General features: G+C 38.8%; 1 protein-coding gene across 4 annotated transcripts; it reads left to right on the top strand.

Moving 5' to 3' along the window:
- Window positions 1-598: 598 nt before the first annotated feature.
- On the top strand, window positions 599-71,518 carry Cemip2 (cell migration inducing hyaluronidase 2). Of its 4 annotated transcripts, none has more exons than XM_004838138.4 (24): window positions 599-712; window positions 16,546-16,885; window positions 20,391-20,531; window positions 21,115-21,676; window positions 25,626-25,795; window positions 30,043-30,231; window positions 31,969-32,138; window positions 37,261-37,470; window positions 37,822-38,027; window positions 38,166-38,235; window positions 40,910-41,038; window positions 44,005-44,093; window positions 47,494-47,625; window positions 48,802-48,837; window positions 49,630-49,785; window positions 51,277-51,454; window positions 53,077-53,292; window positions 57,142-57,350; window positions 59,832-60,014; window positions 62,321-62,540; window positions 64,056-64,154; window positions 66,950-67,104; window positions 69,236-69,339; window positions 69,670-71,518. In XM_004838138.4, exons 2-24 carry the CDS (start codon window positions 16,558-16,560, stop codon window positions 69,864-69,866), a joined length of 4,149 nt encoding a protein of 1,382 aa, XP_004838195.2. In that variant the 5' UTR covers window positions 599-712; window positions 16,546-16,557; the 3' UTR covers window positions 69,867-71,518. The 4 variants fall into 4 exon arrangements, with proteins under 4 accessions (XP_004838195.2, XP_004838197.2, XP_004838194.2 ...); XM_004838140.4 differs by lacking the exon at window positions 599-712 and adding an exon at window positions 804-936; XM_004838137.4 differs by lacking the exon at window positions 599-712 and adding an exon at window positions 1,506-1,917.
- Window positions 71,519-121,896: the final 50,378 nt, after the last annotated feature.

The following is a 121,896-nucleotide window of genomic DNA, read 5'->3' as shown; positions in this document are numbered from 1 at the left end:
GCGACCACTTAGACAGTTCTGTCCCTTCCATCTTGTAATTAAAAACATTCTAAAATCTACTCTGTACTCACAGAAGGGATGGTGGCTCAGGAAGGGACTGGGTACCTGTTCTTAAAGGTCTCAAAAGTAGATCAAGTTACTGTTTTGGGGCCGTCTTTCCAAGGTTTTAGTCAATTATGGATGCATTCTAGCACCATGTCCCAAATTTACATTTTCCAGACATCTCTCATTCAGGAGATTGGTCGATGTCTGGGAATTCGAGATTTTCCATGCCCTAGGATTCTTATCCTCAGTCAAGTTTCAGATACACTGATTCCTTCTACAAAGCCCTAACCCCCCAACTCCCACAGGGTATTCCCCTTCTTGCCTGCTGGGTGTCATCATGAAATGACTGATTTTTTTTTTTACTGCAAGTGTGGAGCAAACAAAAAAAAGCAACCCTGAAAAGTGAGCAATCGTCCCTGTACAGTATTCAGCGAAAGAGTTCCCTAGTGGGAAAGCTTCCAGTTCCAAATCAAACAGAGGATGACGACGGCCCGGAGTTGGCAATCCTGCTGCTGTCATTAGCTAGGGACCTTGTGGGTCTGACCGACAAAGCCGGGCCGCGCCCTCCGCGGGAGCCAGGGTTTTTCCTCTGTGACAGCAGCTTCCGAGACGGGGCCCACGGTGGTGGCCAGGATACTCCAGACCCCGCGCTGGTGTTCGCTGAGAGGTACTCGGCGTCGGGGTGGGCCCGGGAGTGGGACTCAGACCCCTCCCATTCCCGCCCCCCCCCCCCCCCCGAGCGGCGCAGGCAGAAGGTGTGGGAGCCGTGGGTCTATTTATTCTGGCCTGGAAGCTGGATGCTGGGGCTGCTCCAAGCTACCGGCGGCCCTGCCCAGAGTCCCCAGGCAGGCTGCTTCTTCCGAGAGGGCCAAGGACCCAGCGCCTAGCCAGGTGGGGGCAGCCGTGGTGCGGTGACCCGACGCACAGGAGATTTTGTGGGGATGTGGAAGTTCCTTTGGGGATGAGGGGACGCCGAGTTGGTCCTAATTGGGGTGCTTAATGAGCAGTGAGTGCCACAGGGGCGATGGGCGAGGGAGGTCAGGCTCTACCCCGGAGTGATGGGGGCTCAGCTGGAGGTGGTGGTGGTGGGGTGTGCAGGCTCAAGTGAGCCAGGGGTGACGGGGTGTAGTAGCGGGCTCAGCCGGGGGTGCTGAGCGGGGCAGGGCAGGGCAGGGCCAGGTTCAGCCAGTCGGGTGCGCGCCGCCGGCACGGGGAGAACCCTGCACCGCCCGCCGGCCGCGGGGTGTGGGCCGGGCCCGCCGGCGTGCGCCAGGGCGCTGTTCCCGCTCGCGGCGGCGAGTGGCGCTGAGCCCCCGCGGCCTCGGCTCGCGGCCGGCGGAGGTGGCGGGCGGAGCCCTGCGCGGCCACCGCCTCCCGGGCCGCGTGCTCCTCCTCTGCCCCCGCCTCCTCGCGCCCTGCCGCCCGCCCCATCCGCAGCCCGGGGTGCGCGGTGGCAGAGCCGAGTGGCTCGTCTGGCTGGCGGAGGCTGAGCGCGACTGTCCGAGCCGCGGCGCCCGCCGACCGGGGACCAGCGCCACCCCGGGGACGCGCTCTGCCCCGCGCGGCCGTCCCCGACCCCATTGTATCGGGGCCGCTCGGGCCCGCTCCGCTCCGGTCGCGATTCTCCTCCTCTTCCTCCCGAAGGGGAAGGAGCGAGAAAGCCGAGCCGCCGCTCCGGCAGAGCGAGCGCCGAGGGCCCTCCGCCGGGCTCAGGGCTGGCGGAGGCGGGCGGACGCGGCCGGCGCCGGGGCTCGGGCGGCTCCCGGCCATGGCGAGGAGACCTGGCCCCGGGCGCGCAGGCAGCGCGGCTCGCTCCCCCGGGGCCGCTGCGTAGGCACCTGAGCTCGCCGACGTCGCGCGGGGGAGGGGAAGGTAAGGCCGGCTCGCGGCCCTCGGAGGCCTGGCTGGCCCGGGCGCCCGGCGGTCGTGCTCCAGTGGAAACGACCTGCGGTCTCCGCCTCGCCGCTGCCGTTCTCTGCCCTGCTTAGGAGTAACCGGCTCCCCCAAGTCAGGGTTCTCCGAGGAAAGGGTCCTTGGGAACCAGGTCTCGATTTCTTTTCTCTGCTTCGCTCTTCTCGGGAACAATAGAGCTTTGAAAGTGTGTGGACAGCCTTAAACTTTCTGGAGAGGGCTGGGGTGGGGGAATAAACCACATAGGAAGCCAACTACAGTGAAAGGTAGGTGATGTGTGCGGTTAGTTTTGTCTTCAGTGCGCGCGCTTATACTTTTTTTGCGGAGTTGTCTTTGTGTCTTACTATTCCCCTGGTTTAGTGGATCCTCTTCTCCCCTTGCTTTCTGTAAGTTGGGGTGAAGGCGAGAGTTTAAAATCGTGTGGAGCCCTCTGTAAAGTAAGGGCTTTGGCTCTCCGGACCCGCCCTCAGCTTTTCGTTGCAGAGATGAGAGGTCCTGGGAGAGCAGGGGGCCCTTGCTGTGGGGCCCCAAGGTGGTGCAGTTGATTCTATGAAGTTGCTACGTGCACTCTCAGTGATGCAGCCGAGGTCCTGACTTCCCTGGGTGCTCTGCTGAGGCGTGATGTGTGTGTCACCAGACCTCTCCGCGGAGCGGAAATGGCTCACTTAAATTCTCCCATAAGGTTAGGAAAACAGACTTTGATATATGCCTGCTTTCATCAGCAGCTGAGGTTAAGGGTGGAGTGCTTGATAATTTTAGGAAGTTTTATTCGGCTCGTGAGCCACTCACAGGTTTGGGTTCATACCCCTTGTGCGGGTGAGACAACCGACCTTCTGCGTGCTGCTCAGTTGGATGCTTTGAGGTTATGCAGAGGTCTTGTGAGCACTTCCAGTGTAATATCAAAACAGTTTAGGGAAAGAGGGAGGAAGAGAGGCTTCTTCTGAGGTGAGATGACTGAATTTCCAGGGCAGCCGGGCTTACTCTTTGGAAATGGCCACTCAGAGCAATCTCTGTAAAACAGTTTTGTCCTGTAGTTCTTTGGTTGGATAGCATAGAGTTATGAAAGTTTCTTTGATCCGTGAAAAAGGCTTACTCTTTTCAGATTCATCTGACCATCATAGGATGGTTGTGTTACTTATTCAAGGGTTCTGCTGAGTTTGGATTTCCAAGCGAGCAGAACAGTGCAGTAGACACGACCTCTACTTAGAAAACTTTGACTTCGCGGTGCTTTATCCATCGTATACAGTGAAATGACTCCCCTCAGCTGCCTGTGTCTGATCTGGAGGGTGAGGAACTAGGCTTTCAGTTCAGCCTAGCCCATGCTGTGTTCTCTGACGAGTGTGTATCTACAGGCTGAGAAAACTAGGTCAGAAGTACATTCTTACATCATCACCTGTTCAGTTTATCTGCCTGTGAATGGGAGAGTAAGTTGAGGACCAGCTCCTTGTGAGCAATGGTGTGTGTGGGTAGGGAATTAGGATCTATGAATTCCTACCTGATGCTTGTATGGAGTTCCAGAGTCATGGTTAATTGACTCCTGTAATGGGTGAAGTTTTTTTTTTTTTTGGTACCAGGGATCGAACTCGGGACTTTGCACTTGCAAGGCAGGCAGTGGAACCACTGAGCTAAATCCCTGGTCCTGTAACTAGTGAAGTTTTGAAAGTGGAAGATGCACAACAGGAAACCTGAGTGGAGCAGTATCTCTTTTATTTTCTGGTAGACACAATCAAGCCTGTCCCCAAAAAGCTACCTAGAAAATGAGAAGACAAAGAAAGGGAGGGGGTGAAGGGAGGGCAGGGGAATGGGGAAAAATAAGAACCAAGATACATTACGTACAGGTACAAGATCCCAATGATGAATGTAACTGTATTGTGTACCTAAAATGTACCTATAAACTGAATGGGGGAAAAAAAAGAAAGGGGCAAAGTACACTTGTGAGTCATAACTGAAGTTGAAAGATACTCCATACTAACTCTGGGCTTCTGGGCGAGTTTCTGAAGTTGAGAAAGATGAATGACATTTTAGAAAGAGAAAACTTTGTGTGTGTGTTGCGGGGGATTTAGCTCAGTGGTTCTGCTGCCTGCCTCCAAAGCGTGATCCTCGGTACCAAAAAAAAAAAGCACAACTCAGATATTTGAAGCTATCAAATTAAATATGACTTTTTTGGTGAGAGGAGGCAAGTTCTGTATAAATGTTTTCTGGATGGTGCTCTATATCCTGAATCTTAGCATGTAAGGTATCTTAAAAATAATATTAAAACAAGAAAGTTAAGACTCAGAGAGGCTACCTAATCAGTTAAGGTCATAAAATGAATTAATGACTGAGGTGGGACCAGAAATCCTTTGTCCCTTCTGGACAACACTTTCCCACCTCCTCCTTATGTATCCTCATTTATTCCACTTTGGCTTTGTTAGCAGTTGCTATTTTAATCGTCAGATAATTCATATTTGAGTATAGGAACCCATTGCACCTCAGTTTAAGGTGGATAGTGTGTTTTTTCATTTCCCAGTTCTTACTCATGAAATGGTGCTCATAGTGGGTGATGTTACTTGTAATGCATTTCTATCAAATAAGGAACTAAGAATAAAAATAATGTTAGCTTTATTGGCATTTTCTGTAAAACAAGAGACAAATTCAGAATATTATACAAGTACATACTTTTTCAAAGAGGCAAGTTCCTGGAAACATTCAGATTTGTCCTGTGAATCATCGGATAAAAGCATACTAGGAATAGTTTGTATGTTCTTTTGTTTTCCTTGGACTTGCTTGGGGAAGCCTTTAATGTTGGTTGTCAGGAAGTATGTTCAGCAAAAATTTTGTTCCGTTTCTAAAATATACAACGCAGTGCTGGCTGTTGTGAGCAGTATCAAGATAAATAAGGCCTATAGGGTCTTTCTTGAAGTATCTTTTTCAAAAAAGTGGAAGACTTGAAAGCTTTCCTCGTGAATCAGTCCTTCCAACTACAAGGCAAAGCTGTTTCAAAATTATTATTATTAGGCTAACCTTGTAGCCAGATTTGTAACAAGATACATATTTTCATTATATCCTGGGGGCATGATAAGCCTTTTACATTTGTTATATCAGCAAAGTTTGACAGTATTTCATGAGAATTTTATATTATGAAAAATTGCTGAGGAGAGATGGTAGCATTCTTAGCTTTAATATATTAAAGAATTTAGTCTTAGCTTTAATATATTAAGGGATATATTTAATACTGTATTCAACTGCTTTTCTATGTTAGTGCTGGAAAGCATTGCAGTTTAAGACAATCCATACTGAGTCCCTGAGAAAAGAATTGTCCACCTTGATTGTGTTTGATTGAAGTATGTATCTTAAAACATACAAATACCTACTATAAAATAAATGTCTCGGTCAGGTCTGGCTAGTGAGTCTCTTAAGATTGAGAACTATTATTGATTTAGAGGTGTTTACCTAGTTATGGGCTTGCATTTCGGACACTATAAGCATTCTGTTGTTATAATGGTGTCTGCCAGTGGTGATTCACTTCCCTGAAGAATGAATAGTTTTCACATATAATGGAATTGAGAAATTAATTATTAACATTTTAGGGATTAGCAAGTTTAATTTAGCACAAGAAAGAATGCCCGAATCCTGTTTTCAGAAGGAATGAGAAAAATTAGTCTTTGAGATTTTTAAAAACTTGTGGGTAAAACAAAAAAGCTCCCCCCAAACTCATAATAACGTTTTTTGATATCATCAGGGCCACCACTGTAAAATCAACTTTATATGGAGTATTTTAAAAAGCTATACTTTGTGAATGAAAAAGATGTGGCTTTAATTGCTCCATAGGTACATATGAATTCCTGTTCCCTATCTGGCTTGTGGCATATTCAAACACAGGAAGTGGTGCTGAAGTTGAAGAGCTAGCAGTTTGGTATGAAATAGGATGGATATGAAGATACAGCTCAGAAGGCCAAATGAAGGATGAATGAATAGTCCTTTCAGCTAGGTTAATGACATCTTTTTTTTTTTTTGACATCTTTTGATTAATGACAACTGCTGCTTTCCCAAGTGCTCATGCTGTTTAGATATTGCATGGCCTTACCATATGGCCACACTTCTCAATCTAGTGTCTGCTACTGGGTAACTTTTCCACGCCGTCTGGGTTGTGTGTCTTCCTGCTTCCTGTGTGTGCTTGTAGGGCTAGAGCACACCATGCAGCCCTTGTTTGCCTGCCTTGTTTTCAGCCATCCCTATTTAGCACCTCAAAGTCTAGCCACCAGGGAGGTCCTGCCTTTGGCCTCTCTGGCACCTGGGAGTCTTGGTGGACATCAAGGAAACTGGTGAGAAGGCACGATATGGTCCCTTAGCTAGGCCTAGGTTTCACTTATCCTAGGAGGAAACAAGACTATGGCTGTTATGTGCATTGGCATGGGACTCACATGCAGGTGACAGCCTGCCTGTCGGCCTTCAGGAAAATTTGGTAGGTTTTGTGGGTCTGTCATATCCCCTACCGTATTGGTTATTTCTAGGCAGTTTGTTGTTATTTTAGTGGCAGAATTCAGTGATAGATTTTAGAGCACATTCACAAAGTAAGGAAGTTACCAGGAGTGGTCTGATGGTACACATTTGGGTGAATGAATTTGCCAGAGCTTTTAGAAAATTTAAATTCAGTCCCATTCATAGAAATTGAACAAACTCACACGATCACGTCTTCAGATCCACCAGCCCAGTTTCTTTGCTGTGTACTGTAGTTTCTTGTTTCCTCGTCATCTCTTCCCTCCCTCTAGTGCTGCCTCCTGCACTCTTTGAAGGTAGGAACCGTACACGTGTATATTTTTTCATCACTGTGTCTTCATTTTCTAGCAGAATCCTTGTCTCAATAGGGACTCAAAACTGAATGACTTCCATGTTTGGGATGGTTTTGCTCCCAGTGGCTAAAATTGTATTAAAAATAGGCTACATATTATGGTTTCTTGCCATTAGTAGAAACTTTGTTTTAATGATAGGTTGAGTAGTCCTGGATCATCATTTGACATCTTATTATTCATCTGGCATAATTCTTGGTTTAAAAGGCATGTCAAAACATAGTATTTCCTGTTGCCATTGCATTTCAGTGTCAGTATATCTTAAGATCATGAACTTTTGGGGTGTCTAAGCACATCTCTATTGTTGTATCCCCCCCCCCCCTTATTCTACCAACACAAGTTTCTTGGCTCTTTCTTCTTAAGAAGCATTTTAAAGCGTTGCCCCTGACACTGCAGAGAATGTGTCCCACAGGCAGCTCTGCCCTTTGCTGTAATCTTAATTAAATCAGCCTCCCTCAAGTCAGGCTTCTGCTTTGGTTCTTTCTTTGAAGATCAGCTGCAGAATGATGCAGGCCTGCGCTGCCATTGTGTGCCTGTGGTCAGCCATCCTTCAGTGTCAGAGGATTGGAAGTCTCTTGTTGTTTCAACCCATTGGGAAGCAGGGCAGAGGGGGATGATCTAAAGAGTGTGGGGGTGGGGGAGAAAAACAGGAGAGCAGCTTTTCAATAAAATGGGGGGGGGGATCGGAGGAATAATAATAGGGAAAGAAGGAACAGAAAAGCAGAGAAAGACTGACCAGTAAGATGACCCTTTCCCTCTTTGACTTACTTTCCAGGTTGAGTTTACATTTTAGTTCCCCTAGAAGACAAAATTATAGCAAATTTAGTTAGGGATCTACAGGCTTTTATTGGAGATTTGTGCACTGTTCTGCAAAATGGAATGAGAGCTCCTGCCTACATGCACTGGCAGAACAGAGGGTTTTGTTAGATGGCAAAGAAATAGAACAGTCAGGAAAAAGCTGATTGGCTAATGGTGGGTTACTTCAGGTTACTTTTTGTAAGGGTTAAACCAGAGTGGAACTTTATCATTCCGTGGACTTATAGACTAGAGTCTCCTGTTTTCAAGAAAATAAATTAGTTTTGGAATCTCTCTTCTTCCTTAAAGATTCAGTTTGATTATATGGCACTTAGCATGAGTACCTTTACTTTGGATTGGTCTGGTCTGTTGGTTCCTTGGGCTGGAGATAGCCCAAAGCAGTGTCCTCACATAGTTTTTTTTAATAGTTTGTTACTTCCACCTAAAGGCCTATGCACTTGGCTCTTTTTAAATGTTCACTTCTGCTGAGAAAGAGTGTTAGGTGTTCTTTACTGCTACCCTTTCCACCCCCTTGGTCTATGGAGCTACATTTTTTTCTCTTTAGCTTCTTTTTTGATATAATAATGTTCTTTAGCCTTTTGGCTGTGTCAGCCATCTAGGCTTTAGAGTCAAGCATTGCTTCTTATGGACATGTTTAAGACAGTTGAAAAAAGATAGGATTAATTAGTATGTTTGGTGTCAAAAAAGTCTGATAACTACCTACTTACTGTACCTTGCATAAAAGATAGGCATTTAAGTATGAATTTAAAATGTTTCTTAAAGGTCACGTATTTAGCTTTACCACTGGAAAGTATTTCTTTGGTTTATTTTGGCATTAGGCATCATAAATAAAAACTCTTTGTCTTGCAGGATCCATATTTTAATAAGAGATTCTAACATAATTTGTTAAGGGTATATTTTCTTTGGTGAAATTGTAGCTAATTTGCTAATCTGAATTCCTTTAACTAGAGACCACAGTCATTTTAGTTTTGTTGTTCTCAGGATAAGCAGATTCTTAGTGTTTTAATTTTTATTACCGAGCTATTTACTATTTCCTGACTGTAGTTTTCTTTTATAGTAACCCTTAACTAAAAAATGAATTGCTGAGCAGGAAAAATAAATATCATTTTAACTTTAAATAATACTCCAAATGCTTAGTGACAGATTTTTTAAAAGAAAGCTAAGTCTTTTTAGGATATGTTTAAAATGGTTTTTAAATAATTTTCCTTTATTATGTTTTATTTAATTTAATTTAATTTTTTTGGTACCAGGAATCGAACTCAGGACCTTGTGCTTGTGAGGCAGGCGCTGGAACCACTGAGCTAAATCCCCGGCCCTGTATTATGTTTTAATAAAGTTAGTATCTTTGGAGGAGTTTTTTCTTTTGAGGAAGAAGATAATTTGAGTAATACATGGATAGTTTGGAGAATATCATTCACCATGTTTCTGGGTCAATCAAGTGGAGAAAGGACTTAGGGTAGGGGAATATTAAATAATTGAAATTTCTCAACCCTTTATCCTATAACTTCTTAGGGGGTGGTTTATAGTTAAGGGCTGATATAGTCCACTTCCATTAGTGAACATTGGCCTCAGTACAATCAGCTTAGTAAAAGTGAACTGGGATAAACATAACTAACGGAACAGCTTGTTATTTCTTGCTAAGGTGCCAGACATTTGCAGGTGACTGTGAATCATACACATGTGCAGGATCATAGTGGAGACTGACTGATTGCAACTGTGTAAAGGTATAAAGGGGTCTTGGGTGTTCAGTTCTTTGGGAGGAATGCTGACCCCAAATTACACAGATCTCTGAAACAAAGTGACTTAACTTTTTCAACAAGCTGCTTTCTCCCAGCTTAGCTATATGTACAGACCTAGTATTTTTGCTAAATTTCTTACAGTTGTTGTTTTAGAAAAATGCATTTTATTCTATATGCTCTGGAAATAGAATATATTATACAGTATATTACTCTAAATTATATATATAAAAGACCCCCCAAAACTCTTTGTTCCAGAAAATATATATAAGTTTAAGTACATGATTTTTATGATAATATTTATCCCACTTAAAGATATATTTGAAAATTTGAAAAATTAAAGAATCTGAAAAGTCAACTCTGCTGTTTCTTATTGAATAGTTTTTATTATAAATATACTGAGCTCATTGTTTATTAACACACAGTAATCTGAATCTAAAAACTAAGTGTAATTACCCCCAGCCCTCCCAAAAAACCAAACCCCAAAACCTGAAAATCACTTCGATTTTTTTTTTCTGTATTGTGACTCTTTCTCCTAGGAGAACGTTGGGAATATGGAATCATTAATTGAAGATTCAGTGAAGTTAGGAGCTGGTTAAATATTTTGTTGGATCAGAAGTACTGCTAATAATAGTGAAATTTATGGTATTTTTCATAATAATTCAAGTACCTTTTCTGGCATGTCTTTCCACTTGGGAGGCAGGCGCAATACCACTGAGCTAAATCCCCGGCCCTGGAATGTCTTATTTTTAACGCATATTTTTACTATTTGGTGCAATTTTACTTTTTGAGTATACCAGTCAATATGTTATAGAGATCTTCCACAATGTTAATAAAAAGTCAAATTTTGACTAGTTATGGAAACTCTGGGAAAACAAAGACTATTGTTAACTTGTAGAATTAACCCTTAGGTTGAATATTGTTTCAAAATTATGTCCATCCTAAAAGAGAAAAATTTGGTTAGGCCATTCTAGCTTCTTGTGTATTCCTGCCTGAGTTTTTCATTTAAAAATAATTCCTCATAAAAAGCTTAGGTGGCATTTGAAAGCGCTTAAATGAATCAAAGGAATTGCATTTTCATTAAGTGTTCAGGGACGGAAGTGCATGTCCTAGCACTGAGCTGGAGGACCCTTTCACTGGGTGGAAGGGCTGGATGATTCTGGGAACTGGTGATACGGCCTGGAGACAGGTGTCCTCATCCATGGAGGAAGTGATAAGCACGTGTAGTAGTGAATTTGTCTTGCACTTTAGCATCTCAGTGGTAGAGAGACCATTAAAATTCAGCTCTTTTAATGAACTCTTACTAGTTCTGAATTACTACTGCTTTCTCTGTTTTGAGGACAGTCCCTTTGAGTACAACATTTCTTGGCAGTCAGTATAAGTGTATAAAACAGAGTGGAATGTTTCCCTTTTACCTGTGTGCTAGTACATTTCATAGTGTGTGGTTTGAACCACTGTATTACAAAACATCATGAAAGGTTAAACTTGTCCAGGTAACTTGCACTCTCTATCTTTAGAAGTCCTGTCTGCAGTTGTTTATTATACCTTTTAGTCACTTGTTAGGTTTCATATTAGAATTGCATTTCAACAAGACAAGGATGTCCACTATCACCACTCTTGTTCAATATAGTTCTGGAAACATTAGCCACGGCAGTTAGACAAGAGAAAGAAATAAAAGGAATAAAGATAGGTAATGAAGAAGTCAAATTGTCATTATTTGCAGATGACATGATACTCTATATAGAAGACCCCAAGAACTCCACCAAAAGTCTTCTAGACTTAATAACCAAATTCAGTCAAGTAGCTGGTTACAAGGTCAACACACAAAAATCAATAGCTTTCCTCTACACCAATGACAGACTCACTGAGAGAGAAATAGGGCAAATAATTCCTTTCACAATAGCATCCAAAAAACTGAAATACCTAGGAATCATCCTAACGAAAGAAATCAAAGACCTCTTCTCTGAAAACTAGGGCACTCTGAAAAGAGAGATTGAAGATGATATCAGAAAATGGGCAGACATCCCCTGCTCCTGGGTAGGAAGGATTAATATAGCGAAAATGGCCATACTTCCAAAACTGCTATATAGATTTAATGCAATTCCAATTGAGATCCCAGCAGCATACTTCATGGACCTCGAGAAAACAATCCAAAAATTCATTTGGAGCAAGAAGAGACCCAGAATAGCAAAAGCAATTCTAAGTAACAGAGACATGGCAGAGGGTATCACAATCCCCAACCTGCAACTATACTACAAAGCTACTGTGATAAAAACAGCATGGTACTGGCAAAAACAGACTTGAGGACCAGTGGAACAGATTAGAAGATGCAGAAACAACTCCAGACACAACCATCTCATCTTCGATAAAGGAGCCAAACACCCTCACTGGAGGAAAGATAGCCTCTTTAATAAATGGTGCTGGAAAAATTGGGCTTCAACTTGCCAAGGATTAAAACTAGACCTATATCTCTCACCATGCACTAAACTAAAATCAAAATGGATTAAAGATCTAAATATTAAAATAGAAACTCTGAACCAGTTGAAACAGAGGTTAGGTAGAACCCTTGAAGACATCAGTGTAGGAAAAGATTTTATGGAGAATTGCATTTCATTATAGTTAATGCATTGACTTTTTTTGCTCAAACTAGTATATTCTTAATTTCACCCAAATCAGAGACACTGATAGAGATTAAATTTCCCAGAGCCTCAAGAATATTGAAGAAGGATTAAATGGTTAATTCTGATCTCTCTTTGTTTCTCTTTCTCTCTTTCGGGGTGTGTGTGTGTGTGTGTGTGTGTGTGTGTGTGTGAGAGAGAGAGAGAGAGAGAGAGAGAGACAGAGACAGACAGAGACAAATACAGAAGATTCTGTGGTGAACAGAATCTTTGGAGTATATTAATTACACAAAATCAAACAGCTTTCTGAATGAAAGTTGACTTAAATTTTTGGCCATCTGTTTTCTCCCATATATATGTACGTATACCTAGCATTTATGTTGATTGCCTGTGTGGGAATTTGTGATCTAAGTTCAGCCACCACTTACGGAGGACCTACTGTGAGAACACCAAGATGAGAAAAGACATCTCTCTGGTCTCAAGAAGCTTGTAGTCTGTTGCAGCAGATGGACAACTACCTAAGTTAACTGCAACACAAGGCCCAAAGCAGGATGATCCTGTAAGAGTTTTAAACAGAGAAAAGCAAACAAATTGCAAACATAGGGGAATCTCGTGAAGGACTTGTTAATGAGATAACACAGTGTTTGAACACTGTATGAGAATATCTCAGTATTCTCAAAATCATCCCTGCTTTTGCAAGTTAAAAAAAGTATGGTCTCCTTCAATGTTACTAAATTTTCAAAATTATTGCTTTTAGTGATTACATATTGTAATTTATTATCAAATAAGTTGAATGCTCTTACCAACTGTATACATCCCTCCCATATTCAGCTGTTTGAGGTAATATACTCATTTTTACCAAGCGTTTTATTTAAAAGTGAATTTTTTTTTTTTTTTTTGCTACTGGGGAGCAACCTCGGGTCCTTGCGCTTGCGCAGCAGGTGGTGAAACCACTGAGCTAAATCCCCGGTCCTTAAAAGTGAATTTTTAAAGTGTCTTTTGGGGAACAAGTGAGAATTCAAAGTAGTAGGTACTTCTTTGAATGTTTTATTTTCCTAGTCTTTTGTTTTTATCTTTTCAGTTAATGTGCTGTTTTCAGAGTCTTGGTAATTTAATTGTCTGCTTTTAATATTTGACTAAACTGCATGTGTAAAAACTTTTCTTTTGGTTTTGGGGATCGAACTCAGATCTTCATGAGTGCGATGCAAATGCTGTATTACTGAGTTATACCCTGAGCCTTGCCAGTATAGATTTTTAGTTGCTTGCTTGCTTTTTTGATTTATAATAAGCCTTTTGGGCTACCACTTTTTATCATCCAGTAAATAAGTACTCAGTAATTCTTTCAAGGGACCTCTAGATACCAAAAATTTTGCTTTAAAAAACTGGGGAATGCATTTCCAATTTCAATGTGAATAACTTGGATTATGTCCCATTCTTGGCTTGTCTGTCTCATTTTAGGGCCTGTCAGAGTGTACCAGCCCTTAAACTATCATAAAATATTGATGTGTCCTTTCTATGTACTAAGTGCTTTCTCCTTAGGAAAGGTTCATTACAAGCCTTTTAAAAAAGACATGTAATGCAAACACACACACACCCTGTATTAAACCAAAACAGTGGTCAGTAGACAAATTAAAATGGCACCTCATGCTTGCATTGAAGTCTTGAATGGCAGAGTAAACTCTTCATTATCTTTTTTTCTGTGAGGTCCCTCCTCTGTCCCTCAAAACAAATGCCTCAAGTAGTACTAATGGCTTTATGGATTAAGCAGCATTGTTGAGGTATCCTGGGAAGCTGAACACCATTTAAAGTGTTTCCTTGTCAATTTTCACTCTGCCTTCCATACAGCTGGTTTAAAATTGAATTTAGAAGTTGTCCTCCAACAACAAGAGCTCACAGCTGCTTACTCAGTGAATGAAATGTAGTTTTTTGACATGAATAATTTAGGTTTAAAACTAGCGATCAGTAGGTTTTAACATAATTGATTCATAGTACTATGCATGTGAAATGAAATCTTAAAAGTAATGTATTTGTATCATATTTTTAAAAATCTTAGTGAACTGAGTGGACTGTCTGCTTAAATATTGTTTTTTCTGTTTTAATTTTTTAATTTCTAGGATAGGAATGGTTATGCATTTATGTGTTTCGGTAAAATAGAGCTAATAGCCTCCCCCCGGCGCCCCCCCCCCCCCCATGGATGTATGCATGCATGCCTTTTTGGTTTGTGGTGCACATCACCTGAATCTTCTGATTGTCATTTTGTGACCTTGAAAGCACAAATTATTCTCAGTAGGCTGGTTACTCCATTGAGCTGCTCACTGCCTTTTATTTTTTTGTGGGTACATTATCTTCACAAACGGGCCCTTCAGACTGTTAAGTAATGATAGCCTTTCTCACCCTGAAACAATGAGGTATCAGATGATTGCACCCAGGACACAAAGGACTCCTCTTCCCTCTCAGAGCAGATTATGGTTGTGATTTCCTTCCCATCCAGATGAGTCTGGCACTCAAGAATATTTAGTTTAGTTTCTGCATTTTTAAATAGAGGGTATAGGGAGTCTTTGTTGTATTCTTTCATTTGTTCAAGCATGATTTATCCATTATTTTTGTCTGCTGCTTGGCACATGCAGCAATTTCTCCAACAGCACCTTGAGTGGTGGTGTTTTTCCTTTGTCATGAAGCATGTGCTTCATCCAAATAATTACTTTTGTTCACAAATAAAATCTCACAAACCATGTATTTTTCACAGACACACTGACTTTGAGAATGGGCTTTGCCCTGAATAAAATCAACATCAATTCTTGATCTGATTTCTTTTCTGTCCCCCAAAATTTTCAGGTCATTTGGGTCTTAAGAATGTTTATTTGTGGCATCTCTAATGACCGTTTGTATTTAATGGGTTTGCTGATTGTATAGAGCAGTTTGGGCCACCTTTACAACTAAAATCTCGTTCTTTATTTGGCATAAGATGAGGGGGATTCATTGTAAGGTTATTGGAAGAAGTCAGGTGGCTCTAGTTGTTAAGGAATGGACATACTGGAAGAGTCCAACATCATGTACTTATGTATTTATGGTCACTACAATATGATATTTATGGTTTAGCTACCCAGATCTTCTTTCCCTCTCCCTCCTTTTCTTTTTTCACAGTTAGCCAAGTTTCATTCAAAACTTACTCTTATAGATCCTCACTCCAAAGCAGGACTTCCCAACCCTTAGGAACTATGGTGAGGGAGCAAGTGATTGGGTGTAACTTCATCTGTATTTACAGCTGCTCCCTGTTGCTCACATTAGGCCTGAGTGCAGTGGTAGCCTTAGATTGTCTTAGAAGCCTGAACCCTACACTGTGAGGGATCTGGGTTGTGGCCCTTCTTATGAGAGTAATGCCCTGTGATTTGAGGTAGAGCTGAGGTGGTGATGCTGGCAGCAGGGAATAATGATTATGTATGAAAAAAGGATCATGTACTGTATAGTTCAGTGAACTTCTGCATGAAGAATGCCTGAGAAGATTAATACGTGCTCTCAAGCTCAGCACAATTCTGATTACACTATTGCAAAAGGTGTTCTTTGGAGTTACTGCCTCTCTGTTGTTTGGCCAGATACAGTAGAATAACTGTCAAGAGCCTGAACTTGAGAGTCAGAGTGTCTGGTTCTCTCTGCTGCCTGTGTGATATTTGGAGAAGTTATATTTCTCATGGGCAAGTGGGGATAATGGTACTTATAAATTTGTTGTATTTTTTTTTATCTGAACCATACTATTTGAATGTCTACTGTTTGTTAAATCCAATTTCAGGATTTAAAGAGATAGGATAGACTTTAGACCTTCTCTCTGTGTAGATTCAGAGTATATAGTTAAATGAGAACACAGGTAGAAATACTTAAATTTCTTAACCATGTGATGAATTTAGTGGGAGAATTCAACACCCAAACATGAATGCCTATCACTCAGAACTCAGAATGTGAATTTGCTTCAGTACCACCAATGTGTATATTTTTTTAAATTTAAAACCCATAGTCTCTACATCAAATAAGCCAGAATCACAGGGGCAAAAAGCCCAGGAATCTACATTTTTAACTAGCTTCCCTGGTGATTCTTTTGCATACTGAAAATTGAGAACAGTTAGTGAGAACAGTTGGCTCTAGATGCTCATTAGATTCACTTGGGGAGCATTTAAAAAATACAGATGCTTGGATCCCAGGCTTAAACATCCTGATTTAATTGTTGGGGTGTGTCCCTGGGTCTTAGCATTAACAGGTGGTTGTAATGTGCAGCTGGGGTGGAGAAGCAGCAGTGGTAGAAGACAGTTGGTGAAGGTGACTGTCCACAGAGTTATTGTACCAGGGATGTAAGCAGACTTGACACAGTACTTTCAAAAAGTCATCACAGTGGTCACTAGGGTCTGGGAGGGAATGGGAAGTTACTTAAAGGGCATAGATGGGCCGATGAAAAAATCCTGGAAGTGGAACTTTGTGTGTATTTAATGCCACTGAACCTAAAATTGGTTAAGATGGCAAGTGTTATGTATATTTTACCATAATAAAGTGCCATAACCTTTTACATATTCTGAATCTTACTTAAAATTTTTTTTTTTACAGTGATAAGGTATCATGTATGCCACTGGTTCCAGGGAACAGTCCCCTGCTTTTGTACAACCTCAGAATGGAAGCAGTCATCGCTCACCTGGTTATGTTCCAGGGAAGGTTGTCCCCCTGCGCCCCCCTCCTCCTCCAAAGAGCCAAGCGCCAGCCAAATCCACCTCCATCAGACAAGAAGCCCAGGCAACCTTTGCGTTCTCACCTGAAGAACAGCAAACACAGAGGGACAGGAAGCAGAAGAGACACAAGAATACTTTCATCTGCTTTGCTATAACTAGTTTTTCATTTTTTGTTGCACTTGCAGTCATTTTAGGAATATCCTCAAAATACGCTCCAGATGGTAAGTGTATGTGCATTTGTGTGTGTGTGTGTGTGTGTGTGTGTGCGCGCGCGTTTGTGCCTATGGATAGAACATTTTCCAGAAGGAGAAAAGGAAGGAAATACTATTTTATGAACTTTTACTACATTATTTTTGGTCTATTACTCAGGTAATATGAAGTGTAATTCCTTATAAATGAGAATAGTTTTTCAAGGAATACATTAGAAATTAGAAAAGTAAAAGATTGGTCTTCTTTTCTATTTTTCTACTTTTTCCTGGTACATTGTTCTTGGGACATCTCTTTTGGAAATGCTTTTAGGAGTCTTTACTGAATTCTTCTGGACTGCCAAAGGTTTTATTTTTGAAGTCATAACTGTAGTGGTAAACTAGATTTGATTTTTAAAAATTAAGTGACTGAAAGTAATACTTGTATTTTGTGGTTTGAAATGGATTTGGTAAATACAGTTCCAAAAGAGGACTGTAAATATTTTTGAGTTACAGTGTATATCCTTGAAGGAAAATTTCCATCACGATGTGTAACTTCTGATAGCTTTTTCTAAAAATCACCCGTTACTTCTTAGTTAAATATCATGTAGGGAGGTTTTACTTTCTTAAATGGTCTTTGTTTTTCAAGAAACCACATGACCAATTTAACAATAATATATTTACTTCAAATGATTCTGAAGAAATTTGTTGCCAGTCAGCTTCAATAATGATACAGATAAAGAGCTGCCTCACAAAAGAAAGTGTATCTGTTAAAAATCAGGGCTCAGGACTGTGATAGAATCACACTACTACAGCCTGGATTGGGTACTGTACTTGTCTGTGTTTTTTAAAAAAATAAAGTCTGCAATAGGTTTTCGTCAAATAAGATTCCTCTTTTTTCTTTTGTACCGGGGATCGAATTTGGGTCTTTGCACCTGCAAGGCAGGCGGCAGTAGATTCCTCTTTACGTAGATATAACAGTTGAGAGGTATTGCATTACTTACAACCTTAGAAATGCTGTTCAGTTTTCATAGGTGCTTTAGGGATTTTATAGGTTTTACGGTCCATGTGGACTGGGGGTAGGAGTCGGGGACATAGTGCCAATATTTCTAAGAGAATAGACTAAAAGTAAGAGAGATGTTCATATTAACATCTTTGTTGACCCAGCCAAGTAAACCACATTATGAATTCATAACATTGATTTCCATTGCTTGTAGTAGTACTGTGTTAACTTCCTGTTTCCTCCTCCCGGTGGAATAACCAAGTTCACTGCTGTTGATTCGTACTTCTCAAGGAATCTGCAGTAAAGGGATGCTAGACTGGTGGGAAATCAAAGCTTAAAGCTGTGGCTTTCCTAAAACACTGAATTGCTGCTGTGGTTCCTTGAATCAGCATTCTTTAGTTTCACATCTTGGCAGTATAAGTGCAGATTATCAGTGGAAAGCTCTGGTATGCTGAAATATTTCAGGGCCAGCCTCACTGTGGTTTTTGCTGTTACAAAGCACTCACTGCTCTGCAAGTGGGCAGCCAGGAAGGTGGAGCTGGCTGAGCTATTTTTCAGTGCTTTCTGCACACCACACATTTTCTCTTTAAGTGGATTTTACTAGAAGAAAACGGACTAGAACTTTTGGTGATTGTTCTGGTGAAGTGTGTTCTCCCGGGAAATAATTATAAACAATTAAGAGAAATTATGTAACTACAGTAACAGGCTCTAGATCTCAAAGGCCTGGATTTCCTTCTCTGCGGCTCAGTACAGTGCTTGTTACCCAGGACATGGGTTTGCCTCTAAATAACATCAAGGAGAACTCCAGCTAGATGTTACAAAGGCTGAAGAAAAGTTCAAGAAATCCTCAGTATTAAGTCAGAAAAATTTTGAGATTTCTTATTTCTTTGATGGGAAGAAAAGTTTAAGGATTGTTTTTACTTTTGTTTATTTTTTGCAGTGGTGAGGATGGAATGTAGGGCCTCATGCATGCTGAGCAAGGATTCTACCACTGAGCTATACCCCCTCTCAGGATTGTTAATAGTATAATAGTGATGATCATTGATTTATCCAAAGAATTAAATATCAGTTTTGTAATTCTGTGAGAAAAATGAAGTCCATGAAATAATTGCCAAGGATAGTGAGACTAATTTTAATTGTAGTCACTGTCACCTCTATGAGGAAGCAGAAGCCTAGGGCAATGTGTTTTGAAATATGATTGCAATGGGGTTATGCAAGTTCCAAATGAGGACCCAGAATTAATTATTATATAGTTTTCAGTTTGTACCTTCTGCCTTAACAAAAGTCTTTCTTCTAATGGTTCTCAAGTGTATCTTGCTTATTCCTCCCTTTGCTAGTTTAAATTCAGATGTCTTGCTATTCTAACTTGAGTAAGCCAGCTTCAATGGCAGGGGATATTTGAGATATTTCTCATATTCTTATTTGTCTTTGATGCTGTGCTTATTTAAATACTATCCATTCTTTAGGGTCTGGGTTAGGGTCACTCTGTGAAGCTGTCTCAGTTACTTTAGCTTCATCCCTGCTTGGTTTGGGGTCATTTACACCTAATATAACCACCACATTGTTCAACATTTAATTATTAAATACATGATAGCTTTTTCTCCCAGGCTGGCTTACAAAATCCCAGGGAATATGAGCTCAGTCTGTGCTTTGGAAATTTGAGTTATCTAATTCAAAGTGGACAAATTAATAATCAACAAATACTTGGTCATTAGTTGATAAAAATTAAAGGATTCCATGGGTAAATAGCTGTGGTTTCATTATCACCTATTGAACAGGCAAATTCTAATTCTAGTGAGGAATCTTACAAGACAACAAACTCATTCCTTAAAGGAGAAACTTGCATATCACTCAGCTTGCTAAGCAATCTTGGGGTTGGCTCTTCCGGTTGGTTATTCCCTCATATCTGAAATTGAGAAGTGATGCTTCTGCACTTTTCTTAGGAAAGTATACATGGCTGAACACTGACATTTTCAGTCCCTGCTTTGGAAGAGGTGTTGGTATTGCCAACTTCGTGATTTACTGTGCACAGGCAGTAGCTTGTAGATATGTACTATACATCTTATTTAGCAATTTTCATTTACCAGTGTGTTGTGTTTGTTTTTCTTTCTGGTGGTGCTGGGGATTGAACCCAGGGCCTCATGCATGTTAGGTAAGTGCTCTATCCCTGAGCTACATACCCAGACCCATATTTTCTTTTCTAAAATAGCTTTCTAGTGTGAATTCCAGGGCAGTTCATAATTTTTCTTCTTGCTGTTGATTTATCTCCACAGTAGATGGTTCAGGGGAACTCCATTTTTACCTTGTGCAGTTTGACCTGAACTGTATGCTAGCAACTTAGTTGTGTGGTAAAACTTTTTTTTAAAGCATCATTTTTCTAGTGGTTGAGAAGGGTAAATTTTCCATCCTAATAGCAGGAAATCAAAATATTTCAGCACCTTACTTGGAGATCTGTTTTCAGTGATGACAATACTTGGATTAGGCTACTTTGGCATTTGCTTGGGTTGGATGGAATATCAGTGTTGTGTTGTTTTATAGAGAACTGCCCAGATCAAAACCCCCATCTCAGGAACTGGGATCCAGGGCAAGATTCTGCAAAACAAGTTATCATCAAGGAGGGTGATTTGTTCCGTCTGACCTCAGATGCCACAGTGAATTCTATAGTCATTCAGGATGGAGGTGGGTAATAGTCCCTGACTATGGGAACCACAAGCTTGCTCTTGATTGTGAAGGTTATTTGATGTTCCTTATGTAGAAAGCTATTCTTAGACTCAGTATCCTTTAGTGTCACTAACTGTGGGGATGTGTTTAGTTCCTAAGTTCAAACCATAGAATTCAAGAGATATAAGGACCTTAGAAATAACTCAAGACCTTTCTTTATGGACAAAGAAACAAGACAAGTGATTTCTCATAGCTGAATCTTTGTTACAGCTGGTGGAAAGAGTTAACCCCGGTTACTCTATATAAACCTGAGATTCAAATTTGTAGATTTTTAGGTATTTTTTTCTAGAAATAATTTACCTCTAAAGTAAATAAATTGGAATTCATACTCATGGACATCTTTATTATGTTGAGATATTAACTCTTCATTTCAAAAAAAATTTGTTTTGAGACTAGTTTATTTTTCTAAACAGACTTTTAGTAAATTTTTGCCACCTTAATTGTGCAAGTGTAATTTTTTCCTCTTTAAAGTGAAATCGATTTTTCTGCATCCCAGGAAGATGTTTTAGAAGTTGGCTTACCATAGTGTTGTTTCCTGCAGGACTGCTTGTATTTGGGGATGATAAAGATGGATCCAGAAATATTACTCTGAGGACTCGTTACATCCTGATCCAGGATGGTGGGGCGCTTCATATTGGAGCAGAAAAATGCCGCTATAAATCCAAAGTGACAATTGCTTTGTATGGCAAGTCAGATGAAGGTGAAAGTATGCCAACATTTGGCAAAAAGTTTATTGGTGTAGAAGCTGGTGGGACACTGGAGTTACATGGGGCCCGGAAGACATCTTGGACGTTGTTGGCGAGGACTCTGAACTCCTCAGGCTTGCCCTTTGGGTCCTATACCTTTGAGAAGGACTTTTCCCGGGGTCTCAATGTGAGGGTCATTGACCAAGACACAGCCAAAATTTTAGAAAGTGTGAAGTTTGATACTCACGAGTACCAAAATGAGAGTCGGAAACTTCAGGAATTTCTGAGAGTCCAGGATCCAGGACGAATTGTTGCCATAGCTGTCGGAGATTCAGCAGTCAAGAACCTCTTACAAGGAACTATCCAGATGATCCAGGATCGATTGGGAAGTAAGCTGATCCAAGGACTGGGCTACAGGTAGGCATGCCTTGGTCTCCTCTCTCCAGCTTTGAGTTAGAGCCCTGTCTGTGTGAGAGGAGAGAGGATGGGGAAAGAACCCACAGCGCCCCACAGCCTGGCCACTCCCCTTGGGTTTGCTTTTGCCTTGAAACATGGGATTGGACAATTGTATATGGAATATAAAAGCTCTTGGCTTTGATTTATGAAGTTTTCTGTGAACTCTCCTGTCACATTTGAAAAGAATAGCAGTGTGCTGAAAAAAGGATCAAACAGTTTAAAGATAATGGACTTTGGAAGAAACTTCCTCCTTTCATTATATGCTGGCTAATTGAGGCAATGTAGGTGTTGACAGGTTAGGGCATAGTTCCTTGCTAAAATGTTAAACTTGTCATAAAAGCCCAAAGGGGTGGGGCATGCTCCGTTTTCTTTCAGAATCTTTTATATGCTAATTTGAATCCACTTGTTTGACTGGCTCAGACCTATGGAGTTCTGGCATATGTGAGGAAGGAAAACATGGGAGAACTGAAAAATCTAGACAGAATTCATGTGTACTCCATGGATTTTGTGCCATCTACTTTCTTGTTTTTTGTTGGTTTTTTTTTGGTACCAGGGATCGAACTTGGGACCTTGTGCTTGTGAGGCAGGCAGCAGAACCACTGAGCTAAATCCCCAGCCCTATGTGCCATCTACTAATTATGAGTTCCTAATGCAGTCTTGAGTCAAGGGGAAGTAGCTGGTGCAATGTTTAATGCAAAAAACAGAAGTTATAATTCTGCTGAATGTTCTTAGTAAAGTTGGGAAATATCTGCAGTGAGCAGTATGAGGACCTCAAAATCTACGTACTGAAGTGATCTGGTTATTTTTTCCTATGGTGGTAGGTTATTGAATTTAATATTATCTATAGAAATTCTAGAAGACAAAAATTAGTGAAGAAAAGGGGTTTGTAATATTTTTAGAAATGGCTTTTATTCACCTTTTTTTTTTCAGGAGATGCTAAGTGCTGGATGTCCATCAATGTTAGACAAGGACACTGTCTCAGTGCTCATTTAATCTAGTGAGTAAAAAGAGACATACATAGATGGTAATCATACAATATGACATTGGCTACAGTTACAGTCTGGAATGGGAACATAAGTAGAAAGAGTCCATATATTGGCCTATTGACCTATTGGTGCAGGTATCCCAAAGGCAAGAAACCTGGAGGATCTTCAGAAATATATAGTGTAAACAGCAAAGAAGAAAAGTATTCTGTGTAAGGGAGTACCATGAGCAAAATCTTGAAGGGTTTCTTTCTTTTTTGTAGTATGTATACAAAAAAGGAAGAAGAAAAAAACAAGAATGTAGGGCTTAATGATTTAGCTTAATGTGATACTTGTATAACCAAGAAATAGAACATTGCCATCAGAATCCCTCCTAAACGGCTGTGAACTGATTGCTTTCTTCCTCAACAAAGATAACCATTCTCTTGCATTTGTGAGATACATTAAAGTTCAGTTTGCCTGTTTTTGTTTTTTAATGTATTTTTTTGTTTTTGGTGCCAGGGATCGATCTCGGGACCTTGTGCTTATGCAGCAGGCGCCAAAACCACTGAGCTAAATCCCCAGCCCCAAGTTTGCCTGTTTTTGAAGATCATAAATTGAAGCAGACAATATATTTTGTGTCTGGCTTCTTTGTGTTCTGACATTCAGCATTGCATCATTTCAATGTCATGCATGTCATTTTGTGTAGTGCAGGCTCATTTTTGTTGTTTATTTTCTATTATATGAATATACCATAATTTATTTACTGGTGGACACCTGAATGGCTTCCCAGTTTGGATCTGATATAGGAAGTGCTTCTCTAAATATTCCTTTACTCATTTCTTAGTGAACATGTACATGTATTTCTATAACTTACAGACCTGGAATAGAAGCATGGTCTTTTCAGACTTAGGCACTTACTATGTTAGGTTTCTGTTGTTGTGACAGAATACCTAAGGTTATCAACTTATGAAGAAGGAAATATTTCTTTTGGCTCATAGTTGGAGAGGTTTCAGTCCATGGTCACTTGGCCCCATTACACTGGGCCTATGGCAGTGTAGAATATCACGGGAGGAGTATGTGGTGAAGCAAAGCTACCTACCTCATGGCAGCCAGTAAAGGGGGTCAGATATGAAGGGACTGGGTCCCAGTATGCCCTGCCAGAGCATGCCCTGAATGACTTACGGCCCTGCCTCCTAAAGGTTCTCCCAGTACACCATCATCTGGGGCTCAATCCTTCAACTCCTAAGCCTTTTGGGGACATTGATGATCTAAGCCATAACACCCACTGTAATTCATTATCTGGTAGTGTCAAGGATTTCAGCTTCTATTTTCTCACCTTGTCATTGTTTCTAGATTTGCATGATAGCCAGTTATGACAATTTTGAGTGTGACTATTTTTCCTCACCTTACTAGACTGCTTTCTAAATTTCCTTTGAAATGCTGTCACTGTTTTGATGGAGGAATTAGAATTATGAGCTTTCACTAATGCTCCATTCCACTGACATTATCGCTTGTGTACATAAACACACACCCCTTTAAAGGCAATGTTCTAGTGTGTTGAAATTTCCCTCAAGTGGAGGAGGGAAGTGGAAGTGTTTTGGAGATAATGTCAGTAGACTGAAATACTGTTTTACAGTTACTGAGACAGTTGTGGCAAATAAAGGATGTCTGTGATATTCTTCTTTTTCTCTTTGAAATATGAAATAATAAATTGAGACATTCTGTATTCGATCCTTTTGGCTGTGTGAAGGGTATAAACAGCTATAAAACACTGTCAGCCAAAGAGTAGCTAATCTGCACAGGGGTGCTGTGGAATTTTAAGGGTGTGGGCAAGCTTTGGTTCATTTTTAACTGTGAATACTTAGCCATCTGTCTGGCATAGATTACATTTGGCATTTTTTCCCCTCAAGGTAGGAAGTTAATATTTTTCTTATGTTGTGAACCCAGAACCTTAAGGCAAAAATTCTGGCTTTTTGTTGTCTTTTCTTCTTTGATGGATTCTTGCCACAAGCTTGAACAAGTCCCTCAGATATTTAGCATCGCAGAAGTCAAATGACATTTAAAACACATTTCTTTCACCAAATAGACAATAGTATGTAAAATGAAAGCCTGTTTGAAGAGTGATTCTGAAGGTTTAAGAATGCTAAGAAACCTCTTAACTCAGTGGTTCTCAACCTTTTCCACACATCTGGGGACTTTAAAAAATCCTGATGCCTGGTGCCAATCTTAGATCAGGATCTCAAAGGGTAAGAGGCCCTGGTGATTGAAGTGGGGGGTCTAGCAATCTGGTCCCTCTAAAAGGTGAACCTGTTATAGCTTTCAGTGCTACAAGCCTATTACAGCACTACCACTGCTAGGTGATTCTGAGGCTGACTGAAGTTTGAGAATCATTGCTCACACTCAGTGGTTCCAAGTCTAGATCCTTCAGATTTCCTGGAGAACTTTAAAAACATATTCTTACTGAGCCTGGCCTTTAGATGCAATGATTGCATTGAGTTGTGTTTGATCTGCACCTTGGTATGTATTATGTATTTCTGAAATGCCCTATGTGGTTCTATTAGCTGGGTTTCTGAGAACACTGCAGAGAATAATTTAAAAGAGAAGTTGATAATCATTTTGAGGGAAAGACCCTGAGTGGGACTAGTGTGTGCTGTATGAGATGAGTGTGTACCAAGGAAGGAAGCCCATGATTAACTGAAGTCCTTATGTTTCACCTATTGCAGAGCTGGATAAACAAGTACTTGAAAATCAGGTGTGTTTACTTCTGTGATGTTGATTTTTTTCAGTCAAACTTTAGGATTGCAACCTCATGGGAAAAGAGGCTTATGGATCAGCAAAAATGAAACACAACAGTTAAATAGCATCCCACCATCACATCTCTGTCAAAGATTTGGGTTAACACCATGACAAGTAATCAAATGTGGATACACTTTTTTTCCTTCTAGGCAACCTTGGGCTTTAGTTGGTGTCATTGATGGCGGAAGTGCTTCTTGCAATGAATCTGTGAGATACTATGAAAACCATAGTAGTGGTGGGAAGGCTCTTGCTCAAAGAGAATTTTATACTGTGGATGGTCAGAAGTTCTCCGTGACAGCTTACAGTGAATGGGACAAAGGTAGGCAAGTGTAATTTACACTCTTGTAAGGTGTTGGTGAGTATTGTGATAGATTTTTTTTTTTTTTTTTAAGTAATACTGTGTTCAGATCTCAGTCTGCCTGGTTGGATTTCTCTACCAGTGAAGTTGAAACTTGTTTCCCTGCTGTATTTAAGTCTTTCACACTCAAGAATTCTTTCTGGATTAGAGAATGATCTATTCTCATTTGGGTATCCCCAGTTGAACTTTGTTCTTGATATTTGAGTTATAAAATGTGATTAGCTGGTAGAAATAGATTTGCTTCCTGGATTTGGTGCCAGCTGAACCAATTTGAATGTGACAGGGTGAGCTGTCTTTGGTTATGTGCCTTGGTGGTGAACACAATTTTAATCTTTGAATCTTCTCTTCATGCTGATATACCAGCAAATACTACTTTTGAACACAGGCTGGGTAAACAAACTTTTCATTTCCTTAGCAAGCTTTTCCCTCTGATCCAACTAATACATTTCTCTTTGGACAGATGGACAAATGGAAAACAGGTGAGGCACAAAGTAAAAATTAATCCTCAATCCTGTTATTCAGGGATAATTATTTTATTGCACAATATTCTAGGGTTTAAAAAATCTTAATGTACATTCTTCCCTCATTTTGTTTTAACTTGTTTTCCTAAAATAGTTATCTTATGTCTTTAAATTTTCTTCAACATAATTTTTTATTAGAGTCCATCTTTTAGGACTAGCACTGGTTGTTTAGGGAGCTCCTGACTTTTTTCTTTGAAGGAATGTTCAACTGTAAAATTTTTAAATTATTTATCTTGCCATTAAGAGTTTTTAGCTCCAGCTGTAGATGGCAGCTTCCTGTTGGTGCTTGCCCCCACCTTTCTTTTCCAATTAATACGATACCATATTAACATGAAATGAATAAAATGAAGAGGTGCTAATTGTATCTGTAACTACCCAGAAAGCTTTATTTAAATTGGGGTCCTACCTGTGTATTGAGCAGCAGTGTGGCAAAGTGTTTACTAGTAGGAATTTCTGGTGACAGAATATTTGGGCTCCTGCCCCAGCTCTTTCACTTACTGATTTTACTTCCTAATCTGTTTCCTCATCTGAAAAATGGGGATACTAGAAACCGTCACATAGGGCTGCTAAGAGTATCAAATGTGAAGTTTTTAGCAGTGTGTATAATAAGAGGTCATGATGCAAACATGACTTGCATTATAATGGTTTATTTTGTATCATTGTGATTAAAGAAAGTCTTTTTGCTTTAAAACAAACCAAGTCCTTGAAATGTAACAGGAACTTTCTCATGTTGCCTCCAAGAAAACCTCTGGATTTGGGGTGAGAACATGGTATCGATTAGGGAGTGAAGCTCCAGTTTTCTCCTTCTCAAGATTATTGCTGCTTCTACCACACCATGGTTGTCTCTGGCAAAAGGGGTTTGTTCCTCAGAGTATTTATTGCTCACATCTCCAGGGAGGTTCCAGGAAGGGGATAGTTACTGGCAGATCTTGATTCAACATTTCCTTTGTAGGAAATGTCATCTTCATTTCCACATTACCAGTGACTGCTCATTCCTGGACGAGGGATCTCCTCACTGTGTGTCATAGGTTTTTGTGTGCATCCAGTGTTCAGTGACTCTTATCTCTGAAGGAGGTGGAAATTCTCTCCAGGAAGCAGAGAGACTGAACTTCCTTCCTTCTAAATTTCCAATCCGTAGTGCCAATAAAAGATAATCTTAGGCATAATTTTCTTCTAAGCAAGAAAAAAGTGAAGAATTATTGAATGGTACGATCTTTCTGACTTAACTTTATTTTTTTTTAACAGATAAATGATCTTTCAAATCAAAACTTATTTATCTAATAGACATCTTTTTGAAGAAGTACTGAAATTTTATGTGAAACTGTTTCCTAGTTCTTTTTTAGAGGAGGAGTTTTCTTCTTCCTTTTTTTTTGTAAAACCTGACATTTTGGAAATGATTGTTGTTACTTCCATGAATTTTTAAAATCTTCATTTTTAAGCTGCCTTTTTTTATTGAAAGACAAGATAGTATAATATAGAGGTTAAAACACTGGGTTCTGGCAGTAGGTTAAAATTCAATTCTGGATGCTATCTATTTAGCAGCTGTTTTAGTTGTTATTCAAACTCAGGCCTTGAGTTGCTTTATCTTTAAGGAATATAATAATTTTTTAAACCTCTTATAGTTGTTTTTTAAAGGTTATTATGCATGTGAATCCCAATAAATCTTACGTATTATTATGGGATTATTATTTATATTACTACTTGGATAAAAATCCCATTTTAGGCTTTAGTATTTAGATGCAAGAAACATAAAAAAACCCCATAATGTTTATTAGGTATTTTGTGTGTGTGTATACTTAGCAAAAATATAAAAGCAGAGCAGGTTAGAGTCTGAAAGAACAGAATCCAAGAGTTTGCCCATGTTAATTTTATCTGGATGGCTGGCTTAAGACTATAAGGCTCTCTATAGTATTCCTTGTTCCTTGTCTGAATTTTCTTCGTTTTGATGCCCCTAACTTCAGTAAATGTATTCTTTAGCTTACATTGTTGTGCCTTGTAGTCAGCATCTTAGTTCCAGGGTAGTTATGTAGTTGGGCAGAATGATAGCGAAGTACCTATATTTATTAAATAGTTATCTTTACAGTGGGACAATGGGGAGTTTTCCCTTCTCCACTGGTGTTATAAGTAGCTGCACATTACTATGAGATTAGCTTTTGGATCATGACAGCTTATATCATGGACATTTAGAAGCAGGAAATGCTTCTATACCGGTTGCATATAAAAGAAATGAAAGTTATGAATAAGCTGGGTTAGTTTTTCAGTTCCTAATTATGTAATTGGGAGCCAGTTTGTTGTTGTTGTTGTTGTTAGTACATATTTGCAGTATATGAAGTTTACAGTCATTTTGGGGAGTGAGTACTGTACATAATACAGTTTGTTTTGCAATAATCCCCTTCCCTTTCCTACCCACTTCCCTCCCTCCTCCTCTAAATCCCCATTCCCCATTTTTGTTCTTGTTGATATTATCAACCTTAGGTCATGTTTATGAGATATAATGTTTATATTTATTGAGGTTATTAGCTTCCTGTACATGGCATATCTCCCTCTCTTTGCTTGCCCTCTGTCGTAATGGAATGCTACTTGGACAAGTAGCGTTATTAAATTAAAGAAGGACAAGTTTGAGACATTGGTAGGAAAATGAATACACCTGGAAAATATACTGTTGAGTGAAATGAATCAGACACACGAGCTTAAATACCATATAGCAATGGTGGCAAACCTATGGCACATGTGCTGCAGTGGGCTGTTATCATTGAAAGCTCTAAAAGGTTCGCCATCACTCCCATATAGTATCTCATTTGAATACAGCAAAGTACAACAAAGAGCAGAATAGAGGATGGATAGAAGGAACCAAGAGGACAGATCTCTTGCAAATAGGAAGGGGTCCAGGAGACTGAGAACCAGTTGTGAATTTCAAAGATTTTGGGAGAGAGCTGTCATTTAGCAGTTACCAGATTGAATAATCATCATCATCCCAGAAAAATACTGAATTGGACAGGGCCACCATCATGTGACCTCAGGTCACATTGCAGATCAAATGGGTCTTATTCACCATTCAGCAGACTCCTGTGGATCTGTACCAAGGAGTAGTGAATATACAGTTGGCTGCACGTACTGCCTGCCCTGATGCACATTGCAGGGAGGTGCGCTGTCTTCCTCCCTTCTGTTGGGAAGGAGTAAATAATACCTGAGGCAGTGCATGAGAAGACCGGGGAGAGAAGTTACTTCCGGCAGGATGTTTGAGAAGTCTTTAGAGAGCTGCCTGGACTTTACAAAAAGGTGGACAGCATCTTGATGGGTAGATAAGAGCGGAAGGAAGCAAGGCTTCTTATGTTCTTATGTTCTTGTCACATATTAAGATTGGGGACAGTATTACAGTTTTATTACTCAGTTGAAATACAAGGGATTTGAAAACTGGAACTTGAGAGATTTAAAAGAATAGTTGCTAAGTGATGTCTTGTATCATGGCTAGTGATGCATGGAGCTCTCTTGAGGGCTGGGATTTATATTTTCATGTTTTTATCATTTATATCTGCAGATTGACTGGCTCATTGTTAGCATTAGTAAAAATTTACTGAATTATGTTTACCTTAACTTTTGATTTGTGAACCAGAGAGAGGATTGATTTTAGAAAAAAAAAACCACAAATTATTAATGCACTTTTTCTCCTTTCTTTTTTTGGTTTAGGGGTTTCTCTGTCAGGTTTCCGGGTGGAGATTGTGGATGGAGTGAAGTTGCATCTGCTGGATGATGTTTGTAGTTGGCAGCCTGGAGACCGGATTGTGGTTGCAAGCACAGACTATTCTATGTACCAAGCCGAGGAGTTCACTCTTCTCCCCTGTCCTGAGTGTAGCTGTTTTCAGGTCAAGGTGAAAGGTATCAGAAGCTTGGAATACTGCATAGGAAACACACTCTTCTCTTGGGACTTGACTGGTAGAGTCATTTTCTTCCCATTCGTCACCGCCACCAGGAGCAGCAGCTGATAGTATCATCATTAGTCATCACAGCCTTAGCTGGGATATGGCACACATCTGTAATCCTAGCACTCTGGAGGCTGAGGCAGGAGGATTGCTGAGTTCGAGGCCAGTCTGGGGTACATAGTGAGTCAAAGAACAGGCTGAACTACATTGTGAGACCTTGTCTCAAACAAAACAAAACAAAACAAAAAGTCTCAGCAGTGAAGTTTAACAACTCTGGATCCCAGAGCATTGTGCAACTTTTTTTGCTATAAATTATACATAGCAGGCAGATCAGTGTTTCTGTGCCTCAGTTTCTTTGTTTTTTAAAAAAAGAAAAACAGCTAGATTTCCAAGGCCCTTTCCAGTCTATTCTTTATTAATTCCCATTACCACATAATAGTAAGACCACCTGTCAACTAGATCCATTTTGAAGTAAAAGTCTTTCTGCATTAAAAATAATTCCAGGGTTTTTGAGGTTTTGTTTAGTAAAAATAGATCTCACTAATATTTAAAATGGAACCAGGGCCAGGGATTTAGCTCAGTGGTTTCGCCACCTGCTGCACAAGCACAAGGACCCGAGTTCGATCCATGGTACCAGGGAAAAAAAAAAAAAAAAAAAAAAAAAAATGGAACCAAATAGGGATTTTTCAGAAGACTTTTACTTTCTACTATAATCTTGAAAAATACCACGCCCCTGCAGTACTGAGGATTGAACCCAGGGACCACTGAGCTGTTTTTGTGAGACAGGGGCAGACTAAGTTGCCTAAGCTGGCCTCAAACTTGTAATCTTCCTGCTTCAGCCTCTTGTGTAGCTGGGATTACAGACATGCACCATCATACCCGGCTCCATCTTTTGATAATACAGTGCAGAAGTAGCACACAAAAATAAACCAAAACCCAAAAGCCAGAAACCACCCCAAAGTCATGATGCTATTACTGTTTTTCTTGAAATACCCATTCTTGTCAATAAGCCTACATGAGATTAAGCCTACATGAACCTAGCTAATGTGATTTATTTGTATTTTTCTTTCCTGAGTTTATATAATAAGGATATCAGAAAAAGTCATTTTTAAAGTGCTTATGAACTTCCAATAAAGGCAAAAATTTAAAAGAATTTATAATGCTATTAGATATTTAAGTAAATGGGAAAGAAAAGACAGTCATTTTTGTATGGCTGTTGTCCAAATGCAGATTACTTTAGCTTTGAAGTAACAGCATGAAAAATTGATACTCTGATAGCAACATGTGCAAAAACATATATCCTTGTGGACTCACCTGCAGTTGGTTCTTCATATGCTCTCAGGTTACAGGAACTAGAGAGAAAGACTGGATTATTAGGCAGATCCCAATCATTAGTGCTGTTCAAGGGAGGATTGAGCTACTTCAGAAAGGAGCAAGCACTCTGGCAGTGCCTGAATTTGAGAATTGGCAGGACAAGGAGGAATGAGGATTCAGGCTTTGGGTGGGTGGTTGGACTAGATCATCTTTAAAATCGCCCCTTCCTAGGAGTCTGTGATTTATAAGTATTAGAGAAAGAGTAGATGATAAGTTGCTGATAATGTTTTAAAGCTATAGAGTGAAAGAAGAATGTCTTTTGAAGTGTTTCTTTTTTGTTATTGTTCTGATATTGTTTTTCCTTTGCCACATCAACCAGAAACTCCTCAGTTCCTGCACATGGGAGAGATCATAGATGGGGTAGACATGAGAGCAGAGGTTGGAATTCTCACCCGGAATATTGTGATCCAAGGAGAAATGGAGGACTCCTGTTATGCTGAAAATCAGTGCCAGTTTTTTGATTATGATACCTTTGGTGGTCATATCATGGTAGGCAAAAGGACTTGATCATTTTTAAATCCTAGTTGCTATGTACATATATATGAAGAAACTTTCAAGTGAGATGTATTTCAGTAATAAAAATCATTTTTTATTTCTCTTTTAAGTATAATAATGATATTTTTTAAAGTTAAAAGAAAATATTTCCCTTTGTTTAGCTGGACCTATAGTTTGACCATTTAAGAATTGTTCCAGAGAGAAGCTGAGCCGGTCCCAGCACCTGGAAGGAAGCTCCCCCACTGCCTTCCCATGCTCCTAGGGCAGAGAAGGTGAGCCAGTCCCAGCACCCAGAAGGAAGCTCCCCCGCCGCCATCCCACACTCCTAGGGCAGAGGAGGTGAGCCAATCCCAGCACCTGGAAGGAAGCTCCCGCGCCAGCATCCCAGGCTCCTAAGGCAGAGAAGCTGAGCCAGTCCCAGCACCCAGAAGGAAGCTCCCCCGCTGCCATCCCACGCTCCTAGGGCAGAGAAGGTGAGCTGGTCCCAGCACCCAGAAGGAAGCTCCCCCGCTGCCATCCCATGCTCTTAGGGCAGAGAAGGTGAGCCGTGTGGGTGCCAGAAGCACCCCTCCCCCACCGTGGAAATGAGAAGACACATAAACAAACCTCAAAAAACAGACTTCCAGATCACCTACAGGAACTCTAGAGGGAAACGAGATGGATAAATCTGATACTCAACCACCTAGAGTCTGAACTGGCAACAAAAGAGGATCTGGGAAAAATGAAATCAGAAATAATTACTCAGATAACACCAAAGATTGTGCTCATGGTGCAAGACATGATTAATAAATCTAGAGAGGACACAGATAAAAAAATAGAGTATCTAAGGAACATGATGGAATCTCAACATAGGAAACAAATGGAATCCATAAAACAGATGCAAACAGATTTCCAGGAGATTAAAAACTCCATCGAAAGTCTGCCCAGCAGAATGAACCAATGTGAGGACAGAATTTCAGATATAGAAGAAAAGATTTCAATTAGTGACCAGGAAAAGAAAAATTGCTTTAAAATTGTAAGGGAACACGAGAAATCAATCCAGCAGCTGCTAGACAATGCAAAGAAGAATAACAAGACTGATTGGAGTCAATGAAGAAAGAGGAGAGAGTGCAGATGACATAAAAAAACTGTTCACAGAAGTGATGGCAGAAAACTTCCCAAGGAGGGGAAAAGAACTTGACATACAGGTAAGTGAGGCATATAGGACTCCAAATAGCCTTGATCAAAAAAAATCTACACATAGGCATGTAATAGTTAGGATTCCAGAAATCCAAAAGAAGAACAAAATTCTACAAGCAGTGAGAGAAAAGAAATAAATCACATACAAAGGAAAGCCCATCAGAATCACAGCAGACTTCTCAACACAAACCCTCAAGGCAAGAAGAGCTTGGAGTGATGCATTTCAAGCCCTAAAGGAAAACAGCCTCCAACCCAGATTGATGAACCCTGCAAAACTATCTTTCAAAATTGATGGAGAAATAAGATACTTTCATGATAAAGAGCACCTCAGGAACTTCATGAATACCAAACTGGCACTTCAAAACATTTTAGACAATACCCTAGGAAAAGACAATGAGGATCACAACCCCAGGAAACCCAGCAGAATGAATCCATTGGGTGTGACCAAACGCAAAGGGGGAGAATCCAACAAAAAAAGTCATGACAAGGCTTTTAAAACTTTTAACTTCATCTCCCTAATGAGTGTATAATTCAATCTTGTTATTGTACTGATTAGTATTTTTCCGATTCTAGAGTTGCACACCTTTCCTTGTGCTGTACTGGCTATTTATGATCTTATGTCTGCTTTTTAATTGAGTTGCCTATTAATGAGCTGTAAGAGTTCTTTATATATTCTCGTCATAGATTATATGCATTGTAAATATGGTCTGTTTAAGGACTACTTTTCATTTTAATGATGTCATTTAAAGTTCTAAATTTTGATGGAGTCCCATTTACCAATTTTTTTTCTTTTATACATCATGTTTTTTGTATCCTAGGAAGTTCTTGCCTACCCTAAATTCATAAACATTTTCCCTTGTAATTTTTTTCTAAAGTTTTATACTTTTAAGCTTTCTTATTTAGGTTCGTAGATCCCTTCAAGTTATTTTTATGTATGGAAATAAAGGGTTGAGGTTAATTTTTTATATACGGATACCAGGTGTTCTAGTGACATTTGCTGAAAACACTATCTCTTCCTCGGCTCTTGAATTGAGTTTATATTCTGTAAAATGTTAATGTTAACTAATCTTTCAAAACTCAGTGGACCATATATGTGTGGTTCTATTTCTAGATTCTCTGTTTTATTCCAACGATCTATATGTCTTTCTTTAACACCAAGACTGCCTTGATTACTGTAGCTTTAGAAGAAGTCTTAGAATTAGGTACTAAATGTCTTCCAACACTTGTTTTTTGTCTTTTTTTTTTTTTTAACTTTTCTAGGTCCTTTGTACTCCTACATAGCTTTTAAATTTCAATGTCCAATTCTTCATTTATAGCAAGTATACACAGACCTGAATTGTTATATATACCTTGTGTTTTCTAATCCTGCTAAATTCAAATACAAGTTCTAGGGGCTCCTAGAGATTTCTTAGTATTTTCTCTGTAGATGATCATTTCATCTACATATAAAGATTTTGCTTCTACCTTGCCAATTCTATCTTAATTGTGTCATTTTACTGCCAGACTATTTTGGTTTGGACCTATGTTTCAAAGTTTAATGGACAGATAAAGAGTAAGCACATCTGTTCTTGTTCCCCACCTTAAGGAGAAAGCGTTGTATCTTCTCCATTTATATAAGGCATTCTCGCTGGAAGTATGGAGTACATGTCTTTGGTCTGTTGAGAAGATTCTATTCTACTTCTAGTCTCCTGATAGCTTTTACCATGAACAGCTGTGGAATTTAGTCCAATACTTTTTCTCCAACTAGTGACAGGATCATATGACTTTTTCCTTTCCTCTGTTAAAGTGATGACTTTTGTGGGTGGATCTTCCAATGCTGAACCAACACTGCCATCCCTATAATAAAACCACTTTCTACATCCTGCCAGATCTGACTTCTAATAGTTTGTTTTGTTAAACAAATTTCTATCTGAGGTCATACTTTTTTCTTCTATTATCTTTTTCCAGTTTTAGGATTAGCACAATGTTTGATTTCCTAAAATGAGGGGAGAAGTGTTCCTTCTTTTTTGTGCTTTAATTGTTTGATATAATTTATCAGTTAAAATGTATATGAGCCTGCTGTTGTCATATAGGTAGGTTTTCAAGCTAGGAATATACTTTCTTTCATAGGTGCTGTTCAAATTTTATATTTCCTCCAGAGTTAGTTTCATTAATTTGTCTTCCAAGGTACTTCTTAGAAGTTGTCAAATTTATTTCAAAAAAGATTTTTGTAATATGCTTTCCATATCCTTTTAAATTCTGTAAAATGTGTGGTTAAAAAAAAGAAAAAGAAATAATTGTTCCAGGTGGCCAGGGATTTAGCTCAGTGGTGCTGGACCTTCCTGGCAAGCGCAAGGTCTTGAGTTCGATCCCTGGTACTGGAAAAAAAGAATTGTTCCAGGAAGAATTAAACCAATATGTTGGGAAGAATTCAGTTATATAGAGAAAAAACACAAATGATCTTGGTATCCATGCATGTAGTTTTGGAAAGAATTTATTCTTTTAAAAATATGATATTACTACAGGGTAAAAAGTACTAATATGCACATAAAAATATATTTCTGTAAAATATTTTTTGTGTACAAATTATTAGTTTAGAAAAATACTGAGCACTTACCATGTTAGGCAGTATTCTGTGCACTAAGCTACTGGACTTGGTCTGTGTTTTGGATGTGTATATTTCAGTCTATTGTTGTTAACATCATTTTTGTTTCACTGGTTTCAGAAATGATCAACATTATTCCTTTGTTTTTAGTTTTAAGAATAGAAGTCCCGTGTTTAAACACTGAGAGTACCCATACTTTGGATTATAGAGAAATTTTAAAAAGAACTTACACAAAGAATATTATAGCTAACTAAAACATTGGAGAGCATTTACATTTAGGAATAAATAATATCAAATGGGTGTTGGTTCTAGAAATGAGAGAATTAGGTAAGACTAGTAATGAGCATAATATACACAGTCCCTGACTCAACAGCTTTCAATTTTAAGATAGTGTACAAGTGATATGCATTTAATAGATACCTTACTTCTGATTTAGAATTTTGATGTTTCCACACTAGTGATATGCAGTTGGATACTCTCCACACTGGGTATCTCCCGGTCAGCCACATGACCACCAGGGATAACAACCTGTACTCTACAAGGCACTGTTTTGTTAAACTGTGATGTTCAGTAGGTTAAATGCATTAAATGTATTTTTGACTAACAGTATTTTCAGATTAACAGTGGTTTTATCAGAATATTGATACAGAAAAGTTTTAGATAACTTAATAGATTGAATACTAAGGTAGTTGTAGAAGCAAAATAAGTAAGGTGTTCTTTTAAGATTTGCTTTTCCTGTGACTCCTTGTTTAAGGTGAAGATTATCTGACTCTAACCAGTAACTTCATTAACCTAACAAAGTTACCAGGCCAGGGTGAATTTACAATGTATATGGCCTATCTTGTGTCTGTGACTTGTAAATAGAAACTGGAATTGTATTTACATATCAAAGACCACTAGGGATGAGATAATGGCTAAAAAGGATATAAAAAGGGAAAAGCTGAACAAAGGGGGTGCTGACCAGACTGGTTTCTGGTATTCCCGTCTGCTCGTGAGAAGAAATTTTATTATTTTATTTGAATTCTGTGTCTCTGTGTATTTCTTTCCGAGATTTCCACAACAATATAACCTCATTTAATTTGTTGAGGAACATCTGTATTTAAACAGATCATTTTTGTAGCTTTCCTGGTTATGCATACCTTAGTTTCAAATTAGAAACGCTTTCTATGGCTCTAAAAAGCATGTATCTTTGTAAAAAGGCATTTGTTAAATTATTGACTGGGGACTCAGGAAAATAGGATGCCAAAGAAAAGGAAAGTTTTAATACATGTCTACCTAGGATGTTTTCTATTAAAACACTTGTTTGTTTGTTTGCTATGCTCCTGTTCTGATTTTGATTTCCTTGTCTGATAGATAAGGAAAAATTTTACTTCAGTCCATCTTTCTTATGTGGAATTGAAACACATGGGTCAGCAGCACCTGGGGCGGTACCCTGTGCATTTTCACCTGTGTGGAGACGTGGATTCTAGAGGGGGGTACAGACACCCAACATTTGTGGATGGCCTGTCTATTCATCACAGCTTCTCGAGGTGCATCACAGTGCATGGGACTGATGGCTTGCTGGTAAGTAGCACCGTATTCTGACAGCATGTGTCATTGGTCATAGAAATGTTAGCTCCCCTTAAGTCTCATAACTTCGCAAGTTTGTGTAAGCTGTTTCATCACATGCCTTACTGTAACCCACTCTTACTGAGAATTCTGCTATTTTTCTGTCTGTAGGAAGCCTCCAGTTTTTTACCATGCAAAATATTCTCCTCAAGGGGAAATGAGCCCTGGCATTTGACTTTGCCCATTCTGGGAAGATTAAAAACTTCTTTTTGCACTTGTACCAAGTGTACTAAATTGAGAAGCACTTGTCACTGAAATCTCAATCAATCTTGTTACCAGTGACACTGTACACTTGTATTTCTGCAGATAAAAGATACCATTGGATTCGACACACTAGGTCACTGTTTCTTTTTGGAAGATGGTGTTGAACAAAGGAATACTTTGTTCCATAATCTTGGGCTGCTCACCAAGCCAGGCATTCTCCTCCCCACGGATAGGAACAACTCCATGTGCACCACCATACGAGACAAAGTATTTGGAAATTATGTCCCTGTGCCTGCCACTGACTGTATGTGAGTAATTGGCTGAGAGAGAATTCATGTGATTGTTGGTCAAGACCCTTGCCTTTTGGGGAAAATGTTTTTGGGGAAGTTTTTAGCGGGCAGGATTTTATGAAGAATGTTTAAATCACCTTTGAAAATGCCTTGCAGGGCAATTTCAACTTTCTGGATTGCTCATCCCAACAATAATCTGATTAATAATGCAGCTGCAGGCTCACAGGTAAATAATACTAAAGTGTTTTCTAATTTGTTTTTTGTATTATTAGTGTCCATAAATGTTCTGGTTTATATGGGTGTGACGTTATCTGTGCCAGTGCAACCCAAGCATGGCATTGTTTTTAGTGCTGCTTGTTTAGTTAAGAACAGGAGATGGCTGGGTGGTTCTTCTATTTCTTTTAAATCTTTCATACCATTTAGTATCTATGAGTCCATTACGACAGATGACACATGGAAGAAAAGAGTGCGCTACCTCTAGGATTATGTCATCTCCAGAGTTATTTTTTACTGTATTCTGGCTTTTCATATTTAATCCTGTTTGGCGAGGTATCTGATCATTTCAGTTTCTGGTACTGATGAACAAAGGAAGCCTTTGCTTTTCCTTAGGCAAGTGGATTAGTCTATAGGGTGCTGTGTTAACTGTCACTATGGTCAAGGGGCACATCTTTGTGCTAAATGTAGGGATTGTGTACGTTTAGGGATTTCATCTTGATAAAGCAGCTGAAAACACAGCTCTGTGCCATGAGTGAACTGTGCGCCTTGAGTTGTTTTACACACACGCACGCGCGCGCACAAATAATTTTTAAGAGAATGAATGGAATATTTTTAAATGGTAGAAATATCTTCTGGGTAAATCTGAAGAAACTTACATTTAATTGAGTATGATTGAGAACTCCTAATTTATACTACAAATGAATCCTTTGAGACATTATACTATTAAGATTGTAAATGTAGTGAAAACCGCAGTACAGAAATTGCTACAATACATAAATGTTCATGTGTTTACATCATAAGTATTTAAAATGTGTAAATGGAAAGAAGTATCTAGCATCATTTCTAAGAACTAAGTGAAAGATTAGTTGAAGGAAGTGTTTCTTTGAGATAACAAGGATAATGGCTAAAGTCACTGCTGTGATTTTCCTTAAAAATATAAAATGTAGTCTGAAGGTCCTTGTCATTTTAAGATTCTTATTTCACAGGGCAGAGATCTGGACACTGAATCAGTTCAGGTTTTCATTCTTCATTTTCATCAAGTGTCTGTTGCGTTTGGATGGAGTTAATACTGGGCGTTTCTGAGTGGAAGGTGATGACTGAGGTAGTTGTGCACCTCACTCCTGCCGTCTTCTCGTCTTCTGATCTTGTTGCATTGTGAGTCAGCAGCCAGAGAGCAAAGCTTCCCCTCAGCTCTTTTCTGGAGTCGGGGTTTGAAGGGTAAAGCACATAACAAATAGTCTATGAAAATGTAAGCTGAGATTGCCAGGTGCCCTTCCCGGGGGCTCAGGTGAGACGCATGAAAGCATCTCAAATATTTTTTGTGTTTTTATTCTGTGAATTTTTTCTTTCTTCTCTAAAGCTCCTGTTCCGGGAAAGCTAGTGTTTGACAGGGCTTTCCTCCCAACGTCAATCAGGTTGTTTCTTCATTGCCTTTTCCAGAGCTCCTTTACCTGTTTTGACATCATAGTGTTTGACAGGAAACAGCTGCTACCTGCTTGTGCCTCTGCCCCCCCAACTCCAGGGCATCCCAGGAGGATCCACTCCATCCTCAGCTTATAGGAATGTGGCGTGGAGCCTTCTCACTAGCCCTTTAAGTCTTCTGTTTGTGGAGGTGGCAAACATTTTTCAGAATAGTTCGTTTTATTAAGACCCATCTATAAACTTTTGTTGTGAAAAAATGTTAAATATTCCATTCTTTTGGCGTGTAGGTGTGTATATGCTTTCCACAGTGCATCCTTCCTCTATCCTCCCTAAAGGACTTGTTTGTTAACAACTAGTATGATACCTACTACATGCATCTTAGTTACCTGTGTATTCAATGCTAGACTCTAAATTGTTTAAAAATGGTAGTGTACACCCAGCACGTAATGGGCACTAAATAAATGTGTGATGAATTTGAATTAAGGGTATCCTTTTACAGTGTGTGTTTCGGTTTTGACAGCCTGTTTAATCAAAGTCCCATAATCCTTTACATTGAAGTTTTCCTTTACATTGGGCTGGTTTTTAATTCAGTTGAAAAAGAAATTAGCACAGAGATTGAGAACATTCATTTCTATTTTCATGTTTTATTTGGAGTGTTAAAAAATTTTTAAACTGTTCTGCTCCTGTCAGGGGCAGTAATACTGAAACTGAGCAGACAGGGTCCAGACTGAGACAGCATACTGATTCATGCATGTGGTGGTTGGTTTTTTTTTCCCCCTTTGGCAAAAATTTACCTCAGGACAGGAAACCCATTGGAGTAGTTTGAAAGAAGTCAGTGAGCTCTACTTGGTGGTGGACAGTTGTTTAATAGGCATGACTCATCTATTGATCAGATTTGGAGGTAAACAGACCAGAACCACATTGCCTAAAGGCTGTGCTGTCCCAGTCACATGGAAGGCTTATTTGGTTTTCATTCTGTATAACATGTTAAAGTAGATAATGATGGGAAAGTTGTTTTGAAAGTAAATTTTGCTATAAGTCAATCACTTTTTTTGTCCAGTCCAAACAACATTAAGTTTGCTTTTTAAAAATAATGCATGATATAAGTGCCTCAAGGATGCTAGATGTGTGTGCAACTTCTGAATCTTTGAAAATTTTGTTTTATGAAGATTAAACTTGCTTGCAAAGCAGTTATTTTTGAGGGTGTTTCACAGAGTGGCTTTATAATCTAGGCTTTTAATAATCTTGTCTTTTCATTATAGGATGCTGGAATATGGTATTTATTCCACAAAGAGCCTACAGGGGAATCCAGTGGATTACAGCTCTTAGCAAAACCAGAGCTCACTCCACTGGGTATATTTTATAACAACAGAGTCCATTCAAGTTTTAAGGTAGGTTTCTAAATTTTAAGAATCAGTACATATGATTTACAGGATTTAAAGGATGGACTGTTGTTACTATCTTTTAGTCACTTCTGTGCCGGTACAAAAAACATTCCAGACTAGGTAATCTGTAATGAAAAGAAACATATTTGGCTCTTGATTCGGAACCCTGAGAAGCCCAAAATTGAGGGTCCAACATTTGTTGAAGGCCTTGCTGCATCAATCCATAGTGCCAGAGGAAAAGTAAGGGCATGAGAACGAATAGGCATGAATGCCCATTCTCAGGATCTTTTAAGATAAGCATGAATCTGTTCCTGAGGGTGGGGCTCTCATGACCTAAAAACCTCCTTAGGCTTCACTTCCAACACTGTTGTTTTGGGGGCTAAGTTTCCAACACAGGCATTTTGGGGGGTATTTTCAAACCGTACCGGATTACAGCTGAGAAACAGCAGTTTTGATAGAACTTGTCACCAGAGCATACTTTGTGATTAGAAAAGAAAAAAAAGAAAGGACAGCAATCCTTCCATATTCAGGGGTGTACATACAGCATCCCCTTAATGCACACAGTTAATCACAACACACGTGTGCACCTGTGATCTGATTGAGTCATGGATTTTTGTCGATGTGATCTCCTCTGCTCTCTTGTCCCTCCCCACACTCACACTTTCTTTGTAATCTCTGATGTCATCTTGTGTTTCCAGAGATGTGTACACATTAGCTAATCTACTTTGAGGTTTTGGATACATACTTCTCTTTTCTCTATTCCCAGTGCTGGTCGGGTGTCCATTTGGGCATTTAATGCTAGTTACATAAATAGTAAAATACTGCTTAAGAATATTTGATGGAATGATATATGAACCCATTCAGAAGCTTCAGTTTTCCTAATATTGGGCACTCAACCCTGTCCTTCCTGCTGATGAGTACATTGGTTCATTTTGTGCCTGGGGGCACTTGCATATTTTCATTGCATATGTAATGCCCAGGTCCTTGACCTTGGTGTGACTCATATCAGAGTTTAGTTAACACTTTCCACATATGCCACCCAGAGAATCTTTTCAAAACTTAAGTGTGTTATAATTTAAAGAGCTTAGAATCATTCGATGAAGATTTGAGAGAGGAAAAAAACCTTTGCTGTGACTTTTATGAGCTGAATAGTAAGGCTAATAAATATTGAAAGTAGCATTTCAAAGTGAAACTCCTCAATTAAAAAATTATAAATGATGTAAAAAGCACCTCATTCTAATTAATTTTTAGTGTCAAATACCACAATGACATGTGGTAATCTCTTGTTAATTATGAGAATCTAAATTGTATGACTGGATAATTAGGTTTTAATTTGTTAAATTTGAGAATAACTCTACAGGATGAAATAATAGTGAAAGGAAATTGTGTTAGTTACTTTTCTCTCATTGCTGAGACAGAATACCTAACACCTAAAGTTAAAGGGGAAGGGGTTTATTTGGCTTACAGTTTGTAGAGGTTTCAGTCCATAGTTGGCTGGCTCCAAGATAGTTATGGCAAACAGGGTGCCTGGTAGAGGAGAAACAATATGGCACACACGAGGTAGCAAAGGCAACAAGAGAGTTTAACAGCATCTTCCTGCCTCCTTTATCCCATCCAGACTACCAGGGTGAGGGCAGTGCCAAACCACTCACTCTTGAGTAGTGGTTTAGTAATCACGCGCCCTTAATCCCAGCATCACACATTCCAGATTCACCTACCTCTGGCCAAATGAGACTTTGGGGCGATACCCAGACCCACAACATAACAGAAATTGAACCATTGGAGTCCTCAAAAAGAAACCTGCCATCTTGCTGTCACTTGTACACACACACACACACACACACACGCACACGCACACACACGCGTGCGCACCCCTCCTATGGCTTCAGTTGCTGATGCATCCTGAATCTGTGTCTAGTCCAGGTCGGTCACATTTATTTGACTGCCAATGAGTTCCATTTCAGTGTCTCAAGACAGACTTCAGTGTCTAATTATATTTTATATAACATATAATATATATAAATATATTCAAAATGAAAATCCTTCTTTTTAGGCCTGGCTCATTTTTATATGTCCGTTTCAGCAAATGAAACCACTCTAGTTACCCAAATTTAAAAAAAAAAAAAAGCTTCTCTTGCTCCCTTTCCCTCATCCCCAGTCACAAAGTAGTAACAATTCTGCCTAGTAAAAAGTTCTCACTCTGTCTAGTTTTTGCTGTTGCTACTGCCACAAATCTAAGTCATTTCATTGCTCTTTTGGATGGCCAAAATTATCTCCTATTTCACTTTTATCTTTTTTGCCCTCTTTCAGTTCATTATACACCTCTTAGCTATCTATGATTTTTTTCTCCTTAAAATGTAGCCGGTTGCAATGTCATTATTAAATTCCTGATCTTCTGACTCTTACACCATATCAGCCCTTTATGATCTGATGTCTTCTCTTCTTTAGCCTTCTTCACATTTCTTCCCTTTGTGCATTTTCATTAGTGCACCGAGGATTTTTTTTCTTGTATAGTCCATGCTGTCTCTCATTTCTGAACTTTTGTACAAACTGTTCCCTTAGTCCTTTCCTCTAAGATCTTCACCTGCTTCCCACCCACCCCAGCCCATTCTCTTGGTTGGTTAATTCCTTGCCAGCCTGTGGGTTTCAGCCTTGTGAGGGGTCACTGCTGTTAGGCAACAGTCTGTGAATCCCTGTCGCCCAGGAAAAAGGCCTCATCTGGGTGCCTCTCTTTATCATTTGCTTATCACATAGTACTGCAGTTATTTAACTGATGGCTTCCTGATAGTGTTTGTATCAGTAGCAGCATGAATGTGTTTTGTTTGTTAATCATTGTATAAAGCTTCAAGCAGGTACTAAGTTACTTGCGGAGTGGCTGAATGAGAGTAATTATAAAAATATCCAGGATACCTTTTTTTGAGTAGAAGTGATAATTTAAAACTTACTTTTTGACTCATTTTTATGTATTTCAGGCTGGCTTGTTTATTGACAAAGGTGTCAAAACCACCAACTCCAGTGCCGCCGACCCAAGAGAATACCTCTGCTTGGATAACAGTGCAAGGTGCAGCTGCTCTTTAACATTGCATTCAGCTCTTGTCTTGCCAGAATAGAACTTTCGAGTCAAGCACACTGTGTTCTTTTCTCTAGTAACATGTTTAGAATGAAGTTTTAAACATTTGTAGAAGGGTTTTGGAAAAACATTCTGCTGTCCCTGGTCCTGATGCAGGGCCTTTATCTTATTGAAATGCCAGAGAAGTTGGTACTTCTCTCCCTTCTCAAAGTGGGAGATTGTTGTTAGAAGGAGTTACAGAAAGAGAAAGAAAAAGGAAAGAGAGGTATTAAGAAGGATTTCAGATTTGGAGAAGAGTATGACTCATTGAAAAAACATGTTAAACTAGGTTGTGGTAGTCTGATCCTTGAAAACCAAAGCATATAGAATTTATGCTTAGTGGTCAAGATGGAACATTTTGTTGACTCTATTTCAAAGGAAAAGATCCTCAGTTTGATGATCAAGCTGGTTCTGGTTCAGTCATTTGTAGCCTCAGATTCAAATCCTAGCCAGGCTCTTGGTTGCCTGTTCTTTATAACCACAAAATGCAGTTGGGAAATGGGTCAGCATTTCAGTAGAGTTCTCTTACAAGCTGTATGTGAGCCAAAGTAAATACAGTGTCTCAGATGGAAATAAAATGATCTGGAAAAGATGGCAATTCAAAGTCATATTCAGTAGAAATATTCAGTACATATTATTTTTTTATACTTCGGTTGATCGACCAGTTTATGGACCAGTTATTGGAGTAAAGCAGGGGCCATACTGTAGGTTGATGAATCTGACTTAAGTATGAGCCAGCATTCTTGTAATATATTACTGAGATGTGCGGTCAGGAGAAAACTGGGGAAAGGGTGGTAAATTACTCATCAGGATTCCTCAAAGGTCAAGTTAAGCATAAAATACTGTATAGAAATGATCAGGTAGCTTTTGAGAAGTCCAGAAACTGTGGGCATTATTTAAATAAAACTCAAGGTAATGGATACCTCATAGCTAATCAATATATGGGATAGAAAAATAGAAGAGATAAATGTAAGACAAAGGCGAAAATAAATAGAAGCAGATTATGAACCAAGAAAAGAATATTAGCTGACAAAATAAATCTGTGGTACAAGGTTGCTCCTGTTCTTTTTAGTTTTAAAAAAGTTTTATAATTTGTAGCATTAAGAATGTATAGTGCAAAGTTAGCATTGCAAGAAAAATCCTAGGCAGAATAAATTTGGCTCCTTTCATGACTTAAAAAATTATTTATATAATTTTTATAATGTGTTTGTATATATTTATACGAATAGGTGAGTAAATTTTAAGAATCCAGTGATATTTTAACTAGATGACAATGAAACGCTTTTATTCATGATAGTGTAAGGAGTTCTTTCCCAGATGTGTATATGGGATGTTATGAAAATGGTAATCTTTCCTCTGCACTCCATTATTTCTCTTGCCATTTTATAAATGCAAACATATTTTTAAGGAGTTGTACTCCATTTGGAAGTTGTTATTGAAAAGAACTGATTATAGAAAACGGGCAGCGAGACATTTGGCAGCTGTGTGTACCAATGTACGTAATATCCCCCGATATATTCATGCAATCTAGACATGAGCAAAAGTGATGGAACATTGAGAAGTAATAAACCAGCCTATGAATTAAACACCAGGCTCATGGAATCCAGAAAATATTCCGTCTGTTCATCAAAGAGGAACCTGACTCAACAGTTAATCAGATGAGGTTTTCCTTGTTTTTAGGATGTGAAATTATAGGAATCTAAAGGGCCTTAAAATGGGAGATTTCACCTCAAGAAACCATTTTGTCTGAAACTGGTAAATTTCATCTGAAGAAGTGAAAGCATTAGAACCAACTAGTATTGTTTAGAGCAGAGGATCACTAAGGGAGGGCCAGGAAATATGTTGAAATCACATAGATGATGATGAAAAATCCAGGGAAGTAGATGAAAATAAACGAGAGCAAAGCAAGTAGTTAATGATTGAATTATATAGATAGGAAAGTGAGAAAGCGGAGGCAGCCGTAACAGACAATCAGATGTTGTCTTTTGATTCCCCCCTCCCCCTCCTCTTCCCCTTCCTTCCCTCCCCCTCCTTCTTGTTCCACTCCCTTCCTTCCCCTCTCCTCCTCCTCTTCTCTCTTCTCCTTTTCTTTTTCACCTTTCGGAACACATACACTTTCTTTTCCAGAACTCTTCTATCTGCTTAATATTGTAAGTAGGTATTGGCTTAGATTTTTCCCCCCTTAGGTCAGAGCTAGCTAGGGTAAGTGTCCTGGGTCATGTAATGTAAGGATGGATATATGACTCTGTCCCCACTGCTACAGCCATGTTTATACCACCAACATAAAGAGCCTCCAGAATGGTCCTGGAGTCCATTTTCCAAGTAGGAGCCTGTGATCTGCTGAAAAAAAATGATAAGAAATGTGATCACATTCTGAGTCCATGCTTCATTAACTTCCCATTGCATTTCAGATGAAGAACCACACACTTACCTGACCCTTGCTGGCCTCTCTCTCCTATCTATCTCCCTTGCCTCTCTCACTCTCTGGCCAGCTTGCTTGGAGTAGAGTGCTGAGCTCATTCATGCATCAGGGCATGAGTGCTTGCTGGTCCTCCTGCAGAGTTGCTTCTCCCATCATGCACATTTAGTGAGCACCTAGTGTTCCAGCAAGTATGGTAGTAGCATTGTGCAAAGGATAATCCCAACTATATAGTTGCAAGATCTCAACGTGCTGAATTTAGTTTTGAAAAGCTTTGTTAAGGTGGTGGCTTTTTGGGATTATTTATTTGAGTTGTTACAGCAGACAGTTTTTGACACCAAGTTTTTGACTTTTACATTAAGTACATTATAAATGTCTTAGAGCAAGGAGAAAGAAAAGGCAATTCAGCTTTTATAATAAATAAGTCAATTAAACATAAGGTATTTAATTTTAGCCATTTCAAGCTATTGAATTGAGTTTTATCACTATATCTGAAGCATTTAACTAGCATACAACTCAAATAATATTACAATTCACTTATATAAATATTAATGTGGTAACTTATACAGTAAGTTTGTATCAGTAGTATGTAATTTAAGAACTTAGGCAGACATGTAGATTTCCTTGCTTGAGAGAGAGTGTGTATATGTTCTAATGGAAATGATGTTTGTGTTTATGTTTGGCAGTGTCACTTTGTAAGTCTGTTTTAAAAACTGAAGCTATGAAAGCAGTTCTCTGGATAGTCATGTGTAAATAAATGTAATGTTTATTTGAAATATAATAAGTTGTATATTAAGATTTTTTTTTCAGTTTGTTTGTTTTGGCCAAATTTAAATCCTCCTTTTTACTCTATAGCTTATAACTATGAAGAGTTAATTTCTATTACTTTTTATTCCTTTTTAATAAAACCTCTTTTTTTTTTTTAAACCTTAGATTTCGGCCTCATCGGGATGCAGACCCTGAGAAACCCCGTGTTGCTGCTGTAATCGACAGGCTGATTGCTTTTAAAAATAATGACCATGGGGCCTGGATCAGAGGAGGAGATATTATTGTTCAGAACTCAGCGTGGGTATTCGCTACAGCGTTACTGCCTGATAACAATGATGTACTTGTTCTTAAGGATTTTTTTAAACATAGTAGAGGGCCAGGGATTTAGCTCAGTGGTTTCGCTGCCTGCTGCGCAAGTGCAAGGACCTGAGTTTGATCCCCGGTACCAAAAAAAAAATAATAAACCTAGTAGAATATGGTAAAGTAGAGTGGTGTTTCCTGGAGTCGTATATTATTAGTGGTGGTAACTGGCAGGACAAGCTCTGAGGAAGTACGCTAGAGTTAACAGACTGCAAATGTTTGGAATTGTCTCATTTTGGTGCTTTTATTGGAACTGAACTTGTCTAGTGACATGAGAGCTTTTGATGAGACTGAACAGAAACTTGGAATATAGCTTTTTATAATAAACATGGTTTGTGTCAGCACTAAATAATGATTCTGAAACTACCTGGTCAGTTTTTCTTCCTCTTGGCTATTCCTTAAAGTTTTTCTGATTTTCTTCCTTTGCCATTCAAAACAAAAGCTGTGTAACTCCACGTTAATAAATCTGTTGACTTTTATATCTTTCCATGACCTGAGGCAGGAAGCAGCTCACCTTTTTTCTCACTTGTGTGTCTTTAAGAGAGGCCTGATACATGTTGAGCTGAGATTGGTCTTGGTCTAGAAAAAAGATTTTTTGTTTTGGCACTAACCATTAGCTTCTTGACATTTCACCATCATCTTTGACTTTTTTCATCCAAAAAATAGATACTTTTTTTTTAATCTGTAGACGTAGCTACGGTGTCATCTAATTATTTTCTAAAAAATAATTATGAAATGTCTTAACTAACACTTATATACTACTTATTATGTTCTAGGCATTGTTCTAAATACTTGAAACTATTTAATGTGTTTAATCCTCTCAAGAATTATATAGAGAAGATTATATTATTATTTCAACTTACAAATGAGAAACTGGGCGAGAGAGGTTGAATAACTTTTACCCAGGGTCATACAGCTAATAATTGGCAAGACCAGGATTCGAATTAGATACCCTCACTGCATGGTTTGTGCTTTGTACCTTAGCTATTGGGAAGTTAAAGTTTTAGGTGGGTGGATTGGGACCTTCTAGATTTTATAATTAAATACTGAGAGAACTGCCTTTTATGTGATGTGGTAAATTAAAATGTTCTTTCATTCTCTTTTCTCTTACAGATTTGCAGATAATGGAATAGGACTGACCTTTGCCAGGTTTGTAATGGCTTAAAAATATGTATTTCATTATTTTAGAGATATCAAGTAAAATTATCTATGGTATTTTTAAGGGGGAATAACACACAGGAATATTTCATAATTTATTAGCATTTAAAAAATAGCACCCTCTTCTTGGTTCCACTAAAGGACCAGAAATACATTTTTATTGACTAATCAAATTCATACTGAGGGAGTAGCTGGAATTCCATAGAAAGGTAAGGCAATTATAATCTTTGCTTAGAAAAAAACCACTTGAGATTGAGACTAAAGGTCTTAAAAAGTAGAGGAAGAAAGAGAAGCACAAGGAGATTAAAAAACTAGTATTTTTCTTAGAAGGTACTTTATCAGTAATCTTTAAGAACTAAACTTATATTGTATATTTTTCTCTGGGTTCTTGTCCTTCCAATGGCCATGTTAAATGTTAAACATGCTTCTCATTTACTTGTATTCTGGGCTGTTTCATTCTCATTTGCAATATTCATGGTTGAGAATGATGTTATTGCTGTTAAATTTCATTTGTTTATATATAATTTGCAAGCCATAATTCATATGAGATATTTTTACAGTTTAAAAGCAGTTTCTGAGTGTGTGTCTAACATGCGCAAGGACTGTTTGATCCCCAGAACCTCCTTCCCACAAGCGGTTTATAAGGATTTGATAATGTGTGTTAGAAGAAGCTATTGGCTTTGTAGAAAAGTTTTAGCTTTTTAAGTTACAGCTTGCTTTCGTTTGGGGGTAAATTTAAATTTCCTAGGGAAGGGTGGCTAATGATTGTCCTGATTTTAACAGTGATGGAAGCTTCCCAAGTGATGAAGGTTCTAGCCAGGAAGTGTCTGAATCTCTCTTTGTTGGGGAGAGCAGGAATTACGGCTTCCATGGCGGTCAGAATAAGTATATGGGCATTGGAGGAATAGACCAGAAACCTCGCACATTACCTAGGAACAGGTAAGAGTTATTTAGGGTTGGACACCTAGCCCCCAATGCAGTTTCTGTAATAACCTTAGATTTGTTGGATTCTACTGTGACTCTTTCCTTATCACTACTACTAGTATTATTGTATTATCCCATCAGATTTTGTGCAATTATTAACCATTTCATAGATTCTGTTATCACTTTTGTAACAGAGGCCAATCTTGTTTCTTACATAAGAACTTATATAAGCTGGTGATTTTTTTTTTTTTTTCTTTTTTTTCCCTTTCTTGAGACATAAAAAGGTGCCAAACCATAAACTATGACATTAGGTCAGTTTTCCCTCAATTTCTGATGTTGGGTTTTAGAAATAGGCACTGGAAAAAGGAAATTGCCTACTGAAGAGAGTCCTAGAAAATGAGCATTGATAGATGCCAAAGCTGACTCAAAAACCTCACCATGGCTGTGTAATTAACAGTGTTTGAACTGTTGGAGGAGGTGGTGTAGGGTTTTGGCATGTTTTCTGTCATCATAATCACAGTCATTAAACTAGTACTTAGCAGTAGAAAGATTCTTCAAAGCTTTTAAGGAACTATTAACTAATTAATCCGTACCTCAGTTTTGAGAGTCAGCTGGAGTTGTCCTCATTTTACTTAGATGAAAACCAAGGAGAGAAAAACTAAATCTTGTTCTAAAGACCTCACATCTGAGCCAATGCCATGATCCATCAAGGTTCAGCTCCTTGTTGAGCATGATGGTACACACCTGTGATCCCAGCACTCTGGGAGGCTGAGGCAGGAGGATCACAAGTTAGAGTCTACCCTGGGCAATTTAGCAATTTAACGAGACCTTGTTATAAAATATAAAATAAAAAAGGGCTAGCTGGGGATGTAGCTCTGTGTGAAGGTCCTGGGTTCAGTGGCTTGTACTGAAAAAAAAAGCACCTCCTCAATGCCATCTTTGGACACTGAGCTGGAACAAGACAGAGTAATGGGCAAACCGACTGTTAACTTCACTAGTTTTTGGTAGAGTTTCTTGTGCTTACACTGATGCTGTGGTTTTTTTCTGTTGTTATGGTGCTGGGTATTGAACCCAGGAGGGCTTGTACATGCTAGGCAAGTACTTGCTACTGAGTTACATCTCCAGTCCCAAATAAAGCACCTCAAGTGGAATAACATTTTCCTGGTGAAGTTTGGCTCACATATAAGTGTGAGGAAGCCAGAGCTGCATCTTCGGAGAGGCCAGCATCTATCCTAGATACAGTGCCTTTCTTCCCAAACAATTTATCGTATAACTATTCTTATTGCCTCCGTAACACTATCTGAAATTATCCTTTGATTTTTTTTTTTTTTTGTTTGTCTTTCCCACTATAGTACATATCTTATTCCATCATGGATGTTGTCTTGGTTACCACAGGATCTTAAAATTTTGCCGAGTGCTTACAGGGCATGTAGCAGTATTTATAAAACAAATCAGTGCTGTTGAAAGAGCACACATGCATTGAACAAAATCTTGTATCTTTAACAGGACATTCCCAATTAGAGGCTTTCAGATATATGATGGGCCCATTCATCTCACCAGGAGCACTTTCAAAAAATACGTGCCAACTCCAGATAGATACAGCAGTGCGATTGGCTTCCTAATGAAGAATACCTGGCAGATAACCCCCAGGAATAACATTTCCCTGGTGAAGTTTGGACCACATGTAAGTATGTTCTTACGTTTCCTGTTGGTGACTAAGGTAAGAGAGGGAGGGACAGCACGTTTCCAAAGACCAAAATGCAATGGATTTGTACTGAGTCTTTATGATAGGGAAGAAAAATATATAACACAGGAACTTCTGATCTTGTGTACTCTGTCCTGTTGAGTTCAAGGTGTGAGCAGTGATCTCATGTATTTTTAGTATATGTGCTGCAGAAGCGAGCACAGTCTCATGTATTTTTGACACTTGAGTGATAACTTGAACAGGAAAATGCCTTGAAGTGATAATGCTAGGGGATTGTAGAGCTTCACAGGAACAAGAAGACACGTGATTTTTGTGAAACAGTGGACTAAACTGATAGGGTAGTGCTGTCTCCACTGAGAGATCTAGGTTCTTCTTGGTATTTTATTTATCTGAGACTGTTCTAGGGAATTAGAGGATAAAAGGTTGGGGATGAGGAAGAATACTAGGGCAGTGTGATAAAAACTGGGTACTGATACAAACTGTTGAATGGCTTCATGAAGATTGCAAAGAAGAATCAGAAATTACTGTTTACAGTGTAGCACTGCTACCAGCTGGGCTTGGTCAGGCCTGAGTCTGGGCCTTGTACTCTTTGGGTTTCTGGGTTCATTCACTCATCTGCAGCCAGGAACGTAAGAAAATAAGAAAAGCCCATAAAAATGGAAAAATTAGTTTATTTGTAATTTGGCCAAATTGGGAGGGCAGGTGGTGTATGTCTGTCCTGCATCCCAAACACACAGAAACATTCCAGTTTTTAGATGGGGTAGAACAAAAGCCAGGAAATATCCATATGTAGATTTAGTGAAGCTTTAGCCTAGAGGGCTGAAAGAGTTGAATCCCCCAGCATCCATTGACAGCATGAGGGAACTTGGACAAACAGTTTATCTCTAATAAAAATTCTAAATTTTTAAAGATCCATTTTAAAGATGCCAACAGTAGTAGTTTTCTTAGCAGTTTCACCATCCTCCTCTTTCCCCATAATACACAGAACAATCTGATTATGTCCCTGTAAGCTGTAACTATCTTGCCAGTTCCAGGATGGCAGGGGCATGAAAGAGATGGCACCTCGGACTCCCTAGCTCCCTGCTCCCACGGGAAGCCACAAGTGGAAAGTAGCTCATAGTTCTTTCATTCACATCTAAATACAAACTCACTGCCCCGTTGAAAATAGAGCGTGAAAAGATCTCTCCAAGTAGGTATCTGTGGTTTTCTAGAAGAGCTGAGGGCCACAAATGAGCATTTCACCTTGTTTGGCTGGTTCTCTTTTGGGCTGTATAGGGTAGAACTAGACTAGTAGATGGCTTCCCACATCAATAGGGCAGTTTTTTGGTGTTTTTCAGTGCTGTGAATTGAACCCAGAGCTCTACCACTCTACCGCTGAGCTACATCCCCAGCTCTTTAGGGAGGATCTTAGATCACCTTTTCAGTATGGAGGCTGGCTGTATATTTGCTGCCCGTATGGACCTCCACGTACAGGATTTAGTGACCACAGCCATGGTTACACTGGAAAGCATTTGTGGTGGACATGCAATTGGGTTGTAGCAGGGGATGCTAGATGGCGGTAGTCCTCACTTTGTGATATTGTTGGTTTTCATTGCTGTCAGGTTTCTTTGAATGTCTTTTTTGGAAAGCCTGGTCCTTGGTTTGAAGATTGTGAGCTGGATGGTGATAAGAATTCCATATTCCATGACGTTGATGGTTCTGTAACGGGATACCAGGATGCTTACGTGGGCAGAATGGACAACTACCTGATCCGCCATCCGAGCTGTATCAATGTCACCAAGTGGAACGCAGTGATCTGCAGTGGCACTTACGCCCAGGTAGGCCCAGAAAGCAGTCTGATGCCTGAGCCCTACTGCTGCTGCCAGCACTGCTTCTGTGAAGAGGATGCTTCAGCTTCTTTCTCTTTGGTGCTTTCTCAAGTATGATTTTCTTAAAAAAAAAAAAAAAAAAAAAAGAATTGTACTGAAAAGACTCCTTACCTCAAACCAGTTTTGAAACTGGAAAAGTGGGGCTGGGGATTTAGCTCAGTGGTTCCGGTGTCTGCCTCCCAAGCGCAAGGTCCTGAGTTCGATCCCTGGTACCAAAAAAGAAAGTGGAAAAGTGAGTTGCAGAAGGGTGAGGTGATTTGCTTTGAGTTAAGTATGGTTGGGGGGTAGCTGGCGCCAGAACCCATATTTCTTGACTCAGGTTTTTGTGCCACTCTTAGAGGGAATTTTATCTTTTGATTTCAGGGTGATTATGTCTACTCCATTAGGTAATCTGACTTTTGAGGCAGAAATTCAGTGGGTCACACAGAAAGCGAGATGTAGATGGTGCTGGGAATTGAAAATGAGTGGACAAGGGAGGAATGGAAGAAAATTCTTGTAATTATACTACAGAATGTCTATGATGATAATGAAGGAGGTGATAGAAACTAGGAAACGCCTCTTGGAAATTGTTAAGTAGCGTGTATTTACTAATGGATACCCAGTGTAAGCAGGTTGCAAAGTAGTGTACACAGTTGAGAACACAGACTGGGGAGCCAGGTTACCTAAATTACCTTGGTTACCTTGGTTACCTAGGTTACCTTGGGTTTATTATTTCCCAAAGGTGAGTTGGGCAAGTGAAAATTACACTGTGCATGTGCATAAGGACCATGCTAGTTTCTCTGCTGTGAGGCTGTGGTGATGCTAGGATGCACTAATAAGTGGAAAGCATTTAGTGTATGGTCTGACTCCTGCATGGTGCAGTGCTGGCTGCTGTGAGTGCTGTCTGAGAAGCAGGGCTGTATGTCGCAAAGGTGGCTTCAACAGTGAGATTTGGATGGTTAGAAGCAATTACACAATGGGTGCTTCAATTGCCCAGAATTTCAAAGGGAGCCGATTTCAGACAATAGGGTAAGGTTTCATATAGACTATCAAGGGAGACAAAAGGGTAAAGGAATGGGATGCTGGGAGCATGGAGAAGAGAATTAGAGGCAGGGCAGTGGATTCTCCAAGGGGCATTGGGCTCTGATAGCTCTGAAGGCGGGGAGGGAGCCTCTTTCATTGATTTGCTTCTAGGTGCTTTTTTGTAGTGTGAGCTCTTCCTGGGGAAGAACCAGTGCTGTGATCTTTCCCCTCCGCTGACCTCTGTTTAATTTCCTGTCAAGTGTGTGTTTGTGGGATTTTGCTTGTTGTTTCTCTGAGCCCCCAGAGTCTGACATAGTTGCTATGACCTTAGCTTTTTATTTTTTTGACAGTACTAGAGATTGAATCCAGGATCTTCACACTGAACCCTTTTTACTTTGAAATAGGGTTTCATTAAGTTTCCCAGGCTGGGCTCCAACTTGCAGTCCTCTTGCCTCAGCTTGCCCAAGTGCTGGGATGACAGGCGTGCACCACCACATTCGACTCCACCTTACCTTTCTATGACTGGAGCATTGCAGGGCAGATCTCATTACTGTCTGACTTTGAATCATGACTGTTGCACAATGTTATTCTTACATTTAAAAACTTTTTAAAAATGTTTAGATTCTTACCTATAAAAAAGACAAAGGACTCAGAAGGGATAAAGACTAGGCAGTGTTTCTTGTTTATTTTAATGAGGATAGCAGTTTCTTTGTTGAGTGATTTCTCATTCCCATGAGGAAAAAAAAAAGTATGATTGAGACCTGGAGAAACATGGAAGAAATAGCTACAGTAAAATAAGGAAGAAGAAAAGCGGTTTAAAATGTGATTTTTTTCTATTTATTTTATTCTTAATCAAATTATGTTTGCTCACCTATACTTAATAATCTGTGGACATTCTAGAATTAAGACTAAAGCAAAAACAAAAATAAAAAGCCTTTAGTGTTTATAGCTGCTGTTGTCATTGAATTTCTTGCCAACCATGTGTATTCATGGCATGTATCTGCCTATCTAAAAGTGCTAGATGCTCACTAGTGAAAACTTATTTTTAAATTATTAGTTATAAATTTGTCTATGAAATGCCTAGTGTAATAGCTCATAATTTTATAAATTATTGATTATATAATAATTATAACTTATAATTAACTATGAAGGCCTTTTTCATTTATTCAGCATTCATTAAATTCTTCAATCCTTTGGATTTCTAGTTATTTGAGATCTGAACCTATACTTTCTCCCTTACAAAGCAGAGTGGTAATTTTATTTTTATTTGTAGCTGGAGAAAGAAACAAGCTATCTGATACCTCTAGGAGACTGTGCATAGAAGAACCACCAGTCAGAAATGCTCTCCTGAGAATTTGTAACTTGGGCGGGAAGCCCAGACATGTAGCCATTTGCTGTTACTTAGAAATAACGTAGGCAAAAGTTGGAAGCAACTTGATCTCCAGATAGAGCAGCCATTATTCAGCTCCTTGTAAATGTCTTTAAATAGAGTATTTGCTCTTGGCCGACCTGAGGGATAAAGGTGCGCAGGAAGGAAGAGTGCAGCAGGGAGAATTAAGGTTACCCTGCTACCCTGCCTCATCCTCGGGCTGGAGGCTGGAGGTACATGTCTGTCTGCCTGCCTCGTTCTCGCACATTAAATATATGTTAAATATGAGTACATCAAGAAAATTATATATTGAAATATATACTATATATATCTAAGTGGAGATAATCAGTAGTATTAAAAGTATGTTTCCAGGGCCGGGGATTTAGCTCAGTGGTTCCGCCACCTGCCTCGCAAGCGCAGGCTCCCGAGTTTGATCCCCAGTACGAAAAAAAAAGTATGTTTCCTATATGTATTTGAATCTTTAAGTGGTGTCAGTAGAGAAGATTATTAATCAAATATGAATGAGAGTAAAGAAGCCTTTCTGGCTCAAAGGACAAATTGAGGAGCCAATACCGACAAAAATCACAGAAATGACAGAAAATACAGAATGTGGATTAATTGTAAATATTCTTCAAATGTCTTACTGCATCTGAAGAATGTAGTTACTGGATGCTGGTGTAAATAGATAAAATTTGTTTAGCTATTTCAACTCTTACGCTCTTCCCTTCACTTCTTAATGTTATACTTTTATTTTCTGAGGTGTGTGTTTGGGGAAATAGTTTCGAGCCTCGTCCTTTGGGGGCTGCATTTGTGGGAGGTTTTGTTTTGACATAGAAAGTGGCTCAGACGCCACTGGAATAAATTCAGGACCTCACAATTTGTCTTAGCTTATTATGTTTTTCCAGTTGCTGCTGAATTCTTTGTAACTTTTTTGAATGGGTGAAAAACGTCTTTTTGGACTAAAGTAGATCGTGGAAAATTGAAAGCCAGAGGACTAAGATAGATCAATTTTCCATCTCTCGGTTTAGAGGAAAATCTCGATTTGACTAGAGGGTATCAGTGTTCACATTAATTTACTGTTTTTTTTGTATGTACATCCTTCAGATAGAGGGATTCCACTGACAGGCCATATAAACCACACGAGTTTTATATTCGGTGAACAAGCTGGCCTGTGATGATGGAACTGGTGATGAAGATCCTGGCTAGCAGAGTGCAGAGTCTGTTTTTACCGTGCCGCGTTTAAGCAGGCTGCATTGTAAGTGTGGCTTAGGATGTAGTTAGTGAACTGCTGCTCATGTAGTCTAGCACAGAGCATGGGACTTCTGTTTTCAAAGGAAGACCCTTGACTTCCTGCTGGGAAAGTTTGTTCGGCGATTTGAGCTCTTACTGTCTTTCCCTCACTCCTTCATTTTTTTTTTTTTTTTAAGGTGTATGTACAGACATGGAGCACTCAGAATCTTACTATGACCATCGTGCGAGATGAGTATCCATCCCATTGGATGGTGCTCCGGGGTATTAACCAAAGGGCCGCCTTTCCGCAGTACCAGCCTGTGATCATGCTGGAGAAGGGCTATACCATCCACTGGAATGGGCCGGCGCCCCGGATTACTTTCCTGTACCTCGTAAACTTCAACAAGTAGGCTCCTGTTACTGTCATTTCAAACATTTGAACAAATAGTGACGTAGTGGATAAAAAGTAACATTTTTAACATGTCTTAATGAAATCCTTTGTTTTGTGCAGTTAATATTTGCCAATAATTATGATTTTAAGAGGGGGTAAATAACATATTTCATTCTTAGAAAGAATGTCAATTTCATGTCCTTTACTCCTCTTGTGGAGAGGTGGACAGGATGTATGTTTTGTGTTCATGAATTAAGAGATTGTACAGATTGAGTCCTGTCATTTTAAAAGCATTTTTCTGTAGGGTGAAAGTATTATGTACAGAAAACTATTGAAAAGTAGGTCAGCGTCTGCTGAATGTTTTAATTCCCTCTAGTTGGGACAGGAAGAAGTTTTATATGGTTTACTAGATGATTTCCTATAAAATTAAAGATTTTTGAGGCCAAGTTTAGATTTAACAGAAGAATGTGGACTTGATGGGTAAGAGGTACTCATGGCACCCTCTGCTATGGGCAAGAGGTGAAAATTGGGGCACAGATCCCAGGTATTTGGCACCTCTGCCTTGACACAGAAGCGTTCTTCTGTCCTTTTATTAACGTGTGCCACTGTGCCTGACCATTTATTGTATCTATGATAAAAACATTCAAACTGTTTGCCCCAGGGAAAGCCAGTCTGGATAGAGGTGCAGAGAAGTCAGTGAAAGAAGTAAACGATAGAGGAGACTGGAGAAGAAATGTCAGAGTGATCAGTATTCCAGAAAGTTGTATTGATGCCAGGGGCAGTGGTGCAAGCCTGTAACTCAGATGAGGAGATTGAGCCAGGAGGGTTGCAAGTTGGAGGCCAGCCTGGGCCGCTGCTTACTGAGACGCTGCCCTGGGTGGGTGGATGGATAGATAGAGATAGAGAGAGAGAGAGAGAGAGAGAGAGAGAGAGAGAGAGAGAGAGAGAGAGAGAGAGAGAGCGAGCGAGCTAGGATGTAGCTCAGTGGTAGAGCATTTGCCTAGGATTTGTGTGGCTCTTGGTTCAATCCCCAGGACCAAAAAAAAAAACAACCCACAAAATTGAGGACTTTGAGGTTGAGGTGAGAGATTACAATCAAATCATATGCAGGTTATGCAAAGTACTTTGGAAACTTGTCTTCAAGTGGCAAAGAAGTAAAGCATTCTAAAGTGGAAAAAGGCTAACCCTAGATGTTTCAGAGGGCCACATGGGCCTGAAATGTAGTCATCCTTTCCTTAGTTAATTAAAGTTTATAAAAATGACATGATGGGCAGAAGCAAGAGGGAAAAGAGATGCATAATTTTTCCTCTCAGAGTTTAATGTCAGTTACAGGGAGGGCATAGAGTTTGTCGTAATTCTACTTCCAAAAATGACACTTTAAAAGTTATAAAAAGCTGCACTTAAATATTAAGCATAATAAGGAAAATAAAGAAAAAAATTGAAATAATTGTAATCTTTTCAATCAAAAGAAGACATGTAAACATTTACAGTATATGGTTCTTTTCTTTCTCCACCCTCAGGATTTTCTGAACATATGGATGTACCAGAATTTTCTGTAACTACATCCTTTGCCAGCAGACCTTTAATGCTACCTCATCATTTTGCTATTATAAGCAGTACCTCATAGAACATCTTCTCTTATATCTTTTGTTCACATTTCTAATTGTTTAGAATAATTAAGTAAACTTGTGTGGGTAAAGCTTGTGTGAACAATTTTAAGGTCCTGTTACATATTGTTCAAAGTTTATTTAGAATGATGGGAAAAGTTCTGAAAATGGGTAGTGGTCATTTTGCACAACCTTGTGAATATACTCAGTGCCACTGAAGTATACAGTAAAAATGATCAAAATCTTACATTTTATGATGTTTATATTTTACCACAATAAAAATAGTCAAAAAAGGAAAGTAGCATAAATACTTTTAGTGCTTTTAAAAATTAGTTTTATGCTCAAGGACTCTAAGAAAAATACTATAATAATTTAGTACCATACATCAGAAGCTTTAAGAAGGCATATACTTTTATATTCAGCAATTTTGCCACTAGAAATTCATCTTAATAGTATTTAAAAAGTAGAAATACATTTATAAACAAAAACATTCTTCAAGATGGTTTTACTGGTGTATACTTCCATTGTCAGGCTGTGTTTTCATCTTGATACACACATAGCCAACCATCTCACTTCCCTTTATTAACCATTTGGGTATTTTGGTACATTTTATCCAGCCTCTATTCATATTCCTCTCAATCCTGTTGAAACCAATTTTTCTGTAGACTGTATTATTGTTTGACATTTATTGATGAGAGAAATTTGGGTAACAGAAAAGTGGCTGATTGATTAGTATAGTATATCAAGGTTTCAAGACTTCCATTGTTAGTAGCTCAACACAGCAGAAATTTAAGGAGGAGAGATTCCTGGGTGAAATTTATATGTGGTGTAATTCTCAGAATACTAGCTCAAGTGAGAATTGATTTTTTTAATTGTCTCTCCTTTAAAGGAATGACTGGATTCGAGTTGGCCTCTGCTATCCATCAAATACAACCTTTCAGGTTACCTTTGGCTTTCTGCAGCGACAGAATGGCTCCTTATCCAAAAGTGAAGACTACGAGCCCGTGCATTCGCTGGAAGAACTGCAGAGAAAGCAGGATGAGAGGAAATTCTATTTTGACTCCAGCACAGGGTAATTCAATGGAACCAGGGAATAAGAATTAATGCTATTTTTCTTCAATGGTGAAATTGCTAGTTCTTCAGAGTAGCTAAGAATAGGCTGTGATGAGATGGCTGTTAGAAAAAGCAGCTGATGTGGGTACTTTTCTGCACATCATTATTAGGGGTTTCAAGGAGAACTGGAACAACTTGTAATTATAGTTGGCAGAAGGAATTGAATGAAGATGTTTGCCGTTTGCCTATTAAGGCAATTTAGAGAGAGAGAGAGAGAGAGATATTATTCTTGTCCGTGAACCAGTAGGCTCAGTTGAAAATGAAAATAATTTTTCCTGTAACAGATGTGAAGATAGGTAAATATTACATGTGATATAGTTCATATTTCATAGAAAACTCAATTTTCTTGTCCTGCTCACTTAAGGTTATCTCTCAAGTTGACCTTGAGCTTTTCAAAATCACTGTATAATCATGGCATATTTGCTTTCAACTTTCTCTAGGGTGCATCTTTCCACTTTTTAATTCTAATCCTGTTTTCCTGGGGTCCTGCTGGCTTTGTCCCTTTTGTCCAGTGACAGTCTCTCAGCCTGTGGGCTATGGTAGGCTCTATCTCCTGTACTATTCCAGCAAGTAGCATGCTCTTCTTCAGCCCTCCATCCTTAAGCTGACATTCCTCCTACACTGCTGTCTAAGTACTTTCAAGATACTAATGTAAATGAGATGCATTTCTTCTGCAAATTCGTCCATTAAAGGGCATGCAAAGCAAGTAATTGGAAAGCAAAAGGTTTAAATGCTATAATTCCCGTAGTATAGGATACTTAATATGCCTTTTGGGGGAACTCTTTAAGTTCAGCCTAGAGTAAGCAGTGACATCCTGAGAGGGTGACACTGGAGCTGACTCTTGGAGGGCAATTAGGAGATGGAACAAGAGGTGGGTGAGGTGTCACACACCCATGAATGAACATTGTGTACAGATGCATGGAGGCATGAAGGACCGCATGGCATGTTTGGGAAAGGACAGCGTATTCAGAGTGGGGAGACAGGTGGTGGGATTGTTGAGGGAACGCAGTTGGGGTTCAGTCATTAAATGCCTGGTCAGCCTTTGAATGAGATGCAGTTCATTTGCTTTCCAGGGTCTGCAACAGCCAGTGTGATAAGCATCAAAGTTTTCTTATAATTACCACTAGTTTTCAGTTTCTAAGAGACTTAAACAACTTATCTGCACTTTTGTTTTGTAGATGACAAAATCCATTCCCTGTTGCTTTTCCACAGAAATAAATGGAACACCCAGATTTGTTAAGGATAATCTTGTAACCACAAATTAATGATTATCTGTATAAAAAGATGGGGAAATATTTTCTTGTCTGGGTGTTTCAAGAACCCTTCAGCCTCTGAAGATCTATTTCTTTTTAATTCTGTTTGTTTTGACTACTTTAATTATATATTGAAAAGGGCTATCCCCAGTTAGGTGCTTGTTACTCCTTAAACTGTATCTAGTAAAATTACTGGTTGTGGGAACAGTGGCTGATCTTTTACCTCATAATTGCAATTTTGCATTGTTTTATTGACCTCATTAATTAAAATATGAATTCTTGATTTCTGGTACTCCATCACATTTTATCAAGTCTTTTAGAATCTTGAGTTCCTTTGATTTAGAAAGACTAGGCTTGCAGATAGACGTTGGACTGCTGCCTGGAAGTTAGATTTTCCTATTCATCTTGGCAGTAAGAAGATAATTCAGAATGGATGGGACTGTTCTTTTAGCCTGATCAGGGCCTACTTGCAGACAGAAGGACCCTGGGCCTACGTGCTCTTGGAAAACACAGGAATTGATTTGAGACTGTCCTTGGCTTTAGCCAAACAAGGCAGAGTTGCTGTTTTATTATTCTAAGTTTTGTGCCTTAAACCAAAATAATTTATGAACAACAACAACAACCACAAAAAGAACAAACCACATTAATTCACTAATTCACTGAGTCCTAAACTCAACACAACTATATAGTTTCTAAGAACTTTTGAGCCATGCCAAATTTCATCCTCTCAAATTACCTAGTGAACTGATTTAAACCAGAAATTAACTTTGATATCTTCCAGAGTGAGTAAATCAAGGCATCAAAATATTTTCCATAGCAGAACTGCATTTGATTTAAGACCCTCAGAGGATAGGAAGGAAAGCAACAATTTTATGAAGTTTGTAATTTATTTCTCTTTTAAAGAAAGGTTATTTATTGGAGAGATCCTTTTGGTCATGAGTCAGTCTGAGGGATTTTATTAGTTTTTGAGAGGAAGTCTAACACCAAACATGTGGGTTTCTGTTTTGTGCAGGTTATTGTTTCTGTATCTCAAAGCCAAAAGCCACAGGGAAGGCCACAGTTACTGTTCATCTCAGGGATGTGAAAGAGTCAAGATCCAGGCAACAACAGACTCAAAAGACATCAGTAACTGCATGGCCAAGGCATATCCACAGTATTACAAGAAGCCATCTGCGGTCAAGCGCATGCCCGCCATGGTCAAAGGACTCTGCCGAGGCTGTGGTACCCATCAGGTAATCCAGGGAGAGTGAGGTGTAGCCGAGAGGAAAAGTAAGAGGGTTCCCTTGTGGTCACAGCATTTTACTTTGAAACATCCGCGTTTCCAGTTTATGATACTTTAACCTCATCACCTCAATTTTGGCCCAGTCTGGAATAGTATGCTCAGGAGAAGCAAAGTAGTCCAAATTTGTAACAAAAGTGCTTTTTCCCTGTGATACATCAATGTAGTCTGATTGGCTGTGTATTTTACACAATTTGAAGTGAGAGGTTGCTGTGTTGGTTATCATTTCTTAGTTTCCAGACTGGTGACTGTTTTAAAATTGTTATTAGGGTTACATGTCAAAAAGTGATACAAAAGTGGCTTGTTTTATTGGCATTGAATTTCCTCTCGAAAAAATGCAGTACATATGAAAATTGTTTATTTCTTTTACTTCCTCTTTTTTTTAATGGCCTTGAGAACTGATTCCAGAGCCTTGAGCATGCTAGGCAGGTGTTCTACCATTGCACTACATCCTCAGCCCTGAATAATTTCTTTTTTTTTTTTTTGGTACCAGGGATTGAACTCGGGTCCCCTGAATTATTTCTTTGAAAAAAAATTTTTTTAAAGCTACTCTTTGCTTTAAAGTATGTGCTATTAATATTCACTTGTAATTAGAAATACAGACTGACTGGTTAGAAGTGGCAGACTGGCTCAGTAGTAGAGCAATTGCCTAGCATGTGCAAGGCCCTAGGTGTCATCCCCAACACCACAAACAAAACAAAACAACCCCTCCCGCCTCACACAAAAACACCCCACATGGCAAAGGAAACCACATGGCCAATCTAGGAGTCAAAATTGCATATCCATACAGGGTTTCTGAGGACATCAGACCAATTGTAAGTGAAAAATTCTGTGCAAATACTGCACAGATTTATATTTAATCATGACAGAAAACAAGTGTGTCTCCCCCATCAGCAGCAGCACTAGTATCTCCTGGGAACTTGTGAGAAATGGAAATTCTTGGGCCCCATCCACTCATACTGAGCCAGCAGTGTGGAGGTCGGTCCATGCTTCTGCAGCCCTGAAGGTGGCTAATGTATGATCACATTTGAGTTCCACTAAGGATTTTTTTAAAGCAAGAATTACACAAAAATACATAGTGCCTCTCAATATGAAAAAACTTCTAAATCTCTTCATTTCTGATCATTCTCAATGATTAGAGAAAACAAAATTTCTTCTTCCACTAAGTTCTCACTCTTTCTCTTGTTTTTGTCAGTTGGTAGCATTAAACAGTAGGAAGAGAAAGATGGACTTAGGCTTCTCATTAGTATTTAAAAGGTTTTTTTGGCTTTTTTTTCTTTTTGTTATTCAGTGCTGGGGATCAAACCCAGGACCTGGCACATGCCAGGCAAGTTCTGTGCCACTGAACTCCATCCCCAGCCCCTGTGTCAAGTCATTTTTATTGGCATTGATAATAATTGATGTATTTTGAAGGACACCTTGGGAGGAGGATACAGTTGACTTATGTACAGACCTTATTCCTGTCCAGGTGGTGTTTACCAGTGATCCTCACAAGAGCTACCTCCCTGTGCAGTTCCAGTCACCTAGTAAAGCAGAAACTCAGCGTGGAGAACTGTCTGTCGTTTCTGTAAGTACTGTCTGATGTCGCCTTAGTCTGTTTGTGCTACTGTGACCAAATACCATACACTAGGTGGCTTATAAAAGCAGTACTGGGGCCAGGGATTTAGCTCAGTGGTTCCACTGCCTGCCTCACAAGCTCAAGGTCCCCAGTTCGATCCCCAGTACCCCCCAAAAAAGCAGTTCTGAAGGCTGGGAAGTTCAAGATCAAGGCCCTGGCAGATGTGTCTGGTGAGGGGTCACTTCCTGGTTCATTGATGGCACTCTTGCTTTGTCCTCATATAATGGAAGGATTGAGGAATCTTTTTTAGTCTTCTTTTGTAAGGGCTCTAATCCCATTCATAAAGATTGTATCCTCATGTCCTAATTAGTTCCTAAAGCCCCCCCTTCTCATACTGTCACTGTGGTGGTTGGGATTTCATCATACGAATGAGGGAGGGCACGAACATTCATACCATAGAGTATGTCTGCGCTGCTGCAGCTTCTGGCTTTTATTATTCATCTTGGTTACATAAGTGAACTCTAGCAGTAGTTTGTAATCACATGTTGATTATTGGTGGGAAGCACTACAATAGAGCTGTTGTAGATACCTTCTAAACATTCTTGCTTTGAAATAAATTACTTTTATTATATTTTTTCTGAGTAGATTGTATTTGCTGATTGCTTTTAAGCTAATGTTAAAATCTGTTCACATTACTTTTCACCAAGTAAGAGTGTTATAAATAACTCAGATTTCATTTCTGTAAGAGGAGAGGCATCTTTGGTTACAAAAATAATAGCAATGTTTAATCTTGGTTTTTTAAATTTAAGATTAAGATCTTAAGGCCTGGGGATTTAGCTTAGTGGTTTCGCCACCTGCTGCGCAAGCACAAGGACCTGAGTTCGATTCCCGGTAACAAAAAAAGAGTAATATCTTACGTGGATTAAGATATGGGAAATAAAGATTTAAAAAAAATCTCTTTAGCCTCTTAAATTGTCTATCTCTTATTTTTTTCAGGTAAGAAAAATAAAGATTTAAAGTGCTGTCTTTTCTAAGTAGATTAGTGAGAGTACAGACATGAGTTTGAGTGTCAAGATAAGAATTTGGGCTTGGAGGCAAGGTAGCCAGGGTCACTTGGCATATGACCTATCCCAGTTGTGTTGATCTGGGTGCTGCCATATAAAGCGTTCTTTGGGTAACAAGTGTCCAGAACACCCAACTTACAGCCCTCTAGGGCCTGTGCCCAGTCTCCATATCTTTAGGAAGTCACTTTTTTTTCCAGTGGTTGGCAACATAATCACAAATCCGTGTATATATGGACAAAATTCTTCAAGTGTGTATTTATATTTATTCCCCTCTGTTAGCAGTCCTTCATTTTGTAAGATGCTCAAGATCTAATTTTATATGTGTGAGATTTGCTTAGCTCAGCCTCTTGGTGCCTTCAGCTGTGTGTGCAACCTGACCTCAGCCTGCTAGCGTTGTGTCTGGTGGGGTGTGCTGTGCCTAAGGGAGGCAGGTGCATGATGAGGCACCCACCGTTCTGAAAGCTCACTAGATAATTAAAGATACTGTTTTGCCAAACCAAAAATCTCAGGCGCAATATGCCTCAGGGCCTGAAGTCGTTCTTTGATACCTTTGCTGCACATTGGGTGCCTTGGACCATAGAAGAGTGGCCGAACACGATGTATTGTCATATTTATGTCCAGTGCTTTTCACATGCATAACTTGTGCATCCTTCCCTAGGACTTGGGCTTTGCTTTAGTTTTTATGGAAAGATTCGTTTTCTTTAACCAGCAATTTTTGGGGGAGGTGCTTTTCATGGGGACGATTTGAGTATGTTTGAGGGTCATTGTATAGTTTTTCTCAAATGTACTTCAGTTTTAAGTATTCAGACTTTTTAAACATAAGGAAATCACTTGTAGTCTTCTCTCACATAAAATTTACCTCAAGACTTATAAAACTAATCCCTGGATTAAAGCCATTTGAACATGGCTAAAGAAGCCATTTTGAATTGAAGTTTGATCGGTGGTGATTAGAAATAAAATTTACATGCAATTTTTCCAAACAAGGAAAATGTAGTGAGAGCATTTCTTTTGTCAACCTTAGTTTATATTATATTATTGTTTATAATTATAGTTTATATTATAGTTTATAATTTTACAACTTACAAACAGAAATAGAGCCTATGAGTTACTAGTTAGTTGTTTTCCTTTCTGGCTGAGGAATTAATGATATTTGGAAGTATCTGGAGTTCCTCTTTCATGATAAAAATCACAAACCATTAAAGAGGATGATTATGGAAATTCAGCTCACAGTAGGTGTAAAGCAAAATGTTGGTCATATCTTATACTTTAAATCTCAGTGTACCACTTGGCTGTTTTGATATTAGAAGAGCTATATTTAGACCAAAGGAGGTAAAGCAGTTTGACTTCTATAATATTCCAAATCTAAACGTTAGTAAGATGAGGGGACTAGACCTTGGGTCAAATCATGTTTTGTATATGTGTGTAGGATCAGAGGCCAAACCCCTGATTTATAGAGACTGTATGTGTGTGTGTGTATAATTGAATAAAGGTGGGAGCATTGCGGAGTCACCCAGTTCCGCTGAGTGGAGGTGGCCATGCCATGCTCAGAGCATCTTCTCTCATTAGCAAAGATCAGTCAAGGCACAGCCAAGAGGAACCAGGCACAGCTTCACACATTGTGTAAAAGAGTAAATGAAACTCACAGTTTGAATCCTGGGTTCAGAAGGGCATGGAAGGACAGTCACTCTGAAGATGTACCTAAAATGGTGATGATGGAAGCAGCTGTGTTTGTATTCTCAGGTCAATGGCACCGACTTCACCTTCCAAAGTGCAGGCATCCTCCTCCTCATCGTAGATGCGTGCAGTGTTCCCTTCCAGTTGACAGAAAAAAAGTTTTTCCCTCCTGCTGATGTTGATGGTATGAAAGAATATTTGAAAACAAGCATCCCTCCAAGGTAGGTCAAGCTAACTTGGTGTCAGGGACTGGCCACCTTAAAAGCTGTGGAGTCTTCCCCACAATTTACACCTGCTTACCCATAAGCTCTGGTTTGTATTCATGGTCTTAATACTCCATGGATATTCAGGGCTCTGCAAAAGGCGTCCATTCCTTCCTGTCAGAGGGATGACTGTGTGATCCAAGGTGCTTGTCATTGACAAATGATTACTGTGAATCAATGGCAGAAATTCGATTTTAAGAGATTTGCAAATGGTAGGAAGGCTCTTAAGAAAAAAAGCTATTGTTTGGAACTTTACATGCTCTCTTTTTATTATTAAGTTGATTTACTTTATACCCATTTTCCTCAGACTTATTACTGTTTTGTAATAATTTTCCCAGAGGTTTTACCTTTGTTGCCATGTCCCACTGACAGATCTGCAGACAGCATTGTACTATGGCTATGATTAAGGAAATCATTGCCTGGATCACTTGGGAGTGACTGGAAGAGAGTAAATTGATTTTTAAGTGGTTAGGTGTCTAGTCTTTGTTTTAGGAGCACTGATTTTTATTTTGTTGATCTCTGAAAAAAATAAATGGGAGAGAAAAATTTATTTTCCTGGGTTGGACGGACTCTGGGGACGAAGAGATGAATTCAGGGTTCTTCCTGCACCTTAGCTTTGATGCAGATGTTAAGTGCATCCATTAAGGGAAGAACATAAGCTTCCCAGGGAGGAAGACCTGTTCAGCTTTTGACAGATCATTTATGTTTGGTATAGGTTATAGAACCAGATCTCAGTAAGTCCTGGGAAGTCACTGTATCATTTTGGTGCAGTTTTCCACATGTATGTATACAGTCAGCCTTCTGTGTCCATCCATGAGGTGATTGGTTCTAGGACCTCCTGCAGATACTCAAAATGCCTTATATAAAATAGTGTAATATTTGCATATAAGCTGAGCATATCCTCCTGTATACTTTAAATCATCTCTAGATTATAATATCTAATACCATGTAAATAATATATATACATATACATAGTCATTACAATGCATTACCTAGGGAATAGTCGCAGGGGAGAAAGTGTTCACATTCAATACAGACACAAAGTTTCTTTTTCCAAATATGTTTCACCTGTCATCGGCTGAACTTGTATATGTAGAGCCTGTGGATATGGAGGACCAGCTGTAGCTCTGTTTTGTGTTCAAGACAAGTACAGGGGAATCCTTTCAGAGCTTTCAGTACTTAAGGATTTAAAAGTTTTTCCTAATGTTGAAAATAACATACGCTCACTTTAAAGCAATCTAGGACACAAGTCTCACTAAAAATTTTTAGGACAACATAGTACTCCTGTAGATTACCCTATAGATTTAAGAGTAAAGGCTTTTGAGAGACTGGCAGTGCTGTTTCTTGATCTGGCTGCTGGTTATTCAAGTTGGCAAAACTTAAGTGTGTTACACAAGTGGTGCATGCCTACAGTCCCAGCTACTTAGGAGCCTGAGGCAGAAGGATTGCAAGTTTGAGCCCAGCCTAGGTAACTTAAGAGAAACCATCACAAAAATTAAAAAGTAAAATAAAAGGACTGGGAATGTACCTCCGCACTCCCTGGTACTGGGAGGAAAAAAAAGATGGAAATTAAACAACATTTTTCAGGCCATGGAGACCAGCTTTTATTTTTATTTATCCATTAATTTATTTTTTGTAGTTCTGGGGATCACACATGCTAGACAAGTGACTCTACCACTAACCTGTACCCTCAGACCTTATTTTTATTTTTTAGAAGTGTGTTTACCCATTCATTTAATAGTACGTAGGTGATAGAGCATCTGAACTAAAACAAAATGATCCTTCAATGAACAATTGTTTCTTCCCTAAAAGATCCACGTCCCAAACCATCCAGTACACCAGCGGATGTAAATAATTAGCTTTTGGTTTCCCTACATTGTTTTCTCTTGGAATGGCAACCTGAGAAGTCCAATCAAAGGCAGAGGAATTGCAGCTTGTACCAGAAGGGATGAAAAAGCATCTGGGTGGTTTCTTCTCAGTGTTCTGCTTTTATCAAGTATCTCTATGCTGTCCTCAGTTCACAAAACTAGTCAATAAACTCATGCTTAATGACTGAAACTGGCTCTGATTTTATAACTTTCACATACAGGTCAATAGTTCTGTTAAGTACAAGAGAAGAAATAAAGCAGTTGAATATTTCAGATTCATTAATACCTCTGGGATTAGCCAAACCAGCTCATCTTTATAACAAAGGTTTGTATTTGTATTATTCTATGAAGTTCTTCCAAGGCATGCAGCATATGCATTTTGATGGGGAAATTTAGCTGCTAGACTGTTTTTATGAGCTTGTTTGGCTGGAGTGTGCATCATTATGATAATTTCTAAATAAGGGGACAATACTAGAGGAAGTGTGTTGGGATATGGTTTGTTATTAGGGTGGTAAGAGTTAATTTGCTTATGTAAGGGAGAGGAATTGATAAATATATATTGATATCTTTGTTTTTCTCAACTCTGACTCACCTCCTGCAGTAACTTGCCAGAAGTAGCTGTACAAATTGAACTTTTTTTTTTTTGTCTTTTTAGGGAGCATCATTTTTTTGGGATTCAGAGGAAACTTTAAACCATCATGGACTAAACTGTTTACCAGTCCTGCTGGACAGGGCCTTGGAGTGTTTGAACAGTTCATACCTTTGCAGCTGGATGACTATGGATGTCCCCGAACCAGCCGTGTCCATAGAAGAGACCTGGAACTGTTAAAGCAAGCTTCTAAAGCGCTTTAGGGACTGATTGTAACTTAAGTGCTAGGAAAAGAAATGTGAACTAACTTATTTAATTTATGGCATTTTAAAATGACACTGTTAACCTAATAGAACCATTTTCCTGTCTGATACAAAAGGGAGAAAAGAAAGAGTTCAAAGAGATTGCTTGAGTACCAGCTCACGCACCTTCTAGTTATACAAACATTAGAGAATTTGTCTTTGTAAGGCTGGTGTCTTTAGAGAGAAACTCTCTTGTTCCTTACCCGGTGCCTCAGGATGTGGTAATGACCATCAATCAGCAGGGTTTGACTTTTGGTAAAATGGGATGTGCTACGGTGGGCTGGCAGCTTCTAAGAGTTCACTTGGGCTCTGTAGAGAACCAGCATCTTGGATACTTGAAGTCTGACCCTCAGTTGTGTCCTGTGGCAGGTGACGGGTGGCTGGGATGTTTGGCAATGCCTGGGGCCCTGTTTCTGGGCAACTGTGGTGGATTTTTCTATGATCCTCAATGACAGTTTTAAGTGGCATCTCAGGCCCAGCTCATGCCCATTTTTGCCTGGACATGTGCTATTTTTATTCATTTGTATATTGATTACTTCTAAGGGTTCCTCTTTCAAACAGGAAGTACATTGGGGCAAAAGGGCTTTTAGGGATTAGAAATCCCTTTCATTTGTGACTGTTGGGCAAAAATTTGACCTGCATCAAGGTCTGAGATTGTTGGGACCATTTTGGAGCTTTAATCCTTAGCCTGTCTTGACTGTATATTTGTGTTTAAAATGCAGAGCTGAGCTGAACATTTACTTTATTTTTATTTTTTAAAAGCAGGCCGTTTTCCTGAACTCTAAACTTGTATTGTTTTAACTTGCACAGAGGAAGTCTGTTCTTCATGTTGCTCTTGTACCTGGATTTTTTTGTTGTTTTCATGTGTGTGGGTTTTTAAAAAAGATTCTCCACTTACCATCCTGCCGGGAAAATCCTGGAAAGCTTAATGATAATCCAAAATGATTGTACCTAGGGTGGGAAGAAGTATCCTTTTAAGGACCAGAATCATGGAGGGAATATTGAGAAATTAATCCTTTCTAGCCTTAAAGGAGTGGAGTCACTCTTAATTAAATTGTTGAGGACAATTAAGAGCACAGTGATGCCTGATTTCCCTTTCCACTGGAATCCCTGGTCTCCTGCCAGTGAGGATTGCATTTATCAAAGGAGATGGGTACCACAGCCTGGGATGCTCCCCTCTCCCTAAGAGGAAAGATGCATCAGAATGCCTTTGCATTTTTATAAACCCACAAGGCACCAATCTGGTGAGGGGAAGGCCAAGTGTGTTTGGGCTGCTGACACTGGCAGTGAGTGAGTACAGACAAATTTACTTTCTTTACCATGTGCCAAGCTGATGGCTTGTACCTTTGTGTCCAGGAGAAACTACAGACCAGCTCTGCGACTTCTTACTTTACAAAATGTGCTACCTCAAACTGCTGCCAATAAAAACCATTCTGACTGTAAGTGCTCACCCGAAGGGCACGTGTCTTAAAAGTTTGGTTAGTTTTTTTGGGTGTGGGATTTTTTGTTTTTATTTTTTTGTACAGTAATGAATGAGATCTTACCTATTAAATACATAATTGTGTCATGGTTCCTAAAGGTGATTAAAGTTTGTGTGTGTGTTTTATGACAAATATCTTTGATGTGTGTCTTTTTAAGAGTTTGATTCTTTAAAGATTTGGGAAGGATATGTAAGTTCTGAGGCATTCACTTTCTCTGATTTATCTACTAATAATCAGAGCCTACGTTAATAAAAATATGTGTGCATGTACTTTGTATATGTGTGAATGTGAATCCCTATATCTCTCTATCATGTTTTAAATTCCAGGTTCCAGCTGTAAAGGTTATTGACAGGAGTAAGGAAATCCACCAAGTAAATTTTGTGAAACTAGTCACTAGAAATATGGAAGTATATTGTCTGGTGCAGATTCTCAACCTTGGCTGGACATTGGAATAACTTAGGAACCTTTAAAAAAACAAGTCTCCTGCTCACTCACTCCCAGATTTGCATTTACTTGGTGTGGGGTGCAGTCTGGGCATAGGGATTTTTTTTTTTAAAGTTCTCTGGGTGATTCTAACATGCAGCCAGCTTTTAGAACTACTATACTAATTTAGTGAGTGTTTAACTTTGTTGTGTAATTTTTTGTGATTAAGAAATTACATTTACCTGTTATTTTTATTTCAGATTCCTATATTACAGAACTTCCAATGCGAAACAAAGCATTTCACTACTGGTTCTTTTTAATAGCACTTTTAAATACAGCTTTCAGTCTTTAATCCTCCCTGATTGTTAAATTGGTCATACAAGCTGATACACACATTTCAGGCAGTTAGGAGCTAGCAGTCTGTTCTCTTTGTACTGATAAATTGTGTTCCAACATGATTTATAAGTTTGTAAGCATTTTTTCATCAGGTGAGGTGATCGGCTGAACTCCCGAAATGAGGGTGTCCACAAATCAGGCCGCTGATGAGAAACACAGGGGTTTCTCATATATCCTCGGACTGGTGTTCTGTGTCTTTGCTGTGAGGGTCCTACCTCTCTGCCCGAGGCAGCATGCCGTGTGTGATCTTCAGAGACTGTGGGAGAGTGCTTTGGAGCAGATGAAAGGCACACACACGGCCCCACGAAAGATGACTCCAAGCAGCCGCAAGCTGATGCTTGGACCAAGAGTTGGGGGGCGGGGGGTTATAGCTCCTTTGCTCTCTAACTTCATCACAGGTCCTCGTGCCATTAAGCAGATTTTGAGGATAGGTTTCTGATGAGGTGATGGACAGAGCCTTGAATGCTTCAGAGAACTGTTTTCATTCCTTAATGATTGAGGGAATGTTTGGACTAGTCCACTTGAAAGGTATTTGATAGGAAGGAATGCTCTGTATAAAGGTTTTTTCCTGGTATCCCTAGTAGATAAGTAAATTGATTCCACTAAGATAATACTTGTGGATTTTGTATTGCAGAATTGGAGTTTACCCTCCAACATTCCCATTTAGCTTTCAGGTACTTATTAAGCCGTGCTTAATAAGCTGAGAAATTTTCCTGGAGGTGATCACCTTTAATAGGGTAACAGATTTGTGTTGTTATTGTTACTCTGACTTGATAACGACCCAGTGTGCTAGCAATGCAAGCAGACATTCTGGGCTGGAGCTAATTTTCAGTAAAAGACCAGGGAAGAGGTAGTCAGGGAAAGTCATTCCAGTTCTGTGATCACAAATGACAAAACGTTTGCAGCTTGCTGGATCCCTGAGTCATTTGGAAGACAGAAGTTTTTTCACTTTCATTTAGTCAGTATGAGGAAGAAGCTGATAAAATGGATGCTTAATTAGGACTTGGTGTTGTGCACATACACATTTTTTTATTCTTAGGTGGTAAACTGAGACTGGACTGTGATATTTATTTATTTATTTTGGTACCGGGGATCGAATTTGGGACCTTGCGCTTGCGCAGCAGTCTCTGGAATCACTAAGCTAAATCCCTGGCCCTGAACTGTGATTTCTAAGTAAGGAACCATGCCCCACAGGACATGCAGAAATATCAGCCATACCAAGCTGTGAAACGTGTTGTCTGAAAATACATTTTAAAATTTTCTTTACATGAACAAAATTAGTCTGAATATGAAAAATGATAGTTTTCTCCTCAAGAAAGCTTAGACATGGTCACAATTGGTTAATCAGAGTTGGGAAACTATGACCTCGCCCCATAATTTTGAGCTGAGTGTTTTTCTTGTTTTAATTTCTTGCTTCATGTATATTTGTATATATTTATGAGGTAGATTGTAATATTTTAATTCCTTGTATACATTGGGTAGTGATCAATTCAGGGTGATCGATTAGTGTACCCATCAGCTTAAACTTTTAATATACATTCAGATTCTCCTACCTCAAGATATATAATGCAAAATTGTTAATTGATAGGAATGAGTTCCAGTGTTCTATGGCAAAGAATACATTGTTGTTCATAGTCCTGATCTTAAAACTTGCCAACATTTTGAGAATTTAAAAAATAGTACAATAAGTTAAGGAATTAACCTGCAACAGAATGACATGAGGCACTGGATAAAAATGCAAAATCCCAAACCCCATCTCAGACCTAGACTTGGCATCTCAGAGTTGGAGCTAGGAATAAAATTGCATAATAAGTTCCCCAGGTGTTTCTTACATAGGTTAAAATTTGAAGTTCTTACAGCATGGAGCGAGTTGGGTCTTCCTCCCCCTAAATAGAGAACACATCCAAACAAATTTGAAGCGCTGTTTTTGCTTTTTAAAAACTCTGTTGATTCCATCTACATTGCCTTTCCAGAACTTTTTTTTTGGTAACTAGTGGAGGGTAGATTTGATGTTCAGCAAAGTGTGTAACTGTTACTGAGACAGGTTTGTAAAGCACACTGTGGGGTCCTCCATGATGTCTGAAATGCTCCTTAAAATTACCCTTTTGGCTACACTTAGTTTCTGCTCAGAAAATCTCAGGCATCTTTTGTTTTCTGCAATTATTATTTTAAGAAATTTAAAGGAAAATGTACATTTAGCCAAAATTGGGCTGCACAGAATAACAAAAGCAGGTTTCTTTGTTTTTGGATGACACTAATCCTGATTATTTCAAACTTAGCAACACTGATAATTGTGGGTGTATTTTATTTAGGTAGAATGAATGATGTCATACAGCTTACTTTGTAAGCAAAAGCCTTACAATATATCATTTTCATGGAGAGCCCTAGGAAGTGTTGGGTGAACTTGAGGGGTCATGAAGTTGATCCTTGACAGGAAAGGGGTCAGACTGGGCAGGTGTGGCTGGTTGACCTCCCGTAGCCCATGTTGATTATCAGCATCCAGTTCCTGAGGAGAAAGGCCAAGCTCAGGAAGGTTTCTGATGCAGGAGAAAGTGGAACTTTCAAGTGTCAAGGTTAGAAGCATGATCAACTCCCAATATGGTAGTGGGGAGGAGAGAGTTAAGATGGGAAAGACAGACTGTGTTAGAACTTGCTTCCTTCAACAGTGCACATGTGGCCAGTCTTAAGGAAAACAGCTCTCAGTGAGCAGGTAATGGACTGGTGACAGAGTGAGCTGCCTGGTAGCTATTTGCTTTATGGATGGTGGATGTTTATTCCACGTAAGGTGCATTATTATTAGTGTTACTTGGAGCAGCATGCTAATTCTGATCTCGGCTTTCTCATCTATAAAATGGGACTATTAATGTTTTTGTGAAGTTAAAGGGGATATTAAATGAAAACAGCCATGGCTAACAAAACAGCTGGTAATCAGAAATATCTGCTGGTTTTTTAAAAGAATTCCTGCTACCTTTGAATTATAATAGTTTCTACACAGATTGAGAGTTAGGGAATTTATGTTCTTCAGACAAATTTCCAAGGTAATGCCAAGTTGGGAAACTGCTGAAAAGACCCTAATTTTAATACACTTCTGGTGCTCAGTTATTTGTGTGTAGAAAACAACCTCAGCCCAGGCAATATTTGTTTAGTGAATTGGCTCGAGCTTACGCAGGAGCTTTGCACTTATGCCCTTACTTGTGCTAGTGCTGTGATGTAGCGGGCTATGAGCATGTGGGTGGAAGGGGCGGGGGCCGGAAGGAAAACATGGCTACACCCTGTCGTGCAGCTGATATGTCTAGTTTCCTGCTCCTGTTCTTGCAAGGGGAAACTTCAGTTCAGCTAATAGTTTGTCAGTCCCCTTTTTGCCATAAGCAAGGAGTAAAAACAACTCCGTTCTAATTAACTGTTTTCAACCACCTACATTTTCACTCTCCCTATCCAGAAGGAAAAATGTTAATATGCAGTGAAATGGTTCAAAACTCAGGTTTACATAACAAATCTGAGTTAGAGAACTTGGAGAATGAGTGCCTTTGGCAGCAAACCTTCCCATGTTTCTGTGCCCATTTCTTCTTAGCCACACACCTCCATCCACGTCCTGCCTCCTTCCCAAGGTCCACTAGCTGGGGAGTAGGAGAGAGCCCCTTTTTAACATGCTCCCTATTCTTCGTGAGTTCCTTGTTTAGCACTCAGTATTTTCAACCCTTAAAGTTAGGTTTCATATCTAAAATATTTCTTTCAAGCAGTAACACCATTTTAATAATCTGCCCATAATACCTATGATGTGAAAAGTAATATGCACTTGGAATTTTTGATTATTATTCTGATTTGGTTGGTGTTTAAGGCAGTTTTGGACTCCAGGATATTGACTTACATAGGAGAATGCTATCTATGTGTGGGAAAACATACAAATCTGGAAAATGCAGATAGGATTCAGTTGCTGAGTAATGGAGCCAATACCATCTTTAGTTTAAGGACTTGTATTTGGATGGAGTGCTTCTGTTTATCTTTAGAAAGGCTGTGGATAATACTGTGATTTTACTCCTGCTTTAAGTAATGCTCTCAGAACATGGACTCAATGAGTAACGTTACCTGGTTCTGAAACATATCCAGTTGCATTCTGGCCCAGGGACTTGGCCACATGAAAGCACGTTTATCCCATCTTGTATTTGGAGGCTGTGCTCAGTGAACACTGGAAAATCCCCATTGTTAGTGGTGTTTTGCATGTCTGTAGATCACCTTATTTCAGTAGCTGAAAGGGAGAGATTTGGTAATTATAGCTTTCCTTTGTCACAACTCTATGTTGAAAACCTATGCCAGCAAAGTAAAGGATCTTAGTGGATCGATGAAAAATAAACAAGATTAGGAATCATAAGGCTTAGGGGTTTCCTGTGTACTTTTGTATCCCAGAAGAGGGTCAGTTATGTAAAATTTTTTGTGGAGAGTGATTTTATCATATTGATGATCTATCATTTCTGGCTCTTTTAAATTCCTTGAAATGAGTTCATTTGATTTCAATTATAATTTAAAAATATAATATCTACAATCATTGAATTCAAAAGTTATAGACAGGACTAATTATCGAATAGTCATCTGAATTAATCAGTTTAGTACATATATTATTGTGCCCTACTTATCTGATTGAAATAACATAAGAGGATCTTGTATTTGGTCCTTTATCTGCTTATGAAAGAAATTAATATGAAGCATGAAGCTAACCAATTAGAATCTAAAAAACCATTGGAAATAATGAAGAGAAAAAGAATGTTTTTGCTTTGGTTTTCTTGAGCTTTTCCTATTACTGTTTTTAACCTTAAATTAGCAACTCAAAGCTTAGCTAATTATTGAACTTTCTGAGTGTACTTAGTATTACATATCATAGAGTTTTAAAGCAAACTCTGTCCCTGTGTAACTCAGATTATCTCTTCTCATATGTCTGAGAGTTTGTTGTAGCATTATAATTAGCTTCTTGAGGACTGCAGCGATAACGTTACACTGATACGTGTGCTAGAGAGTCCTGCTTCAAGGGTAAAGTTAAGTCTGGTGTTAATCACCATGGAGAAGTTAGCTATTTAGATATACAGTGCAAGTAGGGAAGGAAGGAAGGCTTAGTCTCCATCTCTGATTAGATTTCTGTGGGTCACATTTCCTTGAAATGGGCTGTTGAATAGTGATTGTTAAAAATTTAAGGTAGCCCACAATGAATATAATCATTATGTAGTGCAAGCACGTAATAAATTTTTTTTTAAAGTTTAACATACCATATGGGAAGAGTTTTAAAGGGTTAGGTAATTTCTGTATTATGGAATATTATCCTCTGCATTCTAGAATTCTTTGTTGTTTACCAAAGCTCAGGACTATGTTTCTTAAAATAAGGTTTATGGGCCATTTCCATCTAAACCATGGATTTATTACTGAGGTTAGATTCATGAACTTCACTCTAGATGGTTGCATTAGAATCTTGGGTTGGAATTCAGAAATCTGCATTTAAACAAGGAACCTAATCAGTGGAATGAATCACAGAACCCAAAAATATAACAAAGATGGCATTAAAATTGGTGGGCAAAGGATAAGCCATTCAGTAAACAATGTGAGAATAATTGGCTTTCCAAGTAGAAAAAATACACATAGAGCCTTGCCTCAAATGATGAAGAATAAACTCCATTCAGATTAAAAATGTAATGTGAGAAGTAGAAGGAAAAAATAAAGGTGAATATCACCTTGACATTGAAATTAAAGTATCTTCAATACATTAAAAATTCATAAAGCAACAGAGTCTAGTAGATTACAATTTACTTAAGTTTATTCATACTGCTATAACAAAATACAATAGACTGGGAAATGAATAAACAACAGAACTTTATTTCTCACAGTTCTGGAGGCTGGATTGTCCAAGATCAAAGCATCAGCAGATTCAGTGTCTGGTGAAGGCCAACCTCGTGGCTTATAGGTGGCAATGTCTAACTGTGTCCTCACGTAATGGAAGGGGAAGGCAGCTTTTGGACCTCTTATAATAGCACTAATCTTATTCATGAGAGTGCCACCTTCAAGACTAAATCACCTCCCTAAAGCCCTGCCTCCTACCACCAGCATATTGAGGGTTAGATTTCAATATATGAATTTTAAGGTGACACAAGCATTCAGACCACAGCACAAATTAATACTTTTATAGGACAAAAGATACCACAAAGAAAGTCAAGAGACATACCACTCTTGAATATTTGTAATAAGTGTAAATCAATAAAGATTAGTATGAAGAATAAAGAAATTATAAAGTGACTAAAGAAAATAAAAGATGAGAAAATATTAATCATAACCAACTCAGCAGAAATCTTCAAGAAATACACATATAAAAAGATTCAACTTTATTAGCATTCAGAGGAAATTAAAAGTGAGATACCATTCAAATAGCAAACATGTAGAGAAAATTAAGCTGTGAGACAAATTGTTGGCTGGAAAGTAAGTTGGTACAGACTTTTCAAAGTTAAACTGGTAGTATGTGAAAACTTAAGCATTATGGTGTGTGTGTGTGGTTCTGGAAACAAATCCAGAGCCTTGTATGTGTTAAGCAAGTACTCTACCATTGAGCTACCGCTATCCCTTAAAAACTTTGTGTATGTGCTTCCCTGGTTATATTTATGCCTGAGAATTCTTTTTTTTTTTTTTTGGTACTGGGGATCGAACTCGGGTCCTTGTGCTTGCTCAGCAGGCGGTGAAACCACTGAGCTAAATCCCTGGCCCTGCCTGAGAGATTCTTGATCATGAGTACAAGCAAACATGTAAAGAGATACTCATTCCTGTGTTTATAATGGTGAAAACTGGAAAGAAAAAATTTATCAAGGTGGGGCTGCATAAATATATTAAAGTTACTCATACAGTAGACTACTAATTACAATGAATGAATTATGTCTTTGGCATCAATACAAATACATTTAGAAGCATTATATTAGGTAGATAAGTTACAAATGGATAATATGAAATGATAACATTTGTGGATGCACACTTGTTGAGGATACATGATGCAATTTCCTGTTTTTAACAAGAGATACTCTTTCTGTTCTGTCTATATTTGGAGATTCTCCCAATTTCTTTCCTTAAATGCTTAAAAAATGGACTTTAAATTTTAGGATAATTTTAGATGTATATAAAAATTATGTAGCTAACACAGAGGAATCCCATATACTCCACACCTAGTTTTCCTTATTATCATATATTGACAAGGCACATTTGTTATAATCAATGAACTAATATTGATATAAACATTACAGTTTGTTTTATGAATATTTCAATTCTAACAAATGTCCTCAGTCTAGGAGATCACATTTAACTTGTTGGTCATATCCTCTTAGGCTTCTGTAAGTGTAAGAGTTTCTCAGATTTCTTTTGTTGGTGGTGATGGTGGTAGTGGTGGCTTTTCATAACTTTGATACTTTTGAAGATATTGCTCAGGTATTTTGGGCTCTGGAGTGTGGCTGATCTTTTTCTCCTGTTTAGGCTAGGTTCTGGAGAAGAAAGCTATTAAGGTGAAGTACCGTTCTTATATTGTATCAAGTGTACATATTATATACACGACATCACTTTTCATGTTAACTTTTGTCACCCGATGGAGGAAACTTTGTCCGGTTTCTTAACTGTAAAGTAGCTGTTCTGCCTCAGCATGCTGTATTCTTTGGAAGGAAGTTACTATGTGCAGCCTATACCAATCTCCTTTAAAAAACAATGTAGTGCAAGCACGAGGACCTGAGTTCCATTCCTGGTACAAAAAACCCCACAAAAAACAATGTAGCTAAAAAAAAAAAAAGTGAATTGGCCCCATGTTACAGAATCACTCATATTGTAGTCCGAGATATGGTTTGGGCCACATAAGGATTGCTTAATACATAATTAAATAATTTAATAGAATCGTAATTTAAAACTTAACAAGATTTGATTAATTTTATTTAGGTTAAATTTTACATTTAATTTCTGTTAAATTAAGGCAGTGGATTTGGTTGGCATGTACAAAATCTACTTTTACTTTCCTGTAAGAACTCTTCTATTAGGTCTCGAATCTAGAATTAATAAATACCAGATTTTTATATTAACACATGCACCCACACATCTACAGAGCTGAGGTCAAAATGAATAAAGGGAAATTTGCACGTGTTGTAAGTAGGAAGGAACTACTATCAATGAGGAGGAGATAAAAGTTCCATGGTGACCAAAATGTACTGAAATCCCATCTGTAAGAGTCCCCTCTGGGAAAGAAATCCCCTGGGAATATGGTCTAAAAAATGATAAGAGGTGCACGCCCAGGTGGTGGTCCTCTTGGACTCCTGGATTCCTTGGCTCTTGGGGTTGCCCCCCACGAATGGACGCTTTAACATGCTATGGAGTATAGCTCAATGGTTGAGCACTTTCTAGCATATGCAAGGCCCTGGATTGGATCCCCACCACCATCAAAAAACAAACAAGCAACAAAACCATTACCATTGAAGTGCTGGGTCACAAGTCAGGGGTCCCAGATGCCCAGCTCTTAATAAGGTGCTATTCTAAAAAGGTATGGCACTGAACTTCAGGAGGAAGGATAAATGACTGCAGAGTGAAGTGCTGAAGTAAAAGAAGCAATGATAAACAAAGAAGTAGTATTAAAAAGTACTTTCCACAAATAATACAGACAGTACTGTTTGTGTTTCAAAAGAGGCTAGAAAGAAAATACAGTAAGTTGGAAGACATGAAGCAGTATAAGTTTAGAAGAATTTATAGTGTATTGAGATCCTTGTTTTTTAATAGAGCAAAAAGATAATTTTGATTTTGTCAGTTTATTATAATGCTAGAAATAAATTCTAAATTGAAATGAGAAGCTTAAAAATTGATTTAATTCAAGGTAACAAATTGTAGAAAAATATAAAGATGGTGGGTATCAAGGTAAATAGATCAATAATTATTAAAATGAATAAAGATTAAACTGACTTTTAATATTGCATACGAAAAGTTTCTTTTTTTTTTTTTTGGTACTGGGGATCTAACTAGGGACCTTCGCTTGTAAGGCAGGGGGCGGAACCACTAGGCTAAATCCCTGGTCCTGCATAGAAAAATTTGTTTGAATTTAAAAATAAAGTATAATAATGTGCTGTTTATGGATATCTTAGCATGATACAGAGTAATGAAAAATGAAAGGAGAGAATATGGGATATTAACAAGAAAAGTGTTAAATACTACTAAATCACTGAGCTACTAGCAGAATATTTTTTCCATTTAGTTTATTGGTACATTTTAGGGATACAATACAGTTATATTTGTAATTGGGATCTTGGACCTCTACATGAGTCTCTTGGTTCTTATTTTTTCCCCCTTCCCCTGTCCTCCCTTCACCCCCTCCACCCATCCCTATTTACAAAGACTTTGTTTCCATGATTTTCCTTTTCTCATATTTTTTCTGTTTCCTTCTTTCCTTTCCCTTTCCCCTCCCACTTCCCCTATTCCTTTAAACATTTCCTTCCTATTTCACATTATCTGTTATACTTTTTAGTCCTTATTTTCACTTTCAGTTTCTCACACCAGAGAAACTATTCGGTATTTACACATGTATGTCCCATTTATTTCACTTAAGAGTATTGCCTCAATGTGCATCCACTTAGCTATAAATGTCTCTAGTTTCACATTCTTTATGGCTGAGTAGTACTCCATTTTATAAAAAACCCACATCTTCCCCTGCCCCCCCAGTAACTTTATTGGTACATTTTAGGTATACAATAGAGATACATTCATCATTGGGATCTTGTACCATTACATGAGTCTCTTGGTTCTTATTTTTTTTTCCCTCCCCTTGCCCTCCCTTCACCCCCTCCACCCTTCCTTATTTGCAAAGACCTTGTTTCCATTTTTTTCCTCTTCTCATATTTTTTCCTTTCCCTTTTTTCCCTTTCCCTACCCCCCCCAATTCCCCTGCTCCTTTAGACCTTTTCTTCCTGTAAAACGATATCAGTTATACATTTTTTAAATTACAATATTAAGATCTAGGAGACATTACCACAGATTTTACAGAATTTAAAAGGATATAGAAAGCATATTACAAAAATCTTTTTTGAAATAAATTTGACAACTTCTAAGAAGTAACTTAGAAGACAAATTAATGAAACTAACTCTGGAGGAAATATAACATTTGAATAGCACCTATGAAAGAAAGTATATTCCTAGCTTGAAAACCTACCTATATGACAACAACAGGCTCATAAACATTTTAACTGATAAATTATATCAAACAAAGCAGAAGAAAGGAACACTTCTCCCCTCATTTTAGGAACTCAACATTGTCCTAATCCTAAAACTGGATAAAGATAATAGAAGAAAAAAGTATGAACATAGATAGAAATTTGTTTAACAAAATGAACTATTAGAAGTCAGATCTGGCAGGATGTAGAAAGTGGTTTTGTTATAGGGATGGCAGTGTTGGTTCAGCATTGGAAGATCCACCCCCAAAAGTCATCATTTTAACAGAGGAAAGGAAAAAGCCATATGATCCTGTCACTAGTTGGAGAAAAAGTATTGGACCAAATTCTACAGCTGTTCATGGTAAAAGCTATCAGGAGACTAGAAGTAGAACAGAAACTTCTCAACAAATTAAAGACATGTACTCCATACTTCCAGCGAGAATGCCTTATATGAATGGAGAAGATACAATGCTTTCTCCTTAAGGTGGGGAACAAGGGCAGATATGCTTACTCTTTATCTATCCATTAAACTTTGAAACCTAGGCCCCACCAAAATAGTCTGGCAATAAAATGACACAACTAGGATGGGATTGGCAGCAGAAGCAAAATCTTTATATGTAGATGAAATGATCATCTACAGAGAAAATACTAAGAAATCTCTAGGAGCCCCTAGAACTTGTACTTGAATTTAGCAGGATTAGAAAACACAAGGTATATATAACAATTCAGGTCTGTGTATACTTGCTATAAATGAAGAATGGGATATTGAAATTTAAAAGTTATGTAGGAGTACAAAGGACCCAGAAAAGCCAAAAACAAAAACCAAAACAGTGTTGGAAGACATTTAGCACCCAATTTTAAGACTTCTTCTAAAGCTACAGTAATCAAGGCAGTGTTGGCGTAAGGAAAGACATATAGATCATTTGAATAAAACAGAGAATCTAGAAATAGAACCACACATATATGGCCCACTGAGTTTCGAAAGATTATTTAACATTAGCCTTTTATAGAATATAAACTCAATTCAAGAGCCAAGGAAGAGATAGTGTGTTCAACAAATGGCACTAGAACACCTGGTATCCATATATAAAAAATTAACCTCAACCCTTTTTTTCCATACTTGAAAATAACTTGAAGGGATCTATGAACCTAAATAAGAAAGCCTAGAAGTATAAAATTTTAAGAAGAAATTATAAGGGAAAATATTTATGAATTCAGGGTAGGCAAGAACTACCTAGGACACAAAAAACATGATGTAGAAAAGAAAAAAATTGATAAATGAGATTCCATCAAAACTTAGAACTTTAAATGACATCATTAAAATGAAAAGTAGTCCTTAAACAGACCATATTTACAACGCATATAACCTATGACCAGAATACATAAAGAATTCTTAGACCTCATTAATAGACAACCCAATTAAAATGTAGACATAAGAAGATGATAAACAGCCAGTATAGCACAAGGAGTGGTGTGCAACTCTAGAATTAGAAAAATACTAATCAGTACAATAATAAGATTGAATTATACACTCATTAGGGAGATGAAGTTAAAAGTTTTAAAAGCCTTGTCATGACTTTTTTTTTTGTTGGATTCTCCCCCTTTGTTTAATTTGTCACACCCAATGGATTCATTCTGCTGGGCTTCCTGGGGTTGTGATCCTCATTGTCTTTTCCTAGGGTATTGTCTAAAATTTTTTGGAGTGCTGGTTTGGTATTCATGAAGTTCCTGAGGTGCTCTTTATCATGAAAGTATCTTATTTCTCCATCAATTTTGATAGTTTTGCAGGGTACATCAATCTGGGTTGGAGGCTGTTTTCCTTTAGGGCTTGAAATGCATCACTCCAAGCTCTTCTTGCCTTAAGGGTTTGTGTTGAGAAGTCTGCTGTGATTCTGATGGGCTTTCCTTTGTATGTGATTTGTTTCTTTTCTCTCACTGCTTGTAGAATTTTGTTCTTCTGTGGGATTTCTGGAATCCTAACTATTATATGCCTTTGTGTAGATTTTTTTTGATTAAGCCTAGTTGGAGTCCTACATGCCTCACTTATCTGTATGTCAAGTTCTTTTCCCCTCTTTGGGAAGTTTTCTGCCATCACTTCTGTGAAGAGTTTTTTTATGTCATCTGCACTCTCTCCTCTTTCTTCATTGACTCCAATCAGTCTTATGTTATTCTTCTTTGCATCGTCTAGCAGCTGCTGGGTTGATTTCTTGTGTTCCCTTACAATTTCAAAGCAATTTTTCTTTTCCTGGTCACTAATTGCAATCTTATCTTCTATATCTGAAATTCTATCCTCACATTGGTTCATTCTGCTGCGCAGACTTTCAGTGGAGTTTTTAATCTCTTGGAAATCTGTTTGTATCTGTTTTATGGATTCCATTTGTTTCCTATGTTGGGATTCCATCATATTCCTCAGATCCTCTATTTTTTTATCTGTGTCCTCTCCAGACTTATTAATCATGTCTTGCACCATGAGCACAATCTTTGGTGTTATCTGAGTAATTATTTCTGATTTCATTTTTCCCAGATCCTCTTTTGTTGCCAGTTGAGAGAGTCCAGGTGGTTGAGTATCAGATTGTTCCATCTCGTTTCCCTTTGGAGTTGCTGTAGGTGATCCAGAAATCTGCTTTTGAGGTTTGTTTATATGTCTTCTCATTTCCATGGTGGTGGTGGGGTGCTTCTGGCACCCACACGGCTCACCTTCTCTGCCCTAGGAGCTGGGGATGGCAGCGGGGGAGCTTCCTTCTGGGTGCTGGGACCGGCTCACCCTCTCTCCTCTAGGAGCCTGGGATGGAGGCAGGGAGCTTCCTTCCGGGTGCTGGGACCAGCTCGCCCTCTCTGCCAAAAAACCCACATCTTTATCCAGTCTCCAATTGATGGGCAAGTTTGTTTCCAAGTTTTAGCTATTACAAACTATGCTGCTGTAAGCATGGGTGTGCATATATCACTGTGATATGATTTTTTTTCATTCTTTTGGGGAGATACCCAGCAGAGGAATAGCTGGGTTAAATGGGACTTCCAATCCTAGTTGTTTGAGGTATCTCCATATTGATTTCCACAGAGGGTGCATCGGTCTGCACTCCCACCAGCAATGGAGAAGTGTTCCTTTCTCCACACAACCCCGCCAGCACTTGTTATTGGTTGATTTCATGATAGCAACCATTCTTTCTGGGGTGAGGTGGAATCTCAATGTTACTTTCATCTGCATCTCTTGAATGACCAGTGATGTTGAACATTTTTTCATATATTTATTTGCTGCTTTTACTGCTTTGTCTGAGAAATGTCTGTTCTTTTCAGATGCCAATTTTTAAACTGGGTCTTTATATTTGGGGGGGTCTGGTTTTTTCTGAGTTCTTTATATATTCTAGATAGTAGTCCTTTGTCTGTAGAACAGCTGGTAAAAATTTTTTCCCACATTGTAGGCTGTCTCTTAGTTCTGTTGGTGGTGCCTCACAGTGCAGAAGATTTTTAATAAGATGAGATACCAGTTGTTGATTCTTTGTGCTAGTTCCCATGCTACTGAGGATTTGTTCATAAAGTCCTTTCCTATGCCAATGTCTTCGAGAGTTGTACCGACCTTGTCTTCCAGTAAGTTTAGTATTTCTGTTTTAATATTTAGATCTTTAATCCACTTCAATTTTAGTTTAGTGCATGGTAAAAGATAGGGGTCTAGTTTTAATCTTTGGCAAGTTGAAATTCAGTTTTTCCAATGCCATTTATTGAACAGGCTATCTTTCGTCCAGTGAGGATGGTTGGCTCCTTTGTCAAAGATGAGGTAGAGGAGTATGTCTGGAGTTGCTTCTGCATTTTCTAATCTATTCCACTGATCCTCAGGTCTGTTTCTTTGCCAGTACCATGCTGTTTTTATCACAGTGGTTTTGTAGTACAGCTTCAAGTTGGGAATTATGATACCCCCTGCCATGACTCTGTTGCCTAGAATTGCTTTTGCTAATCTAGGCCTCTTCTGGTTCCAGATGAACTTTTGGATTGTTTTCTCTAGTTCTGTGAAATATGCTGCTGGGATTTTAATCAGGATTGCATTGAATCTGTATAGCAGCTTTGGAAGTATGGCCATTTTCACTACATTGGTTCTTCCTACCCAGAAACAGGGGATGTCTTTCCATTTTCTTATATTCTCTTCAATCTCTTTTTGCAGAGTGCTGTAGTTTTAAATGTCAAGGTCTTTTGCTTCATTCATTAGATTGATTTCTAAATATTTTGTTGTTTTGGATGCTATTGTGACAGAAATTGTTTCTCTAATTTCTCTTTCAGTGAGTCTGTTATATGTGTATGAGAAGGGTATTGATTTTTGAGTGTTGACTTTGTACCAGCTATTCTACTGAATCTGTCAATTAAGTCTAGAAGTCTTTTGGGAGAGTTTTTTGGATCTTCTATGTAGAGTATCATATTGTCAGGAAATAATGACAGTTTAACTTTTTCCTTTCCTATCTTTATTCCTTTTATTTCTTTCTCTTGTCTAATTGCTGTGGCTAATGTTTCCAAAACTATATTGAACAGGAGTGGTGATAGTGGACATCCTTGTCTTGTTCCTGATTTTAGTGAGGTTTTCAGTTTTTGACCATTTAATATGATGTTGGCTGTTGGTTTTTTTATAGCCTTTATCAAGTTGAGATAAAGACCATCTATTCCAATTTTCTGCAGGGTTTTTATCATGAATGGGTGTTGAATTTTATCGAATGCTTTTTCTGCATCTATTGAGATGATCTTATGGTTTTTGTCCTTGACTCTGTTAATATGGTGTATTACATTTATTGATTTATGTATGTTGAACATCCTTGCATCCCTGGGATAAATCCAACTTGGTCCGGGTGTATGATCTTCTTGATGACCCTCTCTATTCTGTTTGCCGGTATCTTATTGAGGATTTTTGCATCTATGTTCATTAGGGAGATTGGCCAGTAGTTCTCTTTTTTGGTTGGGTCTTTCCCTGGTTTTGAAATCAAAGTAATACTTGCTTCCAGGAATGAATTTGGAAGTATTGCTTCCTTTTCAATTCCATTGAAAAGTTTAAAGAATAGTGGCAATAGTTCTTCTCTGAATGTTTTGTAGAATTCAGCAGTGAAGCCATCAGGATCTGGGCTTTTCTTTGTTGATAGATTTTTAATTATGTTTTCAATTTCACTGATTGTAATTGGGGTATTTAGAATTTGTATATCTTCATTCAAATTTGGTAATTCATATGTATCTAGAGATCTGTCCATTTCTTCTGTGTTTTCCATTTTATTAAAGCACAGGTTCTCAAAGTAGGTATTGATGATCCTGTGGATTTCTGCTGGATCTGTTGTGACTTCACCTTTTTCATTCCTAATTGCATGGATTTGAGCCTTTTCTTTCCTTTTTTTCATAAGGTTGACTTAGCGTTTATCAATTTTATTTATTCTTTTGAAAAACCAACTCTTCAAATCATTGATTTTTTTGGTATCATTCTCTTAGTCTCCATTGCATTGATTTCTGTTCCGATCTTTATAATTTCCTCCTTTGTACGAGCTTTGGGTTTGTCTTGCTCTTCTTCTTCTAGGAGCTTAAGATTCAGCATTAGGTTGTTTATTTGAGCTTGCTCTGTTTTCCTAATATGGGCATTTACTGCTATGAATTTCCCTCAGAACTGCTTTCATTGTGTTCCATAAATTCCTGTATGTTGTATTGGCACTATCATTTATTTGTAAAAACTATGTAATTTCTTCTTTAATTTCCTCTGTGACCACATAGTATTATTCAATTTCTATGTGTTTGTGAAGTTATTGCAGTTTCTTATGCTATTGCTCTCTAGTTTAATTACACTATGGTCTGCTAATATACACAGAATAACTTCAATTCCTTTGCATGTACTTAAACATGTTCTATGAGCTAGTATGTGGTTTACTTTGGAGAATGACCCGTGTGCAGTTGAAAAGAATGTATATTCTGATTTTGTAGGGTGGAACACTCTGTAGACATCTAGTAAGTCCATTTGTTCAAAAGCTTGGTTCAGTTCTAGTATTTTGTTGATTTTTTAATCTCGATGATCTGTCTATTTGTGATAATTGTATTAGTGTTTATTTGGTTTTTCATGTCCTCTAATACTTGTTCTGTATAGTTGGGGGCATTAGTATTTGGTGCATATATATTTATGATTGTCATGTCTTCCTCTTGGATTGTTCCCTTTACAAGGATGTAGTGACCTTCTTTGTCTCTCTTAATTAGTGGGTTTGAAATTTACTTTGTATGCAAATAAGATAGCTACCCTTGCTTTTTTCCAGGTTCCTGTCACATGGAGAACTGTTTTCCATCCTTTTACTTTCAGCCTATAAGTTTCTTTTTGAACTAGGTGCGTTTCTTATATACAGCATATTGTTGCATTTTGCTTCTTAATGCATTCTGCCAGTCTATTTCTTTTGATTGGTGAATTGAGGCAATTAACATTGATGTTTATAACTGATATGTATTGACTTATCATTTTCATGTTATTTTCCTGTTGTTGGTTCTTTTTAATTTTTCTCCCTCTCCTTTTAATTTCTTGCCTTGTCTGATGAATTTGCTCTGTTGGACCTCATGGAGTTGTGACCTTCATTGTCTTTTTCTAGGATATTGTTTAGAAGTTTTTGGAGTGCTGGTTTGGCATTCACGAAGTTTCTCAGGTGTTCTTTGTCATGGAAGTATCTTATTTCCCCATCAATTCTGAAAGATAGTTTTGCAGGATACATCAGTCTAGGTTGGAGGTTGTTTTCTTTTAGGGCTTGAAATACCTCACTCCAGGCTCTCCTTTTCTTGAGGGTTTGTTTTGAAAAGTCTGCTGTGATTGTGATGGGCTTTCCTTTGCATGTGATTTTTTTCTTTTCTCTAACTGCTTGTAGTATTTTGTTCTTCTGTTGGGTTTCCAGGATCTTGATTATTATAAGTCTAGGTGTAGATTTTTTTCATCATGGCTAGTTGGAGTTCTATATGCCTCACTTATCTGTTTGTCAAATTCTTTTGCTCTTTTTGGGAAGTTTTCTGTCATTAATTCTGTGAACAATTTTTTAATGTCATTTATACTTTATCCTGCTTTTTCATGGACTCCTGTCAGTCTTGTATTATTCTCCTTTGCATCATCTAGGAGCTGCTGGATTGATTTCTCATGGTCTGTTACTATTTTTTAAGAGATCTCTGTTTTCATGATCACTGACTGCCATTCTGTCTTCTATATGTGATATTCTGTCTTCAGATTGCCTCAGTCTGCTGTGTATGCTTTCAATAGAGTTTTTAATCTCCTGAATATCTGTTTGAATCTGTTTCATGGATTCCATTTCTTTCTTATGTTGGGCATTCATGGTTTCCATCATGGTCCAAAACTTATCTTTTTTTTTTTATCTATATCTGTTCTAGAGTCTCTAATCATGTCTTTCATTCTGCTCACCATTTCTGTAGTTATCTGGGAGATTATTTCTGATTTGAATTTTTCTAGAGCCTCGTTCATCTGTCTCGTTACTTCCTGTGCTATCAGTTCAGGGTGTCCAGGTGGTTGATTATCAGACTTTTCCACCTCATTTCTCCCAGAATTTGCCTTTCGTGGGGTGGAAGTCTGGGTTTGTACTTTGCTTAAATGTCTTCTCATTTCTACTTTTTGTTGTTGATACTGTCCTTGGTTTAATTCCTGGGTTGATACCTTGATATTGCTTATTGTAAATATTTTTGTTGCTTGTATTTAGAACCCTTACAGAATGATTGCTTCTCAGAGGTGTCTTCCAGATATAGCTGGTCTTTAGGTTTTGAGTCTCTAATGACTCTAAGGCTATCTCATTTTCATTATACCAGGAAGGTCACCTGATTAGATCAGTCACAACACCTTTGCCCAAGTGATACAGTCAGCAACACAATAGCATCAAGCACAGTTTAGGAAATAACAATTTGTGGTAGTTACTAATCTATCACCTTTAACTGTGTGAATTAAATCGAAATCAAGGACCAGCACAAAATATATTTATAGTAAATAAACTCTTGAAAAGTGAATAAACTCTTCAATATAGCAACTTGATCCTTCAGAATGGGGACTTAGAAGGAGTTGGGGAAGGAGGGATAGATAGGTAGAAGGATAGGGAAAGGTTAGTAGTGAGGCCAGAGGACAGAGGAAGATCATGGAAACTCTAGGAAACTGTTGAAGACAAGAGGAAAAGACAGAATGAAGGAACAAAGATAAGAACAGAACAACCTAACAGCAATAGGAAAGCTAGAAACTGTATTCACTTTCCTTTAAAACTAATGACAATCAAGAAAAGGAAAAAGAGAAGTAAAGAAAAAGAAGAAATCCAAATTAGGGCCAGAACAGGAACAAAAAGCGAGATGAACAATATGGGAGAATGAGAGAGCAAGAGAGAAAGAAAAGACAAAAAAGAAAAAAAGAAAAATAAAAAGAAGAAAGAGAAAAAGAAAAATTTGAAAAGAGTAGGAAAAATAAAAATTAAAAATAAAAAAATAATAATTTGAGAATAACAAAGAAAATGAAGGGCCTCCTTCAGGGTATGTCTCTGCTGTCACAATAGGCAGCATGGATAGCAGTGTACAGATATAAGTCAATGAGTCTCAGCAAGCCAGTAGCAGACCCGTGAGATTCAGGCAGATTTCTGGCTGCAAGTCCCAAACTGACCTCCCTGTCCTCCTGCAGGATTGAACTCTGCAAGGTTCTACTGCAGGTTCCAGATGCCCTTCCCCTTAAGATAGTCCAGGTTCTGATGGGAGGTGATGATCCTTCCAACTTACCAACTACCATGATCTGGTGTGCCTTTATTGCAGAGATTCTCTTCACTTTTCCAGTGTGCTCCAGTTTTCATCAAGGAGCCTTAGAGAGGCCCTCTTTCTGTCATTCACTTCTGCTCTATCTTCTGGAGCTCAGGACAATGGCCTTTATGACCCGATGTGCCTCTGCAGTGTGGAACCGGGTACCAACCCAGCCAGGAGGCCAGAGGCGGGTTGGGGGTGGGAGGCGTGGGGGCGGGGTTCCTGCAGGTGCCTGCGCGGCTCCGCTTGTTGCTCAGAGGCTGGGTGGGGGCGGGGAGTGGCAGCCCTAACTCTACGTGGAGGAAGTCCTTACCTGTCTGCTCACTCCTCACTCTGACTACTGGCAGAATATTAAGAAAAAAAAAGCATAAAGAAAAAATGTAATCATAAGAGAGCATTAGAGACAAAGAAAATTGCTAGATCAAGAAGGCCAAATTGAGGAACTAGTTGCTCTGTTGAATCAGGAAAGTCGAAATGGGAGTGTCTTCTTTTCTAATTCACGATCTGTGTTCAGTCATCAGTTTTATTAACCGTGTGTGCCATATATTTCCCCTGTATTTAAGCACATGTTTTCAGGTCTCCAAACTCATCACAAGTTCTTTTATCTGTAGGTTTTCATACACACTTTTCTCTACACAGATGTATTTCCTCCCCAGTTTTTTTCTTGGCAAAGCTACTTTTTGTGTTTTTCAGGTCTCAGTTTAACTGCCATATTATATCTAGTGCCCAGGGCTCACATAGCACTCATACTCCCCCCCCAGTAGCACACGTGACTTTGACATATTCCTTTCTCCCTGACTAGATAATAAACTCGCCAGGTCTATGCCCCTTACCCTACTGCAGAATAGTACCTGATACCTGGATTATTTTTCGAGGAAATCTTTGAAGGAATGAGTTATATAGAAATGGCCTATGCTGTCAATGGAGGAATTCATTCTACCTAAGGAAAAGGCTTCAAAGATGAAGTGACCATTAAGAAAAACGTTGGAAGTAAAAGTTACAGTATGAACACATACCTGGGGCCAGAGAGACTATGGTGTGGCAGGAAATTGTTAGTAGTCAGATAGATGTAACTGTGACATCATGTGGCAAAGATGGACGAAAGGATAACTCAGTTTTCAGAGACATTGAAGGAAACACAAGAGAAATGGCATTTCAAAAGTCGGAAAAAAGAATTTCAGTAACAAGACAATTTCAAATGACATCTAATATTGCTGAGATGTACAACCAGAATTAGAATCCAAAGAAATAGTAGGAGCCCATTATGTACTTGTCCCCCTGTGATTTCTAGAGAAGGAGTCAGGGTGGGAGCAAGTTTTGAAAACAGGTACTCCTGAGTGTGAATGCAGTTGGTGTTGGACAGAGTTGAATGGGTGAGCTCTGTGGGAGCCCTGGAGGTGGGTAGGCACAGCGGAGGTAGCTTGGGAGTTGGCACGGGGGAAAGTGATAAAAGAAGTGGGCATTTATTATCTAGTATGGACAAGAATGTTTTTCTTGAGATTAGGTGCATACAGAAGACGTTAACCAAGAGAGAAAATCATGTAGGAAGAACTGGTCTGTAAGGTATTGGCGAGAACATTTCATCTAAGTGTAATGACTAATTTTGAGTATGTAGGCAGAGTCAGGATGAATGTGATGTTGGCTGGGATGGGCAATAGATGGTTTTATCTACTCTGAGGGTTGGAGGGAAATGAAGAGAGTGATTTTCTGTGAGACTCAGATGCACAACACCTCATATTACCTCAACCTCTTTTCAAGATCTACCTGACATTCAGTTAGTCACGAGGCAGACAGTATAGTTCATCAACGAGCAGATCCCCATCATTTCCAAGACTCATCATTATATTATGTACTACTAAGGAACACAAAGAAGGAACAATAATCCACTCCATATTAATTGGTCACACTAGCCTCTTACTGCTTTGAAATGTTTCTCAACTATTCCAAAGCATTTGCCAATTTATCCTGCCTTAATTTGAATCTTTGTCTTGTGATAGGCAATCATTTTGTACTCATCTCTATAACAGATTATTACACCATCAATTTGTGAACATCGTCTTTCCTAGTCCCTATGAAGTACTTGGCTATACAAAAATATGGTCATATTAAAATGTTTTGAAAACATTTAAACAGTAGTTAATTCAGCACTGTAGAACCAGATTGCAAATAACTCCATAGAAGTGTTGGCATTCATATGAATAGTTATGACCTATGTGCTAGGTTCCTGGGTATTAACTACTGCCTCAAGTATAGGGATTGCAAAATGCAACTCTATGGCTGTAAAATGGCATCTTCATGCCGAAGATGTTAATGTGAAAAAAGGTATGTTACTATTGTTGAAATATGAAAATTAATTTTTACAGAAATATGCTAATGGAAAATTACAGATAAACGTCAGCTTAATTCTGAGAACTCTTTGGCACCAAACTTCTACTTAGCATTGCTAACAGATACTGTATGAGACTTGATTTGAGTCTTATATTCTTTGTTATCTCCAAAGCAGGTATAAAATATCCAAGAGGCAATACTCTGGGAAAGAGGAAAAATAAAGGCTCCTATATTTTTGTTCCTGAAGAGCTCAAACTGGTATCTATCTCCTCATCAGACCGTGGCAGGTATAATCTTGCTTCTAAGCAAACCTGGATCTACTTTAGTCCCTATAAGTTCCCCTTAATTCTTAGGGAAGGGAAAAAATACAGCTTTCTGAAACTGTAAAGGACAAAATCATTTATAGAATTTTAGTGCTGGAGGAGCTCAGGAAACATCTAATTCTATGAAGTTATATTTACAGATTGAACAACTAGTAAATGCAAGTCATATGCGACAGATGAGTTATGTTCAAGTGTGTTATTCTTTAGTGTGAATGGAAAAACAAACAGGTTAAGCAACCAAACTGGAATTTTAGCAAGTAAAAAATTGCTTTTGGAAAACATGGTTCTACATGCCAGGCAGGTGTTCTTTGCTTTATATTACACATCCTAAGAACAAACCCTCTGCCCTCTACCCTGTCTCTGTGTCTGCCTTCCATCAGTCACACCTATCTCTTCTCATTTTCTGTTTGCTTTGATTTGTTTTTGTCCCTTGTTGGCTTAGGGTTGGTTTGTTCTGTGGAAATAACAAAGGCCTGGATTTCCTGCTCTCCAGAGCTCTGAGGTCAGTTAAATCTACAGATGTTTATAAGTGGTAACAATCCTGTTGGCGGACATTGCAGCAATACTTTTGTTTGAGAACTGGCCTCACTGAACGATGCTAGTTAAAGGAGAATCCCAGGAATTTGCTTTCATTTAGATCAGAAATTTGAACCAATTGAAGAATGTCCCCCACTTTTTCCAGTTCTTATGAGCCCTTGTGAGACCCAAATTTTGTTTGTGCAATCTGAGAACAATTTTCTGCTTTCATCTGATTTGGCTCAGGGTAGGGGAGTGGGAGACAGTTGTTCAGAAGGAAGCTCTTTGTTCATCTGGGCTCTCAGATCTGTTTCATAGGAAAATTTCCATAGGAAGTCTAGGAAGAGAAACAAATGGCTGGGGCAGACATTAACATTTGTTCTGTTAAACATTCTAGTGGTTGCTTCTGTGGCCAGCAGGGCAGCCAAGCCTAAGGAATTCTGAGGAACCGAGCCCTTTTTTTTTTGAAATGGAGCCCCATGTCTGGCCATGATGCTAATTGTTTCACTTCAGCAACTTGGTATATTGTTCGAAGGGGGGTTAGTGGTTTCTTTTATCAGAAACAGGCTAACTCCTGGTGTTTATTCAGAAAGGTTACAATGAGAAAGGACGGTGGAACAGAGCTTGAGAAAGTAAACACAGGCACCAACCAGTCTCCTTTTCATTATAAATCACGTCCTGTTTCTTGCTTCTGTGGTTGTCAGATGATAAATGATGGTCTTCTTGGGACTCTTTTTTCCTAGGAAAGGACACAGTGTAACCGTGGGTAGCGGATGTCTGAATGAAAGAGCTGGCATGGGAAGCAGGCATGGAAGGGGAAGCCGGTGATGACCGAAACAAAGTCCAAACATTCTTGGGAATAACCTGATTTATAAGAATCAACAGAGGGGCTGGGGATTTAGCTCAGTGCTGCCGCCGCCTGCCTCACAAGCACAAGGTCCCGAGTTTGAGCCCCTGTACCAAAAAAAGCAAAAAAAACAACAACAAAAAATCAACAGAGCGTGGAAAAACCCTAAGCCATGAAATGTTTGTTTGGAAAGTTTTGCTGAATAAAAGCTAGCCAGATCTAAATAAAGCTTTTCCATTAAGGCTCAAAACAAAACATTGAAAAAAACAGAGGCACAGCTCACTTTCCTTGCCACTGGCCAAGTTTTAAGTTCAGCCAGAGGATTCATAAGCTGGAAGTGGAAAAAGATGGGGTCAATCTCTTTCAACAACTCAAGAACCTGACCCATCCTGGAGCATATAAACACTACAGGGTTGCGCTAGATGAACCCAATTACTTCATTTTTCCATGACTTAAAATTAGGGTGTAATATTCGTAGGACTCACACCAAAATGAGGACCAATGTCAAGATGATATGTGAAACATCCATGACTTAGAAATGCCATAGAGGATGTGTGCATGAGCGAATACCCTTCATTCCTAGATGCCATCTCTGGCGTGGCCACTAAAAGGAAGTTCAAGTCTCAGTTTCCTCCTCTATGGAATGTTGATACAAAAATAAAATACTAATCTTACAAAAACATCAAGTGGAAACCCACATGTAAATGTAACACTTTGTAGTGTCTGTGCCTTAAACACCACAGTCTTCTTTGTATACATTCATTTACCTATTCATGCATTCAGTAATATTAATGGAACCAAAAAAACACATAGTGGTCACTCACTTAGTATTTGTTACATGAAAATGTTTTATGGGAAAGCACCACTGTCACTTTTTTAACAGCAGAGTTCAGCAAACTGCAGCCTGCAGACTTCTCTTTGTAAACAATGTTTTATTGGGACATAACCCCACAAGGAATTGACCCTGATTGCTTTTGTGTAGAAATGAGTAGTTGAAAGAGAGCCTTCATGGTTTGTAAAGCCCAAAACATCCATATACCCTTCATGGGGAAAAGTTTTAAACTACTGATCTATAGCATTAACCTAAACAACTGTGAGGATCAAGTTCATGTCTGGCTGAGCCAGGTGCGCTGCACCCACCTCTTGTGAGCAAACTCCGAGAGCTGAGAACAGTGGCTACCCACTCTCCGGTGTGTTGAGACCTGACTTTAGACAGACAGGCTGCTTCTCTCAAAGACCTCCAAGGTCCTGACTCCATTCCCCTCAGCCCCCAAATTCATAGTTTCCCGGCAGCCAATAATAGTGTGCCAAACCTCCCAGTCCTGTCCTGGTCTTGCCCCCGCTTTACCCTATCCAATAATGAAGTGCCAAATATCTCTACATCACCCTGGCTCCACCCCCGCTTTACCCTATATAAACCTGTACATTTTCTCAATAAAGCGGAAGCGTTCCAGGAGTCTGCTTGGAGATTCCGCGCCTTGCCCTCCCAGTCCGGGTTCCTGAACCTTGTTCCTCGAGCGGGCTCGCTGACGACAACACAACTATCCACATCTCCTAAACTTTTTTTACTTTTCTGTGAATAATACATCCATGGACGCTTCTAGAACAAAAGTTTTCAAATTGTGTTTCAGAGAACACTTTTTCTATGAGCTTCTCCATCATGGGTTAAGGAGTTCAGAAAATACTGATTTATATTGAATATTGTTAAGGCTGACAGTTAACAAAAGAATTTATTTTATTTTGAGCCAGTGTTTTCAAATTTATTTGACTCTATTTTTGACATTTTTCATGTTTTATAGAAGGAATTTGCCAAGAAACGTCTTAGGAAGTGTTGGTAAGCAAAATTTATTTTGGGTGGTATCTTCAGAAAATTGGACTGACATGTGCATTATGTTGAGAAGGGTTATAAGGCACTGCCGGTTTACATTGAGAAAGAATACAACAACTACTTACCACAATCTACAACAGGATGTGTGGCAAGGGTTTGCTAACACTTGTTTAGACCTATCAAAGTACTTCACAGTGACAGTCTACAGCATCTCTATACTGTATTGCTGTTTACAAAGTATGACCTTGAGGATGGTGTTCTGCTGTGGATTATAAACTAATTATTGAAAGACCCTAGTTAGCAAGACAGACTCCATTTTGCTGCTTGACCCACCTGCCTGCCCTTTAGATGAACTCAAAAGGAGGACGCTTAGAAACCTCCCCCCTTAGAGAGTCTCTTAGAAACAACAATTAATCAACTATTCTTTTACAAATGTTCTAAAGGCAGGACGTTCCGCTTCTGTACCTTTCCCTTGCTTTACTAGTTCTCTCCCATAGGGGGGCCTAGAAACTGTTGGCCTCAAAGGTGTATAAAACATGTTTGTCTCCCCCGAGTCAGGGCTCAAGTCCAATGCTCGGCTCGGGTCTGGCCGGTAATAAACTCCTGTGTGGATTTAATATCGGTCTTTGGTTGGTTCTCTCTCGCTGGTACAACAATTATGAAGAAATTTCACAAAAATATAGTGAGAGTATTTAGATTATCTTCCAAGAGAAATGTATAGAAGATGAAATTTAATTGGTTATATATATATATATATATGTAGATATACAAATTTTTCATTATACATCATTCTGCTTCATGTATTCCTATTGTACATTTATCCCCTTTATAGTTGTTGGATATTTTGGTATATTTTTATCAGTCCTTTTTCTTTTTGCGCTCAGATTTGGAAATTAATTTTGGCTTATTCTGAATCTTAGAGATTTTTTCCTTTTCTGTGTCCAGTATACTAATTAACTCATCAAAGGCATACTTCATTTCTGCTACAGTGCTCTTGATCTCTAGTATTTCTTTTCAGTTCTTGCTTAGAATTTCCATCTCTCTGGTTATATGTTAGCTACATTTCCCATTAAAGCCCTTAACTTTTTTTTTCTTTCCTGGTACTGGGGAGTGAACTCAGGACCTTGTGCTTGCGAGGCAGGCAGTGAAACCACTGAGCTAAATCTTCAACACATGTCATACCTGAGTGTTTCTGATACTTGGTCTGTGTCATCAATTGGTAGTTTTTGCATTTTAGTATACCTTGCAGTTTTTTTTTTTTTGGTTGAAAGCTAGATGTGATTTGTTGATGAAAGGATCTGCAGGAAGTGAACTGTTAATGACATGGTGGTAAAATATGGGCGGAAGGGAAGCATTCTATAATCCTATAATTAGATTTCAGCCTTTTGATGAGCCTGTGCCCCTGGGCTGTGAATTTCACAAGTGCTTCTTGTTCCCCCTCCCCACTTTTCTTCGGTAGTAGAGGATGGGAACAGCCAACTGGATTTGGTATTTCCCTTTCTTTAAGTAGGTTAAACTCTTAAATATGCATTAGGTTCCATTCTAGTAAAATAGTTTCTCTTGGGGGCAGAATTTGGCAAGAGTAGAATGTTCTGGCATATTTCAAAGTGGCTGCTTTTCTCCCTCCCCTTGCAAAGGGCCTCAGTGGATTTCTTCCCTGTCTTCATTGTGAGAATTTGGTAGAGAACTTGGAGGTTAAATCATAACAGTGTAAGATCTCCCGTATCAATGGGTCTTTAGGGTGTTTTTAACATGCAAACTTGTTTGTCTACATCAAAGTTCCAGGAACTCAGTTACAGAGTAGATTTTCCTACCCTTTCTCTCAGAAGTTTCTACTCATGGATTTTTGCTCTGGTAAATTGTAATGCTTTATAACCACCCCTGTGTTTCTCCAGTTTTTGAGGTAGAAGTTTGCTTTGTGGCTTCGCTTCTCTGACAGTTTTAGCTAGAGTTTTTCATTTTCATTTTGTTCATTTTACTTATTGTTCATATGGAGTGATAACTTCAAGCCTCTTACACGTAGAAGGGAAACTAGATGTCTATATTATTCTGTATACCTTCCTGGGCCCTAAGAACATATCAAAGCATTCTTTGTCAGATCTCATGTGTCAAGAAGTCATTATAAATGTATTCTTTGAGCTGCCAACTTGGGTCCAAACACATGGCAGTATTAAAAGTACTAGATATAGAAATAAAAAGAACAACATCTCCCTGTATTAGAAATACAACAAGGTGCCGGGGATTTAGCTCAGTGGTTTTTACGCCTGCTGCGCAAGTGCAAGGACCCGAGTTTGATCCCCGGTACCAAAAAAAAAAAAAGAGAAATACAACAAAACCCCAAAGCTGAGATTGAGGGTTGGTTCTGGCACCTGTGGCCTATGTGTCTGAAAGCAGGTAGGAGGTTCTTGAAATCAGGAGAGTCAGATTCCCCTGGTTAACAAAGAAGTCTGGAAAGTGGCTCAGGGCTATCATTTCCATCAAGGTTTTTACCCAAAAAAGAAGCTGTGTAAGTTTTACTGCTTGAAGTTAAGCAAGTCCCCATTGAGTGGCACTGAATAGGAAACTAATTTCTGCAGTGTCATCAAGGATATGGGGAGTAAGGGAGAGGTTGTTGCTAGTCACCATTAGAAGTTGGGAAGGCCACACAGATATGAATTTAAGGTTGGATTAAATTGGAGGATTACAGACAGAGAATTGAAACACAATAGTTTGGATCAACTCTAGGCTGACACAGCTAAAGAAGAAAATAGTGCTTTAAAATTGTTTTGGAAACTCACAAGAATGGAAGAGAGAGAAAAATAAGAAAAATATGGAAACTCAGGAAAGAGATGTGGCAGAGAAGATTAAGAGGCTTCAGAAGATATGCAACAGGAAGCTCAGAAGAGAGATGAAAAATGATGATGTAAAACAATATTCAGAGAAACAGCTGAAAATCTCAACTTAAGAAATTCATAAATCCTTGCATTTAAAAAAGCATAAAGAAGAGTGAAATGGATAACTAGAAAGAAAGACACGAATGGTAATATTGCAGAATCCCGAGCACAAAGGGTAAAGTTTCAAAAGCCACAGGAGACAGAGACAAAATCCCTGCTAACAAGTACTCATTAGATGAACAACAGAATTCTCATCTGTGCCAGATGCCAGAATCCAGGAATAATGTTTTCAAGGTGCTGATAGAAAATAACTACAAACTTTGTATTCGAAACCCAAAAAACTATGGTGCAAATAAAGATCGTATAAAGAGTGTTTCACACATACATTATGAAAATTAACCACATGACATTCCTAATGAAAGATATCCAAGGATTGGGATGCAAAATACCAAGATTTCTCAGTCATGGTGTCTGGGTTGAGGAGCCCTGAGATCTACATTTTCAGCAAGTCCCAAGTGATGCTACTGCTGTTCTTCTGGGGTCTGTGCTTTGAGAACTACTCCTCTGGACTTCATTAGAAAAATGTAGTCTGCCATTGTGGCACTAGTGAGTGAGCCACAGCTGTCCTTGCTCCAGTGATGTTCTCGCACCTTTCTAGGTGTCAACTTGCTCCCTCGGCAGCGCCGCAGCCTCTCAGCAGATGATGACATCTATGATTTCATCAGGCACGCACAGAGTAGGAGGTGGGTCTCCTTGGATGTCTTCTCCCTTTTCTCTCCAAAAATACAGAAATGAGCGAGAGAGAGGGAGAGAGAGAGAGAGAAGGAGAGAAAGAGAGAGAGAGAGAGATAATATGCACTTGTCTATCTAGAAATTGATTTATTTTTAGGAAGAGGTTCACACAAAGGTGGGACTAGCAAATAAAAATTTTGCAGGGCAGGTTGGCAGCGTGGAAATTCCTAGAGGTGTTGATGCCTGAAGGCAGTTGAGACAGAATTCCTTTCTCTTTAGGAGACCTTCTTCTTTTCTTTTACGGCTTCCACTGATAGGATGAGGCCTACCCACATACCGAGGGTAATATTGTTTATTCAGTGTCCACTTGAAATGATCATCAGATCTAAAAAATACCTTCATGCAAAACTGTGGACTACTGTTTACTAGGTACCACATCCAATCACTGGGCCCTACGCACTCATCACTTCCTCTTCCTACTGACCCACTGATCTGGCTCGGTAGCCTGTGTTTTCTCAATTCTGCTCAGTTTCTCTAAGAACAATGGCCTTCAAACTGCATTTATCCAGCCATCTGTGTTCCTTTTTCTCTTTCCTTTAACTTCCTCAAAAAGTCATTTGTTATCAGTGATGCTCTCTGACTTCTGTAACTCCGTTTTCCCCTATGTGTTTTTATTTCCCCTTGGGATCTAATTATATTAAACTCTCTTTCATCTTTAAAAAAATCCACTTTTATTTTCCATCACCCTCCTATTTTCACTACACTAGGCCTTTGCCAAAACTTCACCTCATTTCTGAAATTTCTGCTGCTAAATGAACAGCCATTAAGTGAAGAAAGTATTTCCATTAATTTTAATGAAAAATTATGATGAATTCCATCTGAATCCATGACATTCAATTTTTTTCAAATGACAAAAACAAGTTTTTATAAGTAGTGAGTGACATTTTGAAGTTAATAATTTGTGCATTAAATGTCATAAAATGGAAGTTTGTTAAGTTAAATATTTGTTTGCATCATTTTCTTCAACAATTTTTCAACCTGTTTTTGGCTCAAAGTGTCTTTATGCAAAGTGCAGTTAAGGTAAGGACATAACACAGAGATGTAGCCTCTAGCACAAAGGACAGTGTAGACAAGAGAGTGGTTAGAAACACGAAAATGGGGCGTATGAAAAAAGACCGAAAAATCCTAAAAAGTGCCATCACCTTAGCTTTTTATTTGGTATATATAAGGAAAATTATCTAGGTTTATGCAAACTATAGCATAATGCAAATTTTTATGGTAGTTTCTGATAATCTGTCGTGTCAAATAAATTGGTGAGAGTGACTTTTCCTAGAACCATAATATCAACATATCTATCAACATGTCACTTTTTTATTTTTTGCTTTTTGCAGTATTGGGGATTGAACCCAGGGTCTTTTCACTAAACTACAACCCCAGCCTTTTTTTACATTTATATATTTTTTATTCTGAGACAGGGTCTTGCTAATGCCCAGGCTGGACTTGAACTTGCCATCCTCCTGCTTCAGCTTCCCAGAGTGCTGGGATTACAGGTGTGCACCACCATGTCCAGAAAAGTATCACTTCTTATAGAATATATGTTTAGTATGTTTTAGGCAAAGAAGTCATTATAATAAAACAGAAGGAACTGCTTCAAAAGTTATACAATATTTTAAGAGTTTATTAAGGTAAAATTTTTTTCTGACCAACTGTTTTATCACGTAATGAAACCACTCACTGCTAAACTTCTCAAGAGAGAAATGTAATTTTACTTCCCTCTGCTGTCTCAACCCACTTCTATAGTTGGTTTCTGCTTCTCGTAGTTCTCTTAAGTTCTCTTGCCAAAGACACTGCCAATTGATCATCTTGTTTTTAAGTACAATGTTTTGACTGGATTTCTTGGAAGTAATTCATACAGCCAATCATTTCCTGTTATTTGGATGACTTTCCTTTTTTGATTTATATTTTGTTGAACAAATATTTAGACCAGATATTTTGTGTCAGAAATCAAACTAGGTGTTGAAGACATGAAAGGATGTGGAAAACTCAGACCCTCCTCTTGAAGGTTTTATAGGCTGGGTCTGAGGCGGGAACAGAGGAGACAGGTTAAGTACTGGTTCAAAATAATGCCGTGGCTTCTGGACTATCACTATGCTTAGGAGCAAAAGGTGAAAGCAGTTTATTAGGGTGGGTTGGGGAGAGGTTGAGACAGTTTTTCTGGCAGAGTGACATGTGAACCGAGTCCTAAATTTTGAGTGTCAACACAGTTTTTAGCTTGTCATATTTTCTCTCTCTCTTTGGCTCTCTCTCTTTCCTCTTTCTCAGTATTTACATTCTCTCATCACTTCTCAGCCTTTTGGCTAAAATCAAGTATTTACGTTCTCTCATCTTTTCTCCTTGGTTCTTTAGTCTCTTTTCTATTCTTTCTCTGTTATGTTTGTGCTATCGACTACCACCTGTATTCTGCCTATATCTGCTTCTGAAATGCCCAGTGGAATCTATTGCATCCCTTAAACACTCAGTCTAGTCTACACATTTCAAAGGGAACTCAGCCTAAAATATCTAAAGTGGATCATTATTTAACCCCTTAAATCCATTTCTTCATCCTGTGTGTGCTGTCAGTAAATGCAGCCCCAGTGAGTCTAGATGCCCAAGCCAGCTGTTTGCAAATAATCTTTGTCTCTTCTTCTCCCCTTGCCTGTCATGTCTACTTGCTCACCAGGTGTTAAGGCTTTGCCTACTCCCTGCATCTTACAGCCATCTATTTACTTGTATCCCCACTATTACATTCTTAAATTGCAATTTTCTCATTTGTTTTTACATTCACCAACCCAAGGACTATCTCTATTTGCAGGCTTGTTTTCCTTTCAATCTCTTTCTTATCACTACTACAGTAACCCCTCAGAGCACAATCTAGTATCTAGTATCTTTACTCTTCTGATTAAAATCCTTCTGGGCGGGGGATTTAGCTCAGTAGTTCCACCGCCTGCCTCCCAAGCTCAAGGACCAGATCCCCGGTACCAAAACAAACAAACAAGCAAACGAACACAATTGTAAAATCCTTTGATCACGCACCATTAACTTCACTGTGTGCTACAAAGTGGTTGGACCGGTTCATGCAGCCTGCCCTTTGGAACCTCTCCATCTTCTTCCAAATTTCCAACAAATGAAACTGCGTATGGTTCCCAGGGGACCAGACTCTCTCATACCTTTGTGCATCATGCTCTCTGGCTGAGAGTTCCTCATCTCCTTCCTTTATTTGACTGAATAAATCGTAGTCACTCAGTTGCCAAGCTACAAAAAATTTTCCTTGCACTCTTTTCTCAGTTTACCTTACTTTGATACCCGGGCTCTCATAGCACCGTATAAATTATTGTATGTAGCATGTATCACACCATACATTTGTTACCCATCTGTATTTTCTAGTTACTCTCCGGTGTCTTTGGGGCGAGAGACTCTTTTGTTCTCTGTGGCCTCAGCTCTGTGAGTATACAGCATGCACTCACCTCTTGCTCAGAGGGAATGAAGGGACCAAGCCCTCTCGAAAGACCCTACCCAGGGCCATTAAACCTGGAGCTGGTAACTTTGCATTGGCTGTTTCCCTCTGCATTGCCAAAACCAAGAGAAAAGAGAAGTAACAGAAGATTTAAAAAGATTTTTCAACAAATACTAAATAAAGGTCTTAGGTAAGATTTTTCTTGTTAAAGTCTAAACTGACGTCTAAAAGCAAAATCACAGAAAAATTACTATTAAGCAAGATGGTATAAAGAAATATAAAAGATCTCTTAGATAAGTGAAAAATAGCAAGAATATGAAGCAAGTACTAAATACTGACTTTGAGATTTACTGCAGGATACACATTTTAGGAAAGTCAAAGATGCATATATATATATATATATATATATATGCCAATTTCTCAAGATGAATGTAATTATTATGTCTCACAAACATATACCTATAAAAAATATAAAGCTTCTCAAAGCCTGGAAAGATATCCTTAGGCAGATTTACTTAATAATAATTATTATTTAAGGTAACACTTGCAAGCATGTTCTTTGTATCAGGCACCATACTGAGTATTTTGCATGCATATCTCAGTCTTTGCAAGATACTATGATATATGTGCCCAGGTTGCAGATAAGGAAAGTGAAGCTTTTGTATCTAGGTCAGCTGGATGGAAACCAGGGCTTGCTACCTTTCAAGGAGCTTTCTTCTCAGGGTCCAGAGCTCGGCTCTCCAGGCAATGCACAGGCAGTGTCGTGTGCTTCCTGGGGCCACACCAGCTAGAGTCATAGCCAACACACATTCTCATCCGGCCTTGCTGGTTGCTTTTTGTGAATTTTCTATTTTGATGTCTCTGGGGAGAGACTCCTTATTCCTTCCCTCTTGCAAGAGATGCATGAGAGAGAGATTGGCAAGTTCACATATAACAGTGCACCAGAAGCAATGAAGAAAGCTGAGCATTTTTACTTAATCCTACATATTGTTTTCCTGTGTGGTCTGTGGGTGTGAGTTCTGAGCACAAGATTCCTCTGCAAAATCTGGAAGTAGCAACACTGAGTTTTCACCACTGGCCACTCCAGTGGCTTAAACTGGACACAAGTGTGAGAAAGAGGAAGGGAGAGAAAGGAAATATAATCTCACAGGTAAAGTGTACAGAGACAAAGTGCAGAAATTCATCTTCATTCATGTTGTGGCTTCTCAAATTCAGAACTCACCTCAAAACAGACATGATCTATGGATGTCCTTGATGGTGGAAGATTTTACGAACTAAATATTATTTTATTGATTATCTGAACTATCATAAATTTGTTATTAGATAGTCTTGGTCTTTTTATTATGATAAGAACATGGAGACTAAGAGATTAAATAACTTGTTCGAAGGTACTCGTGAAAGAATCTACAACTGAGATCTCATCTAATTTAAAAGCCTCTGTACAGCAAGAGAAACCACCAACAGTGTGAAGAGACAACCCACAATGTGGGAAAAAATGTGTATTAACTATTCCTCAGACAAAGGACTACTATTTAGAATATATAAAGAACTTAAAAAAAAAAATCACATCGCCCAAATTTAAAGGCCCAATCCAAAAATGAGCATCTGAAATGAGCAGACATTTTTCAGACAAAGAAGTAGAAACATCAAACATATGATCAACATTGTTGGTCATTCAAGAGATGCAAATGAAAACAACTCTGATTCCACTTCATTCCAGAAAGAATGGCTGCTATCAAGAAATCAACCAATAACAAATGCTGGCAGGACTGTGGGGAAAGAGGAACCCTGCTCCACTGCTGGTGGGAGTGTAGACTGGTGCAAGCACTGTGGAAATCAGTATGGAGATACCTCAAAGAACTAGGACTGGAAGTCCCATTTGACCCGGCTATTCCCCTGCTGGGTATCTTTCCAAAAGAATTAGAAGCATCATACTATGGCAACATATGCTTATATATAGCGGCAGTTTGTAATAGCTAAATCTTGGAAATAGCCCAAATGCCCATCAACTAGTGACTGGATAAAGAAGATGTAGTTTTTAAAAAATATATAAAATGAAGCCATGAAGCCATGAAGCCATGAAGAATAATAAACTCAAGACTTTATAGCTAAATGGATGGACTTTGAGACCATAATTTTAAGTGAAATAAATAGGACAAACATATGTAAATATTGAATTGTTTCTCTGGTGTGAGAAAGTGAAAGTGTAAATGAGGACCAAGATATATAATTGATATTGTGAAATAGGAAGAAAAGTTTCAGAGGGGAAGAGGAACTAGGGAGAGGGGATGGGGGAAAGAAAAGAAGGGGAAGAAAAACATGAGGAAAGAAGGAAAGAATGGAAACAAAGCTTTTGTAAATAGGGAGGGGTGGAGGGGTTGAAGGGAGGGCTGGGGAATGGTGAAAAAATAAGAACCAAGATATGTCATGTACAGGTACAAATTCCCAATGGTGAATGTGCTCAAAGTGTGTACCTAAAATGTACCAATAAACTTAATGAAAAAGAAAAGGCACTTGTGAAAATGAGGAAAGGAGCTTGGGTCCCACAGCAGTAGCCCTAGTGCTCATAAGCTAAAAGGGCTTGGATTTTGGTGGCTTTTATTAACTCACAAGTGCAGGGTGTACAATATTTTAGAGTTTCCAAGTTGGTTATTGAATCACTGGTAGCTTGAAATCAGCACACAGTCTTAGTTGAGCTGCAAAGTGTATTAGTGAGACTTGACTTGCATTCTACGAAAGCAAAGAGAAGTTCTTGTGTACAAAGAGAAACCTGTGTGCAACAATGAAACCATGGTGCTAGCTAATGTGAGAATAGAGAAGGCAGGAAGGAGGGACAGATGGATGTATGTAAGAGATGGAGAGTGGGAAGATGGGAAATAGGAAGGAGGAAGGAAGGTAGAAAGAAAGGAGAGGGTGAAAGGAAGCAAAGGAAAGAGGGAAGGAGCAAGAGAAAAGAGACAGAACATAAGACGGGGAGGAAGGAATAAAAAAAGAGAAAAAGGAAGGAGCAGGCAAAGGAGGAAAAAAAGGGGAACACAGGGAAAACAGAAATAGTTCGGTCTGTTTTTCCTGGGTATGGCAATCATAAAAAAACTGTGAGCAAGAATTCCTCATTAAGAACAGTAATCCATAAAATAAGAACTCAGAGAGATAATGGTAAAACAGCAACAAAACCAAAACAAAATTAAAGAGACTTTGGAGCTAAGGGAACAATATCAGACAAAAAATAATGTAGTTAAAAAACATAATTAGAGACCATCTAGAAACAATAGAAAGCAGAGTATAAACAGCTGAAGATCCAACTAGTTCCAAAGAGGAAGTGCTGAGGATAATCATAGTGAGCACGAATTAAAAGTGAAGCAGTTGGAATGAGTCAGAATGCACCGTGTCACTATCACTGGGTTCCCTGAACATTCTCAGGCCCCCATCCTGCCCATTCTCTTTCTTGGGATCCACAGGCCAAAGACCCTTCTACTTTTCATTATTCATCAAGCTTTCTAGCCTGACTCTCTCTTTATCCCACTTAGGCACAAAATACGCCCTGGAAATCTGAATAATATTTTTAATTTTGCTTTTGTGTTTTGGCAAATGCCACCTGGAAGAAGTCTTTCTGGTCTGGGTGGTTCTTAGAGTGAGAACTTTTCCATACTGAAGGCTTTGTTCTATGGTCTGTCACAGTGAAAAACTCCTGGGATTCTTGGAAGTTTGAGTTAAATCCCATGACTCCTTTTCTTCTCCTTTTACTTGGCAAAACAAATGCACAAGCAAAAACCAAACCAAAATCCAAAACAAAAATATTACTCTGAAAAAACCCAACTCTGTCTACTTGGAACATTTGAATGGGGTTGGAGTAACCAACACAAATGGACTAGTCTCACTTTAAATTGTATGTCTATAATTTTCAAGAGTATTTGATAATTTCTGGATTTTCTTGTACGTCTCCTTGTATGTTTACTCTCTGATTCCTCAAATGACATTTCCAGTTTCCTTTTTTTCCTCCAACCTTTAGTATCATTGTTCCTAAATTCTCTTAGCTGTTCATTTGCCTTCACATGCCAAAGAAAATACGTGGGGACTCACTGAACTTCCTCCACTATGTTGCCATTACTTGGTCCTTATCTTTCTGCATCAGGATACTGTCTCCTTCCTTCAGAAAACACTTTGTTGTCTTGGCTTCTAGGACAGCTTAAGATGATTTTCTAGTTATCCTATTGCCCTGCCTACTCTTTCTTTGGGTCTTTTGCTGGATTCTCCTTTTTCTGACCTCTACGTGTCAGTGTCCTCTCCTTTCCCCCTGCCCTACTCTGGCTACAGGAACAGGGAACTTCTGCATAACTAAGGCATGGCCTCCCTTTGTTAGTGACTCTATGCCTAGTTAAGGACTTTCTGCCCCACCGGTTTTGTGGCCAGATGTTCCCGTAAGATTGGGGCTTCCTGGAAACTGTTACTCCATCCCCGACCCCAACCGAAACTTGTTGCCACATACCTCAACCCCAGTCACCCACCCCCACCAGTGGACCAGTGCTCTCCCACCTGCAAAATCCTATATAAGCTTCCAGCTCAGGCCACACGGGCTGCTGGTCTCCATTCCATGAGTCAGCCTGGCAGGCTACAGACGGCTGCCCCAATAAAGCTTGCTGCTTGAACGTCCTTGTGTGCCCCTTCTTCGGCGACCCTTTCAGTCCCCTTTTCTACTCTGATGCCACATCCCATCCTTACATATACTGATTTATTTTGGGAATAGAACTGGGCACAAATTTTTCTTAAAACTTCTCAGGTGATTTTTGTCACACAGTGAGGATCAAAGACCATTTATCCACTCTAGGTGATTTCAGTCCTTTCTTTGGCATTACCACAGTTGCATTCATGTTTATTGCTCTTAAATTTCTCTCTGTGCTAAACTGTGGACTAAGTATAGGTACCCCTGTCAACTGGATTTTGACTAGATATCTCAAATGTTATATTCCCATGCCTCTCTTCCCAATTCAACCTGTTATCCAGCCTTCTCCCTCTCAGTAAGTTATATCAATTTTAACCCAGTTGCTCACCTGAAACTCAACCAAACACACACACACACACACACACACACACACACACACACACACCCTCACATAGTAATTTGTTCTTGGTTTTATTTTTTCCATTCCTCCACCTCCAATCTATTAGCAAGTCTCATCTACTCTACATGTAATGCATAACCCAAGCTTACTATATACTTGTATATCTTTAGTGTTGTTCTTGTAGTCAAAAATACCACCATCTTTTGCCGCACTAATATTTTAAATGATCTTCTGCTTCTACTTTTCCATTCCTCTTTCAATTCTTTGTTTACACAGGGGTCAAACTGGTCTTCTAAAAATGTAAATCCCTCTAACTTCCTCTAGCTTACATTGGCTTTGTAGTCCTTGTGAATAAAGTTACCACTTCATGACTTGGCCTAAAATTCTCTGTGTGAAATGACTCCAACCATACAGCTCCTTCCTACTCTAGCCACACTGGCCTTTTTTCTGTTTACTCAAATGAGTAAAGTTTAGGCTATGTTAGAGATTTTCTATTCTTTCTATGCAGAATGTCCCCCTCCTCTCATAAAACCTTTTTTTTTTGGATAGCTGCTTTGAATTACTCATGTGTTAGTTACTTTCTTGTTGTTAGGACAAAATACCCAACATCTGCAAGTTAAAGGAGGAAAGGTTTAGTTTGGCTTGCAATTTGTAGAGGTTTCAATCTATAGTCAGCTGGTTCCAAGGCAGGGTGGCATGACAGGGGCATCACAGAGGAGAAACAGTCCATGGCAGGGTAGACAGGAGGTAGCATGGACTTCCTTCATTTCCTTTTTATTCCATCCAGGCTACAAGCATTTTGGTTGGTTCTACCTATACCCAAGGTGAGTCTTCCCTCTTTAGTAAGTTCATCATCTACACCTAGAACTATGCTAAACCAGTCAGTGAACTAATCCAGTACCACACATCCATGACCCAGTTGCTCCCAAAACCCTCACCAATGAGCCCATGAGGCTTTGGTGGGATGTCTAGATGTGATCCATAACAACTCAGAACTCAGCTCACAAGTCATATCCAAAGAGAGGTCTTTCTTGCATAAAATAGCCTTTTCCCTATTCTCTCTCTGTGCAACTTTATGCAGACAATACTTACTATACACAATGTGAGAATTAGCTTGGCTTTTGGTTTGACTTGTTAATTTTCTCTCTCCTCTACAATGTAAGTTCCATGAATTCAAGGATCATACCTATTTTTTTTTTTACTTTTATCTCTATTGTCTAGATGTTCCAAATATATTTGTTAAATAGACTCAGGAGAGGAAAGCCTATAGTAAAAATGATCAGTGTTGGGGATTAGACCCATTTAAATAGAGAACCAGGGCTGACATTGGAGGATGATAATTACAGAACAGATGGTAAGTATTAAAAATCTTGACACAGTTAAAATAACAATACAACCTATAAAAGAATGTGAAGGGAATTATAAAAGACTAATTTTCTTATTGTTTAAGGAGTCAACCTTTTAATTTCACTTTCCAAACTTTTACTGCTAAATTCAAGCACAATTGAATTTTCTGTTTTACAATACAGCATATAGAGTAATGTCCTGTTCTATGACTCCCTTTAATTGGCCTACCTTCCTGTTGATATATACAAGGAGTGATCAAAATTTACAGTGAACATCTAAATTGAAAAAATTTGTTGTGATAAAAGACACATTGGCATTAATTCCTCTAAAAATACTCCTTCTAATTTGGAACATTCTTAGAACCACTTTCTGAAACAGAGCTGGAAGTCCTCTTTTGTGAGTGTCATTATGAGATATGATCAAAAGTATGATGAACACAGCTCCTGAGTGCCATCAAATTGAAAGGCAGGCTCACAAAAACATTATGGTGTGTCCTCATCCACTTTATTTACCAGGTCTGGTACCTTCTGATTTCTGGTTCTTCCTCAAAATCAAAATGACCAGAAAAAGCAAATGTTCTAAATCAGTTCAGGACATTGAGGCATCCTTGACAGTGCAACTGGAGACATGAAAGCAGACTTCCAGAACTGCTTCAGAAAGTGATAAGAAGGATGGGATAAATGTATCTGAAGCAAAGGGGAGTGTTTTAGGGGGCTTAATGGCAATGTGTCTTTTACTGTAACAAATTTTTTAAAAAACCATATTTTTGATAATACCACATATTAATATAAAAGTGATATTATAAAGAGAAAAGAGATAATTATTTCTGGGTTGTTGGAATTCTGGTGACTTTTAAAAATATTTTTTCTATTGCTTAAATTGATAAAGGAGCATGTGCCAATTTTGAATGAAGTAAAAAAACGGACTAGAAAATGAAAAAATTGAAACTATGTGGGTAGAGAACTCACTCTTCTCAGAAGCTACCATGAAGGAGAGAATTGAGAGGGTGCAAGCTAAAGGGCTGCTCACTCTCTAAAGCTTTGCTCACTTCTTGCTTTAGAAGGAAAATACCAGAGTAGAACTGGATGTTGATGAAATGGATTCAGAAGCAAGAAAGGGTACACTGGGGGATATTCAGAGAAGACAGAAGGGAGAAATATCTCCTCCTGAAAAGGAGAGAGGAGCTGGTTTCACAGGTCCTCCTTTGTTTGGAGGTAAGCAATTTATCTATTGTGAGAGGGTGAACAGAAGATGAATTTAGGCAGTGCAAGAAGGTGTTTAGATTTTGCCTTATAGTGGGATGTTGAGTGGGTTGATAGCTAATTATTTCTACTATCTCTGAAGTTAGAGACAAGCCATTACTTGCAAAAATTTTGAGGAAATTGGAAGAGTATAAAAATGGTGGGAAAGCTACTATGAGAGAAATATAGGAGGATTAGTAGGCACTGTTGCAGGTTCAGCAGAAGTTGCTGGTTATGAATTTAAAGTGGAAGCTGAGTAGGTGCAGGCATGAAGGAGGTGAGCAGCTGAGTTTGCTCCTGAAGTGTGATTTGCTCAGAGCATGTGGCCCAAGGAAAACAGGATCCATAGGGAGTTCAGGAATTTGCAGAAGGAAGATAATAGTGGGTTTGAAGATGAATAAGAAAAGTGGAGAGGCTCTGAAGAATAAGGAGAAATTTGCACAACTTCAAGTTGAAAGTGATGACAAGTTGGCAGAAGTGTTATCCCCAGGGTATTTGAGCTGCATATCTTCCAGTCATGCACAGTGAACAAACACAGGCTGGGGCCTTCACAGCCAAATTCCAGGCCTAGTCCTTTGTGGTTTGACACAAGCCACTTACTTGGGATTCAGCTTCCTTAGTGGTAAATAAAAGGGTTGAACTAGGTCAGCATATCTCAAACTTTAGCCTTCACACTCACACACACTATTTGAATATTTTGTTCAAATGTAGATTCTGATTCAGTAGGTGTTGTGTGGGGTCTGAGATTTTTGCATTTGTAATAAGCTCCCATCTCAATGTTGGCCCATAAACCATGCTTTGAGTAGCAAGCAACAGATGAACTCCATAGATTTCAAAATTCTGATTATAAAGCTTGAACTTTGAACAGTACAGTATTTCCTTCTCCCTTCTTATCTTTTTTTCTCTGATCTTTGCTAATTCATTTTGAAACCAAATCTTTGGACACACCTATAGAGTTCCCTGAACTGTACAGGAAGTAAATTTAAAAACCTTGCAGAATGAACAATGCCCAGCAATGGGAAGACAGAGTTTTGATGATGACTTAGAGTGAGCATCTGCCAGGGTTGGGGGAAGTGATACTCCTTTTCCCAGGCGTGGTGTGTCAGGCAGGAACTTGCTATCATGCAGGAAATGGCTCCAGTACAAACAGGGACACCAGAGACCGGGGCTGGAGGAGAGATTCTGGTCATGGCAAATGGCATGTTAGGGACACGCAGATCAATTTCCTTCCTTTGTAGTGTCAAAAGGTTTTGCTGTGTCAAGCTTCCTTTGCTTGAAAACACATGTCCTCAATTTAATATATTCAATGCTGACTACCAGAAATCCTCTTATTTAGTCAATTTTAAGCTTCATTTTGTCTTAAGGCCAAAGCCTACCAGAAGATCATCTGGTACTGACCGAGAAACCCATGTAAACTGTTTCCATACTATATGTTTCCCATATGTACCATATATTTCAAAAGATCCCAACTACAGACAGAGATGTGTTTTTCTGTGCTGAATATGTTTTTCATAGGCAATAAATATATGTTTCAATTATTAGACAAATAATAAGTGCTTTAGTAGACTGAATCTGAAATATTAATATTTTCCAAAGGGAAAATTTGTAATGCAGAGAAATAGATGAAAGAAAGGAACATAAACTGTTTGTAACAGTCATAACTTTTTAAGGGCAGTTTTCATTTAATGAGATGAATGTTGGTGATGGTAGGAAATGCTGAATATGACTAATATAATATGTTTCCTTTCAGGATGTTTCAGTGGAGGAGGAAATCATTATAAGAAGTACTTATTAGCTTGATATTGCACATGAAGGCCAAGTTTAAAAGGATGGCCACAGGCACACCCAGGGTCTGAATGTCAGCTTCTAGCCTTTCTTCCTATGGGCACCCTGTTTTCTTACGGGGGAGCTTTGCCATGCCTGGGGGCTGAATAAAGTGTTGATATTATTTATTGGCTCCTCTTGCTTTCTGGGGGTCAGTTAAACCCATGTTTAAGGATGGTAGACAAAGAAAAAGAGCTATCTTATATAGGATGTCAGGTTTTCTTTAAATATCCTGACCCAATCCAAGAAATGTCTTGGAATATGTTTTACATTGTACTGAAATCTAAGCCATTTTTATCTTCAGGAAATGGTGTTTGGGTCTTATATGAAAGTCAGGGTGTTTATTTATAGCAGCCATTTGCAAGGGAGCAAGCAATCTATAGAACAATGGAAAATGCAGTCACAAAAAACCACGTGCATAGGAAAAGAACACCATATGCAATAAACACAAATGAACTCAATAAACATAAATAAACTCCGTTCTTGCTCTCCTTACCCACCTCTTACTGTACCTTCATATATTCTGTTGGATTCACAGGCCATGAAATAGATGGCAGCATTGACTAATTAAGCTGAAGAACCACCTAAGGTCACTTTAATTATAAAGTCAGAGCTCATCAATGGATGGAAACAAGGAAGAAGGAACCAAAATGACATTGCTTGAAATGCATTTTGTTACCATTTTGCTAAACTAAGAAATTCTAAGGATTGTCACAATAGGCATTGTGGATTTTTTTTTCTTAAGGAGCTGGGTAGGGAGTGTGAGTGGCTTATAAAACTGAACTGCTTTGGATAAAGTATAGATGTTTTTATGGACAGAGTTTTTACTACATATAACAAATTAAATTCCAGATGTTCATCACTACACAATCTCTACCAGATGGCTAAATGCATGGTGGCTAGGAATGTTTATTGCAAGTAAGGTATTGAGCACCTGTGCTCCAGAAACCTTCCACTTGCCTTTTCATCTGTACTAGCACGTTAATCATATCATACAGGAGTGATGAAATATTTAGGCTTCATTTGATAATTAAAGAGGCTAGAAACATTTTAAAATTACTAATTACTTCAATGTTAAGGCAAGTTGAGAAAAAGTCCCTCATGGGAGATTTTTGAAATTTTATTGTTTCAAAATCTGAGATACATTTTTGAAATCTAATTCAAAGACTTCAGATTAAATAATTCAACCCAAAGGAGAGATACTGACATTTATCATAGTGTCCTCACTTAAAAAGTAAAGCAGCCCCAATTGTTGCTATGAAAGTAATTCATTTGCTAAAGAGTTACTTATTGTAGAACCTCCACTCTTATAAACCAAAGAATTGCTTCTTCATTTTCTGTTCCACAGAGCAGATGATCACTGCATCCTCAGCACAGTCTCCATCAGTGGGGAGGGCATTCTTCAGCTTTTGGAGGTGGATCCTTTAACCAAGTCACTTCTCCCTTGGGTGTCATTCTTCACTCTGATGTCAGTTTGAGTTTTGCAGTTTGAGATCTGTGTGAAACATAAGATTACAATCATTGGTACTTTTGAGTGAGTGCTTCAATTTCTACTAAATCATTAGGAATTTAACCAGTGTCTGGCATACGTAATGTTAGTCCCTGTCTCTGTAGCTTGCTGCCTGCTAAAAAGGTTGGGCAAGAGGAAGGAAGTGATGTGGCTTTCTTCAAAGCTTTTGCTACTACATAGTCCATCACACATGCACATCCTTTCTTTCTATTTATGGTCCTTTTAGAAGCAAAACAAATTACATTCTTATAATCTTTTGCCTTCTAGGACCTTATGCCCTTATGATGGGCTTAGCCTGAATTTAAATGCAAGTTTTATTGATTTATTTTTAAATAGACTATTGCTTTTTCAGGGCAAGCCAAGGCTTACAGCAAAATTGAGCTGAAGTTTCAGGGTCCCCCTGTGTGTCCTGTCTCCATATATGCACAGATGCCCTCCCCAATATCTCATCAATATTCAACACCAGAGTGTTATTGAAGCAATTAATTTTGTATAGATTTGAGCTTGTGATATCACTAAGTTGAAAAATGAAATTGTGGACAAAAGGAGTGAGTTAGGAGAGTATTTATGGAAATAAGAAAAATAGTTCTTTTTTTTCTTTTTTTGGTACTGGGGATTGAACTCCGGTCCTTGCACTTTTGAGGCAGGTAACAGAACCACTGAGCTAAAGCCCCGGCCCAGGAAAATAGTTCTTGATGGATACCACCACAAGGGGATTCTGAAAGTGGAATTGACAAATGCTTTCAATGTTTTGGTCTTATATAGGTAACTTGGCTGGAAACCAGTTACTTTATATATCTAAGTTTCTGGAAACCAGATTCAAAGGAAACCAGTTACCAAGTTTCTCCTCCCTGGAGGTTAGGGAGGAATTGTCAACTACTTTAGCATATCTGCCTAAGAACCCTTTTCCCTCTTATCTTAGCTTTTATCCTTCTTCTTGTGACTTGAATTAGTGTGCTGTGCTATTTGCTTTTATCTAGTCAACTCTATCTTAGGCAGTCCTGACTAACTGCCTACTTACAGGCTAAATAACTAAGGTGTCTGTTACACTTTATAACACTATGTTTCTTAAAATGGATGAATCTGTCACCTGACTGGGCCAGGGAGACTCCTGAAGCTAACACGAGGAACTTAACTCAGCCTAAACATAGAATGTTGGAGGTTCACTGACTTCTGTCACAGAAAATGAATTTTCAGGACTATTCAGTAAGAGGCAAACAAAAGGTTTGCATTAGGCAGAAATTCAAAGATATCCACTCGAAGAAATAGAGTGTGGGTACTGGAGAGAGAGGCATCTTATGAGTCAGAGCTGGGTATATTTATGGGGTCTTGAAGGTGTGTTAAAGATGAATGATTTAGGATGTGTATTCCTACCGTCTGTCAGGTTACCCATGTGGCAGGCTATATCAGAATGCAACCCATTTGCATGTGTTTGAAGTTGAGATATGCAGCCCAGTAATATAGCCGCTTCCTTAAGAAAGGAGGAAGTGCAATACACACATGAAGAGGTTACCTCCAGAGCCAAATTTATAGGCTTACTTTGTCTTTGAGACCTTTAGGAACTCTTTTTTTCTGAGCGAATTCCCTGGAAGGGAAAAAGGCTTGAGTAATTCTTGTGTCCTGAAGCTGCAGTTTGTTTTAAAAGTACATTTTAAAATCCCAATTTCCTTGTCTCCTTTCTGTCCATTTTCAGAAAATTGCTTCTAGCCTACCTCAAACCTACTTTGATACATCATTATTACCCACATCCACAATTTACATTAGGGCTCTTACTCTTGGAGTTGTATACGCTACGGGTTTGACACATGTATAATGACATGTATCTGCTATTACAGTAGCAAAGCAGTTTTACTGCCTTAAAAACTGAGTCCTGCCTATTCATCCTGGTTCATTTGAATCCTTGATCTTTTTACTATCTCCATGGTTTTACTTTTTTCAGAACATTACATAGTTAAATTCATATAGTTTGTAGCCTTTTCAGTTTGACTTCTCCCTTAGTGATACGTATTTAAGGTTCCTCCATCTTTTCATGACTGAATTTCTTTTTGTAAGCATAAAATGTTGAGGTAGAGAGAGTGAAAATACTTCAACAGTAGCTTGTCAAGATTTGGGGCTCTGGTGTGTAACCTTTGAAGGCCCCAGGCTAACATAAGTTGGACTCTGATAGCTTGCCTACCACTGTACCTGGAAAGTTTTTTGTGCTCTTTATTCTAAGCCTGTTTTGCCATTGTGATGTTTACACCTGTTGGATGTTCCCTTGTCCTCCTTTATTGCTTTCCATTTCAAAAAACATAAGAACCTAATGAGGTTTTTGATGGGTTATTGTTATGAGAGAAGAAATTTTACTCATTTCTGCAAATAAAGGGACATAGAGAATGTTTTTCTACTCAGACTAGTTTGCCTTCTAATTCTAGCTTCCTCTTTCAGTAGAGGGCACTCCGACCTTACCTAGAGCTGGATTTTCTCATTTGACCAGTTGTAGAAAGTAGCTAGCTTATCATAGCCATCCTTCAGTTTTACAGTCAGCAGTGAGCACACAGTTGATGTAGATACCAGATTATCAAGCTAGGGCTCAGTTCCAGCCTGTGTGACCCTAAACCCTCTGGTTCATCTCTCCCCTACAGCTTCTACTATTTTCTATTGTAATTCATGCAGCCTTTTCCACCAGTGTGAGTGCTTTGGGGCTGGAGTGTGGTATTTAAGTTGTAGCACAGTGCCAGACACAGACTACATACTTAAGTAATATCCTTTGAAAGAGGTAGAATGTGATCTGATTGTAATAAACAAAGAGAAGTTTGTGTTTGCTTCTTCAGAAGCTACCAGTTTGCCTTGTGAATTCAATAATGTTTCTGACTGAGGTCATGCCCAGGTTCCATATTGCTAAATACAGTATAATAGGAGGCAAAAATGGCATCTGCCTTAGGTCCTGACTGGAGAAGTCACTGTGTCACCCCACTTGGCACGGTATTGTATTTGATGCTCAGTGGCCTGCTCAGGACAAGCCATGTAGCTACCTAAGTGCTCCTTCTCTTAGCAGAATTTGGGCTCACAAAATCCAAGGCAAGTACAATGTAAGAATTTGGATTTCCCCTTTCCTGGTCCCTAAGTGTCCGACTCCTCATTTTCTGAATCTCAAAATACTAGCAAACACTCATTCACCAGCTCATATACCACCTCTTTCATAAAGCTCTGCCACAGGCCAACAGCAGCCTCTCTTTGTGGCCTCATGGGGAAGTCAGACCTTTGAACAACTCTCATGGCACTTTTCAAATTCTTTCTTATCTTATAAGTTTTCATTCCTGAGTCTTTTCTTTTCTTCTGGGACTTTCACTCCTTTAGGAAGGAACTTGTTATCTTTTTGGTGTCTACTGCATGTGTTATTACATCTAACCCTTATATCATTTTTGTAGTAGATATTACCACTGTCTCTTGCTGACAGGAGACTGGAGCTCAAAGAAGTAAGATATCTTGACTGTTGTCACCCAGCTAGCAAATGACTGAGGCAGATTTTAAACTCTGTGGCCTGATACTAAGTCCATGTTCTCTTGGTTATGTTATGCAGCCTAAGACGAGATCTGCTATGGCCCCCAGGAGGTTGAATACTAAGCAAATTGGGAAAGTAATTATGGTTTTCTTGTTTAGCAATCACAACCTGTTTGCAGAAGAGAATATGTGGATCAGTAAGTCATATTATAGATCTTTAAAAATTTTAAAAATTGGTATATAATCTACATATAGTAAAATATCAAAATCTACTCTACAGCTTTTGTGAAGTGTTACATACTGCACAGAGAAGAACTCACTTGGGAGTCGTGATTGCTATCATTAGGAAGCCTTGTTTGTAAACATTGGCCCTTGGTCTTCATCTGGGCACTTGAATGTCAAGAAGGTTCCCACCATTCTCTGGTAAAAGTGGTTCATTGTGTGTTTATACTGAGCACTTGCTTTCCTTCTGGGAGTCTGAGGTGTTGGGATACATTAGGCAGAGGCTGCCTACTTGACTGGCTCTCAGTGAAAGCCCTAGCATCGAGTCTTACTGTGTTTCCTTGGAAAACAATATTTCATACATGTCACAATTCCTCACCGTGGGAATTAACATCCTGTATGGCTTCACTGGGAGAACATGCTTGGAATCCTGCACCTGGTTTACTCCAAATTCAGCCCTACAACCCTTCTCTATGATTTTACATTGCTTCTTCTTTAATAAATCATGGCCATGTGTCTTGTGAGTCCTCCTAGCAAATTGTTCCACCTAGGAGCACCCTAACGGATCCCTGATTGGTTGAATGTGGTTTGCCCTTTCAGAAACTCACACTGTAGTTTAATTCCCACTGTGATGTATTAAGAGGGTAAAAATGTAATACCGCTATTGTGTTCAGAGGTAGGGCTTTGGGAGGTGATTAGGATTAGATAAGGACATCAGAGTGGATCCTCCACGGTTGAATACTAGTGGCTTTATAAGAAGGAGAGAGACCAGAAGACATATAGTTTTCCAGTCTGTTGCCATGCTATGATTTGTGTTATTTCACGACATCACAAGATGAGGCCTGCTGACCTTGGACCAGCCCTCTGAGCCAGAATAAGCTTCTTTTCTTTGAAATGTACTCAGTCTGTGGCACTGTATTATTAACAACAGAAAATGGACTAACATGACTCCTAACATATATAAATAGGTGTAAGCGCCATGCAGATTAAGATATAGAATATTTCCTTCATTCCAGAGAATTTCTTCATGCTCCTTCCAAGTAAATACCTTCATCTCCGAGAAGTGACCATTATTCTGACTCTGTATGCCATGGATTGGCTTTGCCAGTTCTTGAACATCAGTAGTCATAAATATATTTACTCCTATATCTGTCTTCTTTCATTCATTATAACATATTTTACATTAATCCACAATTATAGCATATCAGATGGTCATAAATATACCACAGTTTACCTTTTCATCTCTTGATGGACATTTGTGCTGTTTTTAGGATTTGATCATTATGAGAGGTATAATGAATATTCTTATATAAACCTTTGTGAGGAAATATGCTTATCTCCCTAGGAAAATATCTAGAAGCCAAATTGTTGGATCATAGAGCAGACACATTTTTACCTGTGTCAGAAAGTGTTGAACACTTAGCTAAAGTAGTTGACCCATTTTACATCTCCACCTGCAGTAAGAGTTTTCATTGCTTCATGTCTGTATATTCTTGATATTCCTCGTTTTAATTCTGCCTTTCTAACAGGTATGTAGTAACAACTCTCAGTGATTTAATCTTGTTTTTGTGATGACTAGTGACATTGAGCACCTTTCTACATTCTTATTGATCATGAGGATATTTTCATTTATGAAGTGGTTCATTTTATACTTTGAAATGATTTTAAAAATTTTACTTTATTGGTACATTTTAGGTATACAATATAATGACATTCATGTTTGGGAATTTGCACCTTTACATAGTCTCTCTTGGTTCTTATTTTTCCCCCTTCCCCTGCCTTCCCTTCAACCCCTCCATCCCTCCCTATTTACAAAGATTTTGTTTCCATTTTTTCCTTTTCTCATATTAATCCCATTCCCTTCTATCCTTTCCCCTAGCCCTCCCATTTCCTTCCCCTTTGCCCCTTTTCTTCCTTTTTCACATTACCTATTATACATTTAGTCCTTATTTACACTTTCAGTTTCTCACACCAGAGAAACTATTCAGTATTTATTCATGTGTGTCCTATTTATTTCACTTAAGAGTATGGCCTCAATGTGTATCCACTTAGCTATAAATGTCTCTAATTTCTCATTTTTTATGGCTGAGTAGTACTCCATTTTATAAAAAAATCACATTTTCTTTATCCAGTCTCCAGTTGATGGGCATTTGGGCTGTTTCCAAGTTTTAGCTATCACAAACTGTGCTGCTGTGAACATGGGCGCACATGTATCACTGTGGTATGATCCTTTTAATTCTTTGGGGAAGATCCCCAGCAGTGGAATAGCAGGATCAAATGGGATTTCTAGTCCTAGTTCTTTGAGGTATCTCCATACTGATTTCCACAGTGCTTGCACCAGTCTACACTCCCACCAGCAGTGGAGCAGCGTTCCTCTTTCCCCACAGCCCTGCCAGCATTTTTGCTGGTGGATTTCTTGATAGCAGCGATTTTTTCTGGGGTGAGGTAGAATCTCAGCATTGTTTTCATTTGCATCTCTCAAATGACCAGTGATGTTGAACATTTTTTCATATGTTTATTTACTATTTCTACTTCTTTGTCTGAGAAATGTCTGTTCATTTCAGATGTCCATTTTTGGATTGGGTCTTTAAAATTGGATCTTTAAATCTGATTTTTTAAAGTTCTTTATAGATTTGAGATAGTAGACCTTTGTCTGAGGGACTGCTGGTGAAAATTTGTTCCGACATTATGAGTTGTCTGTTCACACTACTGGTGATTTCTCTTGCTGTGCAGCTTTTTTAGTAAGAAGAGATCCCATTTGTTGATTGTTTGTGCAAGTTCACAAGCAACTGAGGTTTTGTTCATAAAAACTTTTCCTACACCAATATCTTCAAGAGTTCTTCCTAAACTCTTTTCTAGCTGGTTTAGTGTTTCTGTTTTAATATTTAGATCTTTAATCCATCTTGATTTTAGTTTAGTGCATGGTGAGAGATATAGGTCTACTTTTAGCCTTTGGCAAGTTGAAACCCAATTTTTCCAGCACCATTGATTAAAGAGGCTATCTTTCCTCCAGTGAGACTGTTTGGCTCCTTTGTGGAAGATGAGGTGGCTGAGTATGTCTGGAGTTGTTTCTGCATCTTCTAATCTGTTCCACTGGTCCTCAGATCTGTTTCTTTGCCAGTACCA

This window comes from Heterocephalus glaber, unplaced genomic scaffold (assembly GCF_053883595.1).
Source record: "Heterocephalus glaber isolate CG9 unplaced genomic scaffold, H.glaber_assembly_v1.0 deba00001481, whole genome shotgun sequence".
Taxonomy (NCBI): domain Eukaryota; kingdom Metazoa; phylum Chordata; class Mammalia; order Rodentia; family Bathyergidae; genus Heterocephalus; species Heterocephalus glaber.
This window is presented reverse-complemented; position numbering and strand designations above follow the sequence as displayed.

Coding starts and splice junctions, on each gene's coding strand:
- Cemip2 (XM_004838138.4), top strand. CDS start 16,558: ATGTATGCCACTGGTTCCAGGGAACAGTCCCCTGCTTTTGTACAACCT. Junction 51,455..53,076: donor TGGTGAAGTTTGGACCACAT/GTAAGTATGTTC, acceptor CATTGCTGTCAG/GTTTCTTTGAATGTCTTTTT. Junction 57,351..59,831: donor TACCTCGTAAACTTCAACAA/GTAGGCTCCTGT, acceptor TCTCCTTTAAAG/GAATGACTGGATTCGAGTTG.